Source organism: Giraffa tippelskirchi, chromosome 5 (assembly GCF_054371585.1).
Source record: "Giraffa tippelskirchi isolate mGirTip1 chromosome 5, T2T-mGirTip1v1.2.pri, whole genome shotgun sequence".
NCBI lineage: Eukaryota > Metazoa > Chordata > Mammalia > Artiodactyla > Giraffidae > Giraffa > Giraffa tippelskirchi.
In genome coordinates, this window is record NC_137279.1 from 132997600 (window position 1) to 133141778 (window position 144179).

Consider the following 144179-nt stretch of genomic DNA (forward strand, 5'->3'; position numbering starts at 1 on the left):
TCCCCTGAGAGCTTTAAAAAATCCCAATGCCGCATGCCGCCGCCACTCCCCACATCAGTTAAATCAGAATCTCTAGGACTGTTACCCAGGCATTAGCATTTTAAAAACAACTCCATCATTAATAAAAGCATATCAGTGTATATTTTAAAGCAGATATGCAACTATAAAAATTAAGTTTTTGAAAATCTCCTTAGTTGGAAGTTATGGATAGTGAAACTCGATTATAGCTTATTTAAAAAATAAAAATAGTACCACTAAAAAAAGACAGAAACAACTCCAGGTGACTCCAATATGCAGTTTAGTTTGAGAACCAATTAAAAATAATAATAATAACTAAAATAATAGCAATAGTCAATATATGTTGGCTGCTTCTATACAAATGTAGGGCATGGTGATCAATACTTTTTTTTTTTCATTGAGTCGCCAAATAAATCCTTTTTATAGGCCAGAAAACTGAGGCAGAGGTTATGTAGCTTGCCCTCAGCTAAAGAGCTGACAGAGCTGCTATTAGAAGTCAAGAATAATGTCATGCGTGCGTGAGCAAGTGATAGAGACTTGCAGAACTTGCCAGGGAATTACACGGGCATGGAGTCCAAGGTATTCTTTAACCTGCAGTTTTGATCTTTAACCAACAGTTGGTGGTGCCATGTTTAAAATCCAATTCCCCTCTCTCTGCCCTACCACGCTCAAAGACCCACACCTGCCTTCCTGAGTCATGCACTACCTTTCCCCACCCTGAGCATGCTTGAGGCCCTAGACTTTTAAGCTGAGGTTAACAGCCTTCAATATCTCTTCCCAGGGCCACCCTGATTCCAGGTAGGCCCCACTTTGTCTCTTTTCAGAGGTTCCTTCGGCCTCTCTTGCCGCTAACTGGGCAGCAGGGGGAGCTATGGCTACCAGGAAAAGCATCCTGTAAAACTGCCCCTAAACAGATGGGACTTTTATATTCTTTCCTAAAAGGAAATCTCTCTAGCAGCTCTTTGCCCTAAAGCTAATGCCTACTGTCACAAACCCCATAGGCCAGGTCAAAAATCCATCTGGGCATGAGGATGGCAAAAAATCAGAAAGACTCTCATGGGCCCAGAGACAACTGAGAAAGGGCCATGTAGGTGCAACAGTCAGTAATAATCAAGGTGGCTGATCAGTCCAGAAAGGCGACATAGACAGTTGCATCTTCTTGAATGATGTTTCTCAATCAGAATGGACTGAACAACTATAGTAAAATGTATAAAGTGTCAATATGAGCATTCTTTTTTTAACTCTGATCAATGACTAGAATAGAAATGTTTGTATCAGTCCTCATTTTTTCCAGAGGGGTTCCCTGGTAGCTCAGACGGTAAAGCGTCTGCCTACAATGTGGGAGACCTGGGTTCGATCCCTGGGTCAGGAAGATCCCCTGGAGAAAGAAATGGCAACCCACTCCAGTATTCTTGCCTGGAAAATCCCATGGACAGAAGAGCCTGGTAGGCTACAGTCCATGGGGTCGCAAAGAGTCGGACACGACTGAGTGACTTCACTTTCACTTTCTTTCACTTTCATTTTTCCAGACTTTAAGTGGGTATATTTCAGGTCAATATATGTTCATTTAACTCAGGTGGTATCTGTGTCAGAAGACACAGGGGTTGGGTGAGGAATAGGAATCCCAGAGACAACACTATTATGTCAAATGGTTTAAGGAAAATTTGAAGAATCTCAGAGAGAGAATTCTCCCTCAGTTCATTACAGAGCAGGGTACCAAGTTATCCTGATTCATAAATTAGAGAAGTTGTTTCCCAGTTCTGAGGCGCTTTTCAAAATGGCTGTGGCCCAGACCCATGAATGGTGATGCTCTCAGGGGAGATCAAGGCACGTTACTCTGACCACATTAGGATGGCTCAGCAGGACCAGAAGCTAAATACAACAGCTCCATTGCATATGAAACCCCTGTTCTTCCAACTACTCTGCACTGTGTCCCTGTCCCACCTGCCTTCCTCAACTCTGACCTGGGAAACCATAGGAGGAGGAGTGGTGAATATCCAGGGCCATCCTCCATTCACAAGGAGAGTCTCTTCAGAGCTCCCGTTTCACCTTTGATTCTGGAGTATTTAAGTCTTCTCTGGGTAGAATTGAAGGCAAATGGAAACAGACCCTTTTCCATTAAACAGGCTTTGACATCCATGATGCTAGGGGTCTTTAATGCATCATCATGAGTTGGTGAAACTCTTGGAAAGTGGATATGTAAACTTCATGAAGGGCATCATAGTGTCTCTGAAATGGATTTTCAGAGTGTGATCTATATGGCTTTGAGCCACTGGAGCAAGTGCTAGCAGAGGGATGTGAAAATATAGTCAGTGCTCATCAACCTTAATTTCAGTACTGTATTGTTCACAAGTGTGTCCTAATTGTGTGTGAGCTTGCTTCTCTTCTTCTGGCTGCACTTAATTCTAGTAAAGGAACTGGGCAATTGCATCGCAAGCAGACAGATTAGTAGTGGCACAAATGCATGCAAAAATACACAGACAAGGCTTTGGTCTGTAGTCAGAGCCTCTGTGGTAATTCTCCTGTGTACTTAAATTGAGTTACCAGTTCACTTTTACCAGCTGAGGAGTCTGCTTCTCCTCACTGAGCTCTGTCTGAGAGGCCCTGTGTTACTCTAGCTATGAGAATTACATGCTCCACTCCTGTCGACTGAGTCTACCTGGCATCAGACAGACACATCTGGAAGTGCGCAGGATCCCTACCTGGGGAAATATTTCACATGAAAAAAAAAAAAGGCAACTGACAGTCTTACTTAAAAAACTGACCTTTTAAAAAGTTTTGTTTTTTTTGAATCTCACAGGCTACGGAGCTTCCATCACAGTGAAAGCGCAGAGGAAAAGTGGCCTGTGGTTGGAGACATTTTCCAACCGTAGCACAGTTCAACTTCTCCAATTTGTGGGATCAGAGGTCAAGGAGGGAAGGGGGTATAGGTGGGTGGTCAGACCTGGGAGCTGTCCCTCGTCTCTAGGAATAGAAACTGAAATTCTGCATGTTTTGTTTCTAGGTTAAAGAAAAAAAATGGTGGGCAGTTGTGCCCTAATGTCCTAATAGGCTGCCCAAGGCATAAAAGCATGAATGATAAACCTTGTTAGAAGATAATCTGAACAGAAAAATTGAGACCTTATTTAAATTTGATGGAGAAATCACACTTGCACACTCCCTCCCCTCTTGGGAGTAAAGGAAGGATCTCTCCAGGGAAGCAATAGAGGATCCATGCACATCAGAAGGGCCAACCACTTTTGGAATTGGGAACGTATGCAACTGTTGTTTTGTTGTTGTTTAGTTGCTAAGTTGTGTCCAACTCTTTTGTGACTCCGTGGAGTATAGCCCACCAATTCCTCTGTCCATGGGATTCTCCAGGCAAAAATACTGGAGTGGGTTGCCATTTCCTTCTCCAGGGGATCTTCCTGACCCAGGGATCAAACCACTGTCTCCTACACTGCAGGTGGATTCTTTACTGCTGAGCCACTGGGGAAGCCAAATGCAACTGTATGGACCTTCTCCTTCTGTGTCTCCAAATGCTGGGTCAGATTTTTTTCAAGAGCATCACACAAATAAGCAATTTGATTTTTCTTTCCTTGGCTTAGTCTCTCCCTGTCATACCTTACAATGACTAAGTCTGAAAGGGCTAAGCTAAACTAGATTTCTTCAGTAATGGGCTCCCATCCTACTTTTATGGATGCGTTGTTTTCTTTTTCTCTCTCTTTTCTTGTGTTTTTTATTCATTGCTAAGCCTACCTGCTAGCTAAAGAAATCAGATTTTCCTATAATTCACCTTCTGGGGTGGGCCAGATTTTCACAAATTTGGACCAAAGAAATTACTCAAAAGCTCCCACCGTACTTGAAGCAAACTCCCAGTGGGGGCTGCCTTTGCAAAGTCTAGCTCCAGCCTAACCTTCAATGCTTTTCTTCTAGAGAAATGATTCACTTGCCTGTGTTTGATGGTGCTCTGTTTAGCAGGTGCGACAGATGCTGTTGATTTGCTCACTCAACACCTATTCCCAGCCCCTCCTTTCTTGCCCCTTTCACTGCAGAAGCGGGAAAAGTTGTGTAGGGCTTTCCTCCTCACATTCCCAGCTTCCCTAGGATTTGAGCAGGAGTATGAGTAGAAGCAGTGCTATTGATGGGCATCCAAGCCATTCATGGCATTGCTTCTGGGAAAGTGATTGTCATCGTGACAAATGAGAGAAACAAAGCTAGCACCAACCCTTCTTTTTTCCTGCTAGATGTAAATATGATTCTTAAAGATACAGCCACTCTCCAACAATAAGAAATGCTAAGGACATTGGAGTGGAAAGACAGAAGCAACTTGGGCCATAGATGACGTGGCTGAATTACCATAGCTGCGTGCATTTTGTATGGATGTCCTAGATTACCTATCTACCAGTTTCTTGTTATCAAAATAAAATTGCTTTCAAGGCAGAAATATCAGCTATCTTGTTACTTACAAGTGAATATGTCCCTAAGTAGCATAAATAACATAGCAACATATCCCAAAGTAACATTCTTCCCATACCCCACCCCCAAGAAAAGCTCTGTCCCACTGAGTTCCAAACCTTTTGTTAGAAGTTATTTACATGGTCAGTTATGTATCCATATTCTTATTTTTGCCATTTTACAGATAAGGTAACTAGAGGCTGGGGATCTAAAGCTGCCTTACCAAGGTCACATGGTAAATCGCTATAAGCTGGGGAGTGAAGCCAAGAGCTCTATAATCCCAGACGAGGCCTCCTCTGCTTTGTCTCTCCCCCTCAGCTGGGAAAATGTCAAAGGATTTATCAAAAACAGCCTGCAGCTAGATTAGGTATGTTAATACCCAAAGCACTTAATTACTAATACAGTTTAAGGTACATTAACCTAATTGGAAACTTTCTGCATATGGCATAGTTTTTTTTTCCTGAAAATATTAATAGTATTTTTTTTTCAAACTTTTCTTCTAGCCCACTTCATCTTTATGTGAAATTACTGGTTTTCAAAGTTAGAAAGAATATTGCAGCCAAGAGTCAAATGAATGTTATTTTATCCTATAAAAACAGGACAAATAAAGTTAAAAATGGTAACATTTGAGGAAAAGGAAAGATTAAACTGTATCATAATTGCATGTCTCACCCACCCAAGCACTAAAGCTTGCGGGACTCCATCATCAAAATCCGGGGTCATCCATGGCGCTTCCCTCCATCACGTCCATGTCCAATCAGCACCACATCCTGTTGTGTTCAATCATTTCTAGCCATTCCCCTATTATTCCCTAGGTCAGGCGCTTAACTTTCTCCTTCAGATTACTGTGATGGCCATCTTGCAAGTCTCTTGTCTGGTGGTAATCTGTTCCCCATGTTGCAATTGGAGAGATCCTTATAAACTGCAAATCAGATCTGTCAGTTGCCCATTTAAACCCTTCAGTGATTCCCCATAGCCCTCAGGACAGTCCAAACTCCTTACTATGACTTCAGATGCCCTTCATGATCTGGTTTCTGTCTGGTTTTCTTATGTTGGATGCTTCAGCCATACTGCTGCTGCTGCTGCTGCTAAGTCGCTTCAGTCGTGTCTGACTCTGTGCGACCCCATAGACAGCAGCCCACCAGGCTCCGCCGTTCCTAGGATTCTCCAGGCAAGAACACTGGAGTGGGTTGCCATTTTCTTCTCCAATGCATGAAAGTGAAAAGTGAAGGTGAAGTCACTCAGCTATTTGCAATTCCCCAGACTGTGGCTTTGCTGTTCCTGCCTCCAGAAGCTTTGCAGAAGCTGGCCACTGCTGGGAGCTTTCTCCTTCCTGGTCTTCTTTTCCTTTCCACCCATGAATTCCCAAGCTAATTCCTTATCTTCCCCACTGTCCAAGCACCACTTGTTCTGGAATCCTTCCCTGACCACCTCCTCCCCAGACTGGGGTAAGGGCCTCTCCAATGTGTTCTCATGGCAACCTGGCCTAAAATACACTGAGGTAATACTGAAATGTTTTTGCTTATATGTCTGTCTTGCTGGGGGCATCTTGAGAGCTGTGAATGTATTTTGTTCATTTTTGTCTCATCAGTGCCTAACAGAGTGATGCCTGCAAAACAGAAACTCAGAAAAAAATAATGGTGAAGTGAATGAAAAAAACAAGCAAACTATTGGTGGGGAAGTAAATGGTACAACCACTATAGAAAACTGCATGAGAGTCCTCAAAAAATTAAAAATATGACCCAACAATCTTACTCCTGGGTATATACATACAAAGGTGATGAGATCACTAGCTCAAAGAGATATCAAAAAAGAAAAAAGAAAGAAAAAGCAACTAAGCTTGTATTAAGGACTATTGTTGTTCATTCACTAAGTCATGTCCAACTCTTTGCAACTCCATGGACTGCACAATTCCAGGCTTCCCTGTCCTTCACCATCTCTCAGAGTTTGCTCAAACTTGTATCCATTGAGTCAACAATACCATCTAACCATTTCATCCTATTTCCCCTCCTGCCCACAATCTTTCCCAGCATTAGGGTTTTTACCAATGAGTCGGCACTTCATATAAGGTGGCCAAAGTATTGGAGCTTCAGCATCAGTCCTTCTAATGCATATTCAGAGTTTATTTCCTTTAGGATTGACTGGTTGGATCTCCTTGCTGTCCAAGGGACTCTCAAGAGTCTTCTCCAGCAACGTAATTTGAAAGCATCAATTCTTCAGTGCTCAGCCTTCTTTATTGTCCAACTCTCACATCCATTCATGACCACTGGAAAAAACATAACTTTGACCTTTGTCAGCAAAATGGTATCTCTGCTTTTTAGTACTCCACGTAGGTTTGTCAGAGCTTTCTTTCCAAGGAACAAGCGTCTTTTAATTTCATGGCTTCAGTCACTGCCTACTGTGATTTTGGAGACTGAGAAAATAAAATCTGTCACTGTTTCCACTTTTTCCCCTTCTATTTGCCATGAAGTGGTAGGACCAGATACCTTGATATGATTTTTTGAATGTTGAGTTTTAAGCCACCTTTTTCACTCTCCCTTTCACCCTCATCAAGAAGCTCCTTTTCGCTTTCTGCCATCAGAATGATATCATCTGCATATCTGAGGTTGTTTGCATTTCTCTTGGCAATCTCGATTTCAGCTTGTGATACATAGCCCAGCATTTCTCATGATGTACTCTGCATATAAGTCAAATAAGCAAAAAATACAGCCTTGATGTACTCCTTTCCCAATTTTGAACCAGTTCATTGTTCCATGTCTGGTTCTAACTGTTGATTCTTCACCTGCATACGTGTTTCTCAGGAGACAAGTAAGGTGGTCTGGTATTCCCATGTCATTAAGAATTTTCCACAGTTTGTCGTGATCCACACAGTCAAAGGCTTTAGCGTAGTCAATGAAGAAGTAAATGTTTTTCCCTTGCTTTTTCTGTGATCTAACGGATGTTGGCAATTCAATCACTGGCTCCTCTGCCTTCTCTAAACCCAGCTTGTACATATGGAAGTTCTCAATGCAGGTACTGCTGAAGCCTAGCTTGAAGGATTCTGAGCATTACTTTGCTACCATGTGAAATGAGCACAATTGTATGATAGTTTGGACATTTTTTGGCATCACCTTACTTTGGGATTGGAATGAAAACTGACCTTTTCCAGTCCTGTGACCATTACTAAGTTTTCCAAATTTGCTGACATATTGAGTGCAGCACTTTAACAGCATCATATTTTAGGATTTCAAATAGGTCAGTTGGAATTCCATCACCATTAAAGACTATGCAGAAGACTAACAGGCAGATTACCACACAATGAGAAAACTAGGGCTAGCTGGGCAAGACGAGTGACTCTCACGTTCATGAAGTCATAGAGAACACGTTCACTTGTACTTAGTAAGAAAAGCATGGGGTCTGACATCCACCCCCTGGGTCCCATATTGTTCTCCTTCACAAAATCCAAATGGGGAAAAGTGGAAGATCTAGAAGCTGTCCCATGCTCTCCGAGAAGAAGTAGAGGGAGAAGATTCCTGCACATCCTTACAAGCCCCATGGAGTTGACGATGCTGGCTCTTCTTTCTCCTTTCCTCTTTCTCATCTCTCCATCACACCTTTCTGTTAATGCCATTATCCTAATGCTTTTAGTAACCAAACCAGAAGAGCCTCCAGAATCCACTTCTCCTTTATAAGGCAGATAACTTCATAAATTACCCACACATAACCTATAGAAGCTAGAGCTGACATTTCCCATGAATACATAATGTATGAAGAAGCATTAAGTGGGGAACTGATAACATTTCTGCACTTCTCCTAATGCACCTTGTTACCTCTAAGTAACAAAGTTGTTGGCACTGTGCTGATGTTAGCCTTCAGCTGGCCCTAGCTTAGCTAAACAATGGTGACCTGCATGAAAACACAATACCTCTTGAGACCTCCAGGGTCTAAGGCTTTTATTCATGACATAATTATGACAGCTGACTAGGCTACCCTTGCTTCTTTCTACACACATGAAGAGGGCAGCCTGTGGACGTGGGAGCCTGTGGGAACACACTTCCAAGAGGTTGACCTCAATGTCAAGAAAGCTGTGCATGGCACTTCCAAAGAAACAGGCAAACTGCTTTTGAAAGATCAATGGTCTGGAGCAGGCTATTGAGCACAAGGGAGAAATCCCTATTAAAGTGACTGAGTGTACACAAAAAGTAGCTGTGTATTGGTTTGGGACAGCCATTGTCTGCATGTGTTTAAATTGTCCATTGTGGCTCTTGATTTGAGTGGCCACAGTCAACTTGGGACAGGATTTGGGGTTGTAGAGAGGTGGTTTCCTACCAATATTCCCAAAGACTGAGATGTGATCAAAAGAAATGTTCAGAAGGCCATTCAAAGTAGTATAAAAGTGAAATAGCAACAGAAATGACAGCTCCAGATGTATGCAAAGTCCTCTAGCCTAGACCTTTCTGAGGTCTCGCATCTCTTTCAATCAACAGACATTTATTGAGGGTTTAGTATATACTTTCCAGGTGGCTCACTGGTAAAGAATGTGCCTGCCAATGCAGGAGACACAAGAGCTGTGGGTTCAATTCCTGGGTCAGGAAGATCCCCTGGGGGAGGACCTGTCAACAACCACTCCAGTATTCCTGCCATGGAAAATTCCATGGTCAGAGGAGCCTGGTGGGCTACAGTTCATGGGGTTGCAAAGACTTAGACATGACTGAGCACGCCCACACACACAGAGTAGTATATGCTGGTCGTGATACTCTTACCTTCAGGGAGCTGTCCCTCTAACGTGGGTGTAAGAAATTTACCTGATAAACTAACTCACATATTGAGTGAAGAAGTACTACAAAGAAACATAAAGGGAATCGGAAAAGGGGGGAATTTGCTGCTGGCCAGAATGACCTGGAAGACTTTCTGGAAGCCCAGCTAGTTGCCTGATCTCGCTGGAGTGGCGGGTGACCACAGGTCCTCATCCCCTCCTGCCCTCACTACACTCCCAGGTGCCACACTCAGGACTGAGGTCTCAGCTGCTGTCATACTGAAAATTCCCCAGATAGGCACCAAGGAACATGTAGAAACAATAACCCGCTTTTACTAACTTACTTAATGGCACATGGGGCCTCGGGGAACTCTGCTATCTTTTCTTTGCCTGTAGGACTCAAATATTTCTATTCTCCACTCTTACCTGGGGAAAAGTCTCAGTTTTCTTTCACATGAGTTCTTCCCGTTTCCCTTAACATGTAATTGCAAATGATACCGAGGCACACTGAGGCTTCTTCTAATGGACACTGTGTAATATTTTCACATGCAAACGATACATTGATTATATGCACATTATAATCATCCTCTCCATCAACCTAATTGTAGTTCTGTTACCCTTAGTTTCTTCCCCCTCTTAGCCCCCTGGTGCTTTTTCCTCTGTCTGCTTTCTGTTTCTGATTGGAGAACACACTTAAACATTTGGACCAACCTAGGGAACTCTTTGTCCTAAATCATAATGCTTTGTTCTTCTTCCCTCACTCTTCACAAGGCCTCATAAAAACCTTCCCAGAGTGTGAGCCTTCCATCCCCTCAAACCCCTTCTCACTTTCCCCTCTAACTCCTCAGTCTAATTAGTCTAAAGGTTTTGTCCTTTTTGAATGTTACCCGGGTACGCATGTGTTCATGTGTGTGGAATGGAGCTCAGGGCCCACCTTTTTTTTTTTTTTTCAGGGCCCACCTTTTAATTGTTACTATTTTAATCAGCATTTAGAACAGGCAAACAGAATGCCAGAATAAAAATAAGATGACCCTGCGTTTTGTCAATTTAGTACAAATTGGTGTCAATAGGATTCTTTCACATTATCTTTCCCACCACTCCCAGTAATAAGTGCTTCCATGTTGCAGATGCACATCCACACATATTCACAAGTGACAAACTGATGTAGTGGAAAGTAACATGAACTTGCTTGTCAGACATACACACACACTCAGGCACAAATGCACATACACACGTACACAGCCTCGATTTCGTGATGTGAGTTGAACTAGAGTCAGTGGTAAAACACCCTTCTTACTGAGCCTGGTGTGGGAACCAAGGAGAGGCATCAGCACCAGCAAAGCACATCACTGAAGCATCTCCTGTGTTGCTCCTCATCTTCTCCATGTCTTAATGTCATCTCCTTTAAATGGGGCTAACAATAGTGCCTGAGCTTCCCACATGACTCAGTAGTAAAGAATTCACCTGCCAATGCAAAAGATGCAGTTTTTATCTCTGGGTGGAGATCTCCTGGAGAAGGAGATGGCAGCCCACTCTAGTATTCTTGCCTGGAAGATCCCATGGATGGAGGAGCCTAGTGAGCTGCAGTCCATGGGGTCACAAAGAGTTGGATGCGTCTTAGTGACTAGCCAACAGCAACAATAACAGTGCTGCCTTATAGGTTACATGAATTAGTGTCTTCAGAGCACTGAGAAAAGGGCTGGGCACACTGTGAGTACTGTAAATGATGGTAGATAAAGCAAACATATAAATACGGAGGCTGGCACATAGCCCATGTCTATCTATATTATCCAAGAAGTTCCATTCTTAGCTATTGTTTGGAAGATCCTTCAGCACCCCTCCTTTAAAGAAGCCCCAAGCTCAGGGTTCTTTTCAGGAATAGCTGTTGGGTAGTGCTGATTTCCCATTTATCACCCTCTCCACATGATATGGAGAAAGCAATGGCACCCCGCTCCAGTACTCTTGCCTGGAAAATCCCGTGGACGGAGGTGCCTGGTAGGCTGTGATCCATGGGGTCGCTAAGAGTCGGACACGACTGAGCGACTTCACTTTCACTTTTCACTTTCACACATTGGAGAAGGAAATGGCAACCCACTCCAGTGTTCTTGCCTGGAGAATCCCAGGGACGGGGGAGCCTGGTGAGCTGCCGTCTATGGGGTCGCACAGAGTCGGACATGACTGAAGTGACTTAGCAGCAGCAGCAGCCGCCACGTGATATGGCTTGTGGAGAATACTGAAATTGAGGGAAGCATAGTCATCATAGAATCTGTACACCTCTCCATTCCAAAGTTGGGCTAAGGTTTGATTAAGTCCAGCCTATAAAATTGTAAAGACACCAGCTTTCTTCCTGAAGCCAACAGACCAGTGTGCTGCAAGCAATTTTTGATAGTGACCTACAGTAAGAGTAACATTTCTACTGTGACCCAGCACATAGGCACAGAGGTTTATGGCTGGGGAAAAAAAAAAAAATCCTAAAACAATATCTTTGTTATATACACTGGGATATTTTCTCTTGCTTCTATTTCATTTCTTAAAATACTGTATATGACTATTAAATTGATTTCACAACCCACCAATGGGTCATGATGTGCCCTTTGACAAACACCAACTCAGACCAAAAGCATCTTTAGGAATGGGCTAATGATCAGAAATGGAATCCTATAAAAGACTCTAAAAGTTCTTTACTGGAAGAAAGATGACTATTGCTTTGGGTTTGTGTATCCATGTTTCATTCTCCTTGGGAATTTAAATTGCAAAGATAAATTCTCACCTTCAGGTATGTTTTAAAAAAATGCCTTTGCCTCATAAAATAGAAGTAATGACACACCAGGCGGCATTCTGGGACACACAGATTTCTCTAGGTCAAGTAATTATACTGAGGATTATCCAATTGAACTCTGACTGGGCATAACCATGTAATAGAGTGTGGTAGAAATGTGGATGTCAAATGTTTTTCTTTGGCCCTATTCCTGAATTGCGAAAATCTGAAATTCACTGACACTTGAAAATCTGTGAGCTCTTTTGGCAACTGATATCAAAATAATTTGAGGCTGAGATCTCATTCCTACTGGACAAGTTGCCATGGCATTCTGGTTTCCTGTGTAACAAACACGAGCAATGCCTTACTTTTGCATAGTACTTGGCAATTTATGAAGTGTTTTAATGCATATTATCTCAACCTCATAACAATTCTGTGAGGTATACTGGGCAGGTATTTTCATACATTGCATTTATGACTGTACTGTCATTTAAGACTTAATGGTTTCTATTTTCATCATAAAGAGGGATCATTTTGAAACATGTTGGCTAATAGCAAGAGACAACGCAATGTGGAAAGAACACTAGATTTGGCCTCAAAGATATGAGTTAAAATTCACAGTGTGCTAATTACCAGGTGTGTGCTCTGGAGAAGTTTTTCTAAGCCCTAGCCTCAAGTTACATTCAGCAAGTAAAGAGGCATATGTTGTACTCACAAGTGGAAGACTGATGTAGTGGAAAGTAACATTAACTTGAGTGTCAGACAGAACTGGATTCAGATCCTGACTTCAGCACAAATTCAGTCAACTTAGGCGAAGGGTATAGCCTCTCTAAAGCTTAGTTTCTTCATCTGTAAAATGGACATTACAATGAAATATCATTGGCTAGTTAAACATTCTAATTGATACACTATACCTGCATCCAACTGCCTCTAATTTATTCTCTTTTGGTCCCAACTTTAAAAAGTAAATTCTGCCCTCTGTATCCAAGGGTTATGCATTCAGAGATTCAACCAACTTCAGATCAAATTCAACCACATAGAACCCACAGATTCAGAGGACCAACTGTCCTGGCCATTCTATGTAAGGTACTTCAGCATCTAAGAATTATGAGATCTGTGAAGAATCCTGGAACCAGTCCCCTATGGATATCAAGGGATGACTAGACCAGGTCAAGTGCTCATAGTCTATGTCATCACAAAAGCCTTTTCCTGGACTTGAGAGGCTGCTTCGGCTACATTCCTTTGCAAAGGAGATGTTCCTTTGCAAAATGAACTAGCAGCAAGTATGTGGAGAAATTAAAGGAAAATTGGATGACTTTCACAGGTGTTAAGATGCACTGAGTTTGCCTGATGTGCTGACGTGGATAGGGTTTGACAGCAAGACTCACTGGAGGTTTGAATTGAAGATCATGAAAGATCATAGCTCATCAAGGCAAGATGAAGAAGGGAAGAGGAAGCCGAAGAATTGCCAGTAGGGACCGACTACAGATAGCAGCTTTAAGGAGGAAGTTGATGCCTAAATTAATAAATAATTTTTAAAGTCCATCAAGACTAGATAAGCTATCAAGACAAGATATCTTTGATGTTGTTGTTCAAGATTCAAGGTAAAAGTTCAGTTAGTCACTTCAGCCTGAGTGACAGGAACAGAGGTGTACTTGTCAAGCCTTGGATCTGGTAAGTTTCATGTATGCTCTCTCCAATGGAATCTTCCTACCTGGCAATTAATTCCGCTCACACTGGGGACTTGATTTCTCAAGCATAGAATGCCATTTGGCAGCCAGGAAGGAAGGAGTTAAAGAAGCATGGTTGTAGCACAGCTGGGAGCCATTAACAATTAAGTTCTTGGATAGAAACCCAGCAGGAAGCTGACAAGGGGCTGAAGAGACACAATGGCCTCTAAAAAGTAAAAACTTGATTTAGAAATGAATGAACTGCCTTTACCAGTGAACCTTTAGCAAAACCTAAATCCCCTAATTAAGACTGAAGAGCAGATATTGGTTAAGAGTTTATATTATGTTTTGCCATAAATCAGGTACTTGATAAGAAAGATAATGGGTAAGTTAATAATTTCTGAAATATATTTTTAAAAACTACATAAGTTAAGGGAGTAGTCTTGACCGGACTTAAAAATCCTAATTGGTGAACCAACATAAGGTATCTTAGAGCTCTCAGCCATTTGCCTCTAAGTTCTGTTTCCATTTTTGATGGCAAGAAGTCTGATTTTGGAGATACACTAATAAATTTAGTACTTTAGAGTGATATTATCTCAAAAAGGTTTCCCAGGTCTCATGCTTTTCAGCTAACTTTCTCCCTCCCTCTGATCCTCTCACATTAAAGACCCTCTCTTCCTCCTGATTTCTCTTGTTTCTCTCTAGCCTAACAGGATCCATACTAGACATCCATGGTTCCCTAATATCCTCCTCTGATAAAACTTAATTCGTGATAAATTTGCAGAAACGTATGGGTTACTCCAGCCAATCTTCATTTCTTCCTTCTTCTGTCAGCTCTAGTCCTTACATGTGTGTTTCACCTGTACCATCTCAGTTGACCCAATCTGATCATGCTGAGTTTGGCACTTAATTTCATGTTGTCTTTGAGCCATTCAGCTATCCAATATATAGAGTATTACCTTCTACTAAAGATTCCCAATCACTTGACAGCAGGGGAATGCCTCATGATTCATGTTTATCTTCTATACTGCTTTAGTCAGTGCTGTTTACACGATAACTTAAAGGGTTATAAGTCCTTTTAGAACTGAATGAGCACCTCTACGTAACTGAAAGCTGCCTGGGTTTTTTCAGAAGATAGTAGGTAGAGAAGCAGCAAGAGAGTACATTGAAATATAAAATAGTAGGCATAATCCAAAAACTTTCTCTGTATAAGACCCTTAAGTGAAAGTCACTCAGTTGTCTCTGACTCCTTGAGACTCCATTGACTGTAGCCCCCCAGGCTCTTCTGTTCATGGGGATTCTCCAGGCAAGGATACTGGAGTTGGTTGCCGTGTCCTCCTGCAGGGTATCTTCCCAACTCAGAGATCGAACCCAAGTCTCCCACATTGCAGGCGGATTCTTTACCAACTAAGCCACAAAGAAAGTCCATAAGACCCTTAAGGAGAACATAATATAGAAAGTCAGATGGAAGAGTATTCAGCCAACATAATTTACATTTGTGTACATAAGGCTTAAGACAAAATGAATATGAGAGTGAGAACTATTTCCTTTCTTGTATTACCATTACTACCGACTAGCATAGCACCTGACACAAAAGAGGAACTCAATCATATGTATGAGCTTCCTTGAAGGAAGGAATAGATGAAAACAGTCAATGATAATATTAATTATTGGCTGGATTAACTAGGGAATATTTGCCAGATACACTGGGGAAAAGTATTAATTTATTGATGGGAAGGGATATAATTTGAGGCTTCACAAGAAATGAGATTGTTTAGGCAAAAGTTATAGCCTAGGAAATCATAGGGAAGAGAAGGTAGTCAAATAGTATTTTTTGTTTTTTTTTTAAGAGAGAGGGTTAAGGAATGGCACAGAAAGACTAATTGTGAGTCCTGGAAAGTTGTGAGCATTGGAGCTTGGGGTAAAGTATAATTTAAGTTGACTGAGTCAGAACTTTGAGAGGCTATCAGGAAGTTATGGCATTTAAGAGGGATTAACCCAAACAGATTATTTGGATAGTCTATTGGGAATAGGAAGATATAAGAGGGGGGAAGGGGCTGGCTTTGGCTTAATGTTATTAGGGAGTATCATTTTCTGGGACCTAGTCCTACACACTTCTGTGATGTTAAACTCAAGCTGATAAGTCCCAAGAGGCCTTAGAAGGCATTTTACTGCCCTCATTTGGAAGGTGAAGCCATTGACCTCAAATCTGAGGAATGTGTTACTTTGTTCTCTTAATAATAATGAGTTTTCCCAGAGCTAGCAATATACAAATGCAAGATGCCTGGACGGAGTTGAAAGTGCTGTTAAATGGATGGTCCAAATGATGATTGGCCTTGGAAATCTGTGCCAGTGAGACCAGCTTCCAAAGAAGTCATCTGACCAGTTTTCACAGCTGAATAAGAGCTGAAAAGATCAAAGGGTCCCCTGGTGATTAGGTTGTATCAGGAGCAAAAAAACTAGATAAGGAACCACATTTCACTGGCACCAAGAATCACACTCATTCTTCACCTCTTTGAAATGTCAGCTGAAATTTTATAAGTAGACATAAAGGAGAATGCAGCTATGCTAGGCAACCATCAATTCATGATCAATGGTCAGATATTCTGGAAGCAGTGTAAGTAGCACAGATACTCACCACTTCTGTGATCAGGTTTTTGTCCTTCTTTTGAGAGATAATCCCAAATTTTAGCAGAATCCGTGGCTGGAAGGAAAATATCGACCTCACATCTCTACCAATTTTGATTTATATTCATTTTTCTGTATGAATTTGACACACATTTGTCAAGGAAAAATGTTTTATAGAAGCATTTTCTTTTAATTCTGTAGGTAGGAATTGGTTGTGCTCTCTAATTAGACCCTATAAAAAGCCAGTTCCCACGTGAACGAAAGTTCCCTTGGGTTACCAATAGCGGGCCTCATTGGAATGTTGGGAAATTCAGGCAGAATTGTTGGGGCCAATCTCATACCATCTGCTCAGCGTCCTCAAAAATGCTATTCCAGAAGGCAGTTCTTCGAGTTTTTAGGCGTGTTTTTGACTTGACTCAGTGTGGCTGATAAAAATAACCTTCATATTTTGAATCACAATTCCATGCACACGTTCCTAAAAAAATTGGGCAAAAATTTGTCAGTCTCTCTAGTCTCCCTCATTGTCTGTCTTGCAAACTGTACTTAGCTGTGAGAACCCGTCTCCTTCCTTAATGACTGTATATTAAGAGATGCTGTCATCTCATTAAACAGTGTGCCAAGTGGATGTCTTCCTTTGATCACTTGTCCTCTCTTTCTGTGGACTTGCAGTTGCAGCAGCCTCTATTGTTTGAGTGAGAAGTCCGTATCTGGTGAACAGGGGAGTTCTTGCTATCAGGGTGAGAGGAATGTCTTTAACTATTTATTATCTACTCTCTGTAAACTCAACTCAAATATAGAAGAAGGCAAGCAGAAGCCAAAATGATGTCTAGTTAAGATTCATAGTATTTTCTCTGAAAAGAACATATTCTTTATCAAGGACTGAGAAAGTGTCCTTTTCCCTTTTTCTTCAGTGTATGAAATATTTACTTGTTAGGCCGCCTCTGAAATAACCATTTTCCATAGAGCTGTAGCGGCCCAACCCATCAGTGTGCTGGTTAATTAAGTGTGACCTAAACCAACTTGACTTGAGCTCTGCATTAAATGCACAAAACCCATTTGAGCTGACCAGCAGCAGAAGTGGTACTCAGAGAAATTGGAAAGGATTTCTCCCAAATGCTTTCTACTTACTTACAGCACTCAAGTAATGGTTGAAGATTAGCATATGACATGACAGATTACATTAAGTCATGTCTTTGCAGTGCTTTATGACAGCACTATCACATTAGCTTCTTAGCACTGGCACATCGAGGCATGCAAATGTTTTCAGACCCTCTTATTCAAATCTACAAGCTGACATGGCAGCCCTGATATGATTATTAGTCATTTGAGAGACTTTAATTCACGTCATCAGATAACAGGTTCTGCTAAAAGGTTATAGAAACTGTCTGCTTTTAATGAAGCTCTCAAAAAGACCCTCAGAAACTCTGCTACACACCAAGAGCCTCGGTTTGACTTTATTGACAAGACCCCCCTAAGAATGAACTTGAGTGGAATAGCTAAATAGACATCCAGACATGGGCAATATTGTCTGTTTTTCAGAGAAGACCGTGTGAGACGGTTGTAGTGGTCTCCCCTCTCACCACCGTCTCTCCAGCCCATTTTAATTTGACTGTGGACTCCAGTACACACTGTGGACGACCCTTAAACATTTTAGAATCTGATATCCAATAAGAGTCTAACAGGTATAAAGATAGTTTTGCCTAGAATATCCTTTACAGTTTGGGCTTCAGCACTGCCATAGCTCACAGCAACGGGTTAATGGTGTCTGGCCAAGCATGGCATGACCAAATGCTGATGTGATTGAAGACCACTGGGATTTGCAGTCCGTAGTTTGTTTGCTGTAAATTGGTTTTGTAGTCAAACGCTTTGTTTTCTAATATGGTGATCTGCACTTGATCTTCAAAGGTGACGCAGTTGTAAAGAATCCACCTGTCAGTGCAGGAGGCCCAAGAGACGCAGATTCAATCTCTGGGTCAAGAAGATCCCCTGGAGTAGGAAATGGCAATCCACTCCAGTATTCTTGCCTGGAAAATTCCATGGACAGAGGAGCCTGACGGGCTTCAGTCCATGGGGTCACAAAGAGTCAGACACAACTAAGCGACGGAACACAGCACAGATCTGCACTCAGGCCCCAATAGAACCCGGCTTTCAAAAATGCTTCTGCATAGATCAGTGGAGTTTGGCACCAATGATAGTCTTGTTAGAATGAAGGAAGATGCCAATAGGAAGATGAGCTGATGTGCTGCAATGAGCAGAGTGCCAGAGAGAGACCTCTGCAGGCAGAAAAAGTGTTTCACGAAGGATCTAAGAGAAAAGGCATTCCCTGAAGCCTGGAAGAGTGAATGTAAATACAGTTTTTTTTTCTTTCTCTTTTTAAATTTTTTTTCTTAAGGTCCAAAACAATGAATACTGAAAAACCATTGCTGGAGAACTTGAGCAGATAGTAAATGTATTGATCAGTCTCTAAAGTGTGTTTTGTTTTTCCTCTTTTTTTTTGTTACTAAGATTCAGTGTCAATGTGTTTATTCAGATCTCTGGAAAGAAGAAAGAAGCAGTAAACTAATTTATAGCCATTCCACGAAGAAAATATTCCAAATTATTTGACTTGTTGTTGATTTCATTTCTTTCTATGCAGAAATGTTAACGTACATTCTTTTAACTAAATTATGAATCTAGTGTTATTCATACTACCTTTTTCTCTTTTCCTTGCTTCTCTTCAGTTTAACAACTATATTTAAGATTATCTTGTATATGCTCTATCTCTGTCCTTCTTGCAGCTTTCTTCCAACCTAAATTACAGCGTTTCTGAAAGTAATCTAGGCTGAAAATGTAAGTAAGATACCAAATATAGAGCATATAAAAGGGAGATGGATAAACTATCAGGTAAACAAGTTGCAGTTTAACTAAGAACTGCTCCTAGTTAGTCTGAAGAGAGCAAAGAAATCAGAAAAAGGCATTATATTATATAAATCAGATCGTTTTCTACTCTCCTCCTTCCACCATCCTCTTTGCTCCTTTCACACCTGCCAGTCTGTGATCACAGACCTTTGTACCACCAGACAAAGAGCAGATGCTCACCACGTGCCTGACAGGAGACGCTCCCTGGAGAATCTCGGGGCCAGCAGGAAAATGCTGCTGACTTCCCCTTTTCCCTCCTTTGATGACTGTTGCCACTTTAACCTGAAAGGCGAGATCCAGGTGGACACTCCAGGTGTACAAGTATGCAGTGAGCATCTACAGTAAGCTAGACTCTGTTCAGAGCAAGAAACTCGAGCTATACATGCAGCATGTGTCTCCTGTGGCTTGCTCCCTTCAGACTGCAGAGCGGGGAAGGTGAGTCACACTCTTTTCTTCAGGTGGCTTTGATTTTGTGAAAATTCTACATTATAAAAGCAAGGGCAGGCTTTCCTTAGTATCTCTAAACTCACTTTCCATTTTGGTTGATGTCCCTTCCCCACCACCTTCTAATGCTGTTGAACAGATTTTATTTTTCTTCTTTCAATTAGAGTTAGTCTCTTTTTCACTTTTAATAACACCACACGAAAAAAAAAAATTTCCTCTTTTCAGTGATTTTCTCCTGAAAATCATTCCTCCAGGTTCGAGGTAGCCCAAGGATACGTGCCTGCATGCTCCGTCACAGTCATGTCCAACTCTTTGCAACCCCCTGGACTGCAGTCTGCCAGGCTCCTCTGTCCATGGAATTTTCCAGGCAAGAATACTGCAATGGGTTGCCATTTCCTTTGCCAGGGGGTCTTCCCGACCTAGGGATAGAACCCATGTCTCCTGTTTCTCCTGCATTGACAGGCAAATTCTTTACTATTGAGCCACCTTGGAAGACCCAGCCCAAGGATGGTGGTACCTTTTTCATCTTTGCACACACCCGCTACCCAACACAGTGCCTGATACATGGCATATGAGCTATAGGTGCTTAGTAATTGAATAAATGAGTAAATAGAGAAATATTATAACTTTGGAAACTATCACAACTATACAGAGATCTGTATTCTCATTCTTGGTCATGTTCTCTTTTTCCCTTCTTAGAAAGACAGTGTTTCTCTATTGATGGCCCCTTTTGCCTCTCTGTGATTCTCACTTTATGTGTGTGTGTATATGTGTTTGTGTATGTATATGGGTGTATATATGTATATAAACGTACATTACACAGTGGCTTCACTTTGAATGTTTCTCCCATACCATAAATTGGGAATTTAGTAATAGTAATAGTTGATGTATAGACACATGCCCATGGATTGTAGCAAAATTATGGGTTATATGTGCAACCAGCTACAGCTGGTACTTTAATTTCCTCTGCCTGTTTGTTGTAGCAGCCCCCACTGGAACTTGGTTCTGGTTGCCTACACAAGCTCCACTTTGATACTGGTACATGATCCTCCCAATATTTTTGAATTAAAGGACCTAACAAATGTTCTGAATGTGTTCTTGGCTTACCTGACTGTACTGTTGGCCTCGGAGACAAAATCCTGGCTCTCTGGTCTCCAGAACATATAAAGAATATACAGATAATTTAAGAATATCATTTGGATGCCAACATTTAATATCCCACAAAATTTGCACTGGCTTAAGCCAATTTCCCAGCACAGTGTTCTCTCATTTCTATTTCTCTCCATCTCAGGGTTTTAAAAGAAAACAAACCTCTGCATGCATAGATTAGAGCCCTCCCATAAACACATGTTCCTATCAAAACCAATCAAAACAGAAAAAAGAAAGAACAGAATATTTTTCATTTTTCTTTAGATCTGCTGTCTGATTTTCATTAGGTTTAACCTTATTTCTTTTAGATCCTAGGCAGTGACCCAATATTTATTTTCCTGGCTGGGCCCTCTTCTTGCCAATATTTCACTCTGGCTCCTAGAGGCCTGGCTGAGGAGTTCAAGGCTCTCACACTCCCTCTTCTTTTCTGCTGCACTTCGGAGACACACATCCATCATATGTATTCTTCGTTTCATCTCAGAGTTAATTCTGAGCACTTTCTTCCCTCCTATTCACAACTTCTTAATTTCTCCCTTTCTTATTGGATTTATGACTGAATACTTTAATTTATTCATCATATAATGTCTTTGTAACTCATTTTTTCTAGTAATTTACACTGGACCATATGCTTTCTGCTGCTGCCTCCTATTATATTGATCTGTAAAGCTTCTGGGGGCAATGATTAGCATGAAAGTAGCCTTGCAAATGAAAAGTTATATTGCATTCTATTTGTTCTCTTTTGAAAAAAATGTATTTCAGGGTTCTCCAAGTGGTATCAGATGTTCCTTAATTTTGCAGGATTCTGTATGATTTCAGTTATGCATATGCATTTATATGTGTGTGTGTGTGTGTATGTGTGTGTGTGTGCCTTTTTTGAAACAGGAAATAAAAACATCATTTTTAAAAAATTTGACATTTACTGAAATTAGTACAGTCCTTAGTTGTATTTTGCAGACAATGTTGATCCTCAAGGAAAACACTTCTCCTAAAATTCCTTATAAAGGGAGCTTGAACCACATGGCAACCAGCTTATGCGCATAGCTTGTTCTCTGTTAAATTTGTCTGATCCCTTCGCATAGGTCACATAAGATAACATGTAAGCTAGTACTTTAACTGTAATGATGGTACAAAGACCAAGGTAGGAACCATACTTCAGGGATGGCACTCACATCTCTTGACTTCTGATTTCCTCAGGCATAAAACATTAACGCCTAGCAATGTCCTGAGGATCATGAGGGGCAATGTGTGCAAAAACACTTTACCAATAGAAAAGAAACTTACGAAATATTGATGAACATCTTTTAAAGGCACAATGTAATATTCATATTCTTTATTCTTTGCTCATATTCTGTTCTTTGGATTTCACAGGGACTAAAGCATGTCCATTTGCATTCCATAAACAAAGCTTTGGCCAGGGTTATTTGTGCTAACAAGTAATGTGCCATGTCAACTGAATGATATCAATCAACCAAAATTATACAGTGCCACTATTTCTAAACAAGAAATCTTAAAATCTGTGGCATTTGCTCTCAGCAAAAGGATACCAGCAATAATTAGCCTGGCCGCCCCTAAGTGGTCTCTCATGGGCCACAGCATGTGGAATGCTGGGAATTTTGTATCCTCAGATCATTTTAGGAATTAACCCTAAACCCAGTCCATAATTCTGGGGATTATCTTCCTTAACTCTGAGAAAAGCCGGAAAAGATAAGCCCTGGAGAGAAGTTTAGGACAGCAGTTTAACTGGGCCTCTGCATCAAGCTCCAGTGGATCCAGTACTGCATCCAATAACCATACTGCATCCAATATGACCTTGAGCCAGTCTGTGAATCTATGAGAGAGTAGCACTGAACCATAGAATGGGAAAGTCTTTATCCAGGGAACCCTGAGTTCAAAGCTGTGTACATGGAAGCCCATTTTATGAAACAGATACAGATGAGAACTCTTGGAGTTGAAATAGGTGTGGATGTCTAAAGCCCTGCTCACATGAGCTCTGCTCACCCCATCCATGCCACCTTCCACTTCAGAGTCCACAAAGCACCTCAGAAAACCACTGAATGAAATGATTTCCCGTTTTTCTCTGGTTTCTTCCTAGGAAGATTTTTTCCTTCTGTCTTGTGTCATCCAAGTCCTAGCTCCAAGTCTTTTCTGCTTTCTTTCCTCCAAAGTTTGCTCCCCCATTCTTTTTATTTTGAGAAATTAAAGAGTTATGAAAAAACAGAGAAACAGTAAAACAGATGCTCACATTTATACCACCTAATATTAGTAACATTTTGTATTTGCCTTTAATATTAAAAAAAAAAACTTTGCATATATATTTAAGAATATATATTGCACACAAATATATAATATTACTTGTTGTATTTATTAACTAATAAATTATTTAATTAAATATTAAATGATTATTTGTTTATTTCTCTCTCCCTAGAGGCAAGTATTATCATTGATTTGCCAAGCATGCTTCCCATCTATATTTTAAGACAAAACAAAACCTATATATGCTTCCATAAATAATATATGACATTTTTGCTATGATTTTGTAATAGAGGTAACATTCATTTTCTTATTTATTTTTAAACCCTTCTAAGGATTATGCAAAAAATATAGCCAGGTTGATTCATTTATTAAACTGTTGTGTAGTTCTTCATGTGAATATTCCACATTTTATTTATACATTTCCCTATCTATTAATATGATCTTGTAGGAAGGTTTTTATTTCCATTAAAACAATTCTAAAATACATATTTTTATAACTTTTTATAACTGTCTCTCCACTCTCCACAACTGTAAGAGTCTCTCTATATTGTACACCCAAACGTGGTATTGTTGGACCCTCAGGTATTTACCTTACACAGTTTACTAGAGGCTGCCAAATTCTCTCCAAAGTGTTGGTAACAATTCAACTCTTAGCATTCTCAGTATTTTATATTCTTGAACTGTTAAATTGGTTTATATTTTGATTAAGAAAAGATATTATAGAAGAGGTCCTAAATTGGGAGATTATAATTTTTATTTGGAGATTATATTTCAAATTTCTTGTGAATTTTTTTGCAATCCAATACCTTGACTAATTTTCTGATTTTGCTGCTGTCTTTTTCTTACTGTTTTTAAAAGTTATTTTTACATATTCTGGAAGTTAATTGCTAATCAATTATCTATCATGTATTAAAAATATCTTCTCCAATCTCTTAACATTATTTGATCTTTATATTATCTCCATTTCACAGGCAAAATAATGGACTATAGGACACAAGAAATGAATTCTTCAAATTCATGGGGAAGAGTAAAAAGTATAAGAATAAGCAAGAAAGTTTGAAATAGATGAGCAAAGAGATGGTGTTGGCAGCTGTTTGCAGCTGCAGAACAGAGGTCCCCATATTTTGCTGGCTATCAAAACCAGAGGATGAATTCAACTTCCAGGGGACAGCCACTTTTTGCCACTTTCCTTGCCACATTGTCCCATCCATGTTTAAAGATAAATAATGGAGACTCTTTCATCAAGTCCCCCTCACTTTAAATCTCTAACTCCAGGAAGAGCCTAGGCCTTTTTAAAAGTTCACACAGTTAGGTCAGTTTCCATATAACATAATCTCTCTATTTTAAGGTCAATTGATTTGAGACCTTAATTAGATCAGCAGATCCTTCAACTGCACCAAGATTAGTGTTTGTTTAAATGACAGGAAGACTATGTGTGTACAACAGGAGGCAGTAATCTTAGAGAACATCTTAGAATTCTGCATATATGGAAAGTCCTTTCTTTCCTCCCTTTCAATATAATTTTCTTTAAGTCTGTGTCCTCAGCCAGAAGTAACTTGCCCCAGGTAATATTCAGTAATGTCGATATCCAGCAAAGTGATATTCAAAACATCTAGAAACATTTTAAGTCGTCAAAACTAAGGAAGAGGGTACCACTGTTGTGTAGTAGTGTAGATAACTACAATGCACTGGTCAGCCTCCCACAACAAATATATTGCCTAAAATGTCAGTGGTACTGAGGTTGTGAAACCCTGCTTTATATTTGCATTGATTTACTGGTACACTTTGGTTAGTACTCACCTGATCTGTCAGTGCTAAGTCACTTCATTCATGTCCAACTCTTTGTGACCCTATGGACTGTAGCCTGTCAGGCTCCTCTGTCCATGGGATTTTCCAGGCAAGGATACTGAAGTAGATCATCATGCCTTCTTCCAGGGGATCTTCTTGACCCAGGGATTGAACCTGAGTCTCATGTCTCTTACATGGGCAGGTGGGTTCTTTACCACTAGTGCCACCTGGAAAGCCACTTATCTTCTCCCAGATCTTTATTTTCTACCTTCTCTATTATTTGCTTTTAAAATAGTCTCTTGAAAAATGCATATATCTGGATTTGATATTATCTAATCTAATCTATTATCTAATCATAGAGAGTCTCTATGTTTTAATCCATGAGTTTGCTGCTTGTATGAGTTATTATAATTTATATGTTTGTTATTCTCCTACAGTCTTAGCTTCTTGCCCTTTGTTTTTGCTTTCTGTTTGATAGTGAATTTTGCTTGTTTCTTTTTCTCCCCTCTTCTCTATTGAAAAATACTTAGTTTATTCTTTATACTTAAGTAGTAGTATTTTTTAAATTAATATTTTCTAAGAAAGTTAGGGTAAATATATATATTTTCCTCCTGAAAAAGATAAATTTCCTAAAATATTTTAAATTTTCCTTTAAATTAGCATCTTTTCTAATGTTCAAGCTTTATCTATTTTTCTGGTTCTGTATTGAATGCTATTAACTATAGTAAAAATATTATTAACTATTGTCACATCATAATTACTATCCACGTTATTTATAAATATTTGTAGTAATAGTATGTTTATTATGTTCTTCATCATTTCTGCTTTAGATTTGCCACCTTGATTTATCGATGTCCTGACACATCTCTTTTCTTCTGGAAACCCACACTTTCCTCCTATATATTTTTACCTCACAGAAGCAATTTTAAAGTAGCTCTTTCAGTGAAGTCCTGTATGTAGCAAACTTTATGATTTCTAGGTCAGTTTTCATTCCAATCCCAAAGAAAGGCAATGCCAGAGAATGCTCAAACTACCGCACAATTGCACTCATCTCACACTCTAGCAAAGTAACACTCAAAATTCTCCAAGCTTCAACAGTACGTCAATCATGAGCTTCCAGATGTTCAAACTGGATTTAGAAAAGGCAGAGGAACCGGAGATGAAATTGCCAACATCCGTTGGATCATTGAGAAAGCAAGAGAGTTCCAGGAAAACATCTACTTCTGCTTTATTGACTATGCCAAAGCCTTTGACTGTGTGGATCACAACAGACTGTGGAAAATTCTGAAAGGGATGGGAATACCAGACCACCTGACCTGCCTCCTGAGAAATCTGTATGCAGGTCAAGAAGCAATAGTTAGAACTGGACATGGAAAAACAGGTTCCAAATCGGGAAAGGAGTATGTCAAGGCTGTATATTGTCACCCTGCCTTTTTAACTTATATGAAGAGTACATCATGAGAAATGCTGAGCTGAATGAAGCACAAGCTGGAATCAAGATTACTGGGAGAAATATCAATAAACTTAGATGTGCAGATGACACCACCCTTATGGCAGAAAGTGAAGAAGAACTAAAGAGCCTCTTGATGAAAGTGAAAGAGGAGAGTGAAAAAGTTGGCTTAAAACTCAACATTCAGAAAACTATGATCATGGCATCCAGTCCCATCACTTCATGGCAAATAGATGGGGAAACATTATTTGCCCATATAATGGGCAAATTTGAGGAAATTATTTTGGGGGGCTCCAAAATCACGCAAATGGTGACTGCAGCCATGAAATTAAAAGATGTTTGTTCCTTGGAAGAAAAGCTATGACCAACCTAGACAGCATATTAAAAAGCAGAGACATTACTCTGCTGACAAAGGTCTGTATAGTCAAAGCCATGGTTTTTCCAGTAGTCATATATGCATGTGCGAGTTGGACTATAAAGAAAGCTGAGCACAGAAGAATTGATGCTTTTGAACTGTGGTGTTGGAGAACTCTTGAGAGTCCCTTGGACTGTAAGGAGATCCAACCAGTCCATCCTAAAGGAAATTGGTCCTGAATATTCATCAGAAGGACTGATGGTGAAGCTGAAACTCCAATACTTTGGCCACCTGATGTGAAGAACTGACTCATTTGAAAAGATCCTGATGCTAGGAAAGATTTAAGGCAGGAGGAGAAGATCATGGCAGAGAATGAGACAGTTGGATGGCATCACTGATTCAATGGACATGAGTTTGAGTAAGCTCTGGGAGCTGGTGATGAACAGGGAGGCCTGGAGTGCTGCAGTCCGTGGGTTGCAAAGAGTCAGACACGACTGTGTGACTGAACTTAACTGATGTCTATTAATACATCTATTTTAATCTCAGTTTAAGTGATAGGTTGGTTTGTTTACAGTTCTAGATTTTGGAACAATTTTTGACAAATTTATGACATATTTTCAAATGCATTAATTAGATTATTTTAGACATTTATAGCTGTTGCTGCTGCTGCTGAATCTGGTGCTAAATTTATTGTCATTCCTTTTGGGATGATCTCTCTCTCTCTTCTTGTGAGTTTTATGATTTTTTTTTTATTTATCTATGATATTCTATAAATTCTCTACAGTGTTTCTAAGTGATAGACTTATTTTTAATTCTACCAAGTCCTCAATGTGTCCTTTCAATTTAAATTCCTTATTCTGTCATATCTGGAAATTTATCAACTGTTCCTCTTCAAATATTACCTACTCACTAGTCTTTCTACACTTTGCTTTCTAAACTCCTGTCAGAAGTAGATACACCTCTTCCTGTTCCTCCTGCTAAATACATCTAAGAAAACTTGGATCACAGGTAAAGTGAACATCAGGGGATTGAAAAGCAAAAAGAAGAAGGCAGAGCACTGGGGACCTCAGCACTTTCAGACAGCAAGGGTAGTGGGCTATATTTTTGCCAGATTGCGTGTTGGAGAGGCCAGCCATCCAGAAACGTGATGGGCATAAACAAAAAAAGACCCAAGAAAAGTTAGCTCATTTTGCTCTAAAGACTAGGAAGAAAAGCCTAGAAAAATAGAAAACTTTTAACAATAATACTCAGCCCCAACCAGACATGGCCTAACCCCTACCTCATCCCTTGTTAATGTCTAGGACACCTAGACTTCACTCTTGCCTGACTTGAATGAGGTGTTTCTCTGCCCACCACCCACCAGGGTGATATTAGAGAAGGCCAAGTGTGAAGACAAGACTTCAACCCACAGACAGTAACAAGGAAACTCTCACCATGTGGGGCTCCGATACTTCCCCCATGACTTGTTGGTAGTGAGGTATGCCTCACCTCTCCCCTCGTTTCTGCACTGGTGTCAAAGAAAACCTAGAGGACAGCCAAAACTTTCACTTCTTTTCAGAGGTAATGGAGTCCGCCCACCTTTCCAGTGTCAGTGGAAGCCCTGTGGGGAACCTGGACTCCTGACCTCACCTGGCAATAATAGCAAGGTGATGCTTCCCTTTCCCACTCATGAAGCATCATAGAAGGCCTGTTAAACAGAAGATTTAAACAAAATCTTGAATCTCAAAACATAACACCCTAAATAGCCAGGGAATAATTGAAAATCACACCTCATACCATGAGTGAGGAAAATCTCAATTGGAGTAAGAAAAGAGAATCAGTGGATGCCACCACTGAGATGGTATAGCTGTTGGAATTATCTGATAAAGATTGTAATGTAGTCATCAGAAAAATGTTTTGGGTGAGTGATTACAAAGAAGCTTGACACAAATGAAAAAATAGAAAGTCTCAATAGAGAAGTAGAAGATATAAAGAAAAGCCAAATGGACATTTTTTTTTTTAATTTGAAATACACAACTAAAGTGAAAACTCATGGATGAATTCAACAGCAGAATGGAGAGGACAGAAGAAAGACTCAATGAACTTGATGACAAAACAATAAAAATCACCCAATCTGAACAGACAAAAACAGACGGGGACAGTAAAAAAAAGAAAGAAAGAAAAGGAAAAAGAGAAAATAAAAGAAACAAAGCAAAAACCTGGTGGCTCCAGGATCATAAGTATTGCAACAAAAGATTTAATATTTGTTTAATTCAAGCCCAAAGGGCAGGTCTAAGAGACAGCTGAAAAAGTATTTGAAAAAATTAAGGGCTGAAAATTTCTCAGATTTAGAAAAATAAACAAAAAACAAAACAACCAATAAAGTCTATAGATTCAAGAAGCTAGGAAAACTCAGAATAAACTCAAAGAAATCCATGCCAAGACACATAATAGTCAAACTTCTAAAAAGCAAACAAAGAAAAAAGTCCTGAGAGCACTGTGGCACTTTACCTTTAAGGGAAAGCAAGTTTAATGACAGTGCTTTTAAGTTAATCAAAAGGTTAATCAAGGTTAAAAGTCAGCAATGATAATTCATGTTGGTAGTATGTATCTTTGATTTGATGGGGTTAAATGTCTCTTTATCTCCATGGATTTTCCCCTAAAAATCATACTTCAGTCTAATCATGAGAAAAAGGACAGAAAAATGCTAATTGGGGAAAATTCTACAAAATACTTCCCCAGTACTTCTTAACACAGTTAAAGACATCAAAAATAAGGAAAGCCTGAGAAATTGTCACAGCCAAGAAAAGCCTAAGGAGACATGACAACTAATATAATGTAGTACCTTGAGTGGGAAATCAAACAAGGACATGAAGTAAAAACTAAAAAAAAAATATATATATATATATATATGAATAGAGAATATGAATATGAATAAAGGTAATGGTGTATCAATATTGATTCATTAATTGCAACAGAAGTACCATAACAGTGTAAATAATAGGGGAGGTTGGGGTTGGTTATATGATACCATTTCTATACTACCTTTGCAATTTTTTCTGTAAATCTAAAACTTCTAAAAAATTAAATTTATTTTAACTTTAACAATAAGTAAGTAATTTAAATAAACCAATATTTAATTAATATGCAGTTTAGCTTAACTAAAGCATATGCTGCCTATAAGAAACTCACTTTAAGTTTATATATAGAAATAGGCAAGTTAAAAGTAAAAGGTACACAAACATTAATCCAAAGAAAGTAGGACTGGCTATACTAACATTAGAGTAAGTGGACGTCAGAGTAAAGAAAATTATTAGGAGTAAGGAGACATTGGTACAATTATACATATTATACTGCTATTAATTTACCTGTTTTGCTTCCCTAGTGGCTCAGATGGTAAAGAACCCAATCTCAGATTGCAGATTGGCCTGCAATCCAGGAGACCCAGGTTTAATCCCTGGATTGAGAAGATCCCCTGGAGAATGATATGGCAACCCACTCCAGTATTCTTGTCTGGAGAATATCATGGACAGAGGATCCTGGCAGACTGCAGTCCATGAGGTCGCAAAGAGTCGAACACGACTGAGAGACTAATACACATGTATATGATATTATATTAAATGAAATATTAAGAAGTAAGATGTAACCTTTAGAAGAAACTAGGTCAAGGGTAAATGGGACCTCAGTTTACTGTTTTTAAAAATTTCTGTGAATCTATGATTATTTTAAATAAAATTTTAAAGTAACTATCATACATTGTTAAAGCTTATTATTGTACTTTTCAAATATCTTTACTTTTCTTTCATTCATTTCATTTCTCATTTCTCTCTATTTTTTTAGGGAAGATTTCCTCTGTTATCTCCCCATTAATTAATTCTCTCTTTAGCTATATCTTTTTACCTATCTAGATTTTTTAATGAGCACCTTGTCTCCATCTCTTTTTTATTCTTTTTTTAATCTCTTATTGCTTATTCTTGTTTCATAACTTTACTGTTACAGTATATCTCTTATCTCTAATTCCCCTCAGAGTAATTTTTTTCCTTTGCTACACGTTGTCTCTTAACAGTAGAATTTCTCACATTCTATAATTGCTTTCTTCCAAGTGTACCTTAGTTATGGAGATCCACTATGAGATGGCTTTGCAGTTACTATGTAATCAGGCCCTAGAGTATTCTAAGTAATGTTTTTGCTCTTTATATTCCCCCAACACATGGCTTAAATCAGCTCAATTCTTAAGTGTGGATTTCTGTCCATCATAGTTTATTATTTGTGGGCAAAAGTTTACAGCTATCTTTAGGTTCCAACACAGTCGAAATAAAGATGTTTTAAAATTTCCTTTTATGGAAGTTAGCTAGTTCTTGGCTCCCATCTTTAGATGCTGAGATCCCAGTTTCACCTCCCTTTTTGCATTTTACCTCCCAGGGTGCATTTTCTAACTACTATCACCACATGGTTGTTAAAACCCCCTCTCAACATTTTCCTTCATAACACATTTGACTTTCAGTTACTTCAATGGATTTCTTAAACTTATCTGGTACCTGAATATTTCCCTTCCTTGCATTCAAGATCAGCTGTACGTTTTTGAAGAGAAAAATTAACTATTTTACTTGGTACACCTAAGCATTTGGAGCAGAAGAGGAAGATGTTTAATAGTGTCTTAATATCACCAATTTGTCTCAAATGTGTCTATATATTATGTATTTCTGAGTTTATCTGAGGTTCTTCTTCTTTTAAGGCAGAAAGCATAGTTCGTCAAACATTATATCCCTCATAATATCTATAATATTTCCTAGCCTGGAGTGAATTCTTGTTGAATAAATGCGTTAATTAAAGGATTAGATAAGTGGACAAGCATTTTCTTGCCACCCCCTACTTTTGATGATACTTCTGTTTAGATATATAGCTCATACAAGATTTATTATCTCTAGATGTCTGAGATTCTGTTAATGACTAGTCCAGGACTACAGAGCTGAATAAAAACAACACAACAAAGCATTCACAAAATTATTAATTTTCTTCACTCCCAAGCCTGTGTTACAGTTTAAACTGGCTCAACTCTTTCTATTGACAGCAGCCTAGTGAATATTGTCCTTACCCACCAATGGAAAAAGGACATTAAGTTCCACAGTTAGTCTAGAAGGGGCCTCCAGACTCAAAGGAAGCAGCTACTAAAAAATAATAAATAAAGGAGTCAAGGAAAGCAATGTGACAAAGAACTAATTCTGTTTATTTTTAGTGGTTATGAAATATAACTTGAACAAATGTGTCAATGCGTTATATTCCTTACAACTTTTTTTTCCCTTTCAAATATTCATTTTTCAAGAGTTGCACTAAAAATAAACCCAAGAGTTGCTGGTTTGGTTTTGACCACATACTGAGAGCTTTATCCCTTTCAGTCATTTCATTACATAAAATAATCCTTAGTTGGCTCAAGATTATTCTGGCGCACATAAGCTCTCCTCGCCTGACACAGGTAACCTTTCTAGCTTCATCTACCTTTATAAAAGCTACTCTGTTCTCACATCTGATGTCTTAGAATTGTCTGGACCAGACAAGTCTTCTTCATGGCTCTGTCCTCAAGCATTTGACTCTGGAAAAGAGATAGTATACCCTTATTTGCCTGAGACATACCTACCTACCCAAATTTCAAAGCCAGGCTCTAAGCCTATACTGTTACTTTCTTCTTGGGCAAAGTTAAATATTCCTTACAAATCTCCCTGTTTAGACCTTTTATTAAAGTCACTAGTTTAACAAGTATAATATGAAATAATGTTCTGGGTCCTTCTTTGGGTATAAACTAGAAAATTTAAAAAGGAGACATTTTTAGGGCACTGTGTTGCTGTGTTAGTCACTCAGTCGTGCCTGATTCTTTGCCACCCCATGGACTGTAGCCCACTAGGCTCCTCTGTCCATGGGATTCTCCAGGCAAGAATACTGGAGCGGGTTGCCATGCCCTTTCCCAGGGGATCTTCCTAACCCAAGGATTGAACCCAGATCTCCTGCACTGCAGGCGGATTCTTTACCATCTGAACCACCAGGGAAGCCCTTTAGGGCACTAACTGGTTCCTAGTAGATACCCAATGTACATGCATACGAAGTCATTTCAGTTGTGTCCAACTCTTTATGACCCTGTGAACCATAACCTACTAGTCTCTGTCCATGGGATTCTTCAGGCAAAAATACTGGAGTGAGTTGTCATGCCCTTCCCTAGGGGATCTTCCTAACCCAGGGATCGATCCTGCATCTCTTATGTCTCTTGCATTGGCAAGCAGGTTCTTTACCACTAGCACCACCTGGGAAGTCAATATACCGAATAATATTTGATAAAATTATATCCAGAAAGTTTTATACATAAGGACGTTTTTTACCCATGGATTCTGACTGTCAGATGTGGAGGCAACTGGCTTATGTTGAGAGCTCAGCATCAAAAGTTCTGGGCTTGCTAGGACTCCTCTGCTTTCTTCACCAGGACTCAGTTGGTTGATGCCTGTACCTGCTCCTTTTGGCCTTAGCTGATCAGTGAGGACTTAGCCTATTATCAGAACGACCATATCATCCATCACCGAATGAAAGGAAGCAATGTTAACAATTATGCCAAGACAACAGGTATAAGTTGGTGCTGTCTGAGAAAACTGGGATGTATGACCAACCCATCCACTAACTGCTTAGCCCAGTATATTTTGCCTGGTATTATAGCCCAGTATTTTTCTGACTGAAGGTCATATTCTTTTATAATAATAACCACCACTTACAGAACACCCCTTATAGACTGGAGTCTATAATAAACTACTTCTTTCTGACAGATCAGGAAATTAAAGGTATAGACTAAGTGATTTGGCCAAGACCACCCAGCTATGAATTGATAAAAGATTTGAACATAGGTCCATCTGGCCCCAAGACATCTTTCCTTTTTGCCATGCAATCCTTATTTTATACCACACCAAAGGATCGTATAAATTCTATTGCTGTGGGCAAGTTTTACGATATAAAATCTCCCTTAACACAAGTGAGGCATTTTCTAGGACTTGGAACTGTTTTGGAGGATTGAAAATTTTCTTTGTTATGATAAGACTTAACCCGAACCGCTTAGATTTTCATTTCTCACTGTACAAATTTCTGTGGGCTCCACACCTGTCTAGTCCTTTCTTTCTCTGTTATACTTGTCCCTTTTAGTCTTCTTTGTTCATACCCCCCACCATGATTAAAAGTTCTTTGCATGACTGAGAGTCTATGAATCTCTTGTTCGGGGAAACAGGCTTAGGTGTTGATTCAGCTCTTCAGTATGTTAATATATGGAGCTCACAGCAATTTGACACTCCATACCTGATGAACCAGAAATTGAGTGAACTGGAGTTGTTATGTTTCCCTAGGTTGTTACAAGGTTTAACACTTAATAGACAAGGGTGCAACTCCAGGGAAAAGACTAGTTTTTCCAGGGGTTACTGAACCCCTGGGCTTGGTTTAGATTAATCCCTCCTGTTAGCAGCACTTATTACTATTACAAGACAGGATAGCCGTCAGTGCCAGAGCTTCCCACCAACAGAGAAAAGCTCAGGAACCTGACTCAGTAGCCACAAATTCCAGGTGTGATGTGGGAGAATGTCTGAGATAAGAGACAATAAAAGCGGTAGGGACTGTGAAAAATCTATTGTAGAGGAGGTGAAAAGGGAGAGATTAACTCAGTAAGTTGTCAGCTCATTTTCTTACTGTGCTATCAGGAGATTTAACTAAAAATTAAAAATAAAAAAATCTGTTTGATCTCCTGTATTGGAGATGTATTTCAAGGCCTGTACCTGTCACTGAAAACTACAAAATGTGCTTCAGCTATAAATCTCTGTCCTTGAATGTACATGTGCAATTGTCTTAGAGAGATCTGGCTCCCATAAAAATGACAATTGTCATTCCTGGTCTTGCTTTCCTTCATATAAATGTAATGTTTATGTTTTAAAAATAGCCTTCAATTGAGAAACTTATGCCATTATCATACTAAGTGTCATATCCTTAAGTATTTTTTAGTAGTCAGGAAAAAACCAAACTTTTTCTTTAAACTTTATTTCTTCCCGGGGAGCAACGCTGAAAAGACATCAGTAAAATGACAAATTCAAAGTTGTGAAATTCCGTGTTTGAAACATTTTGGATTTTCATGCATCCTGACTGTGGTGATGTTTCTGATTATAACAGCAACTTGAGCTGCTTCCTGTAAGCTGCCGTGCAAAAATTGTACAATTTTGCCATCGCCAGACTCAGTTTTCCAAATGAACCTAAGTTCCTACTAGTTAATGACTGTGCTCTATATTTGAGATCTCCCAATGGCACCCCACTCCAGTATTCTTGCCTGGAAAATCCCATGGACGGAGGAGCCTGGTAGGCCACAGTCCATGGGGTTGCGAAGAGTCGGACACGACTGAGTGACTTCACTTTCACTTTTCACTTTCATGCAATGGAGAAGGAAATGGCAACCCACTCCAGTGTTCTTGCCTGGAGAATCCCAGAGACAGGGGAGCCTGGTGGGCTGCCGTCTATGGGGTCGCACAGAGTCGGACACGACTGAAGCGACTTAGCAGCAGCAGCCGCAGTACTTTTCAAATATGAGAGCCTAAACTAAAACTGAGTTTTAGCTTTTAAAAAAATTAAAAGTAAGTCAATATGGTGAAGTGAAGTGAAGTGAAGTCGCTCAGTTGTGTCCAGCTCTTCGCAACCCCATGGACTGCAGCCCACCAGGCTCCTCCGTCCATGGGATTTTCCAGGCAAGAGTACTGGAGTGGGTTGCCATTTCCTTCTCCAATGAACACGGAGAACATAAAACAAGTCAATATGGTAGGGTCTAATAATCATGAAAAACTCTCATGAGTTTTGCACTCATGTCAGTCAGATGGTAATTCTGTGGGGCAGGGACTGTGACTGTGCCTAGCATATTCTGTAGCACATTGTAAGTATTAATACATGGTAGGTGATAGAGCAAACATACAAACACCTGTGACCTGAGTTCAAAGACCATGTTCTCAGTTACTATTAATACATTATGCTGAATGAATGTTTTGACATTTCTATAACTAACTTACAGCTTAATAGCTTTTGATTCATTGTTAATAGTAATAATAAGTAGTGGTTGTTACTTTTTTGAAGTCATTATCCTGTGTCAAAGTCAGTATGATGTACTTGCCATACTTTATCTTTTTTTAATCTTTCACTGGCCAAGAGGTTGCTGTTACTATTTTGATGATACTGATGAAGTAATAAACTGTCAGAGAAGTCAGGAACCAACCCCAGGTCATATAACATAAGTGTCATACTGAAGTTCTGATATATATATGATTTTAAGAAGTTAATTGCCTCGTTGCTGTTGTGAGGCTGGCAAGTCTGAAATGTATAAAGCAGGAGGACAGGCTGGAGTTTCAACAGCGGCTGACATTGCAGTCTAGAGTCATACTCAATGAGGTTGATTATAAAGACCTGACATTGAAGTCCACTAAAAACATTATACAAGACTGCATTCAAAAGAGAGCCCTCAAGGACCCACAGATGGTTTCCTAGTCTCCACCTCTGCTCAGTCAGTACTGCCCTAGACTTGGGCAATAGAACCTTTGGGTCAAGGCTCTGAGATAGGTTGGGACCTGGCACCTGGGACCCTTTGCTGCAATGCTTGCCCCTAGATAAATGTCTCCCTAAACAACAAAATACAGAGAAATTATAAGGGGTTAAAAAAATAAGCATGCATGCACAGTTGGGGGAAAATTATGGACAACAAAATACAAAAAACCCCCCAAAATCCCAATTGCAATTGTCACTTCTGAAGAGCTAGGAGCAAAAGCAGGGTACTACACATGTCCCCTGCACACACCACCACCAAAGGAGTGGGCAAAACACCCAAGCCACCCCTTCAGCCCAACCTCTGGACACACCCTTACCCTCACCCCATATAAGGAACCAGCTTGCCTCCCCTCTACAATGAACAAGCAAGCAAGGGAAGCTGCTACTTGTTTTCTTCCCACTACTACAGCAGGGGCCCCAACAAAGCCTTGCCTGAATTTCTTGCCTGGCCTCTTGTCAATTTCCATTGATTAAGGAGGCCAAGAACACTGGTTGGTAGTGGTTTCACGCTTAAAGCACCTTGCCTGGGTGAGTGTAACCCTCCCCAGGCAATACTATCTGAGGTCTATGGGCCTGATGAACATGTGCCCAGCAGGAGCCTCTGCCTGCTCTCTAGGCCATTGTCTAGGTGGTACTCTGGGCTCTGGATTTCTTTGCTCAGATGGTCTGAACCTGAATAATCCTCCCCCACAAGTTTTTATCATCCAAGAATGTACCACAAAGCCACTTCGCAGAAATTGTGAGCAGTGTTTCTAACTGTAAGCTTGGTGTTCACAGGATGCCTCTCGAGTTCCACCATGGGCGATGGAACTGGGAATAGTAAGAAAAAAATGAGTGGACTCTAGCTGGACACCAAGGACAAAGGCCAGGAGCTGGCCTATCTCATTCCAGAATTTTCCATCACAAACTCTGAGGAAACTAAGAGTTCTATATTTGAACATGTTCTTATCCACCATTATGAATATTTATTTGATGAGGTAGGATGGAATATGCTTATTTTAATGATTATTTAATTTCATTTATAAATGCTTCATTTTAACTGTTTAGATGTATGGTCTCCATTTGTACCCTTGCCCTGGGCTCCAATAATGTTAAGGATGGACTTCTTTTTAGGACCTCTTGATGATCATTCAGGGGTCCTTGAGGAAACGAAGGGGCTGAGAACACAGAGTGTGGGCTTCCCAATCTTATTTTTAATCAGAGTAGTGTTTTTATCTGTTTCTTATTTCAAATTTTGTTGGAAAAATAATAATTTTACTGGCTTAAAAATAAATACTTAAGGAACTTCCCTGGTAGTCTAGAGGTTAAGACTTCACCTTCCAACACAGGCGGTGAGGGTTTGATCCCTGTTCAGGGAGCTAAGACCCCACATATCTGGTGGACAAAACACTAAAACATAAAACAGAAACAATATTGTAACAAATTCAATAAAGAGTTTAAAAATGGTCCACATCAAAAAATCTTTAAAAAGTAAATGTTTGAAGAAAACCCCAGCAATTGTAAGACTAAAATTTAAAGGGACTTTCATGCTCATGCTCAGTTGCTAAGTCGTATCCAACTCTTTGTGACCTCATGGAGTGTAGCCTGCCAGGATTCTCTGTACATGAGATTTTCCAGGCAAGAATACTAGAGTGAGTTGCCATTTCCTTCTCCAAAAGGGCTATAGAAGTCCCCTAAAACACTGATTTTACTAACGAGGAAACCAGGTATTATGGAAGATTAGAGAGTTCCATAGTTTTGCTTAGTGCTCTTTACCTTCTTGGTTATGGTTGTGCCTTGCCTTTGGCTAGGCTCCTTGAAGAAGCAATCTGAGGTGGAAATACAGAAGCATTAAGTTTTCTTTAAGATACCCAACCTATTTTTTCAGGTACCTCCTCAAACTTACCTCAGTGGCTCAGTTAACCAGACTCCTCTCCTTGCATCTATATTTGTTGAAATTTGGGCATAAGAAAACTCAACCATTTTACAAATAAAAATTATGTGGTGCTGTTCCCAAGGGCAATAACATTTTAAGCTATTGTCTGATAGTAGAACAAAGCGTTTTTTGGTGAGCAAGTGTATTTTGAGTATGCAATGGATTTAAAGCAGCAGGAATTTTTTGGATTTGGGATATTACACCATATTTGTCCCCATCAGTTCCCCTCTAGAGGTATTAGTTACCTGGAAAGAATTTAAGTTTCTCACTTTTTTAAAAATTCTTTTAACCCCTCAGTTTGCAGGGAGAATCTAAAAGCAGTAATCCTACCTAACAGACGTCTCAGATTTGCCATCCCACGACCCATGAAGCAGCAGAATGTCACTGGAAGACATCTGGAGGTAAGAGGAGAACCTGTTCTACAGCAATGGGATCTTTAGCTTTCTGCTTGAGAGACCAGAGACTTAGAGTCCGTCTTGCCTGGGCTGAGCACACCTTCACAACCACTGCTTTTCTCCATACTTCCCAGTTTATTCTCCATTTTGAACTTTATCCCAGCCACTACTTTCCCCAGTCCTTCTCATCTCCTTTTCGTAGCTTTCAGCTTTTCTCTGCTCTCCACCAGCACTCTCCACATGCAACTGACTTCAGCCTTCCACAAGGCTCTTCTCACGACATCCTCTCCATTAAGATTTTTTTTTTTTAATAAATTTATTTATTTTAGTTGGGGGCTAATTACTTTACAATATTGTAATAGTTTTTGCCATACATTGACATGAATCAGCCATGGGTTTACATGTGTTCCCCTTCCTGGACCCCCCACCCACCTCCCTCCCCATCCCATCCCTCTGGGTCATCCCATTGCCCCGGCCCTGAGCCCTTGTCTCATGCATCGAACATGGAATGGTGTTCTGTTTCACATACGATAATATACATGATTCAATGCTATTCTCCCAGAACGTCCCACCCTCACCTTCTCCCTCAGAGTCCATAAAATTGTTCCATGCATCTGTGTCTCTTATTCTGACTCGCTAAAGATCTAAACGTAAGACCAGAAACTATAAAACTCCTAGAGGAAAACATAGGCAAAACACTCTCCGACATAAATCACAGCAGGATCCTCCATGACCCACCTCCCAGAATATTGGAAATAAAAGCAAAAATAAACAAATGGGACCTAATTAAAATTAAAAGCTTTTGCACAACAAAGGAAACTATAAGCAAGGTGAAAAGACAGCCTTCAGAATGGGAGAAAATAATAGCAAATGAAGCAACAGACAAACAATTAATCTCAAAAATATACAAGCAACTTCTGCAGCTGAATTCCCGAAAAATAAACGACCCAATCAAAAACTGGGCCAAAGAACTAAACAGACATTTCTCCAAAGAAGACATACAGATGGCTAACAAACACATGAAAAGATGCTCAACATCACTCATTATTAGAGAAATGCAAATCAAAACCTCAATGAGGTATCATTTCACACCAGTCAGAATGGCTGCTATCCAAAAGTCTACAAGCAATAAATGCTGGAGAGGGTGTGGAGAAAAGGGAACCCTCTTACACTGTTGGTGGGAATGCAAACTAGTACAGCCACTATGGAGAACAGTGTGGAGATTCCTTAAAAAACTGAGAATAGAACTGCCATATGACCCAGCAATCCCACTGCTGGGCATATACACGGAGGAAACCAGAATTGAAAGAGACACGTGTACTCCATTAAGATTTTATCATCTCACGTTCAATAGCTCAGTTTGCATCCCCTCAGGGTTGCGATTAAACTCCTATGGGAGATGGAGGAACACTGGCATTGTCTAAACTTTCCATCTCTGTGTGCTGATAGCCCAGAATCCCCATCTTGAGACTTTGGGGACACAGGAGCTCTTGGTGGAAGATTTTTACATTCTGGTCAGGAAGCAACTCCATTGCTCCAGGCAGCATACCCTGTGCACAGAGCATTGTTTCTGGTTGCAGCAAACCCTACAGGTAGAGGAACCCAAGATACTAGCTTAGCTGGTTCAGGACATTATCTTCTAATATGCGTAACAGTATGAGTAGGTAACAAGACCTAATTATATATGCTGGAAAAAAATCTGCTAATAATGATGATGACTCTAGATTCTGGGAACCAACAAAATGGGAATAAAAAATATAAAAGCATAATTTTGCTATGTAAAACCATTATAGTACTTATACTGTGCTCTCTGGTTTTTATACCTTACTACTATGCCACAATGATTATGCATTTTCTTATACATATTTTGCAATAATATTTTATATGTTTAATTTGATTATATACTATTTTCTCTTTATGTTCAGTTTTCAAAATCTGTTGTTCAAGTAATATAATTTTTTAATGCAACATGATTAGTTGTTCTCTTCATGCAAAAAAAATTAAAAAATCTGTATGTTTATCCAAAATATAGTGATAATGCAAGATATTCTTGACAAAACCACATATGCAGTTTCTATAGTATACTTGGAAACTCCAAGATATTTTGTCTGCATGTATTTATTATAAGATGTATAATATTAACAATATATGATATAAAATAATGCATAATTTATTAAATAGAGTATAATCTTGCTCTCTGAATTTGAAGTTAGGTTAAAGATGACCTAGGGGACCATAAAGACTACCGAATAATTGGATTTTCTAACATATTTCAGGTGGAAGAGACCAGAAACCACCCTTTCTCTTAGGAAGTCCCCTGGCTTATTGGAGAGGTTGTAATTGTTGTGGTTAACAATGTAAACTCTGGAGCCGCATTGTGTGGGTTTAAATTTCAGTTTTGTTACTTATTGAACAAATTACTTAGCCTCTCTGTGTCTTAGTCTCCTCATGTGTAAAATGGAGATAATAACAGAACCTACTCCATAGAGCTTTTGTAAGAACCAAACCTCTTATTACATATTCTATTTTTTTTTAACTTTTTTTTTTTACCAAATCAGTTTTACTTTTCTCAAAATGGTTAGGAGACCTGGAAATCCAGATGGTAAAAAAATTGTTTGATAGTTCTGGCAAGGGAATGTCATCCCTCATTTGTGATGAGTTATAAGCAGAGATCAATAGAATCCTATGAGAAAATTAAACATCTTCAACTGAAGATTCCCAAATGCTTGACTTAGTAGTTGCCTATTTATCCCAATGGACTTCAAGATTAAGCTCAAAGTTACTGTGAATATTTGTTCTATTTGAACAGAAGGCTGGGGTTAGACATAAAAATTGTTAACAACTGATTGCATTAACTTGCACCTAAGCATTATATTTCTTTAAGTTTTATATATATGTATAATTTACTTAAGTAAATATGTATATATATACATATATATATAGTGTTAAAATAACAAAAAAGTTAACACAGTAAGAATGGCATATGTATGTATAAATTACATACACACATGAATGGAAGCAGGTACTAAAATCAAATATTCAGGCTATTTGGGAAACCTATTTGCTTACACAGAAGACCATAGCTTAAGCACCATTATTCACCCTGTGACAGGTACTGGAGCTGTAGATATGGTATCTGAGAGGAAATAAACAGTCTTACACATGCACACCTTGCAAACAAAAACTAAAACTGATGATTGTTGTCACTTCTCCAGCAACTTTGACAAAATGTTTTCATTCCACTAAATTAAGTGGGAAGAACACGGGGAATCCTAGATGCTAAACCTGCCTTTGCTTCTGAGCATCTCTGTGGGCTTGGGCCGACTACTTCAGTTCTCTGAGCCTCAGCTTCCTCAAAAGAAGTCTTGACTAGATGATTGATAAGGCATCCCCTAGATCTAAGATTACATAACTTTGAATTCCTTACATGTGAGGAGTTTGAAGGAAGATGGAGCCAAATCAATTTTGACAGGAAATAAAATGTACGGGGCTCAGAAATAAAACTACTGAAAGACCTGAAGTAAAAATATAAACTCCAGGTGACAGTTCTTAGAAATTTGTATCAATAATTATTTTACATCCTTTTAAAAGGCTGTATACTTTGCCCTTTACTAATTTCTAGTTTTAGGTATGTTTTTTAGAAATACCATTGCTAACCATGAACAATTATCATCTCTCATGTCATAATTAACCATTTCTTTTTTTGAATGTTGATTAAAAGGGGAATAAAATCTTTCCTTTTGATAGGTGCCATTGCTTGACAATTACAAGTCCCAGAATATGTCACAAAATAAGGTGTTGGTTAATCTTTAAACCTGATCTTTGTTAGTTTGAGTCCTTAAAATCAGGAAGATTTTATGCTATAAGAACCTACTTCTTGATAACTATATTGAAGTTTCATTACCAAAAATGTATCATGGCCTCCTAATTAAAAACATAAAATTCTCCATATTACTGGATGGTTGCTATATGTCAAACACTGTATTAAACATTTATTTAGTCCTCACCATAATCTACTGCAAGAAGTGCTATAAAAGCTCTTTTTACAGATGAGGAAAGTAGAATGCACAAATTTTAGTTACAAGTTTGTAAACATCAGATTTAGAACTCAAAACCTTTGTCAGTTTGGCTTTAAATGTTACACAATGTTTTAAATTATCGTCATTGGCAATGTTGTAAATGCTTAGTTTTCAATAATTCATTTTAATTTGAATACATATCATGATACTGGAATATTTCATAATTGATGGATTTAGTTCTTCTGTGCAATGTATGCATTCTTTCCACCTATAGTACTTTCAAATCTGACAAGGGAATATTATCCTCTAATCAGTGACCACATCTTGAGAGTATTTTATTTAACAGATATCTAAATGAACTTATTATATACTAATCACCAACCTCTTACAGATATCAAGCCAATTAACTATCACTCTAATAAAATGAGTAAATACTATTATTATCTTTTATATACATATGATTTTACAGAGGAGAAAACTGAGACAGAGAAAGGTTAAAACTCCTGCCTGAGACCATATGGCTAGTGAATGGCTGGAACTGAAACTCAGGTAGTCTGCCTCAAGAGTCCGGGATTTTAACTAACTTATTGCACTTGGGATATTTTGTTTGTTTGCTTGCTTGCTTGTTTTAATTTTTGATATTGTCTTCTCACTTCGTAGTTTTAGAGGTTTGAGCTTAAATGAACTGCTCTGACGATTGACAGATATTTGGCACCTCTCATAGGACTGCATAGTGAACTCACACAGGACTAACCCGAAACCATCCCCAGCACTTGAGAATGTGCTGCCTAGTAGGCACTGGACAAATGCCACAGGCCACACAAGTTTCAGAAAAACAAATATGGTGTATCAGTCTTTTTACTGCACTTGATTAACATCATAAATAGTTTGGCAGTGATCTTCTTAGATAGTTTTGCAGTGATAAGAATTCTAGGAAGAAAAGTAGCAAGCATAGAGTTTGATTTCAAAGTTTGTCCATGCTAGTTACTGAGCTAGTTTTTTCTCAGTATGGAAGCATTTCCCAAAGGCTTATATTTCAAATTTGAGTCTTTCTGGGCTCCACTGTATCGATGAGCTCCTTATTTTAGCAAGCTCAGCTAACATGAAGGCCATCACCTCACTATTGGGTGGGAAGTCTTGAAAGGTGGGTAACTTTGGCAGCATACCAACTATATCAACTACACACCCCCACTTTTCCTATCCTCTCTGTTCCTTTCTCCCCACAGGGTGCCTAAGAAAACAATCGGGTTATATTAGCTTGGCTTTATGGAAAAACTCAACTAACATATTTAACACACTGGCTACGGGTTCATTAAAAACTGCCTTACGAAGTTGGCCCTGATACCAAGCAATATGAGGAGGAAAAAGCAAATTGTATTGAAAATCAAGACTTTCCAGCTGTTAGAATGAAACCCCCCAAGGGCCATGGAGTTGTAATGTCTCAAGAATGGAAAGAAAGTGCTGACAGCACTGCATTTCTGATGGCACCCACAGTTAGTAGATATGCAGGTGATCCTGATGAGTTTAAGCTTCCTTCCCAGTTGGCGGACAGATGCTGTGACTGCGGTAATAGTGGGTGCATGAAGAGACCCCAGCAAGAGTATAAGTGAAGGGAGGGAGCCTTCCTGAAGACATGAATATCAAAGCCGAATGCTGATAGAGGACACAGTCAATCAGCTTAGCTGGTGATGGCAGGCTCCTGCTGTGATAAAAAATATGAGGCAAATCTGATAAAAAGCATATTTTTAAACTGCTGTGCTTGAGACAGCATGGTTTAGTGCTTGGGCTTTCTCCCCAGTTCAGTTGCAAACTAAGCTGGCTCTGAGAACCTCTCCCTGCTTGGGAAAGCTGCTCCTCCAAGACAGGGCCGACATTTTTGGCATGGTGGTCTGGAGAAGTTTGCATTGGCACCCTCTGGATTGAAACTGGACGCTGGATAAACAAAGTTCTGCAGTTCCCAGTGCTGCCAGACCCTTAAACTCCATAAACATCAGTATTCATCCCCCGCCCCCACTCCAGTGAAAATGAAAAGAAAATGAAACTGCGTTGGAGATTGTTTCCCTTGAATAAACACCAAACATACTCCAAAAACCAAAGCTGCTCTCCTCTCTGATATTAAACCCAGTAATTACACTATGAAACCTAAGCCTATAAATTCAAGCTTGGGAAGGTAAAATTGTGGAGAGGGAGAAACCTAGTAAAACGTGTCCACCCGTCCAAGTATAGACCTTTTTCTTTTGAATGCTCTTCAGTATGATATAAATCTCACTCCACTGCAGTGAAAATCATTACACCCCACTGTTTCTACGATGTACCTCCCTTTCATACTCAGAATACTTGACTCAAATGCATAAGCATTCCAGGTACAAGAAAATTGGTGCCCTTCAGTATGTTAGAGTTTATTTTCTGTGTCTGGCAATGTGTGTTTCCCCCACATATCTGAAATGATGAAATCTTTGAAAATAGATGCTGGGGCTGTGTTATCCTGTCTAACAGGTAACCGGCTTACCAGGAGGCTAAGTGTCCGAGAACAAGTTATGTTGTTTCAAATCAGGCCCAATTTTGGGTTGTCTGTTTGCTCAGGTGGCCACCATTCTCCTGAATAAAATAATATCATTCAGGTCTCCTCAGAACTCTGGCTACAATGACACTCTTCCCCTAGTCATTCAGAATGAAATTCAGGCAACAAGACTTGAAAGAAGATTTTTTTGGCCTCACTTCTTTATCCCTATTTTGCCTTCTTCTGAAGGTTGCATTAGTTTGAAAATAATGACAGAAGAACTTTGAGTTTCAGTTCAGAATTTATTTGATTCATTTAATCTTTTAAGATAGAGAAAGGTTTGGACAATTAAAAGAAACTTTTTTAAAGAAAAGTTTTCTTATACTTGAAAAAATAGACCTTTTCCTGTTTAATAGAATGTTTTATATGCCAGAAAGGCTAAAGCTAATATAGCAGTGAAATAAATAAACCCTCAGCCCTCTTGGCCAAATGTACCCCTTAGAACTGGATTTCTCAATTTTGTATTTAAAGGGAATTTGTCTATATTTTGGGATATGTATTTGTGCGTACTTTTGCCCTTTCTTTCCAAACTATTCTGTTAACAATATCTTTCTCTCTCTTTCCAGAAAGATGCGATTAGGGTCTTATCTTGCTTTTTTAATGTGGCTCTCTGCTTCCTTAATTTAGGTCACAGCCACATTTGTGCCAAGCAGGGCCTTGTACTGGGCCATCTTGCCACATCTCTAAGTGCACCTGCTGGATGGCAAGGTCAGTGCCTCCTAGCTCCGTGTGGTGCATACCCCTTCCACTGACCCAAACTGGAAACAATTTAAACTTTGCTTGTGGCCTTTTCTTTCTCTCCCACATTCTATTTCTATATGTTCTCAAGCCTTCTTTTCCTCAGGCAAAAATAGATGAGAGTCACCACTTTTTATTGTCCTGGTGCCATGGTGTGTTTTACTCTGCAGATGATAGCCTTTCACACACCTGTGAACACATAGATAAGCAGGATGATGCATAAAAACTATTTTATTAAAGGCTAAGTTTTGCTAGAGACACAGCTATGTGGGGCTGTGGGCTCCCATTCTAGCACAGCTTCCTTCAACTGCCTAACATTCAACTTTTATAATTGTCTGTCTATTAATTTCTACTCTAAAATGACACACTAAGGAATCCATCTTAAGAGTAAAAAGTAGAACAAGATAGTAAGCCCAAACAGATATGAGACACATTTCCAAGTTAAATGGTACAACTAGAGTCTCAACTTTCTAATGGGCTGATATTTATAAACTTATGCTAAAAAAAAAAAACAAAAAACCCAGAGCCCTACTAATGTGACAATGGAATAATAGTGATGTTTAATACAGTTTTTAAAAACTGTGTTGGCCAAAGGGTAACTTCACATTTGGGTAATAGAAGAGAGGATGGGTTATCGGAGTGAACAGGGATTGGATAGAACAGGAAGATGAGAAAGACAGAAAATAAACTATGAAGGGACTTCACTGGTGGTCCAGTAGTTAGGGGTTAAGAACCTGTCTTCCAATGCAGGGAATGTGGGTTCCATCCCTGGTAGGGGAAGATTCCGAATGCTGTGGGGCAAATAAGATCTATGCTGCAACTAAGATCCGACACAGCCAAATAAATAGTTATTAAAAAAGAAGAAGAAAGAAAATGCATTATGAGAAAGGCCCACAGTCTAGTTAAGACTTTGGGGTCTTCTGTGTTATGATGTAGTTTTTCAGTAAATACATCCTAGAAAGTCAAGTGATTATCTGAAGGGGTTATCATGTGTGTGGGATCTCAGATTCAAGAGCACAATATAATCAGTTCATTTGCAAATTTCAATTAGGGTGGGCAGGACAAAGTAGGAATGAACACTAATTGTTGTCAACCGCATTCACAATGGCTATATTCGTATCTCAGAATGCCCGTTCTGTTAATTTAGAACAGCAGATATAACTGATAAAAATATCTCTCTTAGCTGTGTGGAACTGTGTTCCTCTTAGAGAAGTCTATTTAAGAAATATATTCAATGAGGAATGAAGTTGTATTATCTTAAAAAAGGTTACTGTCATCAAGTAACAATCAAGTGACAATTGTTCTCCAACAGAATCATAAACAAAGGGAACTGACCATACAAATGAGTAACTAATTAGTGTCAGAGTGTATACTCACTCCCCTAGATCACGTGGATCAAGGTACACCTACATTTCCTGAACAGCCTTTTTCATATGACTATAGCATGGGGTATAGTTGATTAAAATTTAAAATTATTTTACTTTATGACTCTTTAGTTTCCTCAATAAGACTTAGGAGTCACCTTGGAATCATTAACAACCAAATTACAAATAGCATAAAGCAGTATCTTCTAACAACTTGTTTCCTAAATTCTATTCTTACATTTTGGTTTGGTTAAGATAACCTAAGGACACATACAGATCTTTTAAAATGATGAATTCATAAAAAAGGAATTGTTAAGAATCAAGGGAAGAACAAGAGAAAATTATAATCAAGTCCTTCTTCCCTTGCTTCACAAAGAAAGTGGTGAGGAAGAGGCACAATTCACTCAGTTATTCTGAATCTTTCTTTCAACCAGTTCCCCTGATGTTTACCCCATTCCCACTCTCTTAGTCTGGAAATTTATGGTCCTATACTTGTCATTGCTTTGGATAGAAAGAATCACGTCCTCTGGTATCTCAAGCTCTCGATTCCCCTGTTATAATTTCCTGGTTAATCAAGCACCATCTGTTTTATAACTTTCATGTTTTTCTCTTTTTTTTTGTTTCTAGTCTATTCTTGCTCAATTTCTTTATTCTACTAGCATTGTGTGGTATGTTTGTAAATATACATATCCTGCACTAAGTGGAACCGCAAAAGGAAAGGAAGGATGAGTCACATACAGAGTCTGCCATTTTGAACCAGTCTCTCATGAAAAGATTTCTTGGAGAAAGACTACTACTGGCTCAGTACTGGGGTAAAAAGGGACCAGGAGTATTAGAATATGGTGCTGTGCTTTTACGTAGTAGTTCTGTTCATTTTTTACTCTGTCCTGTTTTCTGTCTATCCTCTCATTAAAAAATTATTCTGATTTTCATAGCTTTATTTTGCTCTCTCATATCTGCTACTACAAGTTCCCCTCATTCTTCTTTGAAAAAGTGAAGTCGCTCAGTTGTGTCCAACTCTCTGCAACCTTATGGACTGTAGCCCACCAGGCTCCTCCATCCATGGAATTTTCCAGGCAAGAATACTGAAGTGGGTTGCCATTTCCTCCTCTCATTCTTCCTTATTTCTTAGTTATTAGTGGCATTATTTTTTCTAAATATTCTTGATCATTTTTTCTCATTGATGTAATTATATTAACTCTGGGTACACATGCAAATGGTTTTTGATATGTAAAAATATCAATCAAGCAATTTTATCATCATTTCAGATAATATATATTTTAAGTTAGCAAACTTCATTTATGAGATATAATAGTTTTCCACAGACTTGGGAAGACATAGTCATAAGACTTCATTATTAAAAGGGGTGTAGGACATGTTTGAGAGATTTTTCAGATTTACAAAAGACATCAAAAATTATACTGTATCATAAAATTATAATAAATTTGAAAGTAATTTCAATAAAAATCTCATTTTCAACATTAAAACTTCTTATCCAAGAATATGATAAATCTCATCATGTATTAAAGACTTCTCACACCTCTTAGTAAAATTTTATAATTCTGAGTGTTTTATATAAACTTAGGTATATTTGTTTAAGCTTATGTCTATTTTATATTTTTGTTTCCTATTAAGAATGATATTTTTTTTTTGAGGTTTATTTATAGTCTTAAATAGCCTTTACTTATATATTTAAAACTATAAATTTGTGTCCATCACCTCTACAATATCCTTGGATGAGTAGTCGCCCACTGCGGTTCTCCCTCTTCCGTGAGTTGTTCTACTTTTGTGTTGTCATGGTTGATAACCACATTCAAGTCTTCTGTTTTGTCTATATAAATTTTATACACTGAAGGGCCAAACTGTACTCTGGGATTACATTTTATCCTCTATTGGTTGAGTGTTCTGACCTTAAGTTGCTCAAAGAATGTCCCTAAGGTCTGAATCGTGTAGATTCTCTTTCTTGATTTTTATGTCATGATTTCTAACTGATTTTATTGAAAATCTATAAAAGTTACTTTTTTATACAATTATTTTGTAGATTATCCACTTATTAAATTAGTTCATATTAATTTGAATACATTTAATTGATTCTTTGGATTTTCTAAACAGGAAATTTTAGGTAAGAAATTATATTATGGACAAATAATTTCCATGTCCCAGTATTCATATATTTCATGCCTTTTCCTTGTTTTTTAAAGAGGCTAAAATTTCTAAAGGTGGCAGTTTTTCATTCTTTTCTTGTTCTTTGTTAAATGATAATGCCTTTAGTGTTTAAACATTAAACATATATTGACCAAAGTTATTTACTTATTTATTCATCACCTTTTTTTTAACGTGTCTGAGTATTGAGAATTATAGAAGTACAGAAAGCAAAATAAAGACTATTGATAAATTTAATGCAATCTCAATAAAAATACTTAGCAAAATGATTCTGAGATTTATGCAGGATGGAGACTTCTTAAAAATAAGCAAAATCTTTTATAAAAGAACACTAAGAAGAAATTTTCCCTGTATGATAATAAATATATTTATGAAATATAATAACAAATATAATTACAAAATTATAATGGAGTGTTCAATACATACCAACTCTACAGTTATAGATTTAGCAGGTAAAAATATGGGAAACCAGCTAAATTTGTATTTCAAGTAAACAATGAATAATTTCTCTTATCATAAGTATGTTTCATTCAATATTTGTAACACAGTTATACTAATTCATATTTAACTGGAAGTCTTATGCTTTACTGGCACATTAACTGAATGCTTATATGCATATATATATGTGCATATAGATGTAACCTGTGTACCACTGAGGTACAGAATGGAGGGACAGACATAACTCTCACAGAACTCTCAGAAATAGCAAAAATAAATACTTAAAAAAATTATTTAATTAATTTATTTTAATTGGAGGATAATTCTTTACAATGTTGTGATGGTTTTTTCCATACATCAGTTCAGTTCAGTTGCTCAGTCATGTCCGACTCTTTGCGACCCCATGAACTTCAGCACAACAGGCCTCCCTGTCCATCACCAACTCCCAGAGTCCACCCAAACCCATGCCCATTGAGTTGGTGATGCCATCCAACCATCTCATCCTCTGTTGTCCTCTTCTCCTCCTGCCCTCAGTCTTTCCCAGCATCAGGGTCTTTTCCAATGAGTAAGCTCTTCACATCAGGTGGCCAAAGTATTGGAGTTTCAGCTTCAACATGAGTCCTACCAATGAACACCCAGGATTGATGGCCAACATCAATCAGCCACAGGTATACATGTGTCCCTCCATCCTGAAACACCCTCCCACCTTCCTCCTCACCCTATCCCTCTGGGTTGTACCAGAGCACTTGCTTTGGGTGCCTCTGCTTCATGCATCAAACTTACACTGGTCCTCTATTTTACATACTGTAATAAACATGTTTCAATGCTGTTCTCTCAAATCGTCCCACCCTCGCCTTCTCCCACTGAGTCTGTTCTTTCCATCTGTATCTCCTTTGCTGCCCAGCATGTCAGATCATCATTACTGTTTTTCTAAATTCCATATATTTAGTATTAATATACAGTATTTGTCTTTCTCTTTCTGACTCACTTCACACTGTAAAATATGCTTCAATTTCTTCCACTTCATTAGGACTGACTCAAATATGTTCCTTTTTATAGCTGAGTAATATTCCATGGTGTATATGTATCACAGCTTCCTTACCGTTCATCTGCTAATGAACATAGATTGCTTCCATGTCCTAGCTACTGTAGATAGTTCTGCAATGAACACTGGGGTACGTGTGTCTCTTTCAATTCTGGTTTCCTTAGGGTGAATGCCCAGCAGAGGAATTGCTGGGTTGTATGGCAGTTTGATTAAACTTAAAAGCTTTTGCACATTGAAGAAAACTATAAGCAAGATGAAAAGACAGCCTTCAGATTGGGAGAAAATAATAGCAAATGAAACAACTGACAAAAAATTAATCTCTAAAATATACAAGCAGCTTATGCAACTCAATACCAGAAAAACAAACAACCCAATCAAAGAGTGGGCAAAAGAACTAAACGGATATTTCTCCAAAGAAGAAATACAGACAGCTAATAAACCAATGAAAAGATGCTCAACATCACTCAGTATTAGAGAAATGCAAATCAAAACCACAGTGAGATATCACCCATCAGAATGGCCATCATTAAAAAGTCTACAAACAATAAATGCTGGAGAGTGTGTGGAGAAAAGGGAACCCTATTACACTGTTAGTGGGAATGCAAACTGGTACAGCCACTATGGAGAACAGTGTGGAAATTCCTTAAAAAAACAGATAATTGATACTCAATAGATAGTTCAAAACAGTTCTGGGTGTACTTAAGTACTTAATATATGATAAAAGCAGTTTTCAAAATTAGTGAGACAGTAGATAAATTAGTTTTAAAACATCAGTGGTATAATTGGTCATCCATTGGAAAGAGAGCTAATTAAACTAGACTGCTACCTAACACTTAAATTCCTGGCAACTAGGAAAAAAAAAAATGAAGACACTGTAAGAATACATTTCATCTTTTTAGAATGAGCAAGATATTTCTAAATAAGATGCAAAACTTAAAATATGCAAAAGGAAAACATTGTAGACTTTAAATTAATTATAATTTCTTTCAACAAGTCTATAAAGAAAAGTAATATATTGGTAAAAATATAAGAATAAAATGTATAATAATGTTTAAAATGATTGCTACAAATTAAGAAGAAAAGTTGAAAAATGAAGACTGAGAAACTATACAGATAAAAAATTTTAAACCTATTAATAATGAAGAGAATTCAAATCAACAATGACAAGTTGTCAGTTTTCACTTTTCAAATTTATAAGAACAAAGATAAAATATATAATTTTGACAAAAATAGGAAAAAAGCACTCCATGAAGTATTTTGTAGACTATTCAGTGTTGTGATACAATATTTTTCAGAGAATACTTGGCTTTATTTAACAATATTTTGTTAACTGTACTCTTTGAAATTTTGCTTTTAGGAATCTCATCTACCAAAATATTTACACATGTGTACAAATATAAATTTCAATGATCATAGTTTCTGTATTGTTTTATTAGGAAATATAAAAACCTAAATACCCACCATAGTACACAGAATACCAAGTTTTAATGTCTAGAGCCTGAGACTATTACTTTCTATGACAAAAAGAGGACCATAATTTAGTTCCAAATTTGACTTATAAATTAGAATATTAATAAGCTAAGAATTTTGAGATGAGAAAATTATTTTGGACTATCCAGATGGGCCCTAAATACCGTCACAAGTGGCCTTGTAAGAGAGAGTCAGAGGATAATTTGACACACTGGAGAGAAGGCCACATGAAAATGGAGCAGAGAGAGATTTGAAGATGCTGTCCTTGAAAACTGCAGTGATGTGGCCACAACTCAAGGAATGCTGGCAGGCTTCAAGAGGCAAGGAATGGATTTTCCCTGAGCGCCTTTGGAGAAATCAAAAACTGGAAGAGGCAAGGAATGGGTTCTCTGGAGGGAGTGTAGCCCTCCTGCCAAGCTGATTTTAGCCCAATACTGATTTCAGGCTTCTGGTCACAGTATCATAAAAAAATAAGATCCTGTTATTTTAATTCATCTAGTTTTTGCTTAATTGTTACAGTGGCCACAGGAAATTAATACACCCACCAAAAGGGGAATAGTCATATAAATTATGTTCTGTCAATATACAGAAATTTAACCATTGCAATAAGTGGTGGCTTTATATATATACATGAAAATTTTTCTAAGGTATAAATTTAAGCAGTATAATATTTAGACTATGTGTGTGAAAAAGAAAAGTAAGCCTCTATGTGTGTTCACGTAAGTACAGAGGTGAGTACTTATCTAGATATTATTTTTAAATGTAAAAGTGTCATATTTACCTATAGAAAGGGTGTAGGTTGGAGGGTGAAGGTAGAGAATTTTCACAGTATTAATTGTTTAGGTGTTCTGCAACATGCATAATTTGTATAATATTTGTATCATTTTTAAAAGTGGTAAGAATTTCTCCAAACTATATTTGCAGATTCCAAATATCCAATCTCGACGACTCATTAAATATTTGTCTCCTTCACTAGACTTAAAGTTGCTTGAGAGTAAGAACTTGGTTCACTCTTGTTTCCAGCACCTAATGCACTGCTGTCACATAAAATACTTTAAAAAAATATGTCTGGAATGAATGATGGGCTGTAATGTCTGTCAGCAGCAGCCAAAAGTGAGCACACCCATAAAATGACAGCCAAGGAAGGCAATACCGAAGCAAATGACAGTTCATACCTTCGTTTCTCCTGTCCTTTCCCTCCAAGAATATGACAGCAGCAGCAGCAGCTTAAGCAGGAAGATAATCTTAAACAACCCACCTCTGTTTCCATCAGGCAACTAGTTCACTGTCACAAGCTTGGGATATTCTGAGGGGATCCCAGCTGGCGTCGCTCTTATTGTAATGCCAAGGACAGAGTCTTGTCAGTCAAAAGCAGTATGGTGAATCAGTGCTCATAGACACAGGGCAAATCCAGAATGCCATTTGTAAGAACAAGTATGGCTCCTTTCCTGCAGAAGTTTTCAGGGCAGAGACCAATGTCTTTGCCACCCCTGTGAGAGAAGGGTTTGCATGACTGAGGCAAAGCAGAGAACTGAGCCAGCTGACTGCCTTGGCCGATTGGCATCCCATACTACCTGTGGCTGCCGTGGACCGGGATCTGTGCAGGCTGAGTGCATGAAGGCTCTGGTGCATGATACATTTAAGGAAAAATTAATCTGAAAAAAAAAAAGCACATAGCACTCAAATGTCTAGCTATGTTTATAGTAGTTGTGGGTTAAATTTCACTTCACGGGCTTTGTCCCTTACATTGACAAGTTAGATAAGATGATCTCATTTCTTAAATAATTTTTTGTGTTTAGGTATTTCTCTGGTAATTTTGTATTACAATTTAAAAATAAACTAGCCTATGCCTATACTCATGTTGGTTATGTTATTTTGAACTTGATTTCTGAGACTCCTGACAGCTTTTGAAAGATTTAACCACTGGCAGCAAGAAAAACTCCTATAGAATCTGTTTGACAATTTTTTTTTCTTCTGAAAAAACGGCATCATTTAGCAGGTAATATATTGCAGTAAAAATATGGTTATGCAATAATGGTTCATTAGCATGACAAATCATAACATAACCTTTTCTATTAAATGTAGAAAGCAATTTATTGAAATGAAGACATCTTCTTCCCTATGGCGCTTTTCCATAGTCATTGGTTTGAAAGGATTTTTTTTATTATTATTCAAAACAGTCATTTTGATTTGCAAGGAGATAACAGTTGTTCATGACATTTTTATTTCTGCATAAACAGATTTCCATTTTGGCGAAGGTTAATACAGTAGGAATTTGTTTTTACTTTTGGATATACTATGATACCACTAGAGCACTTTGTTTGGTATGGAACTGCTAATTTATCCTTTATGCCTTTACGATCTTGTCAGGGCCACATGTCTCCCTTAGTTTTTCTAATCTAAAATAATCCCAGTGAAATCCTTTGATTGTCTGTTTGGACCTGCTCCATTCCTAAAGCAGGAATGTAATGGGCTTTATGGCACTACTTGGGAGTAATTTATCCAGCAGAGTGACTATAGATACTTGTTTTAATAAGAATATGCTTTATGGTAAGTGGGGACTGCTATTTAATTAGCCAAAGGGAAAGTAGTTCATGATACAATCTGTTCCAATCATCTTGGACATTAAACAAAAAGTCAGGCTAAGTTATTTATGTACATGCACTTTATTTGCAGTTGCTTTGAGCAAACCTCTTCTCTGAAACTTTATAGCATTTTCTGAGTGAGCTGAATTGTAGCGGGGAGGAATAGGGGAAGAAAGGGACATGAGATTATCCCATAAAATTTTTGAAGAAGAAACAGAAGGTTTGCTTATTGCTATCAAGGTTGTGAGTACAGCCATACCAAATGGAAAACAGGCAGAGAACTATGATTTATCATCTGCCATTTGGTACTTTGCATCTTTAGTGCTTTGTTGGTGGAAGAATGTTGCAGGATGTTAGTAAAGCATTATGGGTGTGTGTGTGTGTGTGTTACTGTGTGTGTTTCCCTTAGATTTCCATTGCCTTCCACAGAAAGATGTTTCTGAAAATTCACAACTATGGTCTTATACTTTTTATTTTAAAAAAAGTAAAAGACATTTAAGATGTTCAACAAAGATCCAATCATTTTAATTCTTAGAGTAAAATTAAGCAGATGGACACATCTTAAGAAATTTTTCCTTCCTAAGAAAATTATAATGATGATACAATGAATATGCACACATGCTCAGTTGTGTACAACTCTTTGTGACCCATGGGCTTCGGCGAACCAGGCTCCTCTGTCCATGGGATTTTTCTAAGCAAGAATGTTGGAGTGGGTTGCCATTTCCTCCTCCAGGGTATCTTCCCAACATAGGGATCAAACCCACATCTCCCGAGTCTCCAGCATTGGCAGGTGGATTTTTTACCACTGAGCCACCTGGTAATAAATGTAAGTAGTATTTTTTCTAATTGACCAACACTTATGGCAAGTAAGTAACTGATGATTCAAAGGACTGCTACAAGTATGTTTGTGGATGGATGAAAAAAAGGAAACAAAATATGAGACTTTAATCCTAGAATATCAACTCACAGATTATGGCTTGCTCAGTAGGTATATTTTTCTCTCTACCTTGGTATAAACTAGAGCTTCCTGGTGGCTCAGTGGTAAAGAATCTGCCTGTAATGCAGGAGCTGGCGAATACTCAGGTTTGATCCCTGGGTCAGGAAGACCTGCTGGAAGAGGGCATGGCAACCCACTCCAGTATTCTTGCCTGGGCAATCCCATGGGCAGAGGATCCCTGGTGGGCTAGAGTCCATAGGGTCACAAAGAGTCGGACATGCCCGAAGCAACTTAGCATGCACACACAGGTGTAAAGTACTCAGACTCACCTGTTGTAAGCACAAAGAACCCAGGTGCTGAAATCATGGTTCCATTCCACTTCACTCTCAGGTGTTTGGGAAGCAAGGTTTAAACCACCTTCCCTAGTTTTTCTCTCCACTAGGTAGCCCTGCCCAGAGAATCACATGAGCTAACATTTGGGAGTGCCTTTTGTAGAGTGGATGTCTAGTGTAAGTTAACACTTGCTTGTAAAACTCTGTGAGCATAAGGTTTGGATTATAATTGTGTTTGCATACCCTCATGCAGGGCATTCTGCATAGCCAGGCTCCCTAACTGAAATCTGGGTGAACTGGTCTCTGCTCTCCAGCAGTTTGAGGCATTCTGCCCGTGTTTCCTGTCACATCTATTATTTTGTCCATAGTGCATGTTTTGCTCTTTTCAAAATGACTTATAAAACTACAACTCAAACTAGTGAGTTTCAAATTATGTAGTTTTTCTCCAGCCATCTGAGCAACAAATCATTACCTTCACAATTCACCAGTCTCTCAGTAGCAAGGCGAAGAAAGACGTGGTGCCCAGTCTAGAGGCACAGTGTGAACCAAGAACTCTAGTGACTGGCCAGGAAGTCAATGTTAATGATTACCCTACATAAGATCATTGTATAATTTTCATGTTATTTTCATTTTACACCTTTAGTTTCTCTCCATCATTAGCAGGTTTTCTCCATCTCTTTGTTTTCTCCTAGGAAAGTCTTTTCAGCTGCCTAAACAACACCTCAAGAATGGTTGCGTATTGTTGTATCTTAGACAGCTCAGAGAGGTTACAAAAAGTTTTAGAGTCATTCCTGTTTTAACAATTGACTGCCACACAATACAGGTCATTAGGAAACAGAGGCAGTGCAATTGCCCCCATGAAATGACACTGGTTGAGTCTGTGTTTAGTGCTTTTAACGTAAGAAGTCAGAAAAGGAAATACTCAAGATCAAACTTTCCTTCAACTCTGCAGTCTCACACAACCTTCAGTGACTTGGAAAGTTTTCTGACAGGAGACAGTGTGCAGAGCGAGCAAGTCTCTCCCCTTCCTCCTCCTGAAGACGTGTAAGCAGCTGGTGCCTGCAAGCCCTGGCTGGAGGGGAGTAAATGCATGACTGATATTAAACAAATATAGACTTGTGCCAGGAACTCAGAAAAGATTCTATATACAATGGAATGGTACAGTTCAAATGGCCTGGCATGGTTCATGATCACTTCAGGTGTTAAGTGTCAAGGGTTGGTGTATCAGAGTCAATAATTTTTTAAAAGGCACTTCTTTGATTTTTCTTTGGCGTTCTCTAGGTTATTTTGCTACACTTTTCTTAGCATGGCATATCGTTTCATTGTGAAAATTGTTGATTACCATAAAGCTAGTGTTCTTCAATTTTTGTTGGTTTTCATTGTCAGATTTGATTCACTTTCAAGTGTCATGTTATTTTTAATCTTTTCTTAACAAATCGGTTTAACATCATTTTTCTTTCAACCCAAGAGTGCAACCGGAAAAGACAATGGCACCCCACTCCAGTACTCTTGGTGGATAATCCCATGGAGGGAGGAAGCTGGTGGGCTGCAGTCCCTGGGGTCGCTAAGAGTTGGACATAACTGAGCGACTTCACTTTCACTTTTCACTTTCATGCATTGGAGAAAGAAATGGCAGCTCACTCCAGTGTTCTTGCCTGGAGAATCCCAGGGATTCTATGGGGTCGCACAGAGTTGGACATGACTGATGCGACTTAGCAGCAGCAGCAGCAAGATTGCAGCTCATCGTCACCAATCTGAGCTGGGAGTGGGGATAAAAGTAAGTGTAAGTTCAGCTTCTGTTCATTACACTGGTGTTCAAAGGTCTGGGCCAGGCAATAGAAAGCTTGAACACACAGTTAGAAATGCATACATATCATTCATCAAGTAATACTTATGAGATGAGTCTACGTGGCACTGATCTAAGTGGTGAGCAGAATGAATTAAACACCCTATACCTGTTTTCCAGGATGGTGTCAGTCTTGTTGACACTGAAGCTGAGTGAGCCACAGTTGTCTTCATCTTGTTACACAATAGCTACTCAGCTGATGTGTTGACAAAATTGAATGAGATGTATAAAAAAGAAAAAGAAAAACCCTGAAAGTCAAGCAAACATAGAACTTAATAGGAATGAACTAGATGGGCTAGCACCTTTTTTATCATCAACTTCACAATGCTGGAAGTTCTGGAAGAGTTTAAGAGGAGTGGAGTGGATATCTAACTCTATATCAAGATTTATGCTTATAATTACCATTATGGTGTGTTTCAGCTTCCCAGATTAGCTCTAGTGGTAAAGAACCTCCCTGCCAGTGTAGGACATGCAAGAGACACCGGTTTGATCCCTGAGTTTGGAAGGTCCTCTTGAGGAGGAAATGACACCCCATTCCAGTATTCTTGCCTGGAAAATTCCATGGACAGAAGAACCTGGCGGGCTTCAGTCCATGGGACTGCATAGAGTCAAACACGACTGAGCATGCATGGTATGTTTCACATTGTATGGCTTACTTTTTACTTTTTCACCAAATCACAAACTCCTAGAAGGCAGATTTCATGTGTTTTTTTTTTTTTTCTATTTTTTTGTCCCCAGCATCTTCTGCAATTTATGCAACAGGAACATGCTCAAGAATTGTTCCACATTGGATGAATAACGTAAATGAACGAACAAATGAATGAACACAGCTTAGTCAGGCGTAGGACCTATGTGCATCAAATCCTAGTTGTTCTTTTCACTTTCCCAGGATCACTTCACCCCTCAGATGATTCTCTTTCCTATATAAGTAAATTTTCAGAGAAAATAATTATGTTATAATCATATTCAAAATGGACCTCAGCCTGAAATTGCTGCACTAAAATGATTATCTTGCAGCAACCTGAGTGTCTTAAGAATAATTAACATCCTGGGCCAGTTGGTGTTTGTTTCTTCTGTTGGAGATCCCATATTATAGATTTCCTAACATTATTTTTTAATAGAAAGGGAAAAGTATAAATTATGGAAATTAAGATATTAATGTTTCTATTTGTCCTATTGTTCATAATCATAACCCAATTGGTAAGGTTCTGTGCTAAGAGTTTAGCATATATAATCTGAACTTTATTCTGTTTGATTTGGTTAAACATTTTGCTATTTCTTGTTCTGGCAAGGCAACAAAAATAATTCATAACCTGTTTGGGAAAATGTTAAAAACAACCTTTAAAAACTTAAATTCTTTCAAAGCACCCTTGAATCGATCAGCTCCTTTTTCTCATGTCAGTCATGGAACAAGATCATACCTGTATGATAGTATGATCTCTATTCTACAAATATGTAAAATATCTCTATTTTACATATGATCTCTATTTTACAAAGAAAACTGAAGCTTTTTAATCCATTTAATCCTTGGATAAGACACTGTCTATGTATGAGCCACAGGAGGTGCTGGATCTGCTTCCAGTAACTCATAGCCTAGATGAGGCTGGCTGGTCTTTAGACTCAGGTATCCAGGGCCCCTGCATTAGACATAGAGCTTCAGAGCATCCTACTGCCTTCCTCTGACTGTTTTTGTTTTTTTTTCCCCATAGGGCCAAGGAGATGTGTTCACCTAGAACCTGAGCCACCATCCGTTCTAGACCACACGCCAGGTACCTGAGACCCAGAGTTCACCACTTAGTGGGGAAGCCCTGCTTCCTGGGTTTGTGCAGAGCCCTTCCCTAGGTTCATTCTCCCAAGGGCACACCACTAATTCCTAGGCCAGATAGGTTTCTGCAAAATAAACAAAAAAGAAAAAAGAAAAAAATGGCCAACATGGAGCAAGAAAGAGCAAAGGATGGGAAGAGAAGAGCAGACAGCTCCATACAAAATTTAGGGACAGGTCTGAGAAAGGGAGGTAAAATTAGGAATTACAACACTACCCATGGTAAGAGGTACGGTGGAAGTGAACAGAGAATGCTATGGAAAGATGGAAGAAGGACACAACTCAGGTGGGCAATGTGGGTGGAAGGAAGACATGTTGGCAAAGGCTCTTAGAGAAGTTAAATCTTAGAGGTTTGGTTAGAATTATGTTATGAGGGCAGAAAAAATGGAAGGTTTTTAAGTAGAGGGAAGGATGTATAGAGGCACGGAGGCATAAGATCACTTATGAGATCTTGAGATCTTATGAGATCTTCAGGTCGAAGAAATTCACGGACCTGAAATTTCTTCCATGTGACTGAAAAAAACAGAAAGAGGAACACAAATAAATTGGAGGGGAGGGATGGACAATTGTTGCTATTTAGCTGCATTCACCACCTTTCTTATGGAAATGTGAATATGATTTTATTTGGATTCTTTCCATTGGTTACCATTGGGCAGGACTAATACGATGCCTGGTTTCTATTAGCCTGAGATCAAAAAGAGTGACAAAGTGACTGAAAATTACTGAGATCCTTGTGTTTACAGAAGCATTCCCATGTGAAACAGTCAAGCAGCTTCTAGCTTTGAGCCCTTTTGAAATACCCTGGTTTTCCCCAGCATCTAATTTTGCTTCTGCCACCTTCTATTCCAACCTATTAGCACCACATATCCTTCCAACAAATTTGATTTTTAATTAAATAAATTATAGTTAGTATCAATAGATTGAAATCAGAGTCCTGGCTGATATTAGAAGAAAGCCTGGCCTGATTATCAAAGGTCTTGAATGCCAGCTGTGTAATTTGGACTTTATTTTGAAGGTAATGAAGAATTGTAATAAACATGAATGAAATGGGGCTAAATGACTTGTCAAAATGTCTGGCCACTCTAACTTACCAACTTCCTGAGAATCTGGAATTCTCCATAAAGTTAATATATTAAACATGCAGCCCTCAGTAAGACCAAGAAAACATGGTAACTGTTATTATTCTTCCTAATACTATTAAAGTCATTGTAGCTTTCCAAATGATTTAATTTTGCTCAAGAATGAATGAATATCGAGCTCATAGCACTCCTTGTACTTTCCCTTTTTATATTTGGAACACAAAATAATAATTATTGCCTAGATGAAGACATTTATAAATACATAGGAATAACGCTGTGTATGCATTCTTCTTTGTGATTTTCATACATTTTTATCTGTTCCATGTATAAATATTAAGAATAGATTCACTATGAATTAGTTAAGTGAGGATAAACTTGTCTATTCTGAAAGCACATATTTATTATGGTCTATCTGTCCACATTGACCAAAAGTTATTTTTATGTTTTAAAGAAGAGAGATAATTGTGATATATTTAACTCTTGAACTAATTTATTCATTCAATTAGCAACTATTTATTAAGATATTTTAAGGCAAGGTACTATACTAGGCACATTTTATGATGATTCACCCAAGTAATTCTTAAACATCAAGTGGGTGACAAAACAATTGTGTGCCATGCATTGTTTTAGAATCACTCTGGCAACTCTAAGTTTAGTCATTTTGAATAAAATCTCTTCAAATCTTTGAAAATATAAATGTTCCAGGGATCTGGCAAATGCAAGAAATTATGTGTGACTGTCTGGGGGTGGAGTGTGCATCTGTGCATCTTTGTGGTTTTTGCAAATATGGGGACCACGAAGTAAAAATGAAACCTTGATGTCCTTATGACTTTATTGGCTATTGTACTCTGAAGACAGCAAGCCTAGATGTTTTGAAATTTACAGTTTCCTGGAGCTTTTCCACAAACAGTTTTGATGTAGTATAGAATACTTGATTAACTGTCACCCAAGGCGATTTGAAGGAAATGCAGGAAACGGAAGGGTCTATTTTGAACCTTGAAAATGCAAGGTCTTCTCTTCTACCATGATGAGGAAAAATTACCCTTTTCCTTCTAGAGAAGATCTATGGAACACTGAGGTTGAAATCCCAAGTTCTGCAATACTAAGATTTCTGGACATCATCACTAAACTGCTAAGGAGCATTTGCAGTTCTTTGCAAAGCTTGCCAGAAGACAACTTTAGTAAGAACTGGAACGTTATGATCGTAGATATTATACCTGACACCATCTCATGGTTAAAAATGAATTTGGAAAGATACATGGACTCAATTAGCAAAGCAATGACGAACAAGCAGCATTCCAAAAATCCTCATTCTCTGATACTTTGACATTTATAGCTGTCTGATTTTAAGGATGATGCTTAATCTTATTCAGTCTCAGTCATCTCATCTTTAAACAGAGCTAAGAATACCTACTTCTTCAGATTACTGGGACAATTTCATGAGATAATGTATATAAAGCGCAAAATGAAATTCCTGGCATATACTAGGAGTTGAATAGATGTTGTGTCCTTTCTGCTCTTGTTAGTGCCTTACACGATTTTTGCCTAGGAGAAGGTCAGGTTCTTCGGAAAATGGTATTCACTCTATCAATAGTAGGAATAAGAAAGTTATCTACCAATTACTGAACACCTACTTTGTTCCAGATTAAGAAGGTATTCAATATTATGTCTCTATCACACAATTACGTGAAGTAAACCTTATTATCTTCATTTTGCAGGTAAAGGAAATAAAACCCAAAGAGGCTAGATGACTCGTCTAGGAACATACAGCTAGTCACTGAAGCTGCATGTGATTTTAGGCCTGATTCCACAGCTTATACTCTTTCTATTTGTCCACACATGTCAGTCAAGAGACTGTAATTAAGAAGTTAATCAATCATTTATACAAATGACTACAGGAATGGATACATCAAAAGTGGTTAAGCATTATAAACATCATAGTAATGCCTGGGTATTTTTCTTATATTTCTGAACTCTATTGATAGTAAACATTTTATTTCTCAGTTTTCTTAAAATCTCAGTTAAAAAAATATTAAGATTTGATATTTACAAGCATGCTTATTTGAATTTTTTTAAGAAGTGAATTTTCCCATGATGCCTCATCTGTTAATACACATTTGCTGCCCCTATACACACAGAGTAATATGAGGCTTTCTTGTCTAACAGGAGCAAGCTGGAGGAGGAATTGAAGCCAGTATCTATACCTTAGTTCCCTGGGTTGGAGTGTTAATGTATGAATATCACTTGGCCTCAGGGTGCAGTCACATGAGGCAGTCTCAGTTAATTTCACTATTTGATAAAGAATCAAGAATGTCTTATCAGAGGTCCTTCCACAGGGATTTGCCTTCCCATTTCACACTATCAGTACCCTTTACAGTAAAGCTTGATAAATTTTCACTAATGATTATGATCCAATGTACTTATATTTTACTGTCAATAATTATATATGTGAATGTATGCATGGATGCCCACCTACACCAGATGAAGAGGGCCAGAGGCTTATTTTCCCAGGTGATTTTTCTGAATAACTATTTTGCTTCATTGTAGCCATTATGGAGAGCTGCTGCTGCTGCTAAGTTGCTTCGGTCGTGTTCGACTCTGTGTGACCCCATAGACGACAGCCCACCGGGCTCCTCCGTCCCTGGGATTCTCCAGGCAAGAACACTGGAGTGGGTTGCCATTTCCTTCTCCAATGCATGCATGCATGCTAAGTCGCTTCAGTCGTGTCCGACTCTGTGTGACCCCATGGACAGCAGCCCACCAGGCTCCTCTGTCCACAGGATTGTCAAGGTAAGAATACTGGAGTGGGGGCCATTTCCTTCTCCATTATGGAGAGCAGTAAGCTTTATTTGCTTTGCTCTTCTCTTCTTCCACTCACCTGGTCAGAGTACTGTGGTGTTAAGTGGGTACCCTCTGTAATCTCAGTGCTAAGCACATTGGTATGTTGTTCTAACTTGCCATTTTCTCCTCTTAAAAGTCTTTCTGTACTACATTATAAATACCAAAAGAATGTTAGTAGAAGAAACACACAAATGCATGTTACTTTGTTTTTAAAGACTTTATAGGAGGTTGAGTTATTGAGGGGAGGCTGGGACAAGGAGAAGTATTGTTTTCACTTTTAATTTCATGTTGACCAATATTTTTACTGTGGGTAAAATTAAAATAGACTTTTTCCTGTGTTTTAACCAAGATATATATTTTTAAGCACTAGGCATTCTAGGGTATATACTTAACTTCTTCCAAGAGTCAAGCCAATGGACAAATCACTTTTGCTTGAAGATATCATTCCTCCTACCACCATCCATTAAAACTTGCTTATGATGACAAATTCAAGTTTAACAATAAATGACTTCCCTTTGCCTTTTTTCCCTCTAAAGAGAGAAAGTAAATTTTCTTCTTGAATATCTGAGAAATGTATACGGAAACAAATCATTGGGCCTAGTCTAGTGGGTGATAATGAAACAAGTCAACTAAAAGAAATGAAATGAATGGTGAGACTCAAGGATATTGGAGAGAGTGACCGAATGTATTAATGAAGTCTAGTGAGAAACATGACAGGGTTGGATTCCTACATCAAAGAAGCCAGTGAGATTCCCTGATACTCATGGCAAACAAATATTTTGCTTCTGGTTAGTAGTGATAATAATGGCAATCCTAAAATGAAAAATAACATGTGAACACAGTACTGACTAAGAATTGAAGCCTTGGAATGGTTACCTCTTGAAAGCATGAAATCTTTTTCTTTGAAAAATTCATGAGAAAAAAATTAAGCAGCAATTTTAAAAATTAGTTTAGGTACTCTTTAGACAAAAATGTGCTAGTTGATTTATTTTAAGAATATATAAAGACACAATGCTTAAAAAATGATAACACTGTAGAGTAAGCCAGAGTCCTCTTTAATCATAGCATGCCTGCGTGCTCAATTGCTTCAGTTGTGTCCGACTCTTTAGACCCTATGGGCATAGCCCACCAGGCTCCTCTGTCCATGGGATTCTCCAGGCAAGAATACTGGAGTGGGTTGCCATGCCCTCCTCCAGGGATCTTCCTGACCCAGGGATCAAATCCCCGTCTCCTGCGTCTAATGCAGGCAGATTAAAGGCAGATTCTTTACCCACTGATCCACTGTGGAAGCCCCTCTAATCTCAAAGGTAATCACTATTCTGAGTTTGATGCGTATTCTTCTAATCCATTTTTGCTCCCTAATCCCACTGATTTGTGTTATGACTTCTTGACTGAAAGCACAATTGTGATTATGGCAATAGCATTGATTTTCAGGTATGGCTTGTAGAATTAGTCTCATTACTTTTAAGTCAGATCTTGTATAATTCATTTTTGTAATTCTGTTTAGTATTTCCCCAGGCCTTCCAATACTTAAAAAGAAATACACAACAGGGAAATAACTCCGGAGGGAGCACTCAGATGGTGGGAATTCTACAATCACTTATTAAATCAGTCTCCTAAATCCTGAGTGGCTTTAGTAAGATGGAATTTCAAAGGATGTTACAATGTACTGAATACCATTATACTTAAAAGAAAATGGAAGTTCAGAAAGTTAGATCTAGCAGGGCTTCTATGGGAAGCGTTCTGTTTCATCACCTCCCCCTTCTCTTAGTATCTTGCAGAGAAAGGGAAGAAGAACAAAACATCAAACTAAAATTATCCAAACCTTTGCTCTTGCTTACTCGAAGTCAGCCACTCTACTCTTTTATGATGCTGCTTGGTCAGAGAGTTATTATTAGGATTTATAAGCAGTCCCATGATAGACTTAGATTTTTTAGGTGTTTATAACTGTCATAAAAATTTAGTATGGCATGCAAGGTCTCAACCTGGCAGTAAATTTTGCAATAATACTTCTCTGTATTATAAGAAAGTTGTTTGTCCATCCTCAAGGAGTTGGAAAAATGGTGGAACAGAATAAGATTTTATTGTACCTGGAAAATTTTGACAGTGAGAGGAAGAAGCCATCTTGTTTTACACAAAGTGTTCTAAGTGCCAAGAGGAATGATAACATAGGGCAAAGTACATTAGACCACAGAACAGTTTCTGCACTTAGCAGCTAATTCACTTTGGACAAATTGTTTAACCTCTCTGTCCCTGAAATTCTTTATTTGCACAATGAGGAAAATAATAGTAACTACCTTATCAGGTTCAGGGGAACATTGAATAAATTAATATATGTAAACATTTAGAATAGTACCAGGCATATAAAACAACTATGTGTTTGTTATTTAATATTATCTTAGAGAGCCAGCTAAATTTTCAAAATTCTTGTCCAGACAGCTTTACTGATGATTAAGGTATGTTTTCAGGTTACGTATAGACTAACACAAAACATAATTCTTATAATTATTATGTGACATATATAGTCAGAGAGTAACCGTGAGTAGCATTTCTCACTTTTATATTTTTGTTTGACACAGTCTAGGGACAAGAAACAGAACTCTATGAAATGCCATCATACACACAGAAAGGGAGAGGCAGACAAAGCTGACTCCAAAGTAGAGAAGAGGGTGTGCATTGGACTGCAAGGTAAGGTATCTAGCAGAGATCATGGTTTTGATCTTGATTAACTTGAGTCTCAAGCAGATGTTAGTCTCTGATCTCACTTCCCAAAAGGTCTTATCATTTAGGATTAGATGTGATTGGCTCTAAAGAAAACATGAAGTTTCTTCTAAACAACTTTTCCCAAAGATAAGAATCAGGTTAGTGGGTAGACAGGGCACTTTCTCAGTAAACCCTTGCAGGCTGATGTTTGTAAGAAGCTGCCCTTTGAGCTCTTTGACTGCTGAATGGCAATCTCTTTCTAAAGATCTTTGTAAATCTTTAGCATGACATATAGGAAAAAATGGGGTCAAAGCATAATGCTTCTATTTTTCACACTGGAAAAGTGCCTGCTTCTTCTTTTTTTTTTTCTCTCCCTCTAAGCCAGTGATGTGTATGTGGTATGAGTGTGTGTGTGTGTGTGTGTTATGAGCATTTGTGAATTTTTTTTAGATGGCACATTCATCTCTACTATGTCTTAGGCCTGTACTGGGGGCATTATACACTATCTCACAATAATATTGAGAGGTAAATACTCTCATTCCCGTTTAAAAGAAGAGAAGGAGGTCCAGATAAGATAAACTTGCAGAACTAGTTAGATAAGGAACCTAGGCTTGAGCACAGGTATGACTCCAAGACATGGGCTCTTGCTATAATAATGAACTCATTTTTGAGGCATGCCTACCTTTAGGAGTTCCTAACTTTCTGAGTCATGGAAATATTAGTTGGTCTATAGAAGAGATAGGTAGAATTTGTTTCTGGCTCTCCTTTCACTCATTTTCTTATCATCATCCTTTCCAATCATTCACTCTCATGTTCCTTTTTTCTCATTTTGCTGTAAACTCAACAAATCAAATTCATTTGAAACCTAATTGCCTAGGTCTCAGTTATCAAGGCCACGTTGGTAATTAGAGCTAATCTAGTAGACCAGTTTATACTAAATCTATTCAGTTTCACTTGCAGAGCTGCATTTCTGGTCCTTCCACCCAGCCTACTGCACTGCTTCCAAACACCATCAGGACACCTTAACATGGAGCCTGCCAGCATGAATTGAAACTGACATGAAGCAGAAACAAAAAGTAGCTCTGATGTATTTTCCCACAAACAATTTCCACAATAGGCAGTACGGAACTATTTCCTCTTCATTCTTCCTGTGCCAATGACAAGTTCTTATTTGAAACTTTTTGAGGCTGAGGATGGATAGCTTCCATGTTCAGTTCACATTGAGCACTTTTTCCCTCCTCTGTTTCCCCTTTTAACTGTGCTATTTGGGCACATACCTCAATCCTAGTAGATAATGGATACATTTGCCTACCTAGGGTTTGATGATTTTATTAACCTGTGAGTTCTCTTCTTCAGCATTAGTGCCTTGTATGAGTTGCCGTGAAGCAGACGTGAGAGCCAAGTTAGGGGCATTTCAAGTTCAAATTCTTGCTCTGAGTTCAAATTCTTACTCTGTTAGTCATTAACACTGTGATAATGGGCAGATTATTAAGCGTCACTGAGTCTCAATTTCCTCATGTAAAATGTAAAGAATAATATAACCTAGTTCATGGAGTTGTGGATTCAACAAGACAATTCATATAAAATATTGCATGTGTTATGTCAATTATATCTCAAAACTAGGGAAGAAAATGCTTCATGTAAGATCTGACACATAATAATGTATCATTGTTATATCTGGTAAAACTTTTTAAACTGTGAAAGCCAACATCAGCAGGCCTGTAGCGTTGTGACTTGTAAAGACTGAAGTAGAACACTGAGCATCATGGGAAATGTATATGGTGAAATTAATCACTAGCTCTAGCTTGTTCCCCTTGTAATCTGGGTTTATGCCTTACAAGAAATATAAAAATCATGTAGATTCTGGATCCAAGATCATTAGTTATTATTATTTAGTTATACTCTCAAATAACTATTGGATATTTATTATTTACTAATGCTAGTTAGCAAAGAACTAGTTACCTGAGAACAAGCTGGGTTTATAAAAGGCAGAGGAACCAGAGATCAAATTAGAAACATTCCCTGGATCATATAGAACGAAAAGGAATTCCAGAAAAGCATCTACTTCTGCTTCATTGACCACCTTACCTGTCTCCTGAGAAACTTGTATGCAGGTCAAGAAGCAAAAGTTAGAACTGGACATGAAACAACAGACTGCTTCCAAATTGGGAGTTTGTCAATACTGTATATTGTCACTTTGTTAATTTAACGGATATGCAGAGTATATCATGTGAAATCCCACGCTGGACAAAGCATAAGCTGGAATTAAGATTGCCAGGAGAAATATCAACAACTCAGATATGCAGATGATACCACTCTAATGATAGAAAGTGAAGAGAAACTAAAGAACTTTTGATGAGAGTGAAAGAAGAGAGTGAAAAGGCTGGCTTAAAATTCAACATTCAAAAAACTAAGATCATGGCATCTAGTCCTATTACTTCATGGCAAATAGAAGGGGGAAAAGTGGAAGCAGTGACAGATTTTATTTTCTTGGGCTCCAAAATCAATGAGGATGGTGACTGCAGCCATGAATTTAAAAGACATTTGCTCCTTGGAAGGAAAGCTATGACAAACCTAGATAGCATATTAAAAAGCAAAGACATCACTTTGGCGACAAAGGTCCGTATAGTCAAAGCTGTGTTTTTTCCTGTCATGTATGGATGTGAGAGTTGGACTGTAAAGAAAGCTGAGCACCAAAGAATGGATGCTTTTGAATTGTGGTTGCTGGAGAAAACTCTTGAGAGTCCCTTGGACTGCAAGGAGATCAAACCAGTCAGTCCTAAAGGAAGTAAAACCTGACTATTTATTGGAAGGACTAACGTTGAAGTTGAAGCTCCAATACTTTGGCCACCTGACTTCAGTCCATGGGGTTGCAAAGAGTCGGAAACGACTAAAGCAACTTAGCACACAAGCACCTGATTCAAAGAGCAGACTCATTGGAAAAGACCCTGATGCTGGGAAAGATTGAAGGCAAAAGGAGAAGAGGGAGGCACGGATGAGATGGCTAGATAGTATTGGTAACTCAATGGACATGAATTTGAGCAAACTCGGGAAAATAGTGACATACAGGGAAGCCTGTCGTGCTGCAGTCTGCTGGATCGCAAAGAGTTGAACATGACTTAGCAATTGAACAATAATGAAAAAAACAACAAAAGTTATCACAGCAAGTATATACTCAAAAGGTAGAGGTTAGTAAACATTACCCCAAAAAAAGGTATGTAAAGGTAATGTAATTCATTTTATATAAATCTGTATTTTATTAAAAGAAATTTGATGCCATATAAAATGCATTCAGTAATATGACCTTTTCTTGATCTGATTACAAGATACAAGTTTTCTTGCTTGAAGGCAGAGTTAATTTTCAGTCTACAGTCAGCTTGGTGACTCTAAAATGATTTTTACTATTTGGGACAATTCTTTTGCATCAATGTGATACAAACTATCGTATATTGTTATATAAATTATAACATATGATAACAACCATTGTAGCTTACAATGTGTGTTGAAAGAACTGAAATTTTTTTATATAATCTGTTCACTCCTGAATGCTCAGCTCCTAGAACAGTTCCTGATACATACTGCTAATGATACGTTTTGCTATTATATACTAGATTTTTGTGTTATATTCTATCAACATTGATAAGAAATGGCTCCTCTTAAAAAGATACTCGTCATAAGCTAATTGAGAATATAAGTTAATCCATTAAAATAAATTAAAAGATATATGCTTGGGTAGAATAATGGCCATTTTGCCTGCTGAATTTAGAGATGGAGAATTTAGGTTTTCAAATGAGTAATTTTCCAGATGAACATAAATAGAAGTTGGAAGACATTTAAGCCTAAAATGATGGATCTATGGCAAACCATGTTACCTTCAATATTTTCAAATAGTTTGGAATGACAAGAACTCAGTGTGAAAGAAGGGTGTCAAGGAATAAGGCAGGAGAAGAGGGCAGCATCCAGGTCTTACAAAGTCTTTGTGCCCTTGAGAAGCAAACTCTCTTATCTTGTGGGAAAAGGGGAATCATTCACGTAGAGTTATGAAAGTGCAGACATGTAATTTTTCCTCTGATAAAGATCAATTTTTAGATGGGAATAAGACTAGAGGAAATAATCAGGCAACTTGCCATAATTTCAGAAGAAATAACAAAAGCATTAAATAAGACAAAGTCAGAGTGGCAAATTGAGAGATGTTAAGAAGTGGAATAAAAGGAATGAATGAGGCAAGCAAAGTGGTCATGAATGAGGCAAGCAGAGGAGAGGCCAACCTTTCTTGCTTGGGTAGAAAGTGGATGGTAGAACCATTAATCAGAAAGGTAAATTCAATTTTGGAAATGTAGGATTTTCATGTGGAGATACCAAATAGGTAATTATTACATACTGGGTTTGTAGCACAGAAGTCAAGTTCAGGCTGGTGGTATAACTGGCATTTTCAGTGTTTATACAATCATCCAGAAAGATTATTAAAGATTAAAAGAGAAACAGTATACCTTTAAAGAGAGTTCTCTGAGCAATTGTCATAAAGCAGAGATCTCCAGTGGACAAGTCACATCTGTATACACCAGGCTCTCCAAACAGCTTTCTGTATTATACCCTCATCCTAAAAAGATGCATGGAAATGTTAACATTAATATCACCAATAATAGTAATAATAATAACCCGTTGTATAAGATGATCCATTGAGGTACAGAAAGAAAATACTGCAGCTTCTAAGTATGTTTATTGTACATATTACAAAAAAGAATGCAATTAACTTACAAGAAAAATCTAATAACAAATTAAAACAACTCTCACTCAGTCCATGTTTCAAGGTCCTTCAGTTCAGTCTCTCAGTCGTGTCCAACTCTTTGTGACCCCATGGACTGCAGCACACCAGGCTTCCCTGTCCATCACCAACTTCCAGAGCTTGCTCAAACTCATGTCCATCAAGTTGGTGAGGCCATCCAAACATCTCATCCTCTGTTGTCCCCTTCTCCTCCTCCTTTCAATCTTTCCCAGCATCAGGGTCTTTTCTAAAGAGTCAGTTCCTTGCATCAGGTGGCCAAAGTATTGGAGCTTCAGCTTCAGCATCAGTCCTTTCAGTAAATATTCAGGACTTATTTTCTTTAGGAGTGACTGGTTTGATCTCCTTGCAGTCCAAGGGACTCTCAAGAGTCCTTTGAAGAGGATAATAATTCTATAAGGCAAAATACTTAACAGAGTCCTCTTCAACTCATTTATTTTACCTGCATTGTAATATTTTCTAGTTGGTGTAGGGCCAGTGATAAGAATTCACAGATTATGTTATCAGATTTCAACTAAACTAACTCTTCTAAGGGCTTCCCAGTTTGCGCTAGTGGTAAGGAACCCGCCTACCAATGCCAGAGATATAAGAGACACAGGTTTGATCCCTGGGTCAAGAAGATCCTCTGGAAGAGGGCATGGCAACCCACTCGAGTATTCTTGCCTGGAGAATCCAATGGACAAAGAAGCCTGACAGACTCCAGTCCATGGGGTCTCAAAGAGTCAGACATCACTGAAGCAACTTAGCAGCCCAATACTTCTAAGTTAGCAAGCAGTTCACAAAATTTCCAGTAAGGAAACAATGTCGACTAAAGATAATACCAGTAAAGCAAGCATGGATGATATAGGAAACATACAGAGCTGACGTGTCCACTCACAGAATAAACTCAGGAGCTAAAAACAATGAAAATTTATTTGGATATTCCAATATTCTTTCAAAATGAGTTTAAAAAAATCAAGAAAAGCTACTTGAAATACAGATTATCATCCACTGTCATGACAATGAGCTTCAAATAGAAAATATGAATTGAGATATTAGTAATGACCTTTAAAAATAATGTTTATTTAATTATTGTAAACTTATATTTGTGCATACATTTTAAGGTATTCAGAGACTATCACATAATGTAATTAACAAATAAGGTACATATATAGATGGTTTCTGGTGTTTAAATATTTTAAGTGGAGAAATGAACAATCCACAAGATTTGGAAAGCAGTGAATGAAGGAGTCAATATGTCCTTTGAGTAGTATTCCCTGTTAGTTCAATGGTAAAGAATCCACCTGCAATGCAGGAGACTCAGGAGATGCAGGTTTGATCCCTGGGCTGGGAAGATCCCAGCAACACATGGCAACACACTTCAGTATTTTTGCCTGAGAAATCCCATGGACAGAAGAGCCTGGTGAGCTATAGTTCATAGGATCACAAGGAGTCAGACACAAATGAGCGTCTAAATGCACACACACAAGGATTGTCAAAAGGGATTGTGACTGCTTATATCCCTTCATCATACCAGCTGAGAAAGGAGTTCACTTTATTTCTCTGTGTAACACATCCCTGAAAATAAAGCCACAATCTTCTCATCACACTATTGATCTCATTATTGAAATTAAGTCTCTGAGCTGTAACAGAGCATAGAGGCAAGAGAAGAAATTTTAGCAATGTGATGATTTTATTAAATGTTTGAAAATCTTAGTGCTAGAAATTACAAGTGCAATCATTGGCCCTACTTTCACAGTCCATTAAGCAAACAACCTGTTTCTGTTTGGACTATTTTATTTGATTCAGGTAGCATAAAAGTCTTTCATAACAAGAAATCCATGAAGAAAAGTTGACTTATCAATATGTTTCCATTTAATCATGTAAACTTTCACATAAACAATATAGCTACATATTCAAGCTGTGGCATTTACACTGGCATACTGACTATCGTTAAGATTCATGAATCTTCCCATAGCCCTCGGTTGGTTCTGGGTGATCAGAGAGTGCAATCTTCACTAGAAATCTTAGTTAAAGGTTTATCGGGGCAAATCCAAAATAGAAACTGAAGTATGAACTCCATTTACCTTCAAGGCTTGAATTGCTTCAGTGAGGTGTGTTTCTAGAATGTAAAAGGCTATAGGAAAATAGTAGCAGTACATCCAGTAAAACTAAAGATTAGAATTTCAGTGGCAGCTACTTATGCACACATGTTAATGCCTAGGAATTAGATAACTATCGATAAATAAAATAACTATAAAATTTAAAGAGAAAAATGGAGACTATAGTAAATTTGTTTTTTTTTTTTAAGGAAATAAATATTCTTCATAACTTATGGGGGAAGTTAATAAAATCTACAAAGCTGGAGATAAAAATAAATAACACCTGCTTTGTAGGTGGCATATTATGAGAATTTGTATTTGGCATTTAAGATTTTTAGTGGATGAGCGAAGGACAGGTAGAACTCAATGTGGAGAAGAATGTGGCAGTGATGGGGCTTGTTTGTTGTGGTAGGAGAGGTCTAGAAGCTAGATAATATTTATAAAAATATAGCTGTAAGAATGTTAAGAAGCTACCTTCTTTGACCCACTCTAATCAACTACCATCAGTGACACATGCAAGTAGTTATGGGAAAAATGTTATAATCATCACAAGGATTCAGAATTTTATCTAACCATAGTATTTCTTAACTTGCTTCCAAGTTGGCTCAAGAAGTAGAGGTAAACAATTTCTCTAAGTTCTCAAGTTTTCTGAGAGTGTTCACCAGTGAGTAATGAGGATAAGGAGAAATGATCATTCAAGAAGAAATTTAACCATTGGAACAGATATGGGATCTACCGTGATAAGGCCTTACTATTAACAAAATGAAAAAACATGGTTTGCTGGATTAAAACATTTTTATGAAACAAATGAGGTGATATGGGAGCAAAAAAGCAAGAGTAAAAAACCCATGACCTTTTGATTAGGGGAGGGCTTGGGAAGTAAGAGAGCTAGGTGGCCTAAGCCTCATCCAGAGACTTAGAGGCTCCAGAGGGAAGACATCTTTGGCCACTTGTGTTTATCTAAGCAGAAACTCATGTGCATCTTTGGGCAGTTTTGTGAGTCTACTGAAAATTTTGCATTATGTACAAATCAATTGTCCTCAAATAGTGATCAATTTTATCTTTAATCTATTTTGAACAATTTCATAGTGATAATTGAATGAGATTTTCTTTGGCTTTAAAAATGGACTGTTTTCCTCTTTTTCTCCGTTACTGTTTTCTACTCCTGCCAACAGAGCCTACTCGGAATGAAATATATTAAAAACAAAGCCCCTTGCACTTGGTCTTCTTTACTTCATGCCCAGTCACTGATGAGTTCTCCTTTTGCCCGCTTTTGATGCCAGATGTAACCCCAGTTTTGGTTATTCTTCTCTTAAAACCAAGCTTTTCATTTTCTTGACATTTATGCCTCTTTTTGTTTGTTTGTTTGTTTGTTTTTTCTTCTGTCTTCTGTTCCCACCAGCATGACACATCTCTTGGAAGCTTTTTCATTTTCTTGGATTTTCTTCCTCTAGTACTTCTCTTGATTGTGCATCTGATATTTCCATGTCCTTGGCCCATTTCACTTGGTCTCTCTTTTACACAATGTAGTTCTAGTTGGAGAGGTCTCCTTACACTGAGATTTCATGAGCCAATTCTTCTTATATCTCAAATACTAACATCAAACTTTCCTCTAAGACATCACTGGAGCTTCATCTCTGAGCATATTCCAGAATTTATGTCTAAATACTTGCAGGGACTGGCAGACAATTCTTTTAATTACACACAAGAATCTACCTCTAGTTTGCTGAAAATGGAACAACTCATGCAAGCAGTATTTATGGATACAGTAGTAGAGAACTCAATATCAGGAAGCAGATGGATAGGGGAAGGGGAAAAGGGGTATGAAATGTTTGTCTTTCATAGATGACCAAGACAAAAAAAGAAAACAAAAAAGGACTGCTACCATTCTGACAGACATTGTATAAAAGTACAAAAATAACCAACTGGAATACATCCCTTTCAAACTCCTCCTAACTCTAGATATTTTGTTTCTAAATTTGCCACCTCTGTTTGTCATCTTGAAATGGTAGCTAACCTTTGCCAAGCCTAGTAGTCTTACCTCCTCACAGAAAGCAGCTGACATATAATTTCTAGATATCAACAGTGATAAAACGGAGAAAAAGGCAGCAACAGAAGTTTTAGTATAGAATAATAGTAACAGCTAAATAACAGCAGGAGGCAGAGAGAGACGTCTCTTGACTGTCGAAGGACTGCTCCTGATGATATGTAGAGCACTTTCTGGACTTGGTGGTAGTGAATACACATCTCTGGGAATCAAAGCAGAACCTAATTATGAATGAAGCCCAGTAGAATTCCCCCTCATTACCTAGTACTATTACTATTGTCAATGAATGTCTCTCGCTATCTATTAGGACTTTGGGGAATCGGCTGCATAACACGGGTTTTTGTGAGCTCCAAAAATCATAAGATATTTAGCATCTCTGCACTTACGTCTTCCTGTAACAATATGTTTTATCGTTTAGAGAAAGAAGGAATAAATCTACTTGAAGCAAAAGTGGTGAAAGCTTTTAGTAATGTTTATGGTTGTATGTAAATACATGTTTGGCAGACTCCATTGCTGAAAGATTTGTTTGTGTGTGTGTGGTAGTAATGTTTTTCCCCCATTTCTCCTTCTGATGCCCACTTTTCTCCTCTTGCTCCTGTTGGCAATGCTCCTCCCTTTCCAATCACTTCTAAGAACAGAAGATAAACTGAGGTTGACCACTCTGATCCTTGGGAGAAGAAGCTTCTCTTCAGATACAGGTACAGATACAGATACAGATTAAAGAACAACAGGACATGCTCCCCACTCATTTTCCATTACCTCTGTGTATCAATGGCTGTGTTTCAAATGTGACCTTGTAAGAAGCCCAAAAGAGGCAAGTTGCCAGTGTGAAGCAACTAATACCAAACCTGGCCAACCTCAAAAGGATTTCAATTTAGACTATTGAGAAGACATCAAAAACTGAGGTTTCTACTTATTCTCAGCCTTTCACTGCCTGTTGTCAGGGTGAGGTAGTCCACACAATAAAAATCCAGGGCAGCAAGGTTGTTGAACCAAAGCTTCAAGACCAAGTATGTGCTCTGGAATCAAATGAAAACACCTGCTGCTTAGAGCCTGCTGAAGTGCCTGGTCATAATAGGTTTAAATGAATAAGTTATTAACCTGTGAGTTTTCTAATGTTGTGGGTTGAAAGGCAGGTCGTTGGTGCTGTAATTCTAATAGAAGTGGTGATGATGGTGGAGGTGTTTCCTGTGTGTGTGTGTGTGTGTGTGTGTGTGTGTGAATATTGATTGCAAACTTATTCTTCACCCAGGAAGTTCTTAGCAGGAATTTAAAATGCAGGGGTTATAAACTAACACATGTGCTTTGAACAGTGCCAGGTTTACAGTCAAGAGAGGGCAGTACATGGCACTATTAAGGATAACAAGAAGAAGAATTCTCTGATGGGAACTCTAATAAATGTAGTAGCATGCTGTAATAAAGAGCACTGGAAAATGGATGAGGTATAACAAAATTATTCATAAAGAGAAATGGAAAAGGATGTCATGCTGAGTGGATACATGCGGTTATATAGACACTAACAAGGTTATCACGAGAAGCTGAGTGCTAGGACGTTCACATATGTTTTCTAACTAGCTCAGAGAGAGACTGTTTTTATCTTGAAGAACAGGAGAGCCTGGAGTTAGAGGTGTGCTAAATCTTGCTACTGATTTTTAATAATTCAGAGCCAAATAGCAATAATGGTTCATGTAGGTCAGTTTAATGAACAAAGCAACCTCACTTCAGGTTGTTTGATGGAAGGTTCTCTGCCGAGTTGCTAACTGGTATACTTTAAAGCTATCTCCAGGGTTCTTTTTGATATGATATTATCCTCCTCACATACTGCGCTTTCTATACACCAAAATATAATGTGATGCCACGAGCTAGAATGAAAACACTAAAAGAATTTTCAAATGAGCCCATGAGCTCTTGCTCTGAAGGGGCAGTAATACTAGAAAAACAGAGGCAGCTGCCCTGCTCACACACCGTTCAATAAAGTTTTCTAGGAATTGCAGTAATTCAGAGTTGGCTAGGAAGTCTTCCCTGGGGAAGGAAATGGCAACCCACTCCAGTATTCTTGCCTGGAGAATCCCATGCACAGAGGAGCCTGGTGGGCTACAATTCATGGGGTCACAAAGAGTCGGACACTACTGAGTGACTAACACACACACACACACACACACACACACACACACACATACATACACACACACACAGGAAGTCTTCTGTCAGTCCTTGGAACTAAGGAGAGTTTATTCACAATATGTTTATTATCTGAGGCTAACCAGCATAACATTACAACAGATTTGACTGGTGTTAAATGGACTGATTGAAACCAATTCATCTAATATATTGATAAGGAATCATTTTATTGTCACGCAGGATATGCAGGATTCTCTATTTCTGTGAATTTCCTTTAATGATAAATTAAATAGTGCAATTACATGTGTGTCTTAAATTTAACCCATGAAAAGAAGTTTAATTATAGATTTGAAGCACTGAAGACTTTTTCTAGACCAAAATTATATCAAGACATGGCTAGGAGTACTGGTGGCTTGAGAGCCAATACAAATAATTGAAAATATTTTCCTACTGAAATGGGCCCTTGTGGATGTTTCCCATTCCATATGAGAGGGGACCAGAAAGCCCACTAATGTTGGAATGCCTTGAAGAATTTGGCAGTTTTGGCCATACAACCTTCTTGACTAACCTGAGCCTTATAGAATGGAGACTTGCTTCAGTTCCTTTTCATTTTAGAGGCCTTCATGATATTTGGTTTTCTATTTAGCAGCACTCATGTAAAGAGTAAGCAGCACATGTGTTTTTTAGTGTATTCACTTTTGGAATATTTCTTCTACTGCTTTCTCTGCTCTCCTCTGGCACTCCAAAACGTACACTTACACATTTTGGAAACACTTAGGAAGCAAAGTCTCAGGCATCATGAGCGGACACCCTCTGACCCCCATCCTTGAGGATTTTGTACCGAGAGGGCTCCTTTGACAACCAGCTTCACCTAGGTGTCACGCCTCGCCACACAATATTCAGTTACACTCAGCCTCTCTCGCCAGAGGTTCCTAATGTCTTTAAGGTATGTTCCATCCCTCTCAAGTGCCACTTGCCCTGGATTTATTTAGTGGGGCTATAGGCCTGGAACAGAGGCTGGGTTCTTACTCCCAGGGTATAAATACTATCATTGTGCAGGCACTGGTTCTCTAAGGCAAGTCACCTGTCCAGGGAGGTTGGGTTTCTCAGAGAGTTTTCACACTGAAGGTTTGCTGGAGCTAAAGCATTTATGAATCAAAAGCTTGAGGGCAGGGGGCTGGGTGTGGGGTTCAAATTGAGAAACTGAGTACCTGTTTCTTAACTCAGAAAAATACACCATACTCTGCTCTGCAGGAAAAGCCCTGCACACTGGGTGGAGCAGGGGTCAACCTTTGTGCTGAAAGTGAAAAAGGGTTACATTTCTTCCCCAGTCACATGAATTAAAACAATATTGTACTGTTGTTAAACTTATAGTTGTCAAGGAAATTCACCTACTTCACCTAGTTTGAGCCTCTGCAGGCTATGTATTGTCAATTCCACTTTATAGGTGAGAAAAGCAAGTCTTATAAACAATCAGTTTACCACCCAAATGCTAAGTGGAAGAACTGGTATGGGAATTGAGGCCTTCTCTTTCTAAGTCCACTGATTTTTCTTTACCTCCAAAAACATCTATAGGTCATTTGTCAGATATTAGCAACTTTACTTAATTCTTTTTATAGCTGCTGTGCAAAACAGGAAGCAGAGATCTCAGGGAGGAAGACACAGGCAGGTGACCTTAGAGGAAGTTGTGTAGATTTGTGCTGTGACATCATGCCTGGGTCTGGGTCAATTTTCAGGCCCAGGGAAGCCAGTGCACCAGGGACTCAGGGAAGACACAGACAGTGAATGTTCCTAATAGAGGAAAGAGAGCTTGGATAAACTCTCAAGACCAACTTCTCCTTCTCAAGTTTGCCTTAGGGAGCAATACAATCAGAGCCGATTAACGCAGGCCTTAATGCTTTGTAGCAAAAGTGAATAACACTTATTGAGGGGAGACTAATGCAGGCTAAACTTTCATTTCCAAGGATAAATTAAAATTCTGCTTAAGTTTCCTAATTCCCTAGCTCCCTGGGTCATGCAGGTCAATAGTTAGTATGGTAGAATCCCTGGAACAAGTTCTCCTAAAGAGACTTTGTTAAAGAAATGAGTGCTACAGAAAAAAGAAAAAATGATAAACACCAGAAAATGCTTCAGAGACACTGTATCATTGTTACTGGGAGGAAATGTCACACGTAACTTCAGACTAACTGTTTATATGGTGAAAAATCAATTTTGAAAAATGTAAGCAGTGGCCGCTGTGGGGCCCTAGCTATGGTTTGAAATAAAACTCCTTTAAGTAGGACATAATTATTTTCTTTGGTTTCTAAAATATTGGCTATCATAAGCCATAAAAAATATTTATTTAATGCAACTGGCCCTAACCTATTTATCAAATGTAACCATAGCCCCAGGCACAAAATCCCAGCACTGGCTCACAGGCACGTGGGCGATGTTGCTACAGATGGAGGGCATGTCTTGCTGGCACACACTGGAGAGGGGGTCACAGTGAGAAGCATGCAGAAGGCGTGTACCATCTTATTCTCTATGCTGAACCCCCACCAACCTTACCAGCTACATTTTATTTACGAAACAGATTTATGGTTCTAAAAAACAGAACAAACTCATCAAATGAATTTATTTTAAATACTGAAGCCAAATTAGCAGTTTTCTTTGCATCTGTGACTTTTTACAATGAATCTGGATATGGTTTTGTTCCAAATTTCAGTCTGGAAAAAGACCGATCTTACAAAGTATTTGGTTTACCCACCTTCCTCTGTGAACCACCCTCACTCAAGAGGGTTTCTCCAAAATCTACAGTTCAGTATGTATTTTCAGGGCCTGAGAAGTGAAGTTGCTAAGTCTGTTGTTCTTTACACCCCTGGCCTGTGAAGAAGTGTCACATTCTAAAGAATTTTATGCTCTTTGAACTTACTTTTATATAGTGAGAGATAAACAGAGTCGGTGCTCAATAAAGTTTTGGGTTGTAAATGACTAACTAGGTTTTGCTACCTAGATTGTTGTTCAGTCACTCAGTCATTGCTGACTCTTTGTGACCCCATTAACTGCAGCACACCAAGCTTCCCTGTCCTTCACTATCTCCTGCAGTTTGCTCAAACTCATGTCCATTGAGTTGGTGATGCCATCCAATCATCTCATCCTCTCATGTCCCCTTCTCCTCTTGCCCTCAATCTTCCCCAGCATCAAGGTCTTATCCATGGAGTTGGCTCTTTGTATCAGGTGGCCAAATTATTGGAGCCTCAGCTTCATCATCAATCCTTCCAGTGAATATGCAGGGTTGATTTCCTTTAGGATTGAATGGTTTGATCTCCTTGCTGTCCAAGAACTAGTTGGTGTAGCTAACAATAAGTAATTGAATGTGACTTGAATGTGTGGATCACAATAAACTGTGGAAAATTTTAAAGAGATGGGAATACCAGACCACCTGACCTGTCTCTTGAAAAAACTGTATGCAGGTCAGGAAGCAACAGTTAGAACTGGACATGGAACAACAGACTGGTTCCAAATAGGAAAAGGAGTACATCAAGGCTGTATATTGTCACCCCGCTTATTTAACTTCTATGCAGAGTACATCATGAGAAACGCTGGGCTGGAAGAAGCACAAGCTGGAATCAAGATTGCCGGGAGAAATATCAATAACCTCAGATATGCAGATGACACCACCCTTATGGCAGAAAATGAAGAGGAACTAAAAAGCCTCTTGATGAAAGTGAAAGAGGAGAGTGAAAAAGTTGGCTTAAAGCTCAACATTCAGAAAACTAAGACCATGGCATCTGGTCCCATCACTTCTTGAGAAATAGATGGGGAAACAGTGGAAACAGTGTCAGTCTTTATTTTTTGGGCTCCAAAATCACTGTAGATGGTGATTGCAGCCATGAAATTAAAAGACACTTACTCCTTGGAAAGAAAGTTAAGACCAACCTAGATAGCATATTAAAAAGCAGAGACATTACTTTGTCAACAAAAGTCTATCTAGTCAAGGCTACCGTTTTCCGGTAGTTATGTATGGATGTGAGAGTTGGACTGTGAAGAAAGCTGAGCACCGAAGAATTGATGCTTTTGAACTGTGGTATTGGAGAAGACTCTTGAGAGTCCCTTGGACTGCAAGGAGATCCAATCAATCCATCCTAAAGGAGGTCAGTCCTGGGTGTTCACTGGAAGGACTGATGTTGAAGCTGAAACTTCAATACTTTGGCCACCTCATGTGAAGAGTTGACTCATTGGGAAAGACCCTAATGCCGGGAAGGATTGAGGGCAGGAGGAGAAGGGGACGACAGAGGATGAGATCGTTGGATGGCATCACCAACTCGATGGACATGAGTTTGGGTAAACTCCGGGAGTTGGTGATGGACAGGGAGGCCTGGCGTGCTGCGATTCATGGGGTCGCAAAGAGTTGGACTCAACTGAGCAACAGAACTGAACTGAAGCTTAAGAGAAGCCTGGAGTTTGTAGCCTTCTTTATTATGAAATACAAGGCATACACAAAATCCCCATAAATCAAAAATGTGCAGTTCAGTGATTTCTCGTAAGGCAACACCACTGTGACTACCACCTAGGTCTAAAAACATAAAGCCTGTTGCAGTGTTTCTTATAACACTCATGAATTAATTTAGAAATTTTTCATGTCCCTACTATGCCCAGCAAGATCTTAGGAATCCTTAGAGTCAATGGGAAAGACAAACCATATGCAAATAAATATATAACATGTTTGGCAGATATGTGTTAGGCAGAGAAATAGAGGGGTTTAGGGAGATAGCAGGTGAAGGTGCAGAGGGTTATTTTACATGTAGAATTACAAGGAAAGCCTTTGAAGGACAGGGATCATGTTTCGTTTTAGTCTGTGTTCCTGGGTGACTCACCCATAGTATCAATTAATAAATGTCTATCAAGTAAACTGGGTAATGATGGACTCAAGTATTCATGAGAGAACAAAGCAATCACAACAACAAACAGAAGACAGAAAAAAGAAAAAACTAAACAAACAAACAAAAAAAATGACAAATTAGTTGGCTATGGAACAAGTCTAGGCAAATGGCATTTTGTTTGGGGCAGAAGGAAAAAAATGGTTCAGACAATGTGTAGCATTAGGACAGGAAATCTAATTCATTCTCAGGCACTTCCTTTGAACTATTGCACTAAGCTAAGATTTTACAACAGTGGAAACAGTGTCAGACTTTATTTTTTTGGGCTCCAGAATCACTGCTGATGGTGACTGCAGCCATGAAATGAAAAGATGCTTACTCCTTGGAAGGAAGGTTATGGCCAACCTAGATAGCATATTTAAAAGAAGAGACATTACTTTGCCAACAAAAGTCCGTCTAGTCAAGGCTATGGTTTTTCCAGTGGTCATGTATGGATGTGAGAGTTGGACGGTGAAGAAAACTGAGTGCTGAAGAATTGATGCTTTTGAACTGTGGTGTTGGAGAAGACTCTTAAGAGTCCCTTGGACTGCAAGGAGATCCAATCAGTCCATCCTAAAAGAGATCAATCCTGGGTGTTCATTGGAAGGTCTGATGTTGAAGCTGAAACTCCAATACTTTGGCCACCTCATGCGAAGGGTTGACTCATTGGAAAAGACCCTAATGCTGGGTAGGATTGGCGGCAGGAGGAGAAGGGGATGACAGAGGATGAGATGGTTGGATGGCATCACCGACTCGATGGACATGGGTTTGGGTAAACTCCGGGAGTTGGTGATGGACAAAGAAGCCTGGCGTTCTGCAATTCATGGTGTCGCAGAGAGTCGGACACGACTGAGTGACTGAACTGAACTGAACTGAAGATTTTACAAGTTCAAGAGAGCTCTAAATGCAGACTTGCTCAGTTGTGTCTTTGCAACCCCATGGACTGTAGCCTGCTAGGCTCCTCTGTCCATGGAATTCTCCAGGCAATAATACTGGATTGGGTTGCCATTCCCTTCTTCAGGGGATCTTCCCAACCCAAGGATTGAACCCAGGGTCTCTTGCATTGCAGGCAGATTCTTTACCATCTGAGCCACAAGGGAAGCCTAAATACAAACACCAGACTATAAAATTTGGGCCAGTGTTCACCTATCTGTGGCTGGGCTTCACTTTCCGAAATGTTTCCAAAAATCAGTGAGTGTGTATTTTAAAATGCCAGTGGAAGATAAAGAAAGCAGTAGGCACAAAGTATTACAAAAAATAAAAATCTCAAGTATTTAGTTAAATACTCTTCAATTTTAATATTGACATTGCTAAACAACCCACCAAAGATCACTTTAGACCTCTGAAGATAAGAGGAACTAACGAGAGAGAGAGAGAGAGAGAGAGAGACTCTTCTTTTAATACTGAGACTCAGATCAATCAAGAATGTTATTTGGCCAAAGCTACAGAACCCAGACATAGAATTGGCTCAGAGTTTTAAATAAAATGGAATCTAAATGGAAAATTTCAAGGGCCAATTTTAATAGAAAAAGAAATATTTGCAGTTTTTTTTTTTGGCTTAGAATATTTAAGGATATAGCCTGTAAGAGCACTGTAAAGGAAAGAGAAAGAGAGAGAGAGACTTTTTAGGGGGAGGGAGGGTGCAGAAAGGGGAGGAGAAGAGAGGAAAGAAGAAAGGGGAGGAAAGAGGGAGGGGCCCTTGATATCAACAATTTGAGGAAAGCTAGAAATTAGAAAATTATCTTCATGTTAAGCTGCCTCTGTATTTTGCTTCTTTTTTATGCCCATTGCAAATTGATACAGTATTCCAAGCAGTGTGCTCTCCATATAGTAGTCCTTCAATAAATGCAAACGATGACATTGATTTTACTAAATCTATTTCCCACTTCCTTTTTAATGATTCCTAATAATCTTCATAATTAAGTTAAATCAATAGTAACACAAGTGGAGAACGGGGCATTAAAAAAACTCATGTAATCAATCATTCCATCAACCAATAAATATTAATTGCACTTCAGGTAGTGTGCTGGGGCTTTAACTATAAACAAGGTATATATGGTCCTTGATCTAAGGATTATAAAAACTAGCTAGAGTAATATTTGACAACAACCATTATTATTGCCTTGGTCATCATCTTTTTCTTCATTATCATTATTGCTAACACATTTTGAGAATTTCTTCAGTTCCAGGTAGTCTTTTAGCATTTACATATATTAGCTCATTTGGGCTTCCCTGATAGCTCAGTTGGTAAAGAATCTGCCTGCAATGCATGAGACCCTGGTTCGATTCCTGGGTCAGGAAGATCCCCTGGAGAAGGTATAGGCTCACTCGAGTATTCTTGGGCTTCCCTTGTGGCTCAGGTGGTAAAGAATATGCCTGCAATGCAGGAGACCTGGGTTCGATCCCTGGGTTGGGAAAATTCCCTGGAGAAGGGAAAGGCTATCCACTCCAGTATTCTGGCCTGGAGAATTCCATGGACTGTATAGTTCATGGGATCGCAAAGAATCGGACAGGACAGAGAGACTTTCACTTTCACTTTTCACCTCATTTAATCTTCACAGCAACATTTTGAGTAGACAATATTAGCCTCATTTTTCTAATGGAGAAACTAAAGCTCTAAAAAATTAGGAATTATAGAGTGAATTTCAATACACTGCTAAACTTGTTATAAACCATAATGTGATGGTTTAAATGGTGACTAAAAGCAGCTATCAAAATTCAGAAACAGAATTAAGATTCTCTCCCTCCATATACCCTCCCAATGCTTAAAGAAAAATATATCTGAAAGTCTTCAAGTAGCTTTATTTTAAAGGTTGTCTTTTACTTTCTTAACTTTTCAAAGAGGGAATCACTGGTGATAATGGTTACAGTGTTTTATATACTTGATGCTTTGAAAGTTGTTAAGATAGGGAAGGTAATACAGATGATGTGATGTGATCCAGAGCCTTCTAAAATGAGGGGAAAGGGCACACCGATTGAGATGTAAGCCAAGGCACTCTCCTTGGGAATTTAGAGCCCTGTGTTTCATTTTCTGACCTCACTACAGAGACTTCCACATCATCCAGGCCTGCCATTGGATAATAACTCTGTCCAGCAACCCCTGGGACCCAACCAATTTATCATCTACTCTGCTAGAGAGATTTTTGATTCCTTGCATCCCATCTTGTGCTGTTGGGTCTAGCGAAGCCAAAGGGTTGCTAATTGCCATGTTAAATTCTCCTGGCCTCAGCTATTCTCTCCCCAGTGTCTCTCAATCTCCCAGTCCAATTGGGGACATTCATAGGAATTTATCTGCCCGCCAGGAGCTCAAAAAGCATTTACTGCTAGTTTGTCTGTATCAGCAAAGGAGAATGGTGGTTGTAGTCAGGGTGACTGTGCTCTGCATTTTATGATGCTATTTCATAATAGAAGGTTGCAATCTTCTGCCTACTATAAGATAAAAGGGAAAAGAATTCACAACAAGTTGTGTTTGGGGAAACATTTTCTTGAATTTAAGGTTATCTATCAAGATAACAGTTATTACTAATGTCCTTATCTGTTGTTGTCTAAATAAAGTCCATTAACTGACTTTACATTCCCAGGTCCAGTTGCAATAACTTTATTATAGCTGTCAATACCCTGTTGAAAATAATAATTCCAGCATTGATTTCTACTTCTTTTTTGCTTAAAGACACTTTGGCATCTCCACCAAATTTCTGGATTTAAAAAACATTGGGTAAAGGATTTTAAAAGTTATTGTGTGAACAAGAGTCCCTAGGTGATCCTTCTTATGCAATATTTTAGAGAATTTAATTCTGTTCCACAAAATATAGAATCTGTGACTCAGGGTGATTTTTTTTCTCCTTCCACTTTCAAGTTTAAAAATATTTTAGGCAGCATGAAATGCATTTGCATCATTTTCACATGCATCATAATAAACAAGGGCATGCCTACTGCATCATAGTTACCATGCCACCATCCCTGATCTGACCTGCACATTTTTAGGCTGACCTAAGAACACAGAAAAAACCTTCCTGGAGCTGACTCAATGTGAAGGATTATCATTTCTTTTAGTGAGGATATGTTTGATATATATTTGATGGGAAATGGGCTTTTTCTCAGAAATTGGAAAGAAGAACAGTGTTAAGTGCATCACCAACCAAACGCAAATGAACAAAATGAACTTCCATCTCCCTGTGCAACAGTGGGAGAGGTGGTTTGTGGGTGTCAGGTATATTTGAATATGTTACTGACTTACATGACACACGATGCGACTGATGCAGGTACCACATTACAAACCACAGCGGTCTGTTCCATTGGAACATGGATTTGAAAGACTGTTGTTGTTCTTGGTGAGACCTTTTTGACTCCTTTCTGCTTGTACACTTTTTTTTCTTTCCAAAGCAGATGATGAGGACTAATGTCACAGCCCCTGAACAAGAGGATTGAAAAATTTGGATTTTATTCCTGTCCCAGTCATACAATGTTCTCCTCCTTAGACCATGTTGATTTTTGTCTCTTCATTTGTTTGTTTTTCTCTTTCAGGTAAGGCTTAAGCCCATGGTCTTTTTAGAGGTCACTTAATACGGTGGAAAGAACACCAGCCTTAAAGTCAGCAAAACCTGAGTGGTGGTCCTGATTCTGCCATGAATAAGGTGTGAGACTTTAGGCAAATTATTTTTTCTTTTGGAGATTCAGGGTCTTATCTAAAAAATGGAAATCAGATCGCCCACCTTGCAGAACTGTTTGCGAGAATTTAATTAAACTTCATAAATATAGTGACCAGCACAGTATAAGTTACATTGTAGGGACCCAATTATAATAATAATGGAACATAAACAGATAAGTGAAAACATAGGGTATTGTGATCTGGTATCTTTGTTTTTCTTTTTTTTTTCAGGGGATGCAGTGTCACTTCTGGAGAAATATTAGTTGTCTAGTGAAAGAGGAATTTGTTTTTAGACACTTTCTCCCTTTACTAATTGAAAATGAAGTTTATATTATTTCTCTGCTTTTATGATGCAAACATTGAGTGGAATAGTGAGGATATTAAATTGTTAGGTGAGTCTAGTTGAAAAGCCTAAAAAATAATTGCTTTATAGTCTGTTTAGGAAATGTAGTGATCTGATTTTAATTTTCTTATTTAAAGGATATTCTGAACACCCATCCGCTGTTTGAGCTGTTTCTTTGCATTTTCAGCTTCTGTATGTCCCTGAAGGTATTTTTCTGTGATGCACATATGAGGGGATATGAGCCTGAGTTCCCTGAACTCAAGAAGGGATCCTTCTTTCCATATGACTAATCATTTCTGGTTTGCATCAATCGCCCACGATGTGGAGGCTCACATATGCTGACCTAGTCAGCCTCCAAGAAGAGAACAACTTTCAGTTTACCTCCAAAAAATTTGTTTTGAAGATCGACATGCGATAGGCCTTGAATCCTAAATTTTCTGTTTAAAAAGTTATAATATCATTTTACAAGTTAACAACCAGTGTTCGATATTAAAACAGATGGCAATATGATGAGTTGAATTTACTCAGAATTTTTAGTCTTAGTTTTTTTTTTAACTGGCTGTGACTTCCCCCAGTGTCTTAACTTCTCTATTCTCTGATCTTTCATCTATAAAAGAAGAAATTTCAAGTAGGTGATGCCAGATTTTTCTTCAATAGTAAGTTGTAATAGTAAGCATAAAAAGGAAAAAAAAGGAGCAGCTCCCAGGATTAATCAGTTTTATAATTATTGGTGAGACCCTGAAGTTTGCCTGAATTCAAAGAACTAGTTATGTGACCTTGGGAACTTTAATTTCCTCACCTGTGAAATGGGAACACAAGTAATATGAACCTCAGAGGGTAGTTGTGAAGGTAACTGAATAATACATGAAAGATGTTTGCCACAGCTTAACCATAAATGTCAGCCACTTGTAGCAGTGACGATAGCAGTGGGGACCAGGAACTAGCTCTTTAATTCAATTCTCACAGCCTGAAACTTTATAAGTATTAATATCCATATTTTATAGACATAACTGAAGTTCAGAAAGGTTAAGCAATTTTTAAAATGTCATGTGTTTAGGAAGTGACAGTCAGATTTTGAAACTAGGTCTGTTTAATTTTAACCAGTAGGAAGGATATTTTCTAGCTCTATGATTCTGTGAAAATCCTATTTTGATTAGAATTACAAAATGCTACTTATGAGTTAGTTGTTCTGTATTTTTGTTCCCAAAGCACTTTATACATATATATATATAAAACTAGCAACACATTCATCATGTCTTGTAACTTTGTTTTTTTTTTAACTTGTCTGACCAACAACAGACAGTAAGATTTGAGGACAACAGTCTTGGTTTATGAGGCCAAGAGATGGATCTTGGCACACAGTAGGCATGTAAGAATTGTCTTTTGAACAAAATATATTTTAAGAAAATACAGCATCTAGGGTGAAGCAAAGCAGAACAAAACAAACAGTCTCATTGGGTTAATTTGGCTTCAGGGAAAAAACAGAGAAATAGAGACTACAGAAATAGGATTTTATCAGGGCAGAAGGGTAACAGACATTTAAGGTCAGATAGTATTTAGCCTTGAGGCAGGGAATGGGATTCATTTCAGGAACTTCCTCCTAAAACAATTGCTCTGAACTAAGATTTGACTGGTTCCTGCAATGAACATAATTAAAGTTAATCACAATTTTTTATACCCAGAGTAGTTTTAAACTTAGAGAACTGACTATTAAATTTGGACCAAACAGAGGCAGTTCACTTTCAAAGACATTCTAGGGGAAATTCACTACAGTTGATGTTTCGTATTAAAATTTATATCATCCATCATCCTAATAGATTATACATATGATTTTTCCATCACATTATAAGAACAAAATGCTATCTTGTCTCCTTGATACAGTGTCTTAAAGAAAAAAAAGAAAGAAACACCGCACTGTTCCTTTTCTGTTTTTTTTTTTTTCCTTTGAAGTTGTTCATAGCACACAAGGTCTGGCATTGGGAGTAATTAGAGTAAACCATGCAGAAATCCCAAAGGAAACAGGCAGGTAGGGTAATGTTTGCTGCATTAAAAACTTAAAAAGAAAGCTTGGTGTTTTAGAGGACAAGAAGGTGAACAAACCCTTCCTAGGACGATTAAATGAGTGAATCCGTCTTACCTGTCTAAATGAGACTCCCTGGCCATACTCTGAGATGTAATCATAATTATGGGAAAAGCTTAAGAGGAAATTTTTAATAATTAACAACGCTACCCTACACAATAGGCAGACAAATGTTTTTGAAGATTATGACCGACAGTAACTGTGCACTAGGATCACCTGAGATGCCAGTCGCCATCTCAGGTCTAAGAAAGCTGAATCTGCTATCCCTGTGATACATTCAGTCCTCACCCCCAACAGGTCCCTTGGGAGACTGTGAAGTTCTATTGACAGGTGAAGACCTCTGGCAGATAGAGCCCTTACAGAGGGAGCCTTCTTTTTCCTCAGTGTCTTAATTTTTTTCAGTTAATTTGGTTTGTGTCAAATATATCCCATGCGTATTGCCTTCATATCTCCTTTCCTTATGAAGGCAGAAGGAAGCAAAGTATTTAAAAGCAAAAAATAGTGTGAAAATAGGGTTTCTGGATTTAGCAAGTAAAAAAGTCCCACATGTTACATGAGACATACTTATACTAAACAATTATTCTTTATTTACCTCCAATTCCAGTGTAAATGAATGTCCTATATTTTATCTGTCTACTCTATGCAAAAAGGCATATGTCACAGCCTGAAGGCAGCCAGCACACTATTTGCAAATGACCTTGCCTGTGAACTGATGCAGAGAAAATTGCATTTGTCACCTAAAATAATTAATCTAAATCTTAAAATGTTTCCTTTATTTAGGAAACAAGAGTTCAAAAGTAGTTTTCATAATATAACAGCCTCTGTTATAGACTTTGATTTTACTGTGTTCCTTAATTCAACTTAATTCAATGCTTTATGGTTGTGGTGGTGGTTTTTTAAAGAACTAGGTTTTTAGTCAGTGAAAATAATCTGAAAGAAATGTATCTGTCCTCCAGACTCAAAGTTGTACTTGATTTTTTTACCTAGACAAGTGAAGTGGCTCTGTAAATAATTACCAACACTAAAATGGACCTAGCTACCAAGAGCTTCAGGAAATCTACATAAAGTAGGTGATGATAAGCATCTCTCATACATTGAGGTCTGTCTTAGCGTCCTGAACAGGGCAACAGGTGTGGCCACAATGTGAACAGATGCTTCCACATGTGGGAGTTGGGGTTTGTGTCTGCCTCTGCCTTTTCCTTTGTGTCATTCACTGTGGTGATGTGTGTTTCAAGCTGTTGAACTCCTTTGCCTCATTTTATGCCTCTATTTGGTAGAGCTGTGGGCTGTGGTGTGCTATTTCTTTCTCGCATATTTTTATAGGATTGCTAAGAACTTTTTTCTTTTTTTTTAATTTTAGTCTTGCTGTTTTGAGACTTCTGAATCAGACTTTCTGGTCACTGGTTTAGGGTATGATTTTATAGCAGAGGGAGAGGAAGAGAGGGAGAAACAGTAGAGGCATTATTCTTAAGGGGAAAAAAGCCCCAGCCAAAGGCAGATGACCTTGCCCTTGTTCTGCCTTGACACGGGAAGTTGAACTGCCCCAGGAAGTCATTAACAGACTAGTAGTGACTGTTTTGTCAGGTCTTATTGTTTAATTAGATCACAACTTGGTCCCAGTTCTAAAATCCTTTTGGCACATGCCATAATTCTCAGTACTTAGTATCAAATACTTCCAAGCAGCTGCCTATATAAGGCAAAAAGCAAGTAAATTTAGCATTTGAACTAATTTAATTAAAAACATAACAGACTCTTAGAGTAAGAAGTTTCTAGTGGTCACTCAAACTTTTGTGGAAGTGATTGCTCCCTGTGGCTGCAAAATGCTCAATTTGACTGCAGGCTTCCTTTGAATCACATTAAGTGTTTTGCACCATGTCTGGAGAATAAGTTTTCATCTTCTCAACAGCATATCCTAGTTTGAAGATGCTTCTTCTGTGTTCGTGGACTGTGATGTGAATACCTTTAGACACAAAGCTGAATCAAAGTTCTAGACCTGGAGAATGAGAGTTGTTGCAGACTTTTAAGTATTTGGTTCTGAGAGCCTGAGCCATCAGAGCTGAGCTTTCTGGGGGTGCATCATCACAATTAATGTCATGCAAAAATTAAAAAGAGGAAAGATCTGCAAAGATCTGAGAAATCTCAGTTTAAAATAAAAAAATTCCTGCTCACTCAGTTTAAGGTTCAAGGGCTAGGTATTTTCAGTAAAAAATACCTAAATGCTGGGAGTTATCAACCTTTCCAAGGAGAAGATGTCAGAGACCAATGAATCTGATTCTTGAGATATTTCCCCTAGAGAATCAGCCTGTAGTTCATTTTGATTAATTTCATTCTTCTGCCTCTGGTGATATTTCTAAAGACATCTTCCCTTTTCTTTTTTTCTTTTTTTTTAAAAAATGTGTCAAGGTCCATCAATTATTTCTGTTGCTCATATCTTCCTCCATTATCTCCATTTAACTGAGCTCATCCTGTTGGGTTGTGTTAATATTTCCCTTTATACGTCTCTCCATTTCCTGTATCTGTAGAGTTATGATTTTGTTTTTTCCAATTTTGTTTTCAATGTTTTCCCAAAATGTACTAAGTATTATACAAATTTTATTCAGAGGATGGTATAGAAAAACTTAGGAGACATGCTACCTCAGATTGCTGAGGTTGAACAATCTTGGCAGAGAAGGCATCATATGTGTGAAACTCAAGAAGAGTATGAAAAGGGAGAACAACTAATGAAACTGCAAGTGTGATTTCAGTGTGAAAAGAAAATAAATTGTGAAGGTTGAGCAATAGATGATACGGCTAAAAAGAAAAGCAAGAATAGAATTGTAAAGAACATTGCACACCCCAATAGGGTTTGATTTTTCATCCTGGTGGGAAAAGGGCATAGTAAAGGATCTTTTTTATTTTTTTCTTTTCTTTTTTTTTTTAATTAGTTTATTTATCTATTTTTTAGCTTTACAATATTGTGTTTGTTTTGCCATACATTGACATTAATCCACCATGGGTGTACATGTTTTCCCCTTCCAGAACCCCCCTCCCACCTCCCTCCCCATCCCATCCCTCTGGGTCATCCCGGTGCACCAGCCCCGAGCGTCCTGTATCATGCTATGGGAGAATGGCATTGAAGCATGTAAATTATCATGTGTGAAACGAATCGCCAGTCCAGGTTCAATGCATGATAAAGGATCTTAAAGAGAATAATTTCTGCTTTTGAAAGATCACTCTGGAAAAATGTGGAGAATGGATTTGAGCAAGGAAAAATATGGAGTAAAAGAGTGGTAGAGACTATTTTAGTAAATTAAGCAAGAAACAGTGTCAGAAACTCAGATAGTAATCATGTAAAAAGCTAGGTAGAAAGAATCCATGATGAACAAATGATGAAAGTGCGAGTGAGTGACAAGGCAGTGAAGGGTGACTCTGTTTCCAGTCTTGGTAAAGAGAGGAATTGTGGAGATGATTCATTCATTTATTGAGAAAGCAAAAACAAAGATGAGAACTCCAGTCTGGACAGGGATCAAATCCATTTTGGACATGTTGAACTTGCAGTATGTATTGTACACATAAGTGCAGATATTCAGTTAGCTGAGAGTCATAAATAGGGGATCCATCAGTTTGTCTGTAGAGTGCTGTGGAATCTCGAGAATAAATGAGATCACCAAAAGAGCACTCTAGACTCTATAGTAGAGTCTAGGACAAGAGGTAGGAATAAATCAAAGAGGGCATTATGTAATCAAAATGAGGAAGAAAGAATTTCAACAATTTCATGTAAAGATGGACACAATAAAGGACAGAAACTGTATGGATTTAACAGAAACAGAAGATATTAAAAAGAAGTGGCAAGAATACACAGAACTATACAAAAAAGATCTTCATGACCCAGACAACCATGATGGTGTGATCACATCTAGAGCCAGACATCCTGGGGTGCGAAGTCAAATGGAGCCAGACATCCTGGAGTGTGAACAAAGCTAGTGGAGGTGATGGAATTCCAGTTGAAATATTTCAAATTCTAAAAGATGATGCTGTGAAAGTGCTTCACTCAATATGCCAGCAATATGCAGGCTACACTCAATATGCCAGAAAACTCAGCAGTGGCCACAGGGCTGGAAAAGGTCAGTTTTCATTCCAATCACAAAGAAAGGCAACACCAAAGAACGTTCAAACTATGACACAATTACACTCATCTCACATGCTAGCAAAGTAATGCTCAAAATTATCCAAACTAGGCTTCAACACTATGTGAACCGAGACCTTACAGATGTTCAAGCTGGATTTAGAAAAGGCAGAGGAACCAGAGATCAAATTGCCAACATCTGTTGGATCATAGAAAAAGCAAGAGTTTCAAAAAAACACCTACTTCTGCTTTATTGACTATGCCAAAGCCTTTGACTGTGTGGATCAGAAAAAACTGTGGAAAATTTTTCAAGAGATGGGAATACCAGACCACTTTACATGCCTCCTGAGAAATCTGTATGCAGGTCAAGCAGCAACAGTTAGAACCTGACATGGAACAACAGACTGGTTCCAAATTGGGAAAGGAGTCAAGGCTGTATATTGTCACCCTGCTTTTTTAACGTATTTGCAGAGAATATCATGTGAAATGCTGAGCTGGATGAAACACAAGCTGGAATCAAGATTGCTGGGAGAAATATTAATAACCTCAGATATGCAGATGGCACCACCCTTATGGCAGAAAGCAAAGAGGAACTAAAAAGCCTCTTGATGCAAGTGAAAGAGGAGAGTGAAAAAGCTGGTTTAAAGCTCAACATTGAGAAAACTAAGATCATGGTATCTGGTCCCATCACTTCATGGCAAATAGATGGGGAAATAATGGAAACAGTGAGATACTTTATTTTGGGGGGCTCCAAAATCACCGGAGATGGTGACTGCAGCCATGAAATTAAAAGACTCTTGCTCCCTGGCAGAAAATCTATGACCAACCTAGACAGCATATTAAAAAGCAGAGACGTTACTTTGCCAACAAAAGTCCATCTAGTTAAAGCGACTCCTTTTCCAGTAGTCATGTATGGATGTGAGAGTTGAACCATAAAGAAAGCTGAGTGCTGAAGAACTGATGCTTTTGAACTGTGGTGTTGGAGAAGACTCTTGTGAGTCCCTTGGACTGCAAGGAGATTAAACCATTCAGTCCTTAAGTTAATCAGTCCTGAATATTCACTGGAAGGACTGATGCTGAAGCTAAAGTCCCAATACTTTGGACACCTGATGCGAAGAACTGACTCACTGGAAAAGACCCTGATGCTGGGAAAGATTGAAGACTGGAGGAGAAGGGGATGACAGAGATTGAGATTGTTGGATGGCCTCACCAACTTGATGGACATGAGTTTAAGCAAGCTCTGGGAGTTGGTGATGGACAGGGAAGCCTGGTGTGCTGCAGTCCATGGGGTCACAAAGAGTCAGACATGACTGAGTGACTGAACTGAACTTAACTGCTCAATACTATCAATTAGAGAAGTGGGCCCTGAGAAGTTCTTTGCGTTCAGTAGCTTGGCATTCAGTTCGGTTCACTTCAGTAGCTCAGTCGTGTCCGACTCTTTGCGACCCCATGAATTGGTGACTTTATCAGAGATGGTTTCATAGAAGTAATATTGTAGATCTAATTGCAATGGGATTCGTTGAGTTAGTTTTAATAATTTGTGTCTTTCAAAAATTTGAAATTTCTCCATTTTTTAAATTTGTCCATTTAATCTAAGTTGTCATATTTATTGGTACAAAATATTTCATAATATTCTCTAATTATGATTTTAATCTCTATAGGATTCATAATGATATCTTCTCTTTCCAGATATGAGTAGTTTGTCTTTTCTCTTTTTATCTTGATTTGTCTAGCTGGAGTTCATATTTTTTGTTGTTGTTCAAATAAACAATATATGGTTTCATTGTTTCACTATATTCTTTTTCTATTTCATTAATTTCTCCTCTTTATTATTTTCATTCTTATGCATAGTCTTCCTCTTGTTTTTCTAGTTTTCAATTTGGGAACTTGGATCATTAAATTTTGAATCTTATCTTTTCCTATAGAAACCATTAACACTATAAAATTTGTTCCAAGTTTTAGCTACACTCATGATTTTGATATGCAATATTTTAAGTTTCATTCAAAACATTTAAAAATTTTTCTCATGTTTTTTTCATGAGTTATTTAGAAGCATGTTGTTTTATTTTCAAATATTTGAGGCTTTCCCAGATAACTTTCTGTTATTAGTTTCTTTTATGGCCAGATAACATACACTATGCAATTTCAATTTCATTTTAAAAATTGTTGCAGTCTGTTTGATGATCTAAATGAACATTTGTATATCTTAAGATATGTATTCCAAGGACTTTGGGACATTCTATATATGCTAATTATAGCACATAATTGTTGCTTAGCATAGTTCAACTCTTTTAGATTCTTACTGACTTTCTGTCAATCTGCTCCATCAATATTTGTCCTTTTGGTTTATTCAGATTTTGCTTTGGGCATTTTGAAGCCCTGTTATTAAGTGCACAGATATTTAAGATTGCTTTGTTTCCTTGATGGACTGACACCTTTAACATCATGAAATTTCAGGTAATACACCTTGTTTTATAGTTTATCTAATATTAATTATAGTCACTCCAGTTGCTTTATGCTAAGAGTTTGCATAATATGACTTACTTCCCTTTTTATTTTTAACCTAGCTACGTTATTATATTAAAATGAGTTTCTTGCTAACAGCATAGAATTTGGGCTTTAAGTATACAGTTTGATAATTTCTTTTAATTAGAATTTCAGACCATTTGCATTTAATAAAAGTATTTATATGCTAAGGTTTAAATTATCAGTTTGCTATTTTTTTCTATTTGTGACATCTATTTTTTATTCCTTTTTTAGTCTTTTCCTGCCTTTTTATGGATTCAATATTTTTAGTATTTTATTTTACTTTTGCATATTGGCTTATTAGCAATATTTTTTTGTTTATTTTTTATTGATTGCCTTAGAGCTTACAAAATGCATTTTACTATCATAATTGCTTTTCCATTTTGGATGACTAACCATAGCAGTGTGCTAAGTCTTAGGAATTCCCAGCTTGAAATTTTAGTGCTAAAATCAGGAAAGTCTCAGGCACACAAGAATGGCTACTATCCAAAAGTCTGCTGCTGCTACTGCTGCTAAGTTGCATCAGTCGTGTTCAACTCTGTGCGACCCCATAAATGGCAGCCCACCGGGCTCCTCCGTCCCTGGAATTCTCCAGGCAAGAACACTGGAGTGGGTTGCCATTTCCTTCTCCAATGCATGAAAGTGAAAAGTGAAAGTGAAGTCGCTCAGTCGTGTCCAACTCTTAGCGACCCCATGGACTGCAGCCTACCAGGCTCCTCCATCCACGGGATTTTCCAGGCAAGAGTACTGGAGTGGGTCACCAGTGCCTTCCAAAAGTCTACAAACAATAAATACTGGAGAGGGTGTGGAGAAAAGGGAATCCTTTTACACTGTTGGTGGGAATGCAAACTAGTACAGCCACTATGGAGAACAGTGTGGAGATTCCTTAAAAAAGTGGAAATAGAACTGCCATATGACCCAGCAATCCCACTGCTGGGCATACACACCGAGGAAACCAGAATTGAAAGAGATATGTGTACCCCAATGTTCATCGCAACACTGTTTATAATAGCCGGGACATGGAAGCAACCTAGATGTCCATCAGCAGACGAATGGATAAGAAAGCTTTTGAAGCATGTAAATTATCATATGTGAAACGAATCGCCAGTCCAGGTTCGATGCATAATACAGGGTGCTCTGGGCTGGTGCACCGGGATGACCCAGAGGGATGAGATGGGGAGGGAGGTGGAAGAGGGGTTCTGGAAGGGGAACACATGTACACCCACGGCAGATTCATGTCAATATATGGCGAAACCAATACAATATTGTAAAGTAAAGAAAGAAACAAAGAAAGAAAGAAAAGCAAAAAAAAAAAGGAAGCTGTGGTACATATACACAATGGAATATTACTCAGCCATTAAAAAGAATACATTTGAATCAGTTCTAATGAGGTGTATGAAACTGGAGCCTATTATACACAGTGAAGTAAGTCAGAAAGGAAAACACCAATACAGTATACTAACGCATATATATGGAATTTAGAAAGATGGTAACGATAACCCTATATGAGAGACAGCAAAAGAGGCACAGATGTATAGAACAGTCTTTTAGACTCTGTGGGAGAGGGCGAGGGTGGGATGATTTGGGAGAATGGCATTGAAACATGTATATTATCATATGTGAAACGGATCGCCAGTCCAGGTTCGATGCATGAGACAGGGTGCTCCAGGCTGGTGCACTGAGATGACCCAGAGGGATGGGATGGGGAGGGAGGGGGGAGGGGGGTTCAGGATGGGGAACCCATGTACACCTGTGGTGGATTCATGTCAATGTATGGCAAAACCACTACAATATTGTAAAGTAATTAACCTCCAATTAAAATAACCAAACTTTTATTAAAAAAAGAATGAAATGGATCACTACTCTTCTCATATAATATAAAAATATTAAAACATCACATTATAAACCCCAAAATGCACTACTATTTTGCTTGTTTTAATTAGCTGTATTTATAGTTTTTTTTTTAATAGGTAATTTTACTATGTTTATCCACATATTTATGTTTCTCACACTTTTTATTCCTTTGTGAGATCCAAGTTTCCATTTGGTATCTTTTTCTTTTTTTTGGTAAGCTTTTGTTACTGACTTCATTTAGCATTATTTATAATTTATGTTTGCTGGTAACAGATGCAGTTTTTTTAAATTTAAATTTTATTAAGATTTTATTTTTTAGAGTAGTTTAAGGTAGCCACCTAGAATAAGTCTTGTAAAAAATTTACATTTTATTTCAAGTGCAAAAAAGTCAATGAAGGGTTTTAGTAGGGGGAGGATGAAAAGGTCTTATTTGCATTTGAAAGGAAGCTTTGGAAAGTGGAATCAAAGAAAGTGAAAATTAGAGAAGGGAAGCTTAGCATTTGAGGTATGAAAATGGACATTTTTGTAAAAACACAATCTAAGGAATGACTGTGTTTCAGTATCACTGGAGTCAGCAAGCAGAAGAAATTGGAGAAACATACCATCTGTTTAGAGTTTAACTCTTTGAAAATGATAATCAATGATGAAGAGATATGCAATGTCTTCCAGAAAAGGGAAAGCCTATCTATATTTAAAAACATGAAATAGTGACAAAACGTTTGCATAGGCCTTCATGGGAAATAGATGGGGAAACAGTGGAAACAGTGTCAGACTTTATTTTTCTGGGCTCCAAAATCACTGTAGATGGTGATTGCAGCCATGAAATTAAAAGATGCTTACTCCTTGGAAAGAAAGTTATGACCAACCTGGATGGCATATTTAAAAGCAGAGACATTATTTTGCCAACAAAGATCCATCTAGTCAAGGCTACGGTTTTTCCAGTGGTCATATATGGATGTGAGAGTTGGATGGTGAAGAGGGCTGAGCACCGAAGAATTGATGCTTTTGAACTGTGGTGTTGGAGAAGACTCTTGAGGGTCCCTTGGACTGCAAGGAGATCCAACCAGTCCATCCTAAAGGAGATCAGTCCTGGGTGTTCATTGGAAGGACTGATGTTGAAGCTGAAACTCTAATACTTTGGCCACCTCATGCGAAGAGTTGACTCATTGGAAAAGACCCTGATGCTGGGAAGGATTGGGAGCAGGAGGAGAAGGGGACGACAGAGGATGAGATGGTTGGATGGCATCACCGACTCGATGGACACGGGTTTGGGTAAACTCTGGGAGTTGGTGATGGACAGGGAGGCCTGGCGTGCTGCGATTCATGGGGCAGCAAAGAGTCGGACACGACTGAGCGACTGAACTGAACTGATGATGTATTTTTATGTTAAAAAAAAAAAAAGAAGCTGATGAGTGATGATGATGGGAAAATAGTTGGGCAACTCAGTCAAGTGCTAGTGTGCAGTGCGTAGGATGATGGGCTGTAATGATTATCCAGAGGATAAAGTTTGGTTTCAGTTAAAGTCAGAAATGGATTGAGGAAAATGGTGAATCTAGGAGACTTGCTAAAAAGAGATCAGGTGTTCCACAGCCCATAATATGAGAGTATCACAGAAAGGGTAGACAACCCAGATAAGAAAGTCTCTGCTGCTCTCACTCCAGGGCTGTTCAGGCTCTTGTGTATAGCTTCCAGAATCACTCTGATTTGGAATGAGCACATCTGGCAGCTTTGAACAGAGTAAACATTTCCATTCCATCTATAAAAATACAGTGGAGGTTGGAGAAAGTGGCCCAAACTGGAGGGGAAAAGGGGAAGACGAAGCATCTTAATTAGCTCAGAACAAGCAACATTAATGTGGTAATCAGAATGAGTGGCGTAGAGTGAGATACAGGAAAAAAAAATGCACAAGGAAACAAAGAAACAAAAAGAATGAAATTAGAGAAGAATGATAAAACTGACAAAAAAGGAAGACACCAGTCAGAGAAGCAAGCATAGGATGTTAGTGGTTTTTGTTTTTTGTGTGCTAAGATATCTAAATATAACTGGACTTCAATGAAAGAACTGAATATATTTCCTTGACTATTAATTTGGTAATCTGATCAAAAAGCATTTGGGTTTATGTAAAATAATAGATAACAGAGACAGAAGAATTAGAGCAATGTTCTTTTTTTTTAAATATCATTTAACTTCCATACATATGAAAAGTAAATGTTTCCACTGGGGAATAAAACACTGAGCAAACCCTGCTTAGCATCTATAAGCGAGTTTGTCATATGGTTACTAGAATGAGTTATAGTCAATCTTCAGTTTGTATGTTCTGTATATCCCCAGGCCTTGGCCTTAGGGATGGCACACATCTGCCGTAAGTCACATACACTCTGTGAGAATCAAAATTAAAAATTATAGATGCTTCATCTAATAAGACAATAGGGAATGCCAGCCTATTACAGCCCTGCAGAAAAAATTTTTCCCAACAATGTTTCAGTCACATTCTGTGGGAAGATATCAGGCACTATGGTTTAACAAGTGTGTTGGTTCATTGCTTCATAAACAGTGGGCATACTGCAGTCCCTTGGGGATGGGGTGTTCCCTTGACCCCCTTGAACCCAGGACTCCCAGTCAAACATCCATCAACCAACCATCCTAGAGCTGTGATTATTCTCTAACAAGCCTCTTTGCTCCAACCATGCCATCCTGCTTACTATTCTCTGTCTATGATGTGCTAATTTTACTACATATTGCTCTCAATCATAGCATGTCAAAGCTGAAAAGACTCTTAGAGATTTAGATCAGCCCTCAATTTACACCTGAGGAAACACATTTCAGAAGTCCTTCAACCTCTAACTCAAAACTTACTTCCCACAAAATTGCTTTCCCTCTGAAGTTGAAGCCAGCTCTGGGAATCACTCCTTTCCTTAGTACTTCTTTGCTATCATAATTTCTGTTTGTCCAAGAAGGAAGTCTTGGATAAGTCAGTATTCTTCCCCTGGCTTCCATTTCTTTCTCTGTAACAAGAAAGCGCTGGATCTGATGACCTGTAAGGTCCCTTTTTACTATAGCATGTTTGTTTTCCAAATCTATCTCTGAAGTCTCAGATCCTTTATAAATTGTTCTTGGTCATACATGCAGACAGTTGTTACTTTGCATGATTTCTTGTAACTGAAATTGGTACCTATTGATACCAGTTCCTCACTGCGACATCCATGGTGTCAGAGGTCAAATGTCAGTTACCACAGAACTGTGCCAAGTGAAAAATCAGTACCAGTGCACATGGGTTTCAGCTAGTATTGCACAGTGCCAAGTGAGAACTTCCTGTAGATTTCTACTCCTTAGTAGTGTTTTACTTCTTGGACCTCATTCTTCAAATTTTCTTTGAAGAACGAACCTTGCCTTGGTAGATAAAGTGTAATTCAAGGACCTTGTCCTTCCCTTGCCAAGTGTGATTTCATGACCAGAACTAGACCAGTTAAATGTTCCCCGTAGAACTTATATCTTCAACCGTAGCAATTCAAGGCTTGAAAAGGGCTGGAGCGGAGTCACAAGATGGCATTGCTCTGAAGAGACTGTTCACCAGTTCCTCTCTGCTACTTGCTGTTAGGATTGATCTTTTTCCTGTACTTTCTCTGGTTTAATTCTTTAGCAGTGGGAAAAACGTGCTGAGGAATCCTCTTCATAACCTGCCGGAAAATCTGCTAAATACCTGACCTGTGCTCACAGTTTTCATTGGCCTGATCCTTGTCACAAAGAAGGTTAAGGACAGAAGAACCCCTAGTGCTTGGGCAACAGCTACTAGGGAACCACAGATAGTAGAGCCTTCAGGACACCCTGGGGCATGCATGACTGCTAGCCTGTTCATGAGGGGTTTGAGGAAACAAGAAATGAGAAATTGTAAAGGAATTAAGATTTTGTTAGCCATATGTCCTTCCAGCCATAGGAGCGAGGACCTCCTACCTTAACTGGAGGTCTTCTGGAATCTGAGACTGAGCCGTGTGAGCTTTCTGCCGAGTCTGTTTTTGCTGTCTCAGTTTCCAGCATGGTGGGCTTATTGTCACTTCCACCGTGCTGGGTTTTCTTGTGTTCAGCTCCCACTCTGGGAGCTTTCGCCAAGTTGGGCTTCTGCTGTGCTTGGCCTCGGCCTTGCAGGGGCCGAGCTGAGGTTGTTTCAGCCAGGTTAAATCCAAGAAATGGCACCATATATGTTGGGGGAGTGTGTAATTTCCTCGGTTCTGTCTCACTGCAGCAAAAATTTGAAGTGACAGCTCAGTTTGATTAGGAAAAACAAAGGATAGTATGCCTTCAAGGAGTGAGGGCGAGCTGACCCAAAAGACAAAGAGAAGAGAGGCCTCAATCCTTCTAGGCTTCCTCCTTTTATACATTTATCTCCTCCCCCATGAGCCTTCCCTATGCAAATTGTGCTAGCCAGGAGGGCTGTTTGTTTTACCTGAGGTCCTCACTCCAGTACTTAGACTTCCTTTGTTCTATTTTCATGGGCTTTTCTCTTCTTAGTCTTATAGTCACTGCCATTTTGGACTCCTTTTTCCTATTCTAACTACCTAACATTTTGATTCTGAGAATTACCCTGTCTCATTGTACTAATTCCTTATTTTGCTTAGGTTATGCAATTTGTGTTGTAAGCAACAGCAGCATCTCAGCCGTCTCAGGGTTTCTGGGTTTACTTGACCCAGGGTATTAATTTCTTCCTACAAACTTCACAAACCAGTAGCATTCACTGGTTGCCCTTCCAATTTCTGAGCACTTACTTGTTTCTTACTTTCATTCAATCTAACTCTTACCTCATTTGAACTCCACCTTTGAAAGTTACTTCATGCTAAATATAAAGGTCTTTTAAATTTTATTTTAATTTCTGAAACTTTGGATATTTCCTTTGCAGTGTCTGACAGAATGGAAACTCTCATCCACCTTTTTGTGTGCCAGTTCAGCCCTCCTTTCTCTGACAACTCTTCCATTACTCTTTTAAGCCCTCCTTCTTCCTTTCATTTCATAAATGTTGACATATATAGGCTTCTGTCCCTTCTGTGCTTTACTGGGGTCTATGTTGCTCAGCCTGGATCCTTCCTTCCCTACCCCAGAACATCTGATGGTATGCTAAGAATAAAGGCAGAGGTTACATAGGGCACATCTCCTTAGATTATAAATTTTACTTGACACAGTGGAGTAGAAAACATAATTTGTATATTAATTCAATATTAAGATGGATTTTTAGGATAAGAACTTTCTTCTTGCAGTGAGAGTTCCTATCTACTTCTTAATAACCAACTCTTTTCACTCAGGCAGAAATAGGATCAGCTAGCATACTTCTTGGCCACAAGGTACATTCCAGAAACAACCTTTGAGAAGCACTACCCAGGATGATTGTATTTACTCTTACACCAGTTTAGCAAAGTAATTAAAAGTAGGGGCTTTGAAATCAGAAGGACATGGTTCCACATTCCACTGCTTACTAGATATGTGACCTTGAGAAGTTTTTTAACATTTCTGAGCCTGACTTTTCATTTATGAAATAGGAAAAGACTATCTATCTCGTAGGGTTGCTGTAAGAATTAAGCAAGTGCTGTAAAATAAAATGTGTCCAGTGAAAGCTAATTGCTGCAGAGAATTGGCCTTCATCTGTATAAATAATAGTCAAATCTTTATCTCTAGCCTTAGGCATTCTCTCAAGTTCTAGTCCATAGATTACAATGATCATTTAGTTGTCTTACTTGTTCCTTAAATTCTATTTATCTAAACTGAGGTTATCTCCCTCTTAAAACGAAGTATTGCCTTCGAACTTCACTATTTTTACCGATGGCACCACCATTCTGTCTAGCATTAAGGCATAAAGCTCTGACTCTTTCATCTAAATCACCACCACATGTCCAATCTCTTGACTAGAATAAAACTTAGCATCTTGCTTCTGCAATGTCTCTCATAAATCCCTTGCACCCTCCTTTATTTTTATTTTGGTTACAGTTGAAGAACTTACACTGATAAATTGCTCTACCCTGCACCTGAGGTCGGGGCAGCAGCTGAGAGGAGTTACCCCATGTTCAAGGAGTGGAAGCTGCATGGGCACAGGAGGGTCAAGAGAAACTATTTCACATTTAAGGTCAGGAGGGGCAGCTGTGAGGAGATACCCCTTGTCCAAGGTAAGGAGCAGCGGCTGTGCTTTGCTGGAAGAGCTGTGAAGAGATACCCAACGTCCAAGGTAAGAGAAACCCTAGTAAGACAGTAGGTGTTGCAAGAGGGCATCAGAGGGTAGGCACACTGAAACTATAATCACAGAAAACTAGCCAATCTGATCACATGGACCACAGCCTTGTCTAACTCAATGAAACTAAGCAATGCCGTGTGGGGCCACCCAAGATGGACGGGTCATGATGGAGAGGTCTGACAGAATGTGGTCCACTGGAGAAGGGCGTGGCAAACCATTTCAGTATTCTTGCCTTGAGAACCCGTAAACAGTATGAAAAGGCAAAAAGATAGGGCACTGAAAGAGGAACTTCCCACGTTGGTAGGTGCCCAATATGCTACTGGAGATCAGTGGAGAAATAACTCCTGAAAGAATGATGGGATGGAGCCAAAGCAAAAACAATACCCAGCTGTGGATGTGACTGGTGATAGAAGCAAAGGCCGATGCTGTAAAGAGCAATATTGCATAGGAACCTGGAATGTTAGGTCCATGAATCAAGGCAAATTGGAAGTGGTCAAACAGGAGATGGCAAAAGTGAATGTCAACATTCTAGGAATCAGAGAACTAAGATGGACTGGAATGGGTGAATTTAACTCAGATGACCATTATATCTACTACTGTGGGCAGGAATCCCTTAGAAGAAATGGAGTAGCCATCATGGTCAACAAAAGAGTCCGAAATGCAGTACTTGGATGCAATCTCAAAAATGACAGAATGATCTCTGTTCGTTTCCAAGGCAAACCATTCAATATCACGGTAATCCAAGTCCATGCCCTGACCAGTAACGCTGAAGAAGCTGAACTTGAACAGTTCTATGAAGACCTACAAGACCTTCTAGAACTAACACCCAAAAAGATGTCCTTTTCATTATAGGGGACTGGAATGCAAAAGTAGGAAGTCAGCAAACACCTGGCACAACAGGCAAATTTGGCCTTGCAGTACAGAATGAAGCAGGGCAAATTCTAATAGAGTTTTTCCAAGAGAATGCACTGGTCATAGCAAACACCCTCTTCCAGCAACACAAGAGAAGACTCTACACATGGACATCACCAGATGGTCAACACCGAAATCAGATTGATTATATTCTATGCAGCCAAAGATGGAAAAGCTCTATACAGTCAGCAAAAACAACATGGGGAGTGGACTGTGGGTCAGATCATGGACTCCTTATTGCCAAATTCAGATTTAAATTTAAGGAAGTAGGGGAAACCACTAGACCATTCAGGTATGACCTAAATCAAATCCCTTATGATTATACAGTGGAAGTGACAAATAGATTTAAGGGACTACATCTGATAGACAGAGTGCCTGATGAACTATGGACAGAGGTTCATGACATTGTATAGGAGAAAGGGATCAAGACCATCGCCATGGAAAAGAATTGCAAAAAAGCAAAATGGCTGTATGAGGAGGCCTTACAAATAGCTTTGAAATGAAGAGAAGTGAAAAGCAAAGGAGAAAAGGAAAGATATTCCTATCTGAATGCAGAGTTCCAAAGAATAGCAAGGAGAGATAAGAAAGCCTTCCTCAGGGATCAATGAAAAGAAATAGAGGAAAAGAACAGAATGGGAAAGACTAGAGATCTCTTCAAGAAAATTAGAGATACCAAGGGAACATTTCATGCAAAGATGGGCACAATAAAGGACAGAAATGGTATGGACCTAACAGAAGCAGAAGATATTAAGAAGAGGTGGCAAAAATACACAGAAGAACTGTACAAGAAAGATCTTCACAACCCAGATAATCACGATGGTGTGAAAACTCATCTAGAGCCAGATATCCTGGAATATGAAGTCAAGTGGGCCTTAGGAAGCATCACTATGAACAAAGCAGGTGGAGGTAATGGAATTCCACTTGAGCTGTTTCAAATCCTGAAAGATGATGCTGTGAAAGTGCTGCACTCGTTATGCCAGCAAATTTGGAAAACTCAGCAGTGGCCACAGGACTGGAAAAGATCAGTTTTCATTCCAATCCCAAAGAAAGGCAAGGCCAAAGAATGCTCAAACTACTGCACAATTGCATTCATCTCACATGCTAATAAAGTAATGCTCAAAATTCTCCAAGCCAGGCTTCAGCAATACGTGAACCGTGAACTTCCAGATGTTCAAGCTGATTTTAGAAATGGCAGAGGAATCAGAGATCAAATTGCCAACATCCGCTGGATCATTGAAAAAGCAAGAGAGTTCCAGAAAAACATCTATTTCTGCTTTATTGACTATGCCAGAGCCTTTGACTGTGTATCACAACAACTGTAGAAAATTCTGAAAGAGATGGGAATACCAGACCATCTGACCTGTCTCTTGAGAAACTGTATGCAGATAAGGAATCAAGAGAGAGAACTGGACATGGAACAACAGACTGGTTACAAATAGAAAAAGGAATATGTCAAGGCTGTATATTGTCACCCTGCTTATTTAACTTATATGCAGAGTACATCATGAGAAACGCTGGGCTGGAAGAAACACAAGCTGGAATCAAGATTGCAGGGAGAAATATCAATAACCTCACATATGCAGATGACACCACCTTTATGGCAGAAAGTGAATAACTAAAGAGTCTCTTGATGAAAGTGAAAGAGGAGAGTGAAAATGTTGGCTTAAAGCTCAACATTCAGGAAACTAAGATCATGGCATCTGGTCCCAATACTTCAAGGGAAATAGATGTGGAAACATTGGAAACAGTGTCAGACTTTATTTTTCTGGGCTCCAAAATCACTGTAGATTGGGATTGCAGCCATGAAATTAAAAGATGCTTACTCCTTGGAAAGAAAGTTATGACCAACCTAGATAGCATATTTAAAAGCAGAGACATTACTTTGCCAACAAAGGTCCATCTAGTCAAGGCTATGGTTTTTCCAGTGGTCATGTATGGATGTGAGAGTTGGATGGTGAAGAAAGCTGAGTGCCAAAGAATTGATGCTTTTGAACTGTGGTGTTGGAGAAGACTCTTGAGGGTCCCTTGGATTGCAAGAAGATCCAACCAGTCCATCCTGAAGGAGATCAGTCCTGGGTGTTCATTGGAAGAACTGATGTTGAAGCTGAAACTCCAGTACTTTGGCCACCTCATGTGAAGAGTTGACTCATTGGAAAAGACCCTGATGCTGGGAAGGATTGGGGGCAGGAGGAGAAGGAGATGACAGAGGATGAGATGACTGGATGGCATCGCCAACTCAATGGAAATGGGTTTGGGTAGACTCCGGGAGTTGGTGATGGACAGGGAGGCCTGGCGTGCTGCGATTCATGGGGTCACAAGGAGTTGGACACAACTGAGCGACTGAACTGAACTGAAAGTCTATAGTTTACATTAAGGTTCACTCTCGGGTGTTGTACATTCTGTTGACTTTGACAAATGTATAGTAACATGTATTCACCATAGTATCATGAAACAGTCTTACTGTTCTACCTATTCCTGCCTTCCTCCCTGCAAACTCCTTGAAAGTTTCCTTTTAGTGTTCTTACTCATCTTTTATTGGGTTGTTTCTTTTCATGTTTTTGAATTTTAAGGGTTATTTGCACATTTTGGCTAACAGTCTTTTACTGAATATATCATCTACAAATATTTTCTCCCATTCTGTGCTTGTCTTCTCATTCTCTTGACCGTCTTCCACAGAACAGAAGGTAATGTGACAATGAAGCAGAGGGAAAACATCAGTTCAGTTCAGTTCAGCTCAGCCGCTCTGTCGTGTCCGACTCTTTGCGACCCCATGGACTGCAGCACACCTGGCCTCCATGTCCATCCCCTACTCTTGGGGATGACTCATAGTCATGTCCATCGAGTTGGTGATGCCATCCAACCATCTCATCCTCCTTCCTCCCCTTCTCCTCCTGCTTTCAATCTTTCTCAGCGTCAGGGTCCTTTCAAATGAGCCAGTTCTTTGCATCAAGTGGCCAAAGTATTCGAGTTTCAGCTTCAGCATCAGTCTTTCCAGTGAACATTCAGGACTGATTAACTCTAGGACTGACCAGTTGGATCTCCATACAGTCCAAGGGAATCACAAGAGTATTCTCAACACCCATTTCAAAAGCATCAATTCTTCAGCACTCAGCTTCCTTTATAGTCCAACTCTCACATCCATACATGACTACTGGAAAAACCATAGCTTTGACCAGATGGACCTTTGTTGTCAAAGTAATATCTTTGCCTTTTAATATGCTGTCTATGTAGATAATAGATTTTCTTCCAAGGAGCCAGCATCTTATAATTTCATTGCTGCAGTCACCATCTGCAGTGATTTTGGAGCCCAAGAAAATAAAGTATCTCACTGTTTCCATTATTTCCTCATCTATTTGCCATGAAGTGATGGGACCGAATGCTATGATCTTAGTTTTCTAAATGTTGAGTTTTAAGCCAGCTTTTTCACTCTCCTCTGTCACTTTCATCAAGAGGCTCTTTAGTTCTTCTTCACTTTCTGCCATAAGGGTGTTGTCATCTTCATATCTGAGATTATTGTTATTTCTCCCAGCAATCTTGATTCTAGCTTGTGCTACATCCAGCCTGGCATTTTGCATAATGCACTCTCCATATAAGTTAAATGAGCAGGGTGACAATATACAGCCTTGATGTGCTCTTATCCCGATTTGGATCTAGTCTGTGGTTCCATGTCCAGCTCTAACTGTTGCTTCCTGACCTGCATACATATTTCTCAGGAGGCATGTAAGGTGATCTGGTATTCCCGTCTCTTGAAGAATTTTCCACAGTTTGTTGTGATCAACACAGTCAAAGACTTTGGTGTAGTCAATAAAGCAGAAGTAGATTTTTTTTTGGAACTCTCTTGCTTTTTCGATGATCCAATGGTTGTTGGCAGTTTGATCTCTGGTTCCTCTGCCTTTTCTCAATCCAGCTTGAACATCTGGAAGTTCCATGTTCATGTACTGTTGAACCCTAGTTTGGATTATTTTGAGCATTAGTTTACTAGCACATGAGATGAGTGCAATTGTGCAGTAGTTTGAGAAATCTTTGACATTGTCTTTCTTTGGGATTGGAATGAAAACTGATCTTTTCCAGTCCTGTGGCCACTGCTGAGTTTTCCCAATTTGCTGACGTATTGAGTGCAGCACTTTCACAGCATCATCTTTCAGGATTTGAAATAGCTCAAGTGGAATTCCATCACCCCCACTAGCTTTGTTCATAGTGATGCTTTCTAAGGCCCACTTGACTTCGCATTCCAGGATGTCTGGCTCTAGGTGAGTGCTCACACCATCATGATTATCTGGCTCGTGAAGATCTTTTCTGTACAGTTCTTCTGTGTATTCTTGCCACCTCTTCTTAATATCTTCTGCTTCTGTTAGGTCCATAACATTTCTGTCCTTTATTGTGCCCATCTTTGCATGAAATGTTCCCTTGGTATCTCAAATTTTCTTGAAGAGATCTCTAGTTTTTCCCATTCTATTGTTTTCTTCTATTTCTTTTCATTGATCCCTGAGGAAGGCTTTCTTATCTCTCCTTGCTGTTCTTTAAAACTCTGCATTCAAATGGGTATATCTTTCCTTTTCTTCTTTGCCTTTCACTTCTATTCTTTTCTCAGCTATTTTTAAGGCCTCTTCAGACAACCACTTTGTCTTTTTGCATTTCTTTTTCTTGGGGATGGTCTTGGTCCCTGTCTCCTGTACAATGTCATGAACCTCCGTCCATAGTTCTTCAGGCACTCTGCCTAACAGCTCTAATCCCTTGAATCTATTTGTCAATTCCACTGTATAATTGTAAGAGATTTGATTTAGGTCATACCTGAATGGTCTAGTGGTTTTCTCTACTTTCTTCAATATAAGTCTGAATTTTGCAGTAAGGAGTTCATGATCTGAGCCACAGTCAGTTCCTGCTCTTGTGTTTTTGCTGATGAGATAGTTTCTCCATCTTTGGCTGTAAAGAATATAATCAATCTGATTTCGATGTTGACCATCTGGTGATGTCCATGTTTAGAGTCATCTCTGGTGTTGTTGGAAGTGGGTATTTGCTATGACCAGTGCATTCTCTTGGCAAAACTCTGTTAGCCTTTGCCCTGCTTCATTTTGGAAACATAAGGTCATCTAGGGTAAATAAGCAACCACAAACCAAGAACTACTGACATCTAAGAACGTTCATAGCTGAAAGAGTCAAGGAATGGATTATTCCTTGGGGCCTTCGGAAGAAACAGCCCCACTAGCTGACTTTACTTCTTTCCCCATAGGCTCTTTTTGGACTTTGGGCCTCAAGAGCTGAAAAAGAACTCAATTCTGTTTGTTGAGCTGGAAGATCCAGCTACCAATCACTCATGGGGTTTTATACCTTGTGGAAGAGAGCAAAGAGCATGACACTGCCAACCATCAGAAGTAGGAACTCACAGATTGCAGCTCTGAGTCACCAAGAACTCCACTCACAAGGTGTTTGTTTGAAGAACATTTCAATCACAAAAAGAAGAAAAGGCCTAGCAAGAGTAGTGTCTGTAGCATGAACCTGTCTCCCATGGGCAGCAGGACAGCCTACACAGGGTGGTAAACTGCACAGGCCCCTCTTGTCCTGTGAGTGAAAATTCTGTTCCCTTCCTTCAAAGGAGAAATGCTAGTGGACTGGCCAGATGCTATGCCATGCACCACTTAAGCAGTACAAGGAAGTTCACTTTGTACTCAGAATAGGGAAATATTTCCCCTAATAAGGAAGGAGAATCTGAGCTATGTCTCAGCACTGGTCATAAGGGAATGTTTCAGGCTCAGGGCCCTGACTGGGCAATGTCAGAGACTGGTGATAGATTACTATTGTTTCAAAGCATTAAATTCATCATGTTTTTACAGAAACAATAAAGAAAGAATACAATTATATTTACCATATTGGGTTTTTAAGAGGATCAAATGATGAAATTGAACATATATAAATAAAGTACCTATCACAGTGCCTGGCATAGTGTCTTACACAGAGTAAGTATCATGTCAGATCCTTTAAAAAATGATCCTGACTACAGAGAGGCAAATGGATTGAAAATATTAAGATGCGTAGGCAGCAATTACATGTTTATAGCACACTCCATATAAGAAATGAAGGCGACAGCAGGTTAGAAAGAAATAGAAAGATTTCAAGTATTTCAAGAGGGTAGAAAAAATTTGCCCATAGATTGCATGGAGAGGAGTAGAGGTGAAAGAGTCAAGATTGACTTCTACCTTCCTGACATGAACAATATAACCATCTACTCTTTCCTTTTCTCTTTGGGGATCTAAGGTTTCCGTTTGCTAAAGGTGAAGATGTTAGGTTGTGGCAGTGAAACAAAATCTCTGGCCCACTTTTCCACTGGTGTGATATTTATTTGTCTTAAATACTATCACAAGCTGCAAATAACCAGAGCCATGGTTCACATTTGTTTGTTTGTTTTAATTCAGTATTTATTTCTTTGACATGCAGACTTATGGCACTTGCAACTTTGTTCTATAACCTCAGAATGGCCTAAAGTCTAGCACAATGACAGCAATCTCAGGTCCTTCCAAAGTACTGTGCTCCACAGCACTATTCCCTGGAAGAGAACAGTCAGGAATCAAGGACCTGATTCAGGAAACAAGGTACACTGTCCAGAAACATTTGGCAACAGTGTGACTATTCTGCTTTGCTCCTGGATAATTTAATCAAGTGACAGATATGTCCCATGGATCTCCATTTAGTATGTGGGGTGTCCAGGAAAAAAAGAGATTAGAAGAAAAAGCCATCCAGCAATTTTGTTTGTCTCGGTCCACAGTTTATATGATGATATCCAATATAGAATTCTTTCTCTTCTGATACAATCAATTACACTGACAACTTTTTTTCCTAATCTCAGATCTGTGTATACCTGCAGATTGCAATGTTTCCAGAAGACTCATTATAATCATCACTGAATATTTATTGAGAACCCACTGGGCACAGAGAACTGTACTAGGCATGTGATCAAGAGAGAGCCTATTTCCAGCCAAGTTCTTTTGTTTCCACCCTGTTCTGGGAGTAATAACATACCTAAGGAAAGTGGAATTCTACACATAATCAAACTTATTATCTGATTTGATCATTATTTTGATTGCTACTTATGATTCATAATAGAGGTCATTACTTTATTACATACTTTCTGTATATAATTAAGTTACTTTAAATGAAGACTTTCATTCAGCTCTAGTTAGTAAGAATAATGTATTTCTGATTTTCTCATCAGCAACTGAAGAAAAATTGAGCCACACAAAAAAAGGTATTATACTACTGAATAGGTTTTTTTTTTTTCCAAAAGCTTAGAATTCATTGTATATATAAATGAGAAGATTGATGGCATTTAGTATGAGATAAATTTCATTGTTTCAAAAAATTATCAGAAGTATGTCAAGAAAACGAAGTTCCTAGTGTTCCATGTGGGGTTTGAATTCTCTGATCAAATTACAAGTTTCAAGTTTTAACAGTAAAAAAGATCACAGTGTCATAGTTGCACATATATTTTGTAAAAGACAAAGGGCTAAATTGATAAAGGAAAAAAGAAAAATCAGTGCCTTCCAAAACAGAATTTCATGGTTTTCATTGTTAGTGAGTTGTTTTATGTGTCAGGTAAACTTTGATCTTAAAATATCTTTCACAGGCAGGATTTCCTCCAGAGACCATTTTCTGTCTTTATATCCTCATAAGAGAAGCAAGAATAAATATTTTGCTCCATAAAATATTCCTCCCATGACTACTCGTATCTCTCAAACTTGTCTTTGTGTGAAGAGAGTTGTAGCCAATTTTGAGGAGATATATTTAGCTTTTAAGAAAGCTTCTTCTCTCTTAAATGGGAATCATTTTTTAATATCATAAAAATTGGGACAAGGGTTTGGTGGGGGGGTATTCCCATATCACAACACCTTAATTTAATATCCAATGTCCTGAACAAATTTCATCTGGTTTCTACCCCTTTATTTCTTTGCTCTCTGCTCTAATCTTTCCTTTCCTCTCTCCCTGTGCCCTCCCTCTCCTCTTAACAGGATGTCTGTGTCAGTGCAGAAAGTGAGAGAATGTTAGCAGTTGCATGTCGTTCCTTCCAGCTCTGATCTGGCAAGTGAAGATGCTTCACCCTTCTGCCCGAGCCATTTAGTACCAAAGCCATTTAGGTACATTCTGTGCACCCCCTCAGACAACAAGTTTTCCTTACTGTGCCAAAATCTTCTTGGAAACCTAAGCCAGATGAATTAGTCAAAAGTACGTTCTCTATGATCACAAAAAGTAATCTGGACTGTGTTTGGGCTATATTTAAACTGAATTTAAAATGATAAGGTCTGCTTGTGTTTCCCTCTCCAACAGAGGAGAGGCAATTGACTTTCCCACTGGCTCTTATTTTTGTTATCAGAATTTTTGAGTTAGTTGTGTCCTATTTAATTCATTCATCAATGTAAATTTGGATATTTTTGCATTCTGAGCTCTTCCTTAACTCATTTGCAGTGTTTATAAAGACATCATGACTAACAGAGGCAGACAATCAGCTTTGCTAGGAACACCCTAAGTTTATCCAGCTGAGAGAGTCCAGTTCATCTCCCCATTATTGAGAATTCCACTGCACAAGTGGGTCCTGGATTCCATCTAGTACAAAACTCTCTCATTTCTTCAAAGAATTTGTTTCCTATGGTCTTCCCCAAAGAAAGTCAATAAACTTCTGTTTAGTACTTTTGTAAAGGGTTCACTATCAAGAACAGGTTCCCCCCCACAGGAAAAGCTTACAATTCATTTTAAAAAGCTGTACATGCCAACCCTGATAGTGATTTATACACATTTTATTGTAGTATTTAAAGGTAGTCTGACTTTTCTCATAGAAAGTTCCACACTTGTGAATTTGGGACTTGGTAATAACCTGAGACTATGAATAGGCAGTGGCAATGATGGCCAAAACTTTGCTCTCCCTGTACCTTCTTCCCACCACCACCCACCATCCACTCCATCACTGCTGAGATAATGAACTGGGCTTTGGTTCAAAAGTCTGAGTGCCAGACCCAAAGTATTACCTCTCCTGTGCCAAATAGACAGATAAGTTATCCCTGGTCTGGATTCATCTTACTCAATACCAGAGTTCTCTCTCCATTTCTAATAGGCCTTCTGATTGGGAATTTCCACACTTCTATTTGGAAAAGGGATGTGGATTATTTTCCATTTTTCAAATTAAAAGTTAATTCATTAGAGAAAAGCGTGTTTTATTTTTACCATGGCGATTGTCCAAAAGAAACAGTCTACAAGCAGTATCTCACCTGTCAGTAGTTTTAAGTCAAAATGTTTAGACAGCATGATAACTGGTGTCTTGAATTCCACATGCACATACAAGAAAATCTATATTACTCTGGTATATATTTAGTCTGGAATACAGTACTAGTGGCATCAGTTCACCTATGTCTGAGTACCATATATCACATAGAGTCCATGAAAAAACACAAATGTGTTTACCTGGAACTCATACCCCTCTCATTTTATGTTAAAACATGACAAGAAACAGTAGGTACTTTGAGGGTAACAGTTAGATGTTTACTAGCTCTTCAAATGACTCTTGCCATCAATCAATTCTTCACCTACCCAAAATGGAGAGTTGAGAACAGAAAGTTTAAAAGACAGAGGTATCAGACTCAGTCTGCCTGTAAATCTTTTGGATTGACAGCATCAAGATGAAGAACAGAGAATATGCTGTGCAGACAGAAAAAGTAGACTTTAGCTTTAAGCTCCACTACTTATTGGTTGTTACCCTTTTTAAATTGTGATTTTTATAGGTTAAATGATAATAATAAAACCAATCCTGAATGTTCTTTGAAAGGACTGATGCTGAAAGTGAAGCTCCAATACTTTGGATGTTCTTCTGATGTGAAGATCCAGCTCATTAGAAAAGACTATGATGCTGGGAAGGACCAAAGGCAGGAGAAGAAGGGGACAACAGAAGATGAGATGGTTGGATGGTATCACCAACTCAATGCACATGAGTTTGAGCAAGCTCCGGGAGATAGTGGAGGACGGGAAAGCCTGGTGTGCTGCAGCCCCTGGGGCTGCAAAGAGTCGGACATGACTGAATGACTGAACAGCCATGTTAGACTTCTTGGGGAGTTTTTAAGTTGGAATGTAAAAGGTATACTTAGCCCAATGCTTAACCAAGGGAATGCTAGATGTGGTTACAGAAGACACTTTTTCTATCTCATTATATTTCCCCTTCTCAAGGAATTACCTCCTCCAACCCCCAGTTTTCAGGAATGAGGAGAAGCAGTTCCTGTAATACTTGACTCTGTTCATTTAATCATAGCTAATTTGGAATGGACAGTGACTCAAGCTGGGCTAATTCTGGTTTGTGAATCAAGAGCCAGAAGCTATTTCACTTTAATGGCAGCAGTCAGGAGACAATTTTCCAAAACTCTTGCAGTTGAGGTTCCAAAAGTTCAAGTTTCCTATTTCTTACAGTTCTCAAGGCTGATTGTTGATCTCTTCTTCAGATTCCATGAGATATTCTAGATTCTTTGAATAGATTCTTATCCCCACCCATTTTCTAAGTTAAATTGGATGCAACTGGTTTTTGAAACTCACAAAATAAAAGTTTTAAACTGTAATTAGTAGTAGTCATGGTGATAATGAAAGTGACACCATCACTAGGAGTAGTAGGGATAGTGTAATCCAAACTCTTTGGCTTTTCATGCAGTGTGTTACACCATCTAGTTCCAATCCTTATGTTTATTTCATCTTTATGTTTTATTTACATCCATGATGGTAAGGTTCAGAGATTACTCTTGAATCTATGGCTCCATGGAACCAATAGATATTGCAGAGGGAAATCACTCATTAAATATTTGTTGAATAAAAAATGGAAGAACTTGTGAAGGAAATAAAGTTAGATTAGGTATGTAAAAGTCTAGAGTATGTAGTGAAAAATGAGGTTTTTGAAAGTACTTTAAAGCAAGACACTTTAATGGGCAGAGGTAAAAGTATATACATCTCATGGTGTCACTGCATTATAGAATAAACCTGGACTGATTAATAAATCATTTTCTTTCTCTAAGCTAAATAATAGTAGAGGTTAAAGGATAAAAGTTTTTATAAAGTTTTTAAAAAACTCTCAAAGTAAATGAGTCATAACAAACATATCTCTTTACTTGCCAGAACACAACCGCTCCCTTCAACCTTCATAACACTTTTACTGTTACAAGGGTCATATATCACAGTGACTTCTGAAGGTAGTTTTTTGTTTGGGAATCTGAAGCAAATAGGTGTTGAGTGCAGCTTTTGCAAGCTTTTGAGTTGAGCTGTCTTTTGGAACTTGGAAATTTACCTAGAAGGGACTGGTTACTTTGATGCGAGATCTGATTTTGAAAAGTCAAAATATTATAATGATGAGAAATTGGAAAACACCTGTAGAAAGAACTTTTTTTTTTTTAATTTCTTTTTCTTGGCAAAGAAATTAGAGGCTCTGTGAGGAGGTATGGATATAAATATCCAGCAGACTACTGTCCTCCTGGACTTTCTACATGGGACTATCTCATAGACTTAACCTGGTTGAGTTCCTGTTCTGTAGTTTTAAGGGGGCGGAGATTCTTTTATGGGGAAGTGGGAGGAGAATGAAAATGTATTTTAATTTATTTTATGATAAATATCATTAAGTCAAAATTTAAAGCTATATATTTTTATTTTCAGTTTGATGACCATAATGCAAGAAGGAGTCATTTAATAAGAGATTGAAATGAGCATTTGCTAACAATGAAGTCATTATTTTAATGAAACCTGATCAACTTTCATGAATAATTTGGGATTTTTTTAAACAACATATTTCAAGGCAGAAAAAAAGGGAAAAGACCATACGTTTGGCAGAAATGAAAAATGGTTACTATGGCAGCTTGATTTGGACATGGAAAACCTGTTTCAAGCTATTCATAAACCCAACTCTTGCAAACTATTTATTATGTACAATAAATTATATGAAACATGTAATGAAAAAATGAGAGAGACTTGTTTTAGAACTCGGAGAGTTAATGTAAACTATTTGGGAAGGAAGGACTGGGTAAGAAGTGGATCCTGGTGTTCGGTGCTGAACTAGCTTAATGAACTTGTACTCATACCAAAAGGACACCCCCACACTTCTCCAGTTGACACAAATGTCTCCTTCTTTAAGAAGAAAAACTGTGGAATGTGCCCTAACCACATAAAGCACATCATTTTCATAATTCCAACACAATTAATTTAGCCTTTATTCTTCATGCCTGAGTGGACATCCCTCATTACACACCCAAGGCAAAACTTGGAGACGGTGATGGGAGAGATCCATTGCCAACCCTCATATGCTGAGCTGCTTGTTCAACATGAGGATTTTTTAAAAAATTATATGATTATATTTTCCAAATGGAGCATGTATGTTCCCTTGAGTCCTGAGAAGCTGGTAATTCTGTATCAAAAAATATATGTTTCTGCATATGCATGACATAAGATGAAGACTTGGTTTCTGATCTCAAAGTCATTGTCAACACAAAATTTACATTCTCAGAGTAAGAATCATTAGAAGCAATACTCAATCAAAACTATGAGTCATACCTGGATAATGAATGCTTTACAATGAGACGAATCAATTTGGGTGGGAATAAAAATAGGTGTCATATTGCTGTATTTATTTCAAAATCTGAAGATTTGTGCTTTGTAGAATGGAATCAATTCAGAAAAGAAGTAAAGAATAGAGGCACAAAGAGGTTTTAAAGCATGAGTCTGGTGGGCAGGACACCGTGTGCTAATGAAAGCAGTGCTTAGTATGTGTTAAAGTATTATCTTATAAAAAGGCAGTAAGGAACCAACCTGCATGCAAAAATCTATTCAAGATATGTGGGCGGTAAGAAAATGAAAGTAAAATTCTATGGTACAGTCACTGAATCTGTGAAGTAGTCAAAATAAACTCTCTTTTTAAGCAAGATTAAACAGAGCTGTATCCCTGAAGCCAGACCACCTGGGTTGAAACCCAAGCTTTGCATTTATAAAACTGCTGCTCTCTGTGCCTCAATTTAGTCATATATAAGATGGGTATGTGTTAAGTTGTTTCAGTAGTATTCATCTCTTTACAACCCTATGAACTGTAACTGCCAGGTTCCTCTTTCCAAGATATTCTCCAGGCAAGGGTACTGGAGTGGGTTGCCTCCTCGAGGCGATCTTCCCGCCGCAGGAATATAACCTACAACTCTTACATCTCCTGCACTGCAGGCAGATTCTTTATAACTAGTGCCCTCTGGGAAGCCCAAAGATGGGTACAGATAATGCCATATCCAATGAATAGAATTAGCACAGAGACTAAATAAGTCAATACTTGTAATGCACATAGAATAGTACCTACACAAAGTAAGCAATTTATTAGTTCAGTTCAGTTCAGTCGCTCAGTCGTGTCCGACTCTTTGCGACCCCATGAATTGCAGCACGCCAGGCCTCTCTGTCCATCACCAACTCCCGGAGTTTACCCAAACCCATGTCCATCGAGTTGGTGATGCCATCCAACCATCTCATCCTCTGTCGTCCCCTTCTCCTCCCGCCCCCAATCCTACCCAGCATTAGGGTCTTTTCCAATCAGTGAACACTTCGCATGAGGTGGCCAAAGTATTGGAGTTTCAGCTTCAACATCAGACCTTCCAATGAACACCCAGGATTGATCTCTTTTAGGATGGATTGATTGGATCTCCTTGCAGTCCAAGGGACTCTCAAGAGTCTTCTCCAACACCACAGTTCAAAAGCATCAATTCTTCAGCGCTCAGCTTTCTTCACCGTCCAACTCTCACATCCATACATGACCACTGGAAAAACCATAGCCTTGACTAGACGGACTTTTGTTGGCAAAGTAATGTCTCTGCTTTTAAATATGCTATCTAGGTTGGCCATAACCTTCCTTGCAAGGACTATTTCATGGCTGCAGTCACCATCAGCAGTGATTCAGGAGCCCAAAAAAATAAAGTCTGACACGGTTTCCACTGTTTCCCCATCTATTTCCCATGAAGTGATGGGACCAGATGCCATGATCTTAGTTTTCTGAATGTTGAGCCTTAAGCCAACTTTTTCACTCTCCTCTTTCACTTTCATCAAGAGGCTCTTTAGTTCTTCTTCACTTTCTGCCATAAGGGTGGTGTCATCCGCATATCTGAGGTTATTGATATTTCTCCCGGCAATCTTGATTCCAGCTTGTGCTTCTTCCAGCCCAGCGTTTCTCATGATGTACTCTGCATATAACTTAAATAAGCAGGGTGACAATATACAGCCTTGACGTACTCCTTTTCCTATTTGGAACCAGTCTGTTGTTCCATGTCCAGTTCTAACTGTTGCTTCCTGACCTGCATACAGGTTTCTCAAGAGACAGGTCAGATGCTCTGGTATTCCCATCTCTTTCAGAATTTTCCACAGTTTATTGTGATCCACACAGTCAAAGGCTTTGGCGTAGTCAATAAAGCAGAAATAGATGTTTTTCTGGAACTCTCTTGCTTTTTCGATGATCCAGCGGATGTTGGCAATTTGATCTCTGGTTCCTCTGCCTTTCCTAAAACCAGCTTGAACATCTGGAAGTTCACGGTTCACGTATTGCTGAAGCCTGGCTTGGAGAATTTTGAGCATTACTTTACTAGCATGTGAGATGAGTGCAATTGTGCGGTAGTTTGAGCATTCTTTGGCCTTGCCTTTCTTTGGGATTGGAACGAAAATTGACCTTTTCCAGTCCTGTGGCCACTGCTGAGTTTTCCAAATTTGCTGACATATCAAGTGCAGCACTCTCACAGCATCACATTTGAGGATTTGAAATAGCTCAACTGGAATTCCATCACCTCCACTAGCTTTGTTCTTAGTGATGCTTTCTAAGGCCCACTTGACTTCACATTCCAGAAGGCCCACTTCACTCCACATTCTCCACATTCCAGAATAGCTTCACATTCTGTTTGCTATTACCAGTGCGTTCTCGTGGCAAAACTCTATTAGCCTTTGCCCTGCTTCATTCTGTACTCCAAGGCCAAACTTGCCTGTTATGCCAGGTGTTTCTTGACTTCCTACTTTTGCATTCCAGTCCCCTATAATGAAAAGGACATCTTTTTTGGATGTTAGTTCTAGAAGGTCTTGTAGGTCTTCATAGAACCGTTCAACTTCAGCTTCTTCGGCGTTTCTGGACGGGGCATAGACTTGGATTACCGTGATATTGAATGGTTTGCCTTGGAAACGAACAGAGATCATTCTATCGTCATTAAATTAAAATTTTGAAATTTACAGATTATTTGCCTAATTTCTTAGTTCTTTAAAATATCTCTCCTCATGTAAATTTTAAAATTAACATCCTTATTAGGATCTTTTAAATTTTTAATTTAATGTAATCTGTAATAGCTTTAAGTTATAACTAACAGACCTGCACATATTTAAAGTATAAAAGGGGTTTCCCAGGTGTATGTATCATACGAAATGCAAGACTGGATGAAGCACAAGCTGGTAACAAGATTGCCGGGACAAATATCAATAACCTAAGATATACAGCCTTGTCTAACTCAATGAAACTATGAGCCATGCCATGTAGGGCCACCCAAGATGGATGGGTCATGGTGGAGGGTTCTGGCGACTTCTCTTTCACTTTTCTCTTTCATGTATTGGAGAAGGAAATGGCAACCCACTCCAGTGTTCTTGCCTGGAGAATCTCAAGGACGGGGGAGCCTTCTGGCTGCCGTCTATAGGGTCGCACAGAATCACACATGACTGACACAACATAGCAGCAGCAACAGCAGGAGAAGGGAATGGCAAACCACTTCAGTATTCCTGCCTTGAGAACCCCATGAAAGTATGAAAAGGCAAAAAGATCGGACACTGAAAGATGAACTCCTCAGGTTGGTAGGTGCCGAATATGCTGCTGGAGATCAGTGAAGAAACAACTTTAGAAAGAATGAAGAGATGGAGCCAAAGCAAAAGCAACACACAGTTGTGGATGTGACTGGTGACAGAAGTGAAATCTGATGCTGTAAAGAGCAATACTGCATAGGAACCTGGAATGTTAGGTTCACGAATCAAGGTAACTTGGAAGTGGTCAAACAAGAGATGGCAAGAGTGAACATCGACATTTTAGAAATCAGCGAACTAAAATGGACTGGAATGGGTGAATTTAACTCAGATGACCATTGTATCTACTACTGTGTGCAAGAATCCCTTAGAAGAAATGGAGTAGCCATCATAGTCAACAAAAGAGTCCAAAATGCAGTACTTGGATGCAATCTCAAAAATGACAGTATGGTCTCTGATCCTTTCCATGGCAAACCATTCAATATTACAGTAATCCAAAACTATGCCCTGACCAGTAATGCTGAAGAAGCTGAAGTTGAACAGTTCTATGAAGACCTACAAGACCTTCTAGAATTAACACCCAAAAAAGCTGTCCTTTTCATTATAGGGGACTGGAATGCAAAAGTAGGAAGTCAAGAAACACCTGGAGTAACAGGCAAATTTGGCCTTGGAATACAGAATGAAGCAGGGCAAAGGCTGATCGGGTTTTGCCAAGAGAATTGACTGGTCATAGCAAACACCCTCTTGCAATAACACAGGGAAAGACTCTATACATGGACATCACCATATGGTCAATAACAAAATCATATCTATTATATTCTTTGCAGACAAAGGTGGATAAACTCTATAAAGTCAGCAAAAACAAGACCCGGAGCAGAACGGTGGCTCATGAATGACTTATTGCCGAATTCAGATGTAAATTGAAGAAAGTAGAGAAAACCACTAGATCATTCAGGTATGACGTAATCAAATCCCTTACGATTATGCAGTGGAAGTGACAAATAGTTTCAAGGGATTAGATCTGATAGGCAGAGTGCCTAAAGAACTATGGACAGAGGTTCATGACATTGTACAGGAGGCAGGGATTAAGACCATCCCCAAGAAAAAGAAATGCAAAAAGACAAAATGGTTGTCTGAGGAGGCCTTACAAATAGCTGAGAAAAGAAGAGCAGCAAAAGGCAAAAGAGAAAAGGGAAAATATACCTATTTGAATCTAGAGTTTCAAAGAATAGCAAGGAGAGATAAGAATGGTTTCCTCAGTAATCAATGCAAAGAAATAGAGGAAAGCAATAGAATGGGAAAGACTAGAGATCTCTTCAAGAAAATTAGAGTTACCAAGGGAACTTTTCATGCAAAGATGGGCACAATAATGTACAGAAATGGTATGGACCTAACAGAAGCAGAAGATATTAAGAAGACATGACAAGAATACACAGAAGAATTTTATAAAAAAGATCTTCATGATGCAGATAATCACAATGGTGTGATCACTCACCTAGAGCCAGATATCCTGGAATGCGAAGTCAAGTGGACCTTAGGAAGCATCACTATTAACAAAGCTAGTGGAGGTGATGGAATTCCACTTGAGCGATTTCAAATCCTAAAAGATAATGTTGTGAAAGTACTGCACTCAATATGCCAGCAAATTGGGGAAACTCAGCAGTGGCCACAGGACTGGAAAAGGTCAGTTTTCACTCCAATCCCAAAGAAAGGCAATGCCAAAGAATGCTCAAACTACTGCACAATTGCACTCATCTCACGCGCTAGCAAAGTAATGCTCAAAATTATCCAAGCCAGGATTCAACAGTACGTGAACAGGGGACTTCCAGATGTTCAAGCTGGATTTAGAAAGGGCAGAGGAACCAGAGATCAAATTGCCACAACCATTGGATCATCGAAAAAGCAAGAGAGTTCCAGAAAAACATCTACTTCTGCTTTATTGACTACACCAAAGCCTTTAACTGTGTGGATCACAACAAACTGGAAAATTCTTCAAGAGACAGGAATACAAAATCACCTTACATGCCTTCTGAGAAATATGTATGCAGGTCAGGAAGCAACAGTTAGAGCTGGACATGGAACAACAGACTGGTTCCTAGGTAAAGGAGTATGTCAAGGCTGTACATTGTCACCCTGGTTATTTAACTTACATGCAGTGTACATCATGCGAAATGCCAGGCTGGATGAAGCACAAGCTGGAATCAAGATTGCTGGGAAGAATATCAATAACCTCAGATATGCAGATGACACCACCCTTATGGCAGAAAGTGAAGAACTAAAGAGCCTCTTGATGAACGTGAAAGAGGAGAGTGAAAAAGCTGGCTTTATACTCAACATTCAGAAAACTAAGATCATGGCATCAGGTCCCATCACTTCATGGCAAATAGATGGGGAAACAATGGAAACAACGAGAGACTTTATCTTTTTGGGCTCCAAAATCAAGAGATGGTGACTGCAGCCATGGAATTAAAAGATGCTTGCTCCTTTGAAGAAAAGTTATGCCCACCTGGACAGCATATTAAAAAGCAGAGACATTACTTTGCCAACAAAGATCTGTCTAGTCGAAACGACTCCTTTTCCAGTAGTCATGTATGGATATGAGAGTTGGACTGTAAAGAAAGCTGAGCACCGAAGAATTGATGCTTTTGAACTGTGGTGTTGGAGAAGACTCTTTAGAGTCCCTTGGACAGCAATGATATCCAACCAGTCCATCCTAAAGGAGATCAGCCCTGAATATTCATTGGAAGGACTGATGCTGAAGCTGAAACTCCATTACTTTGGCCACCTGATGCGAAGAACTGACTCATAGGAAAAAGACCCTGCTGCTGCGAAAGGTTGAGGGCAGGAGGAAAAGGGGCTAACAGAGGATGAGTTGGTTGTATGGCATCACTGACTTAATAGACATGATTTAAGCAAGCTCTGGGAGTTGGTGATAGACAGGGAAGCCTGGTGTTCTGTAGTCCATGGAGTCACAAAGTGTCGGACACAACTGAGTAACTGAGCTAACTGAAAAGGTATTTAGAGGTTTATCATTTTGATTCTAATCTTTTTTACCCTAATGGTTAATAATGTTAAGCATACTTCATATGCTTATTTTTTATCCATATATTCTCTTTGGTGAAATAGGTATCGTGCAGTCAAGGTACTCATGATAGCTGTTCTGTTATTCTCTGTACATCCAGGGTCTGCTACACCTGCACCCTACTTGCATGACTGACCTTCCTGCATCCTTGCTCCAGTGAATAATTGTTCTTATCAAAGGAGTGGTGAGGGGTGTGCCTATCTACTGGTTTCCTTGTTAACTAATGAGCCCATCTGATGTCAGTATCCCTATAAATGGCAATCTCCCCTTCCCTGGGAGAAAAGACGGCCACCATGTCCTGTTACCTGCCATAATCCACACACAGGGGGGTGTTACTCTAAGACTTTGCTTCACAGTATCCACTCCCCCTTCCATTAAACCATTGTCTCTAGGAAACATTGAGTTCTTTCTTCAGTCTTGAAACTAGGCAAGCACAGGACTTGTAGGCCTATGAGATGCAGTGGAACAGCTATCTAAATCTTTTACTTATATTTCACTGTATTGTTTGTTTCCTTATTTTTGAGTTTCATTTCTTCCCAGTCTGTCTTGCTTTTCATTCTCTTTCAAATAAAAAGTTTTAAATTTTGATTAAGTTGAATTTATCATTTATTAATTTATGCATTTTGCATTTAATGCAGCTAAGAAATCTTTGCATAACACAAGAGCATGAAGATTTTTCTCCTTTTTTTTCTTTGGAGGTTTTATAGTTTTGGATTTTATATTAAGTTTAAGGCCCATTTTTAGTTAATGTTTCCATACTGCAAATTAAAAATTGAAGTTTGTTTTTTACATAGAGATATCCAATTATTTCAGTTCTATTTGTTGAAAAGATTATCTTTTCTCCTTGAGTTACCTCACACTGTTGCCAAAAATTGACTGACCATGTATATCTGGGTCTATTTCTGAATTCTATTTCATATCAGTTTCTGTTCCACATTTGCCTATTTCTTGAATATTATATCTTTAACAAATCTTGAAATTGGGTATTACAAATTATTCAGTTTTTTTCTTCAAATTAGTTCTAGCTTTTCTAGGTTCATTACATTTCTATATGAATTTCAGAATCAGCTTGTTAATGTAAACACTGAAAATTTTTTCTGAACTTCCAATTAGGATTGTGTTATATCTCCGGATTAATTTGAGGGATAGTGGATATCTTAACAATATTGAGTATTCTGATCTATGATTCATATCTCTTTATTTACATAGTCTTTTTCAACAGTTTCTAGTTTTCAATATGAAAGTTCTTCACATATTTTTGTATATATATGCATTCCTAACTATTTTGTATTTTTATGCTTTGTAAAAGGGCTTCCCAGGTGGCGCTAGTGGTAAAGGACCTGCTTGCCAAGTCAGGAGACATAAGAGATGTGGGTTCAATCTCTGGGCTGGGAAGATCCACTGAAAAAGGGCATGGCAAACGACTCCAGTATTCTCGCCTACAGAATCCCATCGGCAGAGGAGCCAGACAGACTATAGGTCGTAGGATCGCAAAGAGTCAGACATGACTGAAGTGACTTGGTATACACACTTAGTAAATGATATTGATTTTCTATTTCAATTGTTTAATGCTAGCATATAAAAATATACTGATATTTTTGTATGCTGAACTTGTGTCCTGAAACTTTGATAAATTAACTCATTGTTCAGTTCAGTTCAGTCACGTCTGACTCTTTGTGACACCATGGACTGCAGCACGCCAGGCTTCTCTGTCCATCACCAACTCCTGGAGCTTACTCAAACTCATGTTCATCAACTCAGTGATGCCATCCAACAACCTTATCCTCTGTTGTCCCCTTCTCCTCCTGCTTTCAATCATTTCCAGAATCAGGATCTTTTCCAATGAGTCAGTTCTTTGCATGAAGTGGCCAAAGTATTAGAGTTTCAGCTTCAGCATCAGTCCTTCCAATGAATATTCAGGACTGATTTCCTTTAGTATTGAATGGTTTGATCTCCTTGCAGTCCAAGGGACTCTCAAGAGTCTTCTCCAACACCACAGTTCAAAAGCATCAATTCTTCGGTGCTCAGCTTTCTTTACAGTCCAACTCTCACATCCATACATGACTACTGGAAAAGGAGTCGCTTTAACTAGATGGATCTTTGTTGGCAAAGTAATGTCTCTGCTTTTTAATATGCTGTCCAGGTGGGCATAACTTTTCTTCAAAGGAGCAAGCATCTTTTAATTCCATGGCTGCAGTCACCATCTCTGTGATTTTGGAGCCCAAAAAGATAAAGTCTCTCATTGTTTCCCCATCTATTTGCCATGAAGTGATGGGACCTGATGCCATGATCTTAGTTTTCCAAATGTTGAGTTTAAAGCCAGCTTTTTCACTCTTCTCTCTCACGTTCATCAAGAGGCTCTTTAGTTCTTCACTTTCTGCCATAAGGGTGGTGTCATCTGCATATCTGAGGTTATTGGTATTCCTCCCAGCAATCTTGATTCCAGCTTGTGCTTCATCCAGCCTGGCAATTTCACATGATGTACTCTGCATGTAAGTTAAATAACTAGGGAGACAATATACATCCTTGATGTCCTCCTTTCCTGATTTAGAACAAATCTGTTGTTCCATGTGCAGGTCTAAGTGTGACTTCTTGACCTGCATACAGATTTCTCAGGAGGCAGCTCAGGTGATCTTGTACTCCCGTCTCTTGAAGAATTTTCCACAGTTTGTTGTGATCCACACAGTTAAAGGCTTTGGTGTAGTCAATAAAGCAGAAGTAGATGTTTTTCTGGAACTCTCTTGCTTTTTCGATGATCCAATGGTTGTTGGCAATTTGATCTCTGGTTCCTCTGCCCTTTCTAAATCCAGCTTGAACATCTGGAAGTTCCCGGTTCACGTACTGTTGAATCCTGGCTTGGATAATTTTGAGCATTACTTTGCTAGCGCGTGAGATGAGTGCAATTGTGCAGTAGTTTGAGCATTCTTTGGCATTGTCTTTCTTTGGGATTGGAGTGAAAACTGACCTTTTCCAGTCCTGTGGCCACTGCTGAATTTTCCCAATTTGCTGGCATATTGAGTGCAGCACTTTCACAGCATCATCTTTTAGGATTTGAAATTGCTCAAGTGGAATTCCATTACCTCTACTAGCTTTGTTAATAGTGATGCTTCCTAAGGTCCACTTGACTTCGTATTCCAGGATATCTGGCTCTAGGTGAGTGATCACACCATTGTGATTATCTGGGTCATGTAGATCTTTTTTATAAAGTTCTTCTCTGTATTCTTGTCACCTGTTCTTATATCTTCTGTTTCTGTTCGGTCCATACCATTGTAACTCATTATTACATAATATTTTATACATACGCAATTGTGTCATGTGAATAAGGAGAGTTTTACTCTTTCCTATCTAAGCTAGATAAGTTAATTTCTTGTCTTATTTTGCTATCTAGTGTTCAGTACAATTTAGAATCAAAATAATGATAATATCCATTCTTCCCATTTACTTGAGTAGATTGGAGAATGCATTCAATCTTTCAAGATTATAACTGATTTTAATGTTAGAGTTATGTTTTACATTGGTGCCATTTAACAATTTGGATAAGTGCTAATGTATTCCTCATATATTGATTTCAAATGTTAAGCCAGTCTTGGATTCATGGCATAAGTATCACTTGGTGATGGTGTATTTGCATTTTATATATTGTTGGATTAAGTTTTTGTATCTTTGTTTATGAAGGATTGTGGTCTGTAGCTGTTTTTTGTTACTTTATTTTATTTCCCTGTTATCTTATTGGCATAATGCTAGCTTCACAAACTAAGCTAGGATATCATGCCCTTCTCCTCAATTTTCTAAAAGAGTTTGTGCTGAATTGGTATTATTTCTTCTTTAAGAGATCCAGTGATGTCATTTAGACTTATCGTTTTCTTTGTGGGAAGGTTTTTAACTACATAACAATTTCTTTACTACATACATGACTATTTACATTATCTGTTTCTTTTTGAGTATGCTTTCATAGTTTGTGAGTGGAAGAAATTTTTCTCTTTTCCTAAGTTGTCAGATTTATTTACACTAAGCTGCCATAATATTCCTTATGATCCTTTTCATACCTGTGAAAGCTGTAGTGATGTTACCTCTTTCACTCATGATATTACCAATTTGAATCTTCTTTTTTCTGATCATCTTGTTAGAGTTCTATCATTTTGAGTGATCTGTTCAAAATATCAGCTTTTGGATTCATTATTCTTACCTATATGTATATTTAAACTTTTTATCAATTTTTTGCTCTGATCTTCATTATTTCCTTTATTCTGCTTACCTTTGTTTATTTTTTTTCTATTAATAATTCCTTAAGCCAAGGCTACTGATTTATACCTTTATTTATTTCTAATGTAGATATAGTAATTTAGTAGTAGTTTAGTAATATAAACTTCCTTCTTCATTTCCACTAGTAGTGCATCCCACAAATTTTTTTCATGTTGTGTTTTCATATTCATTGATTTCAAACCACTTTCTAATTTCAATTTTGATTTCTTACTTTACTCGTTGGTTATTTACACTTATGTTAACTAGTTCCAAATATCTGGGGACTTTTCCAGGGAGGTTCCTACTATTGACTTCTACTTACATTGTATATACCTACATTGTAGTCAGAAAGTATGTATTTTTTGAGACTTATTTTATTGCCTAAATCATGGCTTATTTTGGTAAATTGTGTGTGTATTTTGCTGTTTTGAGATAAGGTGTTTTTAAAATATCAACTAGATCTATATAGTTGATGTAGTGTTCATATATATGTCTTCACTGGTTTCTCTTTGTCTCTTTTCCAATTATTGAGAAAAGAGTGTTAGAAATCTCTATTTATAATTAAATCTTTGTTTACATCTCTTTATAGCTCTATGGATTTTATGTTATGTATTTTGAAGTTCTGTTATTAAACGCATAGATATTTGTTATTGCTGTTCCGTTGCTAAATTATGTCTGACTCTTTGCAACCCCATGAACTGCAGCATGCCGGGGTTCCCTATCCTTCATTATATTCTGGAGTTTGCTCAAACTCATGTCCAAAGAGTCAGTGATGCCATCCAACCATCATTATATCCTCTTGATGATTTCACCCATAGCTCATTAGTAAGATGTACTTCTTGATCCATGGTAATATTTTTTGCTCCAAAATCTACTTTATCTGATATTAATTTGGCTACTCTAAATTTCTCTTGATTGGTACTACAAGATTACATATACTTTTTCTCTCCTTTCCTTTTGTCTGTGTCTTTAAATTGAAAATGTTTTTCTTGCAAGCCAGGTCTTCCTGTTTTTTCCAATTTGACAATCCCTGCCTTTTAGCTATGGGCTTGCCTAATAGCTCAGTTGGTAAAGAATCTGCCTGCAATGCAGGAGACCCCGGTTCAATTCCTGGGTTGGAAAGATCTGCTGGAGAAGGGATAGGCTATCCACTCCAGTATTCTTGGGCTTCCCTTGTGGCTCAACTAGTAAAGAATCTGCCTGAAATGTGGGAGACCTGGATTCATTGGGGCATTTAAAATATTTACCTTTGAATGTAATTGTTGATGTTGCTGAGTTAAAATCTATCATGTTTCTACTGGTGTATCCCCTGGTGGCTCAGATGGTAAAGAATGTTTCTAATAGTTTCTAGTTATCTGATGTTCTTTTTTTCTCATTTTAAAATTTCTCTTTAATAGTAATTGGCTCTTTTGGCTTATTATCTATAACTCTGTTTTGTGTGTTTTATTTGATTAGTTTATGGTATGTATCATTTACTTATTACAGAATATTTTCAAGTGATTTTATGCTAGTTAATGTATCAGAAACTTGCAATGATATAGTTTAACTTATCCCACCCTGTCCATGTTCTATTATTTTTATACATTTACTTCTATAGATGTTATAGATCCACAATACATTTTTTTTTTCCTTTCAGTAGTCAACTATCTTTCAAAGAGACTTAGAAAATAGGAAAATATACATAGCTACCCATATAATTACTATCTTAGGAGTCTTTCAGTCTTGGATGCAGTGTTCCTTTTTGGTATAATTTTCCTCTTGCTTGAAGAACTTCCTTTAATCATTCTTATAGTGCAGGTGAGCCAGTGATGATTTCTTTCTTCTTTTGTATATCTTAAAAACATTACTCTTTCTTCATTTTCAGAAGATATTTCCCCTGGGTATAAAATTATAGTTAGCTTTTTTTTCTTGAACTACTTTAAAGATATTATTCCTTTGTCTTCTGGCCTGCATTCTTTTTTTGCCCTTGCAATAAGTCTGAATAAATCTTATTTGTGTTCCTCTACATGTAATTTTCCAAACATGTTTAAGATTTTTTGCATGTTACTGTGTGCTTAGTTGCTCAGTCATGTCCAACTCTTTGTGTCCCCATGAACTGTAGCCCACCAGGCTCCTCTGCCCATGAGGATTCTCTAGGCAAGAATACTGGAGTGGGTTTTCATTCCATCCTCCAGGGGATCTTCCCAACAGAGGGACTGAACTCAGGTCTCCTGCATTGCAGGCGAATTCTTTACCATCTGAGCCACCAGGGAAGCCCAATATATTGCTGGTTTTAAGCAATTTATTGAGTGTTGATGTAGTTTTCTTCAACTTTCTTATGCTTGGAGTTCACTGAGTTTCTTGGATTTGTAGTTTCAAAGATTTAAGCACTTTGAGAAATGTTATAGCCATTATTTCTTCAAATATATATATATATATATTTTTCTCATCCTTTCTGCGTTTTCTTTTCCCCTTCCTTCTGGGATTCCTATTACATGTGTCAGAATGCTTAGAGTATCTCTGCACATCACTAAGGCTTGATTACGTTTTCCTTGATTATTATCAGTTTCTTTTCCCTCTGGGTTCTGAGTAATTTCTGTTTTGGTATTTTCAAACTCAGTATCTTTTCTTCTGAAATGTCTAATATACCATTAATCCAATCCATGGTTGTTATTGTTGTTTTTCATCTCAGAATTGTAGTTTCTGCCTGAGAAGTTTCATTTGGGCCTTTCTCGTGTCTTTTTTCTCTACTTGACACGCTCAGTTTCCTCTTAAGCCTCTTGAACATGTAGCATACAGTTACAATGTTTTAATGTCCTTTTTCTATTAGTTTCATCATCTGTGTGATTTCATGATTAATTTATTCTTCTCTTCATTAGGAATTGTGTTTCCCTGTTTGTTAGCATGTTTTGGTAATGTTTGATTGTATGCCAGACATTGCAAATTTTGTCTTGTTGAGGGCTGGATAACATCTCGGTAAATATTCTTCAGCTATGACTTAGGGTATAGTTAAGCTATTTGGAAACAGTTGGACCCTTTTAAGTCTTGCTTTCTACCTTTCTTAGACAAGGGCAGAAAAGTGTTCAGTCTAGAATTAATTTTGTGCTATTACATGGCATCCAGTCCCATCACTTCATGGCAAATAGATGGGGAAACAGTGGAAACAGTGGCTGACTTTATTTTTCTGGGCTCCACAATCACTGCAGATGGTGACTGCAGCCATGAAATTAAAAGACGCTTACTCCTTGGAAGGAAAGTTATGACCAACTTAAACAGCGTATTGAAAAACAGAGACATTACTTTGCCAACAAAGGTCCGTCTAGTCAAGGCTATGGTTTTTCCAGTGGTCATGTATGGATGTGAGAGTTGGACTATAAAGAAAGCTGAGTGCTGCAGAATTGATGCTTTTGAACTGTGGTGTTGGAGAAGACTCTTGCAAGTCCCTTGGACTGCAAGGAGATCCAAGCAGTCCATCCTAAAGGAGATCAATCCTGGGTGTTCATTGGAAGGACTGATGTTGAAGCTGAAACTCCAATACTTTGGCCACCTGATGCGAAGAGCTGACTCATATGAAAAGACCCTGATGCTGGGAAAGATTGAGGGCAGGAGGAGAAGGGAACAACAGAGGATGAGATGGTTGGATGACATCACCAACTCAATGGACATGGGTTTGGGTGGAGTCCAGAAGTTGATGATGGACAGGGATGCCTGGCTTGATGCAGTTCATGGGGTCACAAAGACCTGGACACAACTGAATGACTGAACTGAACTGAGGCAAAAATCTTTGTGAGTGTATATCTTATCTACCATTAGTTATGAGGATTTTCTACTCTGCCTGGGAACAAAAATTACTTCTTTCTGTGTGAGCTTTGGGCATTGTTTTTTTCAAACTTTTCTGGGTTTGGGAAAAATCCAAGTAATGGCTAAAATATTTCCCAAAATACTTAAACTTTTTCTGGGATTTACTTTTCCAGCTACAGAGTTGCCTCATACATTTGTACCTGCCAGTACTCAGGTGAACATTGAGGGGGACCTTCCTTCTAGAGATCTCTGGAACTTCCTCTCTATACAGTTCTCTCTTCTCTGTTACTCTCTTTTGCATGCTCAGTTGCTTCAGTCATGTCCAGCTCTTTGCAATCCAGTGGACAGTAGCCCACTAGGCTCCTCTGTCCATGGGATTCTCTAGGCATGAATAATGGAGTGGGTTGCCATGTCCTCCTCCAGAGGATCTTCCTGATCCAGGGATCAAACCCAAATCTCTTATGTCTCCTGCATTGGCTGGTGGGCTCTTTACCACTAGTGCCACCTGGGAAACCCAGTGCTTTTCCTTTTATTAAAAAGAATTTAAAACAGCTGAGATAGTGCCCCAGGAAGGTGTTTACTCTCTTTCAGAAACTCCTAATTCTTTGGCTTCTCAAAACCCCAGTCTGTTTTTTCTCAACTTATGGGAGACCACTGGGCTTTATCTAGGTTCCCTCTCTCTGAGCTACAACATGGCTGCTCTCTCCAGAGAGCAAGTCAGGGCAAATGTGTGATTCATCTTATTTATTTCCTGTCAAGAATTCTTGTCTTTCGTTAGTAATGGTAAATATCTTGAAAGCTTTTATTTCATGCATTCCATCTAGTTTTTCAGTTGTTTCACAAAGAAAGATAATTCTTGGCTAAAATAACTGCTTCTTTGAAAGTAAATCTTTCTTCTTATTTACTCAACTTACTACTTCCTGATGCAATTTACTCCTTTTTTCCTCTGATATTCCACAGGCAGTGGGCTATAGGCTATGCTTTTAATTTATCCAGAATATAACCTCATCTTTCCATCTCTTTCACAAATAACCTCATGAAAGCCATCATCATGTGTTTCCTGGGTTGTTGCATGATTTTCCCCAGGGCTTTCCTGGATTATTTTTAATTGTTCTCCTTGATCTGTCCTTTATTCACCTATCATCTATTCAAAATCCAATAACTGGAATAATCTCTTTAATTTCTATGGAAAAATAAACAAACAAAACTGCTCTTCTGCTAAGAAACCTGCAGTGTTTTCCCATTATATCCATAAATAATAAAAGTTAGATTTCATGATGTACCCAGGCACTTGATTCTGCCTTCACTTTATCATCACCTCCAAGTATACTTCCCCGCTGTTTCAGCTGGTAAAGAATCCACCTGCAGTCCAGGAGACACAGGAAACATGGGTTTGATCCCTTGGTTGGGAAGATCCCCTAGAGGGGGAAAAGGAAATCCACTCCAGTATTCATGCCTGAAAAATCCCATGGACAAAGGAGCCTGGCGGGCTACAGTCCACAAGTTTTAAAGAATGGGACATGACTGAGTGACTAAGCACATCAAGAACACTCCAAGCTGGTTATTCCATTTTAGCTATCAGGTCTCCTTCCTGTTCTTTGAACCACCCAAACACATGCCTTAGAGCCTTTCTACTTGCTATATTCCTCCTGTCTAGAAGGCTATTACCTCCAGAACCTGTAAGACTTGCTTCCTTGCCAACTTTTTCAAGTGTGTCATTTTATCTACTTAAACTTGCAACCACCCATGACATCAGCCCAGACACTCCTAATACCCTTTTGCATTTGACCTTCGAACTTAGCTTTCATTACCATCTGACAGAATTATTCTTTTCCAGTCTCTGGGACTCCTGTCCATTCCATGAACACAGTAAGCTCTTTCTTGCCTCCTTTTCTATTTACTATTCCCTCTTCTTGAAAGAGCCTTCCAGCAAAATGTATCCGAGGTTCTCTCCTTTAAGCTGTTTTTCATATGTACCTTGTCCATGGTCTTTATTAACCATTGTATTTTTTTTTTTTTTTTTTTTTTTTTTTTTTAAATTGAATCTCTCCCCTGACTGCCTCTGCTTTGTTTGTCCCCTCTCTTGGTTTATTTTTTTAAGACATATAAAATGATGCACTACATATTTTATTATCTGTGTTTTGTCTTCCATCTTTCCTACTAAACTGTAAGCTACATGTGGACAGAGATTTTTATCTTTTCTTTTTTCTCTCTCTGCTTTATCTCCAGAATTTAGAAATATACCTAGTATGTGGTAGGCCCTTGGTAAGTATAGTTGATTACATTTTAAAAATAGTATTTTTCTAAAAATTTCCAAGTTCATACCTAGAAGAGAATAATTAAACTGATTTAAAATATTTTCCACATTACATATAGATTTTAAAATACCTGAGTTGCATTTTTTTCCCTCCAGAACTCCATTTTATGTTTTACATAGTTAAGAGTTAAGAAGTGTCCCTAAGTGCCCAATGTCGATGTTACAGAGTCTATATGGAATAAAACTGAAAGTACTGGTGTCTTTGATTATATTCTTTGCAGCCAAAGATGGAGAAGCTCTATACAGTCAGCAAAAACAAGACCAGGAGCAGACTGTGGCTCAGATCATGAACTGCTTATTGCCAAATTCAGACTTAAATTGAACAAAGTAGGGAAAACCACTAGTCCATTCAGGTATGACCTAGATCAAATCCCTTATGAGTATACAGTGGAAGTGACAAATAGATTTAAGGGACTAGACCTGATAGACAGAGTGCCTGATGAACTATGGACAGAGGTTCGTGACATTGTACAGGAGACAGGGATCAAGAAAATCCCCATGGAAAAGAAATGCAAAAAAGCAAAATGGCTGTCTGAGGAGGCCTTACAGATAGCTGGGAAGAGAAGAGAAGTGAAAAGCAAAGGAGAAAAGGAAAGATATTCTCATCTGAATGCAGAGTTCCAAAGAATAGCAAGGAGAGATAAGAAAGCCTTCCTCAGTGATCAGTGCAAACAAATAGAGGAAAACAACAGATTGGGAAAGACTAGAGATCTCTTCAAGAAAATTAGAGATACCAAAGGAACATTTCATGCAAAGATAGGCTCGATAAAGGACAGAAATGGTATGGACCTAACAGAAGCAGAAGATATTAAGAAGAGGTGACAAGAATACACAGAAGAACTGTACAAAAAAGATCTTCACAACCCAGATAATCACGATGGTGTGATCACTCACCTAGAGCCAGACATCCTGGAATGTGAAGTCAAGTGGGCCTTAGAAAGCATCACTACGAACAAAGCTAGTGGAGGTGATGGAATTCCAGTTGAGCTATTTCAAATCCTCAAAGGTGATGCTGTGAAAGTGCTGCACTTGATATGCCAGCAAATTTGGAAAACTCAGCAGTGGCCACAGGACTGGAAAAGGTCAGTTTTCGTTCCAATCCCAAAGAAAGGCAAGGCCAAAGAATGCTCAAACTACCACACAATTGCACTCATCTCACATGCTAGTAAAGTAATGCTCAAAATTCTCCAAGCCAGGCTTCAGCAATACGTGAACCGTGAACTTCCAGATGTTCAAGCTGGTTTTAGGAAAGGCAGAGGAACCAGAGATCAAATTGCCAACATCCGCTGGATCATCGAAAAAGCAAGAGAGTTCCAGAAAAACATCTATTTCTGCTTTATTGACTACGCCAAAGCCTTTGACTGTGTGGATCACAATAAACTGTGGAAAATTCTGAAAGAGATAGGAATACCAGAGCATCTGACCTGTCTCTTGAGAAACCTGTATGCAGGTCAGGAAGCAACAGTTAGAACTGGACATGGAACAACAGACTGGTGCCAAATAGGAAAAGGAGTCCGTCAAGGCTGTATATTGTCACCCTGCTTATTTAACTTATATGCAGAGTACATCATGAGAAACGCTGGGCTGGAAGAAACACAAGCTGGAATCAAGATTGCCGGGAGAAATATCAATAACCTCAGATATGCGGATGACACCACCCTTATGGCAGAAAGTGAAGAAGAACTAAAGAGCCTCTTGATGAAGGTGAAGGAGGAGAGTGAAAAAGTTGGCTTAAAGCTCAAGGTTCAGAAAACTAAGATCATGGCATCTGATCCCATCACTCCATGGGAAATAGATGGGGAAACAGTGGAAACAGTGTCAGACTTTACTTTTTTGGGCTCCAGAATCACTGTTGATGGTGACTGCAGCCATGAAATTAAAAGACGCTTACTCCTTGGAAGGAAGGTTATGGCCAACCTAGATAGCATGTTTAAAAGCAGAGACATTACTTTGCCAACAAAAGTCCGTCTAGTCAAGGCTATGGTTTTTCCAGTGGTCATGTATGTATGTGAGAGTTGGACGATGAAGAAGGCTGAGGACCGAAGAATTGATGCTTTTGAACTGTGGTGTTGGAGAAGACTCTTGAGAGTCCCTTGGACTGCAAGGAGATCCAATCAATCCATCCTAAAAGAGATCAATCTTGGGTGTTCATTGGAAGGTCTGATGTTGAAGCTGAAGCTCCAATACTTTGGCCACCTCATGGGAAGGGTTGACTCATTGGAAAAGACCCTAATGCTGGGTAGGATTGGGGGCGGGAGGAGAAGGGGACGACGGAGGATGAGATGGTTGGATGGCATCACCGACTCAATGAACATGGGTTTGGGTAGACTCTGGGATTTGGTGATGGACAGAGAGGCCTGGCGTGCTGCAATTCATGGGGTCGCAGAGAGGCGGACACGACTGAGCGACTGAACTGAAACTGAAACTGGTGTCTTACTCCTCAAAAAACTCGTTAATCTGAATTTGTCTGTAATTCTTTCAACTCCACCACCCAGCTTCCACTTCCACAGCAGAATAAAAATTGCAAAATGCATTTTTATTAGTAAGCACCCTGATAGGGAACAGGAATTAACATTGGTTTATTTTTCACTACACTTAAGACCCATTATTTAATCTTTACTTGCCCGCAATGTGGGATCCCTGGGTTGTATCCCTGGGTTGGGAAGGTCTGGGTTCGATCCCTGGATTGGGAAGATCCCCTGAAGAAGGGAAAGGCTGCCCTCTCCAATATTCTGGCTTGGAGAATTCCATGGACTGTATAGTCCATGAGGTCGCAATGAGTCAGACACGCCTGAGCAACTTTCACTTTTCACTTTCACATCTCAATTAAGTGAGTTGCTGTGATCATTTTTCAGATAAAGAAATTGGGTTAAAAGAGTAATTGACCCCCAAATTAAGAGCTTGGATCTGGACACAGCTTTCTCTTCCTTCTAATTCCACCTCTTTTTGCTTCACTATGAGCAGCAAGAATGGCAACTGGGGATCTACCGGTAAAGGAAGAATATAACCTAGACACAAATATTCATAAAGACTAATAGGACCACAGGCCATCCTACATACTACAAGCAGTGTCTAGGATGGCATCTCTGGATAGAACAGCGCAGCCATTAATGTTCATAATGATAAAACCAAGTCATCAAAAAAAGATTAATTACATTCCATCCACTCTGTTTAAGAAGGCAGGGAAGTGTGAAATCCATTTTAGAAAGATTTCCATCAAAAATGATTAAAATTTTCAGCTATCCAGAATGATTCATTCCCTGGGGTTTCTACATCGCCAAATATGTAAGTGAAAAAGCACAAATACTGCCCATTTCTCACAAAACAAAACAAATGAGCAAAACACAAAAAGGTGCAGAGAAGACTCAAGTGAATTGAAGATTGGAAATCCCTACAGTGTATACCTAAGCTAGGAGACATTCATTTCTTTATATATTATATCTGTGCTCATTGGTCAGGTCTACACTTAATGGTTGGTACTTTTGCTTGGAAGGTTTTAATTATTTTGATAGTTCTTCTGCTGTACAGTCTTTTAGGGTGGGGTAAATGTATTTCTATACTCCTGGGTGCATAGCTGGAATGATTGAGTCTGCCTTACAGCTTCCTCAAAAACTTAATGTTGCTTCAAATACAAAAGAAGTTAACACTAATAGTGAAGCTACCCACTACTTAATTCAGATTTCAGTTATAAAAACAAAAACAAATGTACTCCTTATCTCAGTGTCATGCCTGGGGTATCTCGTAGCTAATTAATAAAGGTTAGTTAAAAGAATTTTTGCTGTTTAGTAGAAGAATGATTAAATGAATTGAGTGAAATTATGGACTATCTAGGTGATATAAGTCTGTATATTTATTTCAAATGATGACCTGACAGATGTTGACATAAATATTTATTCACTCCTAAATCCCCATCACCTAGAAAAATTAAAGCAGCCATAAATAGTGGTTTTAAGAATGAATGAATAGGTAAAACATAATATAAATGTTGGGAAGATTCCCTGGAGGAGGGCATGGCAACTCACTCTGGTATTCTTGCCTGGAGAATCCCATGGAAGAGGAGCCTGGCAGGCTACAATCCATAGGGTCACAAAAAGTTGGACACAACTGAACTGCTTTAGCACAGCACAGTGCAATATAAATGAACAAGTGGTCAAAACTCTGATTATTGATATAATGATATGACTAATATAATATAATTTGCAGGAGGGTTATATGCATTTAGCTGAATCAAGAAATATTCTGGAATGCCACACAATAGTTTCTCTGGTAAATGTGGTAAATTTAAGAAACACTCTCACTTTTTACTTTATTTATACATTATTTAAATGTCCACAATACACATATACAACTTTCATAGTTAAAATAGTTTATTCTATAGTTATCACAAAAAATGATTTATTACATCAGACAGTTTGAAATTTAAATGTTCATCACAGAAACACAAAAACGAGATAATATCAGCTGCCTACAATATAGAGCACTAAACAGAATAAATGCTGATGGAGTCAGAAACTATCTTTTAGCATAAAAAGTCTTAACTGGGCAGAGAGTAAGAGGTATGAGAAGTTAAACAGAAAAGAAACTAGCGAAAGTATTCACAAAGTAGACAGTGAATGGGGAGAAACTGCCTAATGTCTATGATGTATCCTTTTGGGTTTTTAAAAAGTGTTTTAGAACTAGTAGAGGTGGTGATTACACATTATGAATGTACTAAATATTGCTGAATTGTTCACTTTAAAATAATTACTTTTATGTTATGTGAATTTCACTTCAGTTTAAAAAGAATATAACCAGGACTACTTTCCAAAATAAAGGGACAGAATTGGTTCTAATCCCTAGAGATCAATTCTTAGAAAAGTAAATTCTAGTATGTATTCTTGACACGGGAACTTCCAACTGAATTATCTTCCAGAGAAAGGTATAGAGGAAAAATAATCAAATCCTGATACCAGGAAAGATCAACCTGTCAGCTACGTAGACCAGAGGATGCTGTGCCTAGCAATGAGCTCCTTACCAGCAAAGACCACATGTACTCATTCTTTGTGTCCTCAGCACAAGATATAGTGCCTGATACAGTAAATGATGTTGAACAAGTGGGAGTTTACAAGAGTAGTGACGCTGGAGAGGGAAATGGCCCTCAAGTCCCATTTGACATTGGCTAAAGGAGAACTGATTCAGGAGCTTACAAGGCCATCTCCAAGGCAAAGCAAGAAACTGAAAGGGTTCATTCCTTCCCAGAAGGGCCTTCTATCCACCCAGACACCCAAGAATCAGTAAGAAGCTAGTGAAAAATATATATTCCTGGCTCCACCTGCAGATATTCTGGTTCAGAAGGTGTCAGGTGGGGTCTGGAAATCTACATTTCAAAAGAAGTTCTCAGGTGGTTTCATGCAGGTGGTCTATGGACCAGTTTTAGAAAAATGGAAGCTCAGGATTGGGAATGGCCAATTCCTTTTTACATAAGAAAGTTCAAGATTAGTAGCCACTGCTTTCTTTTGACATGTTTGCATCTATTAGGACTTTATAACCACTAAAACTGTCCAGCAAATGAAAAATCCTTGTGGTGTTATGAACTTTAGAAAAATTTACAAGGTTGAATAGAGCCTCTCTCAAGCTTCCTAGTGGCTCAGATGGTAAAGAATTTGCCCTCAATGCATGATATCTGGGTTCAATCCCAGGGTCAGGAAGATCCCCTGGAGAAGAGAATGGCTACCCATTCCAGTATTCTAGCCTGGAGAATTCCATGGACAGAGAAGCCTGGGAAGCTAGAGTCCACAGGGTTGCAAAAAGTCAGACATGGGAAATGACTAACACTTTCACTTTCACAGATCAGTTCAGTTCAGTCGCTCAGTCGTGTCCGACACTTTGGACCCCATGAATTACAGCACGACAGGTCTCTCTTGTCCATCACCAACTCCCGGAGTCTACCCAAACCCATGTCCATCGAGTCGGTGATGCCATCTAGCCATCTCATCCTCTGTCATCCCCTTCTCCTCCCGCCCCCAATCCTACCCAGCATTAGGGTCTTTTCCAATGAGTCAACCCTTCCCATGAGGTGGCCAAAGTATTGGAGTTTCAGCTTCAACATCAGACCTTCCAATGAACACCCAGGATTGATCTCTTTTAGGTTGGATTGATTGGATCTCCTTGCAGTCCAAGGGACTCTCAAGAGTCTTCTCCAACACCACAGTTCAAAAGCATCAATTCTTTGGCGCTCAGCTTTCTTCACCATCCAACTCTCACATACATACATGACCACTGGAAAAACCATAGCCTTGACTAGATGGACTTTTGTTGGCAAAGTAATGTCTCTGCTTTTAAATATGCTATCTAGGTTGGCCATAACCTTCCTTCCAAGGAGTAAGCGTCTTTTAATTTCATGGCTGCAGTCACCATCAGCAGTGATTCTGGAGCCCCAAAAAATAAAGTCTGACACTGTTTCCACTGTTTCCCCATCTATTTCCCATGGAGTGACGGGACCAGATGCCATGATCTTAGTTTTCTGAATGTTGAGCTTTAAGCCAACTTTTTCACTCTCCTTCTTCACCTTCATCAAGGGGCTCTATAGTTCTTCTTCACTTTCTGCCATAAGGGTGGTGTCATCCGCATATCTGAGGTTATTGATATTTCTCCCGGCAATCTTGATTCCAGCTTGTGTTTCTTCCAGCCCAGCGTTTCTCATGATGTACTCTGCATATAAGTTAAATAAGCAGGGTGACAATATACAGCCTTGACGGACTCCTTTTCCTATTTGGAACCAGTCTGTTGTTCCATGTCCAGTTCTAACTGTTGCTTCCTGACCTGCATACAGGTTTCTCAAGAGACAGGTCAGATGCTCTGGTATTCCCATCTCTTTCAGGATTTTCCACAGTTTATTGTGATCCACACAGTCAAAGGCTTTGGCATAGTCAATAAAGCAGAAATAGATGTTTTTCTGGAACTCTCTTGCTTTTTCGATGATCCAGCGGATATTGGCAATTTGATCTCTGGTTCCTCTGCCTTTCCTAAAACCAGCTTGAACATCTGGAAGTTCACGGTTCACGTATTGCTGAAGCCTGGCTTGGAGAATTTTGAGCATTACTTTACTAGCATGTGAGATGAGTGCAATTGTGCGGTAGTTTGAGCATTCTTTGGCCTTGCCTTTCTTTGGGATTGGAACGAAAACTGACCTTTTCCAGTCCTGTGGCCACTGCTGAGTTTTCCAAATTTGCTGGCATATCAAGTGCAGCACTTTCACAGCATCACCTTTGAGGATTTGAAATAGCTCAACTGGAATTCCATCACCTCCACTAGCTTTGTTCGTAGTGATGCTTTCTAAGGCCCACCTGACTTCACATTCCAGGATGTCTGGCTCTAGGTGAGTGATCACACCATCGTGATTATCTGGGTTGTGAAGATCTTTTTTGTACAGTTCTTCTGTGTATTCTTGTCACCTCTTCTTAATATCTTCTGCTTCTGTTAGGTCCATACCATTTCTGTCCTTTATCGAGCCTATCTTTGCATGAAATGTTCCTTTGGTATCTCTAATTTTTTTGAAGAGATCTCTAGTCTTTCCCATTCTGTTGTTTTCCTCTATTTGTTTGCACTGATCACTGAGGAAGGCTTTCTTATCTCTCCTTGCTATTCTTTGGAACTCTGCATTCAGATGAGAATATCTTTCCTTTTCTCCTTTGCTTTTCACTTCTCTTCTCTTCCCAGCTATCTGTAAGGCCTCCTTAGACAGCCATTTTGCTTTTTTGCATTTCTTTTCCATGGGGATTTTCTTGATCCCTGTCTCCTGTACAATATCACGAATCTTTGTCCATAGTTCATCAGGCACTCTGTCTATCAGGTCTAGTCCCTTAAATCTATTTGTCACTTCCACTGTATACTCATAAGGGATTTGATCTAGGTCATACCTGAATGGACTAGTGGTTTTCCCTACTTTGTTCAATTTAAGTCTGAATTTGGCAATAAGCAGTTCATGATCTGAGCCACAGTCTGCTCCTGGTCTTGTTTTTGCTGACTGTATAGAGCTTCTCCATCTTTGGCTGCAAAGAATATAATCAATCTGATTTCGGTGTTGACCATCTGGTTATGTCCACTTTCACAGATATGTAATGATAAATTCCTTTGCACTAAGCAGGATTTCAGTTGGTTGACTCCTAGGGTTCTTGCAGCTCAGATTCTCGGGTTCAGTAGTGAAATCAGGTTGAGAGAGAAGAGACAGATGATTCACATATATGTAACTTCTTTGAAAAAGTGAATTACTATAAAAATGTGAAATACTATTTTTACTATTCATGATTTAGAGACAGAGATCTAACTTAATTTTTGAAAGTATCTGAACTTCATTTCTATTTTTATGAAAATATTTAATAGGATATTGTTTACAAACAGGTGAATCTGGGGAAACTTGAATTTTATCTATAAAATGTAATAAATATAAGTTTCCAGAACTTATTTTGTCTTCAGTACTGATCATTTTATTTTCTCTCTGATTTTAAAACTAATGAAGCTTTTGGTAGAAAATTTGTGAAACTAATAAGTATTAAAGAAGAAATGTTAAAAAGAGAAAAGTAAAGAAAATTTTACCACTGAGAGATAAAATCTATTAGCACTTTGGACTATTTCTATCCTCCTCCCAAATATACCCACACCAACAAAAACTTCCATGGTGAGCGTTTTCTGTTGTCTTATATATGTATATCCTTTAAAAATGTTCTTAATCAACAACTTATTACATCATTAACAAAGGAATTAATGCCAGAATGAAATGGCCCCTCGGGTCAAGTCTGATGTTGCAAGTAGAGAATTGAATTCAAGAGCCCATATTCCCATTTTTAAATTGGGCAAACAAAAACAGTTCTATTTTGATTTAATTAGCTTCATATCTTTGGACATTTAGAGACTTTCCATTTTCTCCCTTAAAATATTCAGTGAAAGTGCTTTCACATGATTCCCTAACATATCTTTAGATTCTTAGGTGTGGAGACTGTGGTTCAAGCTTCATGAACATTTGTTGATATTCCATACATATTTTCAAAGTGCTTTACAGAAAGATTGCACCAAACTGTGCTTCCACCAGGGCTTCCCAGGTAGCTCAGTGGTAAACAATCTGCCTGCAATGCAGGAGTCCCAGGTTCGCTCCCTGGGTTGGGAAGATCTCCTGGAGGAGGGCATGGCAACCCATTCCCATATTCTTTCCTGGAGAATCCCATGGACAGAGGACCCTGGAAGGCTACAGTCCATAGAGTCACAAAGAATTAGACATGACTGAAGTGACTTAGCATGTGTGCTTGCACTCATACTCCCACCAACAGTAAATAAGAGTATCTCTCTTACTGCCCAGTGGCAAGTATGAGTGTTAATAATAAAAACAAATAATAAAAACAACTTTTTGTCAAATTTAGTGAGCAACAATTTGAAATCTTGTTTTTACTTTTCCTTTGATTACTAATTCAGTTAAATATGATTTTATATCCATATTATAGCTTGTATTTCCTTTTAATGCTTCCAGCTTTACTGTAATAACATTTCTACACCTAAAGCATAACTGTGGGAAATTCTTTTTGAGGGGGAGAGACATGGATTGGGAGGGAGAATATTTTAAAGAAGCAGATATAATTATCAAGTTATTTCCATATTTTATTGTAAAACTTGAAAAATGGTGTGGCATTATATGGTATTTGCAGAGCTATGAAGCAGTAGCTCTTGTGTTCATAAAAGTAATATAACAATAAATATGAATGGTTTTTTCAAGAGCATTGGAAGACACCAGGCAATAATAAATATACATCTTACAAGTAAATATACCAAATTTTTTTCCAATAAACTGAGAGTTTTCAGCCAGAAAGAAACAGTTCCAGTCTTATTTTTATATCTCAGAAAACCCAAATCTCAAATTGACAAGATTTCTTCAACTTCTATGATAATCTAATTATCCTATACAGATTATTTATAAAATGATGTCTTT

At 38.5% G+C, this 144179-nt stretch overlaps 1 long non-coding RNA gene across 3 annotated transcripts; it reads left to right on the forward strand.

The window, feature by feature from the left end:
* Positions 1-37752: 37752 nt before the first annotated feature.
* LOC145504612 (uncharacterized) lies at positions 37753-105629 on the forward strand. 3 transcript variants are annotated; one of them, XR_014052328.1, is made up of 7 exons: positions 37753-37784; positions 38366-38469; positions 57583-57891; positions 59670-59729; positions 86860-86969; positions 87215-87375; positions 103862-105629. It is a non-coding gene; the product is annotated as an uncharacterized LOC145504612 (long non-coding RNA). The 3 variants fall into 3 exon arrangements; XR_014052327.1 differs by lacking the exons at positions 86860-86969; positions 87215-87375; positions 103862-105629 and adding exons at positions 58381-58591; positions 63409-63651; positions 66282-68815 and having other exon boundaries at positions 57738-57891; XR_014052329.1 differs by lacking the exons at positions 57583-57891; positions 59670-59729; positions 86860-86969; positions 87215-87375; positions 103862-105629 and adding an exon at positions 43709-44578 and having other exon boundaries at positions 37753-37859.
* The last annotated feature ends 38550 nt before the right edge of the window (positions 105630-144179 follow it).